We start from the raw sequence: 111,328 nt of genomic DNA on the forward strand, positions 1-111,328 counted from the left end.
CTTTTTTTCTTGATTTCTTATAGTGTTTCTTAAAGCCAGAAAGTTGCCATTTGAAATGACTTTAGTTTTGTGTCATGTCTGTGATCTGCTTTTTTTCTACAAAATTAAACAACTGAATGAACATCCTCTGAGGCCGGTGATTCCATAATTTTTGCCAGGGGTTGTATATTTAGTGAGACTGGAGAAGATAAGACTGCTGTATTGATCCATTGTTGTATGTCATACCAGAATAATTGGACTATATCACAGAAGAAAAAAGATGATCAGTACTTTCAATATCTTTTTCACAAAAGGAGCATACATTTTCTTGGATTTTGAAGTGCATTTGAAGTAATTTATTGGATGGATAAATGTTATTCATAATTTTAAAGTGTGTTTCCTTCACTTTAGGAGCTATAGGAAAGGTTAGATACATTGTTCTTAGTTTTGTTATTGTCTTTTTTTCAAATTTGCTCATATCATTTTTATTTTGTAATCCTGGAAACATTTTTTTCTGTTAGACAACTTCTTATGAAATAATTATTACATTTTTGGTCTAGAATCGGAACGCCCTGTACTGATAAAGAAGGCATACTGGGGTGTATAATTTGGTTTGCTACAATGTTGGCTGAGAGGTAAACAAATTCTTTGGGAAGTGCATTATATAAACGTATAAAGTCTAAGTACGAGGGGTTAAAATCATGTTTTAAGCAAAATTGATTGTAATTCATCAGCTTTCCCTCACTGTTCATTAGGTGTGATATAGACCAAATATTCTTCTCAAACCAGTCTTTGTAAAATAGTAATTTGTTGCGATGTAGAATGTATCTGTTATTCCATATTATTGTTGAATGTGGAGAATAGTTGTGGACATATAGCATTTTCCAGTACAATAAGATTTGTTTATGGAACTCTGATAGGGATACCGGGAGCTTGTTAATATCAAAATCACATACAAGTAGAAGATTCAAACTGTTGTGAAGGTGTAGGAACACGGACCCACAACAGGGGGCGTTAAATGAACAGGCAATGGATAAGCCAAACTAACAATTTAATGTTGTGGTGCACAACGAAATACAGACAATCACAGTTTAGGTACCACCGAATTACAGATTTGAGTGACGTGTGGGCAGGCTTGAGGATAGGAGACATCCGTCCTGAGCCGAGCCGGATCCCACACGGCCTTCACCGCCAACGGATCTGAAGAACACCGGAGTCACCAAGTCCTGGGTCCCCAGGTGGTCACCGTCTCCAGCTGTCAGACCTGGTACTGCTGGCAGAGAACAGAAAAACAGTATTGATGAGTGTGAGTTCGCACACTCAGTAATCCCACAGTCTGTATTCTTTTGGGAGGGAGCACCTCCACCTCCAATCACACACTCGTGCAGCTCCTGTCTAACCACTTATCTGGATGGAGTGTGGAGCGAAGCCGTCGCTGATCACACCTAACACCAATCCAACGGATAAGGAACACCACAGGAATACGGCTGCAAAAAGAGTCAGACTATAATGCAGTTTCACGTTCAGCAGATAAATTACCTCTAGCTGATTTCTCGGCGGGGAGGTGGAGTTGCAGTCCGGCCTTTATGGTGGTGGTGATGTGATGTGGATGAGTGACAGCTGGTGCTGATAACGAGTGACAGCTGTCACTCCCGGTTGCTATGACGCCCTCTCATGCTTGAAGCCCGCACTTCAAGCAGGGCGCCATCTGGTGGTTGTGGGCCAGCAGTACCTCCTCTTCAGCGGCCCACGCAACACAAACCTCCCAATTTGTTAAAGATAAAATTTGGGATACAATGCCACAGTGAATTTTGTTGTTTAATCCATGACTTTAGCCAGTTGATTTTTAGGGTTGCATTAAGGCACTCTAGGTCAATTACTTTCAGGCAACCTTCACTAGGTTCTTTCACCATGTGGCTTTTCTTCATATAGAAAAGCCTGTTCCTCCATATAAAATTTAGATTTGTTTGGTTAAAATATTTAATTAACTTATTAGAAATGGCATTTGAATAAAGTGGGTAAATACATCTGGATAAGCTTTCCATTTTGGTCAGGTAAATGTGTCCTAGTATTGAGAGGTCCCTTTGTAGCCATATATTCAATTTTGATTTACATTCTTTTATTTTCTATATTGGCCAACTGGTTTACATTCTGATTTTTAGAGATCTGGATACCTAGATATTTAACTTCAGTTTTAATAGGGATGTTGCAAATTTCTTTTAGAGGAGAGTCATGAATAGACATAAGTTCACATTTTTTTAAATTTAAATATAATCCTGAAGTTTTAGAGAATTTGGCGATTTTGTCAATGGATATTTGGATTTGTTCATTTTTTGAAATAATGCTGTATCATCTGCTAGCTGACTGATAACTATTTCATTACCCAAGATATTTAGTTTCTGGATGTCATTACAATTTTTGATATAAATAGATAATAATTCTGTGACTAAAATAAAAATATAGGGAGAAATAGGACATCCTTGAGGAATACCAACATCTATACTAAAGCTTGGAGTAGAGCCTTTGGAGAGAAGAACTGAGCTGTTTATGTTCTTGTATAAACCACCAATTAAATTTCTAAATTTTATACCAAACCCAAAATGTTCAAGTGCAGAGATAATAAAGGGGTGTTCTACAGAATCAAAGGCCTTGTAGAAGTCCAAAAAGAAAATAAACCCGTGATCCTCAATTAATTCACTGTATTCAATTAAATTCATAACCTGTCTAATGTTATTATGGATTGGTCTACCTTTTAAGAAACCAGACTGTCTCTCTGCAATAACAGGAAACAAACCTGATTGTAATCGAGAGGCAAAAATATATGTCAGAAGCTTGTAGTCTGAATTTCTGAGTGTAATAGGGCTTCTATTTTCTATTATCCTGGAGTCCTTGTTCGGTTTTGGGATTAAGATTATAACCCCATGTCTCATAGTTGTTGGGAGTGAGCAAGTTTCAAAAATTTCTACAAATACATCATGAAGTAGTTGTTTTATGTTTTCCCCAAAAAATTTATAGAAATTCCCAGTAATGACGTCAGTATATAGTTCAGTGGGTGATTTTCTCGTGTAACGTCATCACGACGCGACATTAGTTTTAAAAGAGCGACTCCATAATATAACAATGGAGCATACCAACAGCATCGGCGGCTACTGTCCAGTCGGCTGCCGGGGAGACAAGTAGTCGTCAGTTTACAGGACATGCTTCAGCTAGGATCTGGTGGGAGCTGCTTCAAATACTTTTGTGACTATCTGAGGAATACCGGATTATTACACAGGATATGAGTCGACGTTTTTTTTTTTGTTTTTGGGGCTGTTAGACTCATATATATATATATATATATATATATATATATATATATACACACTCAACAAAAATATAAACGCAACACTTTTGGTTTTGCTCCCATTTTGTATGAGATGAACTCAAAGATCTAAAACTTTTTCCACATACACAATATCACCATTTCCTTCAAATATTGTTCACAAACCAGTCTAAATCTGTGATAGTGAGCACTTCTCCTTTGTTGAGATAATCCATCCCACCTCACAGGTGTGCCATATCAAGATGCTGATTAGACACCATGATTAGTGCACAGGTGTGCCTTAGACTGCCCACAATAAAAGGCCACTCTGAAAGGTGCAGTTTTATCACACAGCACAATGCCACAGATGTTGCAAGATTTGAGGGAGCGTGCAATTGTCATGCTGACAGCAGGAATGTCAACCAGAGCTGTTGCTCGTGTATTGAATGTTCATTTCTCCACCATAAGCCGTCTCCAAAGGCGTTTCAGAGAATTTGGCAGTACATCCAACCAGCCTCACAACCGCAGACCACGTGTAACCACACCAGCCCAGGACCTCCACATCCAGCATGTTCACCTCCAAGATCGTCTGAGACCAGCCACTCGGACAGCTGCTGAAACAATCGGTTTGCATAACCAAAGACTTTCTGCACAAACTGTCAGAAACCATCTCAGGGAAGCTCATCTGCATGCTCGTTGTCCTCATCAGGGTCTCGACCTGACTCCAGTTCGTCCTCGTAACCGACTTGAGTGGGCAAATGCTCACATTCGCTGGCGTTTGGCACGTTGGAGAGGTGTTCTCTTCACAGATGAATCCCGGTTCACACTGTTCAGGGCAGATGGCAGACAGTGTGTGTGGCGTCGTGTGGGTGAGCGGTTTTCTGATGTCAATGTTGTGGATCGAATGGCCCATGGTGGCGGTGGGGTTATGGTATGGGCAGGCGTCTGTTATGGACGAAGAACAGGTGCATTTTATTGATGGCATTTTGAATGCACAGAGATACCGTGACGAGATCCTGAGGCCCATTGTTGTGCCATACATCCAAGAACATCACCTCATGTTGCAGCAGGATAATGCACGGCCCCATGTTGCAAGGATCTGTACACAATTCTTGGAAGCTGAAAATGTCCCAGTTCTTGCATGGCCGGCATACTCACCGGACATGTCACCCATTGAGCATGTTTGGGATGCTCTGGACCGGCGTATACGACAGCGTGTACCAGTTCCTGCCAATATCCAGCAACTTCGCACAGCCACTGAAGAGGAGTGGACCAACATTCCACAGGCCACAATTGACAACCTGATCAACTCTATGCGAAGGAGATGTGTTGCACTGCATGAGGCAAATGGTGGTCACACCAGATACTGACTGGTATCCCCCCCAATAAAACAAAACTGCACCTTTCAGAGTGGCCTTTTATTGTGGGCAGTCTAAGGCACACCTGTGCACTAATCATGGTGTCTAATCAGCATCTTGATATGGCACACCTGTGAGGTGGGATGGATTATCTCAGCAAAGGAGAAGTGCTCACTATCACAGATTTAGACTGGTTTATGAACAATATTTGAGGGAAATGGTGATATTGTGTATGTGGAAAAAGTTTTAGATGTTTGAGTTCATCTCATACAAAATGGGAGCAAAACCAAAAGTGTTGCGTTATATATATATATATATATATATATATATATCTGTGGTTAGACTGTGGTTAGACTCCTGACCTACGCTGCAGTCCTGTTGGTGGCGGTAATGCTCCATTGAAGCTGGTTGCCAACCGCCATTAAACACGAAGAAGAAGAACAAGAACAACAACAGAGCATGGTTTTGAAACTTTGCGGACTTCATGGCTTATTTCTAATCGTTTTGGCTCCTTGCCAGAATCTCGCATACCTAGGATTATGCAATACGACATCTGTCAGTCAATCGTACTGCACATGTGATCAGATTCGTACGAAGGCAGCAGATGATGGGGAGGATTTTGTGGCTTTGCTCGCTCACTTTAATTCACTTTCATCAATAACGTAAAATTTTAACACAAATCTTCAATGACTTGATGACTGTACCAACACGGGGGTAATGTAAAAAAAAAAAGTAAAATATGTGTACAAAAACAAACTAAAGGTCTGTCTTAGTTTTCCAGGTTAGTAATGGAGTCATGGGTCAAATGACAGGGAGAGAGAGAAATCAAGTATTTTGTACAGAAAAGTGATTGAATATTTTTGGTTTTGAAGCACTGTTCACGTAACATGGGTGGAGGGAGGGGGGGATCATAAAATAGAAGATGTGCTAAAAAAAAAAAAAAGGTGTGTTTTATTTGTCCAGGTAAGAAAAACCATTCTGCATTGGTTTGGGGTCACATGACATGGGAGCTATTTTAGGGGTGGTGTTTTGATTTTATTTATTTATTGCATAAAGTAGATGTGTTACAATCTAACAAAGGGAAGTGAGCCACTGGGTCACATGACATGGAAGGTATGGGGTGGGGTTTTTTCCCCATAGAAAAGTACTGAAAACCCCAGTAAAAAAAAAAAAAAGGTGTGTGTGTCTAGTCTTGAAATATGTTACAATGATTTTGAGTCACTGGAACATAGACTGACGTATTAATCATCAAAACAGGTTTGCCAAGTAAAACGTTTTGTTAAAAAAAATTGCCATAATTTGCCAAAGACAGCAAGATGGTATTGAAAATAACGTTAGTTCGGTGACACAAAACTAATTTTGTGATGGTCCCTAAGTGAAACCCCCATGTTTCAGCTGTGACAACAGCAAGTAACTTGAATATCAAACCTAAAACTAACTTCACCACAGTACTGAAATTTGAGATATATATATATATATATATATATATATATATATATATATATATATATATATATATATATATATATGTGTGTGTGTGTGTGTGTGTGTGTGTTCTCCACTCAAATTGCAATAGCCAATCACAGATTAGCCTTTCTGTCCATCATTTATCTGTATTTTGGCACGCTTGGAGCCAGAAAGTTATGTTGGATCCAAAAGGATCCAAAAAGGCTAGGACCAAAAGTTATATTGGATCAGTTCCCACTGACCAATAGCGTTAGAGCTTACTGCCAACAGCTAGCCAATCAGAGCACGGCATACGAAGGTCAGGAACTAGCTGACAGACGCTGGTTGAAAAAATGGCAACAAACATGTCAACAACAGCAGAAAATTGTCTGCCAGCAAGGTTTGCTGAGCTCACAGAGGAGAAACTGGTGGAAATATTGAACTCCAAGGATGCCAGAAACACTAAGAAGGTAGACAAGCACGCTACTGACATTTTAGAAGCATTCATCGCATCAGAATCAATCATATGCTGTTCACAACAAAATAAATTGATCTAATTTACTTGACTCTTTGTTGTTTGCTTAATTTGGGAGGGGGGTGGAGAACATAATTGATGGATGGCAAGTCATTCAAAATAGAGAAATATTGGATGAAGAAAAGTTATATTGGACAAGGCGTAGCTGAGTCCAATATAACTCCTTACCATCCATTATTTGTATTTTATATATATATATATATATATATATATATATATATATATATATATATATATATATATATATATATATATATATATATATGTGTGTAGCGGCTGCACTCTGCGTTGTGTTGTTATGACTGCGCCCATTCGCTCCCCTTGGGACGTGAACTCACGAGCTCCGGCATGGGAGTCGGACTCTCTAACCAGAAGGCTAAAACCCAGGGCTCTGGCCTTGTGACCAGAGAATCCTTTTGAGTTGTTGGGATTGAGGTTTACTAACTACATCTGCACAGCGACACCTGCTGGCCTCCGTTACACTCACCACCCTAAACTCACTCCCATCCGGGTCACGGCACCATTGTAGCGGCTGCACTCTGCGTTGTGTTGTTATGACTCCGCCCATTCGCTCCCTTTGGGACGCGAACTCGCGAGCTCCGGCATGGGAGTCGGACTGTCCAACCAGAAGGCTAAAACCCAGGGCTCTGGCCTTGTGACCAGAGAATCCTTTTGGGCTGTTGGGAGTGAGGTTTACTAACTACATCTGCACAGCGACACATGCTGGCCTCCGTTACACTAACCCCCTTAAACTCACTCCCATCCGGGTCACGGCACCATTGTAGCGGCTGCCCTCTGCGTTGTGTTGTTATGACTCCGCCCATTCACTCCTCTCGGGACGCGAACTCACGAGCTCCGCAAAAACCAGGCTATGGAGATGCGCCTGGATCCACCTCAGCAACCCCAAGACCCCTTCTGCAGCCTCGACAACAGTTCTAACCACATCAGAATTATTCCTTGCCACTTTTACCCCACTAAGGACTTCCATAATGAAGGCTAAAAAATTGACAGAGTTCAGCAGCACTGACCCTTGCGGTGCAGATGGCATAGGTGCAGGCCCACACTGCTCGAACCGCACCTGTCCTCCAGTGCCACTGCACTTTGCAATGCGCCTAACAGCATCCGCGTATGATACTCCCACATTTACTTCCCTATACTCCTGTACTTTCAATGCTGTCTTGAAGTGCTCACACTCCCTGTTGCCAGCAACATGGCCTCCCCCACAGCTCCCACACTTCGGCACCACCACTGTGCATTCTGAGAACTCATGGTCTCCCCCACATTTATCACATCGAGTCCCCCAACAGACTGCAGCAACATGACCATACCGCTGACACTTAAAGCATCTAAGCGGTGGCCTTCTATATGGCTGCACTCTAAAAGCAAGACAGGCCAGGAACACTTTGTCTGGCAACGCATCTTCCTGAAAGGTTAGAACAACAGTAGTTGTATCTCCCCTCACCCCCTCTTTGAAAACCTTTATTCGAGTAGTTGTAATCACTTTGGCCTCCTCCGCACCTCTAACCAGATCATCCATTGTCATCTCCAAAGACACTCTGTACACAACCCCTTTCAAACCATCACCTTTAGCACCAGAGACAAAACTCTCAATCTGCTTTCCACAGACCGACTCCAAAGAAAGAGCTTTCGCTGCCTCTGCCGCAGATCTACAAACAATCAATAACTTCACATCAGCCAAGATACGTGCACTTTCCACCTCTCCTAATTTATCCTTTAACGTTTTAGCAAGCCCAATAGGATTAAACAAACTGAAAGTAAGCTGCTCATTCTTTAGTTTGAAAATAACTTTAAATTCCTTATGTGAATCCATTCTCAGGACTTTAGGAGCGCCCCCTTTGCCCTCCAGTCCTGGCTCCTGAGATGAACTGCCACTCTTATTTTCCGTTTCTTCCCTGACTTGATCCAAGAGCTCCCTCCTCCTTCGTCGTCGGTCTCCATGAAAACACACGCCACCTCGCACCCAGTCAAGCTGCTAGCTAACACCACCGGGGGCCAACAACCAGACAGGCGTAGCCGCCGCTATGTGCCCCAACTGCCTACCACAAACCAGCTAACTCCTCCCTAGTCTTCAGGGGAGTACTCGTGAGGGGTTCTTATGCACCACAGCCCGTAAACCCGGCAAGGCAACCGTAAAAACGGCGGCCCACGTGTGGCTTCAGAGTGCTCCCAAGCTAGTGCTTCACCCACTTTCCTCCCCACACTACAAAGCCCAGCGAGTTCCAAAAGGAAAAACGCTCTTATGCCTACCGGCGATACTGCGGCCAGCCAGCCTACCTCCCCCAACCAGTTTGCCTTCTCCAAAGCTCTCCCGTCGGACACCACGCTCCTGCTGTCTTCCGGTGTCCCGTCGAGATGAGATGAATGTCGAGATGAGGTGCCTCGTGCAACTGCACATGGGGAGATGATGTAACTTGCTTGACGTGCAACTACACATGCGCATTTTGTTTTGTTTTTTTGTTGCTGTTGTTTTTTCCATCAAAGTTTTTTTTTAATTGTATTCAGTGTATTTATAGCCTAGTAAGTAAAACATTTTCTTATTTTACGTTAGGAGCATAAATGTATGTATATGTATATTTTGCCTGACGAAATAAGCTAACTCCAGGTCAAAAATACTTATCATTTTATAGTGAGTAGATTTTATACATTACTACGTTCGGATGAACAATTTATACATTTACTTGCCCATCAAAATAAGCGAACTTCGTCAAGTATTTTTTTCAGTGCACACACATGCAGTTACGCGAGGAACCTCATCTCGACAGAACACCGAATCCACCAAAACAAAACCCTCCAGCAATAGACACTGAACTATACAGAGCTCCAGAAGTTCCTCACCGGAAACCGCCATGTTTGTTAAAGAAGCGGCTTTTTTCTTCTTCTTTAGGTGTTTTGGCGAGTGGCAATCAGCCTGTAGGTGCATTATCGCCACCTGCTGTATTGGAGTGTGGATCAGAGTTTCCTCCTCCGTGATGAGTGTGTATTATTAAAAACTTGTAGTGATGATTTGTTTATGAGAATTCTCCAACTTTTTGTTGAAAGGCAACGCAATTGCCATGTTTATTATTCTGTCACTCTCAAACCGGACTCATTTATAGACATGAAACATGGTAACCTCAAATGAGATCTCATCATAGACTGTATGACTGATATGATGAACAATGTTTTTTTAAGCAAACATGACTTGTGACGTCCTTGAGGACCACAATGTAAATAAGGTTTTGCTATCCTCAGCATTTTATTTCATGCTGCAATATTTTATTGTTTTTGTTTGATGGGGGGGTTTGGGGGGGTAAATGATACTGTGTGAAGTGCCTTGAGGCAGCATTGTTGTGATTTGGTGCTATTTAGGGTCTGTTCCTTTCTCTGACCCTAACCAAGGCAGCGTCTCTACATCTAGAGTCAGTTCCTGTGTGCTGGATTGTGTCTAACTATAATTAGGATGGGTTAAATGCAGATAACAGATTTTGTTGTATGTATGTATGTATGTATGTATATACTCATATGTGCAATGACAATAAAGACTCTATTCTATAGAAATAAAATAAAATGAATTGAAATTGTACAATTTATGTATTAAATGCTAAATTAGTCAAACAGTCAATCATGACACCACTTATTGCAATCAATGACAAATATATATTTGTAGTTAGTTTAGTTATATTTTTAGTTATCTTGTTCAGTCTCACACACACAAACACTTACACTGCTTTGCTGGCACGCAGGGTAAACATAAAAAATTGTACTGTTAGTAGTGGACCAGGACATCCTCCACATATAAGAGTAGTCACATAATCCTGTGCTGTTTATCAGGTCAAATGTCTTGTTCACTCCAATATGTCTCGTTCTCAGTCTTGCTAATTCAGTTTGTACAAATGTTCCTTCAACTTCAAAAGAAACAAAAATGTACTTTATATTTTGGATGTTTGCCTTTTGACTTCATACCCTCTAACCATTACGAGTCCCTCTAAGCAGCTTTTGTATCCTCTTACAAAAATATATGTTTGTGTAATAGAATGAAAAACACTGTAGTACTGCATGATAAATCTGTCTGGAGTAGGCAGTTCTTTAAAATTGAGTGACTGTGCAAGATGGAGACTAGTGTGGGAAGCCACCAACACACTCATGACAAGTCTGAAGGTGATATAGACTTATGTGGTTGTGATTAGAGAAACTGTGCCCAGTGCAGCTGGTCTTATCACCAGTTATAGAGCTTCAAGGTGAAGTGGAGTAGAGAAGGAGTTTTTAAAAAAATGGCAAAATGAGGTGAAATTTTGCATCTTTTGAAGAAAACGCATCTCTGTTCTACTCCACTATGAAGCTCTATGCTCTTCTCCAACAGACACAGAAGCCTATAACTCTTTCTGTCTGGCTTCCCTCTCGCTTTTTTTTCTTGCATGGTCACTCAGTTTTAGAGAACTGCCCATTATTATTTGTACATCCACTAGATGTCACTGTGGCGACGTATTCTGAATATTTCTTAAGATCAACTTTTTTTTCTAAAGCAACAGTTCCAAACAGTCCGTTTTTTTGTTTGTTTTGTTTTGAAAGCTGGTTGTAAACGTGATTACTTGTAAATGCAGCTTCCAAGGCCGTACGTACAAGATTTATTCGAAATACAAGTAATAATTCCTAAATGGTCAATACAATATTGCACAAGTTATTTAATTTAAACTCCGCTGTGGTAGTACAGAGGAAAATTTACAAAATGTGTCTCACGATAATGTTTGAAACCAAAAGATGCGCGTTTTCTTCTTTTTCTTTTTTTAATGTCTCGCGCGCGCAGTGCATTGTGGTTTGTGTGTTCCGCAGGAAGCTGCTACGGCGGAATCTCAGGAATTTGAAGTCTTCTGGTCCTCGTTGTCCATCTGTCTGCACCTCTTTACACTTCCTTCTCATTGTAAGTAACGCTGGATAATTAAAGTCATGGTCGGAGGACCGTTGTTAAACCATCTTAGGCAATGTTAGTTATTTAAGGTAACATCCGATGAAGAAGCTGCTTGCTAGTTAGCCTAGCATTGTTAGCTTTGTCAGTAACAGTGATTTTTAGTTCACTTCGTGTTTCCCAAAAGCAGAAAATTGCCTGAAATGTGTGATTTGTTAGATGGTGTTTGTGTTTTAACAGTCGCCGTTGAGAAAGTTGTCTTTACATGAACAAGGTAATTGTTTAATTTGGCCAATTTTCCACGTTCCAGCGGCTCTTTAGTTAGGGGGTGGTGCTATTTTGCATAATTACGTTGCGGTGCATTACCCCCTTAAAAATATGGGGATGCTCACATTATTGAAACCTCACAATAGCTACAGTGTTTCTGTAATATTATTTTTGTGTGTGTGTGTGAGAGATAAAAGAAAATGCTCCTAAAATAGCTTTCTTTATTGGTTTATTGCTTTGTCATTGCCAGGCAGCATTTTGGAGTGAAAAATGCATGATTTGGGGGGGTCGACTTCAGGGGGGTTAGGCTAGATCATTTGGTCAATGATTTGCATTTTATTCTTCATAATAACCATCCCCATATTTTTAAGGGGGTAATACAACGTTTAATTATGCAAAATAGTACCACCCCCTACCTTCATGAGGTGAAAGGGGTCACTCGATTTTGACAGAGAAAGCGAGGTGTCTCAAGCATAGCGAACCTGCAGGTAGAGACGTCCTACCATTGCCAGGCAGCATTTTGGAGTGAAAAATGCATGATTTGAGGGGTTTCGACCTGCATTTTCTTGTTAAAAATAACCGTTTCCATATTTTTAAGGGAGTATTTCAAAATATTTGTGCTAACACCAACTCCAATGTTATCGTTAGCTAATGACTCATTGTGGCGCGTTCTCTTTCAAAATACACACTTATTTTTGCGTGTGTGTTGTATTGATGTTATTTTGAGTTTTCTACAGTTGGTTCAGCATTTTAGTCTTGTTTTGTGCTTTATGCAAATAAACCCGCTTTCACAGTATCTTTGATGCTGTGAGCTTTTCTCTCTCTTTTTCCACCTCTTAAAGGTTTTATCTTGTGCAAAATTGTATTTTTGTGCCTTTTACAGTTTGATATGGCTGGAAATTCATGTTAAAGTTCCAGAAAGACCACAGGTTCTTGTGATTGTGCATGTACAACTATACAGCTTGATCTCTGGCCCCCAGGTAGATGACTTCAGGATCTAATAAAATCCCTTTTTTTTTTTTTTTTGAAACCTTTTAGAAAGATGGCCCATCAAAGTTGGTGAGAAAAAAATACTACACCCCTTTTTTGGACCCTTCTGGAAGCAAACCTCTTTGAAGTATGGACCTAACATTTTGGATTTTTACCCAAGGCCATCAAAATCTGACCATCGAGTATTGCGAAGGCTTTGCATCCGTCTGTCTGTCTGTCTGTGCTCATTATGTCCAGTCCTATTACTGCCAGAGTCTTCAAATTCACAGGGAACATTCTTGGAACATAGACCTTGGACAGGTTCAGCAGTGGCTAACTTTGACCTATTTTAAAATGTCAAAGGGTCACATTCTGTTTTCTTATTTTTATGCTGTGAATCATGCAAATCTGCTTTTTGTGGTGGTGGTGGTGGGGGCTGACAACCAATCAGAGTAGAGAGGCACTGTGATGTCACTGGCTGATCTCTCTCTCTCTCTCTCTACCTGCTAATTCTGCTGCGTTTCTGGGTAAATCTAATATCTTTCTCATATATTATGTAAAAGCTAGTGAGAAACACTTCTAATACTGAAAAATGCTATATTTGTAACCTGATAATGTCTGTGGAGTGATTTACAAGTCATCTCATGATGTCTGGGTGCTGGGTTGCTACAGCATTCCCTGCTGAAAAAGCAGGTGTCAGATGGCAAAAATATGATAATAAACTAATAAACTAAAACAAACAAATTTGTTTCCCTGTTGTTATTTACGTAAAAAAAATGTGTTGGAAGTTTTTGAGAATAAAAAGCAATTCTGAATAAGCATTCAGTAATGCTATAGCCTTTATTGGAATCTGTTAATGTTAGTTGCAATAATCCTAGCATCTATTGATTTGTTGATGCTCATAATGTATGTTATACATAGGTCTGGTATTTGTGCCGGGTCACAGAGTAGGTGGTTTAAATTTAGTGTCGTAAATTTTGCACTGTTTAAATATTGTGTGTAGCCTTGTTGGATGTTCTTTGTGGCATCCCCCTACAGCACCCCTCCCCCCAAACCCTCTTCCCACGGCATGCTAACCAGTGTAACATTAGCTGTGACTAAACCCCACTTCTTGCTGCTCCCAGTCCCTTCCATGCTGGTGTTTTATTTATTTTTTCACCCTTCAGATGGTGTATATTTTTAGTTTTGTAGCTGTGTAAAATGTTCCCACACTTGACAATAGCTACACTTTCACCCCTGACATTCCTTCAGATAAGCGTGTGTGTGTGTGTATATATGCATGCTTTGCACTGCATCAGGCTGCTTCGGCTGCTCCGAGTTGTGGGCTGCATTAGTAGCCCTTTTTTTCAGCTTTATAATTAAACAGTTATATTGAGCTTGGTACATCTACCATTGGTATTGACTGGACCGAATCACGTAATGGGCGGTGTGCCTTCTTACTTTCATCATGTGCCCTCGTTTGTGAAAATGCAGGTTTCATGACCTAACATATGTTGCTAAATGCACTTCACAAAAAAAGTATTTTAACCTTAAAAACAGGGTCAGTGTCACCACAAAGACTTTTGCTGTGAAGGTCGATGTTATTTAGAGTAATGTTATTGTAACTGGGTTAGATTTTGTTTATGTGAAGTTTTATGTTTGTTTCTATGCATTTGGTGTTAATACAGTACATCCAGAAAGTTTTCACAGTGCTTCACTTTTTCAACATTTTATGTTCCAGCCTTATTCCAAAATGGGGTAAATTAATTTTTTTTCCTTTCAAAATACTACTTGCAACACCCCCTTTTTTTTCAAATTGATTAAAAATAAAAAAAACTAAGAAATCACACGTACGTAAGTATTCACAGCCTTTGCTCAGTACTTTGTATTTGCAGCAGTTACAGCCTTAAGTCTTCTTGAATATGATGCCACAAGCTTGCTACACCTATCTTTGGGCAGTTTTGTCCATTCCTCGTTGTAGCACCTCTCAAGCTCCATCAGGTTGGATGGGAAGCGATGATGCACAGCCATTTTCAAATCTCTCCAGAGATGTTCAGTCAAATTCAGGTCTGGGCTCTGACTGGACCACTCAAGTACATTCAGAGTTGTCCTGAAGCCACCCCTTTGATATCTTGGCTGTGTGCTTAAACGTCATTGTTCTACTGAACCATTGCCCCAGTCTGAGGTCAAGAGCACTCTGGAGCAGGTTTTCATCCAGGATGTCTTTGTACATTGCTGCATTCATCGTTCCCTCAATCCTGATTAGTCTCCCAGTTCATACCACTGACAAAACATCCCCACAGCATGATGCTGCCACCACCATACTTCACTGTAGGGATGGTGCCTGGTTTTCTCCAAACATGACGCCTGGCATTCACACCAAAGAGTTCAACCTTTGTCAACTCTCCACCCTGTGGAGAACTGCTGACTGGCTGAGGATTTGAACCTGTTTTATGCCAGGTTTGAAAGGGACCCTGTCACACCCCTCACTCACCCCAGCAACAATAGAGTACCTGCTCCCCTAGTCCCCTTTGTCCCCCTCCCCTCTGCAATACCACTCACACTAAGGATCTGTGAAGAGGAACTATGCTGACACTTTAACAAGCAAAAGAACAAAAAGGGTCCAGGACCTGACTGTGTCTCACTCTCATGTCTGAGAGCGTCTGCTGACCAACTGGTGCCCATCTTCGCCTGAATCATCAACTGATCTCTGGGGCTATGCGTGGTTCCTTCCTGCTTCAAACACTTTATTATCCCAGTCCCAAAGAAACTCTCCATAACAGGACTAAATGACTACAGGCCCATCATCCTGACATCTGCTTTCATGAAGTCTTATGAATGGCTGGTGTTGAGCCACTTGAAAGAAGTCACAAGACTCCTGCTGGACCCCCTGCAGTTTTCCTACCGGGCAAACTGGTCAGTTGAGGATGCAGTCAACATGGGTCTGCATTACATCCTGCCGCACCTGGACTCAGCAGAGACATATGTGAGGATCCTGTTTGTGGAGTTCAGTTCCACGTTTAACACCATCATCCCCAACATTCTCCACAAAAAAACTCACCAACCTCTCTGTGCCAGCTGTCAGCGGATCTCCAACTTCCTGATGGGCAGGACACAGCAGGTGAGGCTGCTATTCTCCCTCTACACAAACAACTGCACCTCAGGGAACCCCTGTGTTAAATTCCTCAAGTTTGTGGACAACACCACCATCATTGGACTCATCCAGGATGGTGATGAGGCTGCATACAGACAGGAGGTGGAACAGTTGGTCCTCTGTTGTGGTCAGATCAACCTGGAGCTGAACCCGCTCAAGACTGTGGAGATGATGGTAGACTTCAGAAGGAACCCACCATCACCCCCCCCCCCCCCCCCCCCCCCCAAGTCCTCAACAACATTGTGTTTACTGTGGACACTTTCCGGTTCCTGGGATCCACCATCTCCCAAGATCTGAAGTGAATCTCCCACATAGACTCTATCAGGAAAAAAAAGGCACAGCAGAGGATGTACTTCCTCAGACAACTCAGGAAGTTCAACCTTCCCCAGAAACTGCTCATAGTCTTCTACACAACCGTTATCCATTCTTCCTTTGCATCTCCATCTCTGTTTGGTTTCCCTCTGCCTCCAAACATGACAGGCACAGACTACAGAAAAAAATCGTTGGAGCCAGCCTGCCCTCCATCTGGGACCAGGAAGCGAGCTGGTAACATCTCTGCAGACCCCTCACCCCTGGACACACACTGTTTTAAACTCCTTCCCTCTGATGACATTACAGAGCTCTGTACGTCAAAACAAGACACAGGAGCAGTTTGTTTCCACGGGCCATCATACTTATCAGCAATTTAACCTACCAAAAAACTCACTAATTCATCTACCTCATGTACAAATTAACTTCAGTCTGTTTGTTTCACACATCCTTTTTTTTTCCCTTTTATTGCACATTTTATTTTACTTGCACACTTTATTACTGTGAATTATTCAGTGTTTGTTTATACATGCTGTACAGAGAAAGTGCAACTCAAACAGAAGTCAAATTCCTTGTATTCTTCTGGATGCTAAAGCTACTCTGATCAGACCAGAGAATTTTGTTTCTCGTGGTCTAAGAGTCCTTCAGTTGCCTTTTGGCAAACTCCAGGCGGGCTGCCATGTGCCTTTTACTAAGGAGTACTTTCTGTGTGGCCACTCTACCATACAGGCCTGATTGTTGGATTGCTGCAGAGATGGTTGTCCTTCTGGAAGGTTCTTTTCTCCACACAGAGGAATGCTGGTGCTCCGATAGTGACCATCGGGTTCTTGGTCACCTCCCTGACTAAGGCCCTTCTCCCTCGATCACTCAGTTTAGATGGATGGCCAGCTCTAGGTAGAGTCCTGTTGGATCTGAACTTCTTCCATTTATGGATGATGGAGGCCACTGTGCTCATTGGGACCTTCAAAGCAGCAAAAATGTTTCTGTACCCTTCCCCATATTTGTGCCTCAAGACAATCCTGTCTCAGACAACTTTAACTTCATGCTTGGTCTGTGCTCTGACATGCACTGTCAACTGTGCATGTCAGAGGACAGCTCTTGAAGGACACCTCTTGAAAAGCATAGACTTTATAGAGAAAAGACATCTTTCTCTCTCTCTCTCAGCGAGTAGGTTCGCAGAGTTAATGTCCTCGCTTTTAGGAAATGCCACTCAACTTTAATATATTTGCCTATAAACCACATGGATTGCCAAGAAATTTGCTCTGTTGAATGCTGAAACAAGACACAGGGACATTGAAGGATGTTTGTCCATCCTGGTAAATTTTTTGGACACGCAATGGACTTTTTTCCAAATGATGGAGGCCATTGTGTTCATTGGGACATTCAAAGCAGCAGAAATGTTTCTGTACCCTTCCCCAGATTTGCGCCTTGAGACCATTCTGTCTCAGAGGTCTACAGACAATTCCTTTGACTTCATGCTTGGTTTGTGCTCTGACATGCACTGTCAACTGTGGGACCTTATATGTGGGCAGGTTTTTGCCTTTCCAAATCATGTCTAATCAACTGAAATTGCTCCAGGTGGACTCCAATTAAGCTGTAGAAACATCTCAAGGATGATCAGTGATGCACCTGAGCTCAATTTTGAGGTTCAAGGCAGAAAAAAAAACGTGAATACTTATGTACATGTGATTTTTTTTTTTGGGGGGGGGGGGTTGTTTGTTTGCAAAAAAAAAAAAAAAAAAAAGCCTTTTCGCATTGTCATTATGGGGTATTGTGTGTAGATGTTTGAGGGTAAAAAATGATTTTCATCCATTTTGGAATAAGGCTGTAACACAATAAAATGTGGAAAGCGTGCAGCACTCTGAATATTTTCTGGATGCACTGTATATTATTTGACAGTCAAATTTTCCTTAGTTCTGAAAAGCCATTATTTACAGTAATGTGGTCACCATTTGTGTTGTAATTAAAAAAAAAAAAAATGTCAGCTTAGGGTTTGACATTGCAAAAAGAAAAAAGTTCATCTGCATGTTGTATAGACGAGCAAGTTGCAGCCCTCCAATCTATAATCTTTTTTTTTTTTTTTAATACCAAGAGACCTCTGTTAACATCTTGAAAGTGTGACTCCTTACAGTGGATTTGTGACACAAAAGGTTCAGTATTGGCTGCATGTTAAATCTTTTAGCCGTTGCTTCATTTTAAATACAAGCAAAAAAACATTTTGTGGTTAGACATAGCTCTCTCACAAACCAGACTTCCTGTCTCTTGTAGTCACAGTGTGCAGACACGTCAGTAAAGCTACATGCAGGGTAAAATAACAGTGAAGTGAAATTTATGGTTTTTGGTTTCTTTCAGGTGTGAAAAGCAGCAGAAATGTCGCAGCCAGACAAAATGAAGGTGAGCCTCATTTGATTGATCAGATATTTCAGCATCTATGGTACATTAGTTGTCTTTGTTCATCAAACTGTGCTGCTCGTAAGAATAACGCTGTGCTACTTTAATGCACTCTCACTTTGAGAGTCGGATTTCACACTAGGTTGTCTAATATGTACTTTTAAGACCACATTCTTTGATTAAATCCAAGTTGTTGGGTTAGTGTTTGATGAACAATGACAAATGTTGTTGTTTTAATAACCATTTGCATCAGTCTTTGTTTTCTTTTCAGTTATGTGTTTCTCATATTAATCATTTCAGGCATTCAAACAAAATACATCTTAAAGGGAACATGAGTGAAGGCAAAATACTTTGCTTGAATACAGCCTTGGCCTGTGTTCTCTGCCCATCCGTCTCGCCATCCTTCACACCACCTTGTAAATGTGACTACAGTCTGCTGGACTATCACATAATCTCTAAACTGTACAAGGACATTCTTGACATTCTGGTTTTGGTCGGATCGCTATCTAAGATCAGGAAACCCATGAATCTTCAGAATGATTGTATCTTTGGCAGTGTCATGTTAAGAAAAACACATGTTGTGTTTTCAATCTTGGATCTTTTCCAAGAACTCATAGTTAAAATGTATTCTGGCACAGTTGTTATCCCTAAAGCCTAATATGTCAACATATCCCTTGCTAATTTACATAGTAACCTGTGCAGTGTAATAGTAACACTATCACATAGTAGGTTAACCTTTAACATCCAAACACTTGTATGACTTGGCTTCACAAGGCATGAAATCACAGAAAGAATGATATAATTTACATGTGAAAGTTGAAAAAATCCAGTCATCTGTTTTATGCCTTATCCATATGGAATTGGAACTTTACCTATCCAATCTTCTTCTTTGTCATTCACAAAAAGTGTTTTGTACACATGGCACCATTTCAAGAAATATCTGCATACACATGAAACCACTGAAAAGGCTGTGGTGTATATGCCAGACCTGTATGTGGCTCTGTAATACTCCCACAAAAAAATGAGAAGACATGGAACATGTGCATAAAATTTGCATGTTGTATACAGAAGAAGACTAAAAATGTCGAACACCAATGCTAAAGCAAGAGCAAAAGCTGAGAAACTGTTTCCTGCTTTGAGAGACACTGGATTATAAATTGACTAAACTACAAGACTGTTGACAATAAGCTCAGCTTGTGCAGCACAAACACAAGTCTGTTGTCCACCATTATTTTTGTTTGTTTCTACATGTCTGGTGGCTGGGGTTGAGGTTAGCAAGGTGGGGCTATAATATCATGCACTTGTACCAACGGGCCTGAGGTAGGGCTGTCGTAGGGGTACACGGTATAAATGATATAAATTTGGCCTAGGGTAGAGATTTGGACTCCACCGACCAATCGCAATAACGCTAGTGGATGCAAGTACAGAGACCACAGAGCAGCGGTGTACTACAAGCTCTATACCAGTTTTTAAATTCTGTTAATAGGCCTGCTATAACGTGAATTATGATTAATAATTTCCAGGATGTGTTTTCGTGAATTTGATGGTCACATTTGGTGGCACAGCAAAAGTCTGTTGAGCACTTTAGTGGAAAAGAAACAGAGTGCATCGACTTAGTATGACTTCATGGTCCCAAGGTAGCCAGATTCAAGCCACATTTGTGTGCCGACTACAGTAAATCCAACTCGAAGGTGGGTTGAAAAGAATCCATCTTAAATTGGATTTACACTGTTAAGATTCAGGAAAAAAAACTATCTGGCTTAGGATACATCTGTATCCTGTTAAACTGGATTGCAAATGTCAGTCTGAACGACGTTGTGACTCATGCAAACCCTCGTAACGATTAGTCTTGTTGCAAAAGACCTCTCACATTCCATTCAGATCACTTGTTGGGTTTATGTTTGTCTGTTGTCCACTCAAATTGCTTGCAAACTCCTGCAGAACAGTCTGAAGTGGGAGTCCAGCCAGATTAAATCAGGGACAACAAGCAAAATGCAATCTGTGGGATTTAAAGTGAATCCTTGAGGAAGTTTACAGTAAATCTGGGGTCAGACTACCACTGGGCTGTGGTCCTGCTATGGATGCTGAAACCCTGATCTTAGTCTTTATAGTCTCCACCGTTTTGTAAAGTCTAGGAGCATCTAGTCATTTTCAGTATTTGCTAAATCCGTGGGGATCATTACAGTCCCTGAGGTGACATACAGTCTGATACAAAGGAAGTACTGGTTTATAAATATTATGACTGGACAAAGCTTTGTAATTCATATGAATTTGCTAGTGCCTTTGTCATTGTGTAGGTACTGCAAAGTACTATTTTACAGCATCTCTATAATTTATGTGTCCCTGTAGTTCTACACTATTTTGGTGTCAAGTTGTAGGAAATGGGCTGAAACACTGGAATGACGAGTGGGCGGAAAATGCATGTCAGAAACTGTTTCCTTTCCTAAATGCCTTGGTTGTTCATGAACAACTGGCTCTCAAATGGCTCATTATTAACAGCTGTCATGTTTATGGCTATTGTCAAAATTATTTAGAAAATTTCTGTTTGACTTTTTTGTTTTTGAATCGTGATCATGCACTAGGGTGGTCCATAAAAATGGTAAAAAAAAAAAAATTCAAAAAAGTTCAAGTCTCACCCTCTAAATTTGTTGTACCTAACATAAAAACACATCATGTACAATTTCATAAAACTCTAATAATTTTTACTGGTAGCACACAGCCCTTAAATATTTTGCTGGCAATAACTTTGTCATATAGTATGGTCATTTCCAGATATTTCCAAATTATTTCTGTCAGTTTAATATTGATATGTCAGGACAGAAATTATGGCAATACATTGGAAAATCAAATCTTTTCATATCCCATAAAATAGTTAACACTAAAACATGAATTGTGAGATGCAGTTCTTCTCGTACATGTATCATGCTCCTACAATACCTACATACTGGGGTAGCGAAGATTTTGTAACAATCAAACATTGCATTTTCATTTTATTGATGAAATACTGTTTCATTATTGATAAATTTAAATAAGTCTATGCTTTATATATTTCCACATATATTTTGATCTAACTCCAAACAATAATATTCTTTATGCCTTGCAGTACTTAATATTCAAAAATGTATTAATCAGCACAAGAACCAATTATACAGCTGTGTAACATAAGAGAACATCCTTTACATGATAATGATATTTAAGTTGCTTGCATCATGACCAAGACTTGCTGCCGTTTCAGTCAGAATATAGGTGGCACTTCTGTTGATTTGGTCCTATCTAATGCTGCTGCAAGTCCTGGTGTTACAACAGCTTTAATTTTACTGGCTTTTTGTGGCACTGGCATAACAAATTCTTCATCTGGACTTTCTGTGTTCTCTTCACTCTGGCTGGAGAGTGTCAGGTAGTGAGACATTAGATGGTCCAGGCTCCTCCAGTTTCTCTTTGTATTTTGCTTCTGCAGCTTTCCTTTTTTCTGCTCTTTGTTCTTTGGCAGTTTGTATTTTATCTATGCCTGTCATGCATCCTCTACCTTTCTCTCGCTGAGCAAGTAGGAACTGTCTGTCATCTTCAAACTTTATCATTGTTAGGACATTCTGATGTGCCATGTCAAACAAGTCCTCCAAAGATTCACAAAACACTGTTTCATCTTTCTTCTGCTTGTCTGTATTGCGATTCTTGGTCTTTGTCAATGTTTTCCATTTTCCGAACACCTTTTCTAACTTTGTGATCAGATGCTGCTTTGCCCTCAGTGGGATTCTAGCTCTCTCCCAAAAAGGAATTGCCATGTCTATAGAGGTCACAGCAGCATCATGGACAGTTTTCTTCAAATCAGTGTGTTTGAAGAAAAATACCTTAAGTATTTGCCCATTTGAGGGCAATTTGTTTCCCTTTATTTCAGTCAGTGGAACCAATAAGGTATACGCATGTTCTACTTCTAGTAGCTGACATGTTTTACTGAAGTTTCCAGTTAATGGTTAAGCATGTTAAGTCAGCAAGTGTCTCTTTTTACATTTATCTCATGTTAGATTCACCATCACCAAAGAGCTGAAAGAAAAAAAGCTGTGAATTGAAGCAAAATTTTCAGCTTGTAGCCTAAAATAACATTTTTGAAAATATGTTGTTTGTGAGAAATATTTAAACCCAGGTATAGTTTTAAATTGAATATAAATTATACTTTAGTTACACTCAGGTGGTTAACTTCTATCCTCTTTATAAGTGATGTGATTAGATACTGGATAATGGATAACCTATTGCACGGGCACTCGGGCAGCGATAATTGATATATTTACAACCTTCAGCTATGATGTGCTACCTCTAAATATTAATGTATGACAAAAAATATTTGGCAGGCTTTCTTTTTTCCCAAAGCATCATAAAATGAAGGGGTGAGAGTAATGAATTTCCAACTTTTATTTTTTTGAACCACCCTATCATGCACAAAACAATATTTTTTTTATATATTATTAATAGCATTGTTCAACTTATGACTCTTGTTTTTGTGTTTTGTTGTCACAACAGCAGGGTCAGTTCACCAATCCCGAGACTCCAGGATATGTTGGATTTGCCAACTTGCCTAATCAGGTTCATCGCAAGTCGGTTAAGAAGGGATTTGAATTCACTCTAATGGTTGTTGGTGAGTATGTCATTGAGCACGTTTACATGACCATAATACTCAGATAACTGATAGTAACACTGGTATACCTTGCCACTGGTTGCCTTCTTCACAAATAGGACCTGCAAATTTTGGTTTAGTTTAATGAGATGAATGCAAATATCACAATAAAAACACCTGTAGTTTTTAAGTTTTTTTTAATCAATATACATGTTGTGTTTGGCACTAAATCTAATTCTTAAATGTGACGCCTTCCTATGTATCTGGTACCTTGAAGGAATATCAACCAGTTCAAATAGAAGGAAACAGCAAACAACTGACAGCTAGCTGTGGCACAAAAGAAAAGGAAAAAGCAGATGAAGGCCCTTATTCTGTATCCACATGACTGCTCTTGGCTTGTCTCTTGTATACGTCAGACGCGCCATTGAGAGGCTCCTCCTTCAGCTTCTTGGGCCACAACTACAGCCTGCACTGGACCCTTTACAGTTTGCCTATCGAGCGCACATGGGTGTGGAGGACGCCATACTGTTCATGCTGCACAGGGCACTCTCCTTTCTTGATGGTTTGGGGTATGTGCGGCTTATGTTCTTCGACTTCTCAAGCACATTTAACACCATCCATCCCTCTATTCTGACGGATAAGCTTGAGAAGTTGGGTGTGGAGCCGGTATTTATCTCATGGATCAACAGCTACCTGACAGAGAGGCCACAGTACGTCAGGCTGGGGCAGGCAGTCTCTGGAACTGAACAAACAGTCATTGCCACTCCCCAAGGAGCAGTCCTCTCCCCTTTTCTCTTCACACTGACTTCACCTACAGGACTCCAACCTGTCATATTCAGAAATATTCTGATGACACAGTTGTGGTGGCCTGTGTGAGGGGAGACGAGACAGAGTATAGGGCAGTCATTAGGGAGTTCAACTGGAGCAGGTGCAATGGGCAACAAATTAAATAATTGTTGACTTTGGCAGGAGGAAAGCATACCTACCTGTCAATATAGACAGTGTGGGCATTGAGGTGGTTTGATGTTTGTAACGATATGCTTTTCCTTTTTTATCGATCTGTTGTGGTCAGCGCTGTATTGTTTGCTGTTGTGTGTTGGGGGAACAGCATGTCTGTCAGGGACAGTAACAGACTGGACAAATTTGTCAGCAAGTGTGTGTATGGTGTGGAGGGACGCGGTCTCTGTGGGTGAACTGGTGGAGAGCAGAATGAGGTGTATTATGAACTCTGTTATTAACAACAAATCTCATCCTCTGCACGTCACTGTGGTTGCTCAGAAAACAACCACAGTGACAGACTCCTCTCCATGAGATGCAGGACTGAGAAGTATAGAAGATCATTCGTCCCAGCTGCCATGAGACTTTTTAACACCTCTTGTTAATCTATTTTTACTTTTAATGAGTTTTTTATATTTGTCTTATTTATTGATATTTTATCGGATGGATGCATTGTGTATGTCTATCTATGTCTGTCTTTCTCTCTATCTCTCTCGTCACAGTCCAGCAGCAGTCTACAAGCATTGATGGGTTCCATTTTCCTTGGCATCTTCTCTCCATTGCTGTAATGTCTTGGTGAAATCGCTCACCTTGCTCATCACTCACTGCTCTGAAGTTTATTGGAAAACAATCTAGGTGTGAATGCAAAAAGTGTATCTACAGTGACATGTTGCAGCCCAGGTTCTCGTATGCCTTGAGGAGGTTGTCTACCATTTGCCGATAGTTGTCTGCCTTGTAGTTTCCAAGAAATTTTGTTGTCACCTCTTGGAATGCTTTCCATGCAGCCTTTTCCTTTCCATGCAGGGCACGGAGAAAGGCATCATCACTGAGCAATTCACGAATTTGTGGTCCAACAAACACACCCTCTTTAATTTTAGCCTCACTCAACCTTGGAAATTTAGCTTGGAGGTATTTGAAACCTGCATTAGTTTTCTTCATGGCCTTCTCAAAATTTTCCATCAGGCCAAGCTTTAAGGCCAAGCAACAAAATTTTCTTCAGATCCACTAGGGTTTGATAATGGACACTTTTCTTTCCAGGCTCCAGTGTCTGTTGGAGTGGCCAATCTTTCCTGACATAGTGATCTATTGCATGGTTGTCACATTCACAAATAAAACAGCAAATTTTGGTATACCCACCCTGCAGACCAAGCAAGAGGGCAACGGCTTTCAACTCACCACAAAGTTGCCACTGGTGTTGGTCATATATCACGTACCTCAACAGCTGCTTCATGTTGTCATAGGTTTCTTTGATATGAACTGCATAACCTACAGGAATTGATGGCAAAACATTGCCATTATGCAACAAAACAGCTTTCAGGCTGGTCTTGGATGAATCAATGAACAGTCTCCAGTCATCTGGATCATGCCCAGTGTTGAGCTGTCATGAGACCATCAATGTTGTTGCATGCTACAAGATCACCTTCCATGTAGAAAAACTGAGTAAGATTCTTATGGTGGTCCCGGAAAACAGAGATCTTGACACCACTTTCCAAAAGATTCCATTGTTGGAGTCTAGAACCTAGCAATTCAGCCTTGCTCTTAGGTAACTCCAGATCCCTGATCAAGTCATTAAGTTCAGTTTGGTTTATAAGATGTGGTTTAAAGTGAGTCAAAGGCAAAAAGTCTGGATCATGAGAAGTTGATGGGCTTGGATCGGAAGCTTCACCTTCTTCCTCATCAGACCCAATACTGAAGGACTCTGGTGCTTCAGGAACTGGTAATTCTTCTCCATGAGATACAGGACATATAGCAGATGGAATGCTTGGATACTGCACGTCAAAGCTTTCTTCTTTGAGATACCTTTGCCCAGTGGAGGCACCATACAGAAGTAACAATCATTGACATGATCTGTTGGAACAGCGAATGGCATGGACTTACTTTTTCTGTTCAACCAGATTGGTTGCACTTGTGTTGCAACATATGTGTGAAGCTCAAGCCTCGTCTTGATCACCAATTTTGCAACCAAAATAGAAGAAGTAGGCTTTTCTGACCATAGCTGTAATATTGTGCTTTTGGAATGCAAAGGTTACTTCACCACATATTAGGGATGCACCAATCCGCAATTTTTCACTTCCAGTCTGATCCCGATACCCAAATTTGGATATCTGCAGATTCTAATACTTTTCCGATCCGATGCCAGAGCTCTGTTTGCGTTAATATTTTTATTATTATCATTATTGTTGATTTTATATGAGGATTTTCTTGAAAAGGAGACCTGAAAGTTGAGCTACAATTTGTCAAAAGGTGTATCTAAGATGAAAGCCTAGATTTGATGTTTTGGTGAAAGAATTAAGTACTTTTTTTTTTTTTTTTTTTTTTTTTTAGAACTTTTATAGCCTTATTTTTATAGACTTAAAAGACAGCACTCTCTGTCTCTGCCTGTCTGTCTCATTCGCTCTCTCTCTCGCACGCTTTCTCTCTCCCTCCATCTCTCTCTTTTTCTTCCTCTCGAAGACAGTGGTTTTCGTGCTACGCAAACTTCAAACTTTTTGGAAACACGAAGCCTTTCAACTGTAAAATAAATGTATCATCACTGACATTCATGCGCAGGATTTTAATGGAGACTTTTTCCTTTCAGCAGAGAGAATCTCTGTTCAGCTTGTCCTCGGCTGCACGCTGAGCTGGCGTTTTACAGCCTTGGGACAGTGATTCAGTTAATTTTTTGGAAAATCTGTGTTCGACAAACAGAAAATTTGAACCCGAGAGCCGAGCAGAAATTTGCCACTACCTGCAGGTAGAACACAGCGGAAGAGAGCTCTCTCAAACAGCCCAGCTTCAAAAACTCCTCTCCCCTCCTCTTCCCGGTTGCCAGTAAACAAGCAGAGAGCAAACAGCAGTTGAGGATTCACAGTGGCTCTTCTCTGGTATCGGATCAGCTATGATTTTTATTGAATTGTAGGTTCAAAAGCAGTACACCCTAACTACAGTGTACTATAGTATAGTAGATTACTTCCCATCTGACACAGGTGGGATTGAATGAGAGTGCTATACATCAAAGGGAAATCCTGTATGATTGAAAGTTTTTTATATATATATATATATATATATATAATTGATGCTGGAAATCCAGGAGTACTACTCTGTCTATTGCCTATGCAATTCTTAAACATACTGCCGAGTGCTCAACATTGTTTTTGGCCTCAGGAACCCTGTTAGTAAAGTTTAACTAAATTTGTTTCTGAAGCACATTGTTCATATAAAAGTGTAATAAGATAACTGTAATAATCTGAGCTCTTGCATTTTCATGGACTTCAGTAATCTAACAATCAGAAAAACCTGTCTTTCATGATTTCAGTTCATAAGTTGGATTTCTTTCAAAAAGGAGAAAGAACAGCTCTTGAAAAGAAAAGCATAGACTTTATAGAGAAAAGACAGCGCACGCGCGCTCTCTCTCTCTCACTCAACGAGTAGGTTCCCAGAGTTGATGTCTTCGCTTTTAGGAAATGCCAAACTTTAATACATTTACCTATGAACCAGATAGATCTCCAAGAAACTTTCTCTATCAAATGCTGAAACACACAGGGACATTGAAGAACGTTTGTGTATCCTGGTAAATTTTTTGGATACACAGTGGACTTTTTTTATGAATGATGGAGGCCATTGTGTTCATTGGGACCTTCAAAGCAGCATAAATGTTTCTGTATCCTTCCCCAGAATTGTCTTGAGTCAGTCCTGTCTTGGAGGTCTACAGACGGTTCTTTTGACTTCATGCTTGGTTTGTGCTCTGACATGCACTATCAACTGTGGGACCTTATATATAGACATCTGTGTGCCTTTCCAAATCATGTCCAATCAACTGATTTTACCCAAGGTGGACTCCAAATAAGCTGTAGAAACATCTCAAGGATGACCAGTGGAAACAGGATGCACCCGAGCTCAATTTTGAGGTTCATTACAAAGGCTGTGAATACTTACGTACGTGTGATTTCTTAGTTTTTGTTCCTAATAAATTTGCAAAAAAATATATATATTTCACGTGGTTATGGAGTGTACAATTGTGTGTATAATTTTGAGGGAAACCTTCTGGATTCACTGTAAATCAGATTAATGGTATACATGTACCGAAGAAATCGAAGTATCGGGGAGAAATCCATGTGCGTTAATCCGATTTCTCATAAATGGATAACGGTCGTTATTGGATAAAGCGTATCGGATTTTGCCTTTTACATGACCACTTAATATTCAGACAACAGCAGGTAATTGGATAGCAACCGGATGTTTATGTGCATGTAAACGGGACCAGTGCTGCTGTTCAGACTTTTCTCATTTTATTTGTCATGTGTTTGATATAAACTTGTCTATGTGCAGTCTTTTGTTATGAGTGTGACCCTGCTTCAGTGAGGCAACGGTGTTCACTGTATGCATGTAACATTCTGTCTAGTTCGTCAACATTTGATGTGTGTCTGAGGACCGTGTCAATGCTCAGCCTCATGATGAAGAGTGATGTGGGAGCTTAGAAGCTCTGCGAAACACTGCTCATCCTTTTGCTTTAAAATAAACCACAGCTGGAATGTAGCTCATGGGCCCTGAGGGATTTATTGTAGACGCAGCCGCTCTGACAACTGCACATATGGTTATGGAGTGCTTTTGTGACATACTTTTTTAATGTCTCTGTATAGACGTTTAGATAACTGCAGTTCTCCCTACAGTAAACAGATTTGGAGTGTGTATATACAACCCCTGGCAAAAATTATGGAATCACCGGCCTTGGAGGATGTTCATTCAGTTGTTTAATTTTTGTAGAAAAAAAGCAGATCACAGACATGACACAAAACTAAAGTCATTTCAAATAGCAACTTTCTGGCTTTAAGAAACACTATAAGAAATCAGGAAAAAAAATTGTGGCAGTCAGTAACGGTTACTTTTTTAGACCAAGCAGAGGGAAAAAAATATGGAATCACTCAATTCTGAGGAAAAAATTATGGAATCATGAAAAACAAAAGAACGCTCCAACACATCACTAGTATTTTGTTGCACCACCTCTGGCTTTTATAACAGCTTGCAGTCTCTGAGGCATGGACTTAATGAGTGACAAACAGTACTCTTCATCAATCTGGCTCCAACTTTCTCTGATTGCTGTTGCCAGATCAACTTTGCAGGTTGGAGCCTTGTCATGGACCATTTTCTTCAACTTCCACCAAAGATTTTCAATTGGATTAAGATCCGGAATATTTGCAGGCCATGACATTGACCCTATGTGTCTTTCTGCAAGGAATGTTTTCACAGTTTTTGCTCTATGGCAAGATGCATTATCATCTTGAAAAATGATTTCATCATCCCCAAACATCCTTTCAATTGATGGGATAAGAAAAGTGTCCAAAATATCAACGTAAACTTGTGCATTTATTGATGATGTAATGACAGCCATTTCCCCAGTGCCTTTACCTGACATGCAGCCCCATATCATCAATGACTGTGGAAATTTACATGTTCTCTTCAGACAGTCATCTTTAGAAGTCTCATTGGAACGGCACCAAACAAAAGTTCCAGCATCACCTTGCCCAATGCAGATTCGAGATTCATCACTGAATATGACTTTCATCCAGTCATCCACAGTCCACGATTGCTTTTCCTTAGCCCATTGTAACCTTGTTTTTTTTCTGTTTAGGTGTTAATGATGGCTTTCGTTTAGCTTTTCTGTATGTAAATCCCATTTCCTTTAGGCGGTTTCTTACAGTTCGGTCACAGACGTTGACTCCAGTTTCCTCCCATTCGTTCCTCATTTGTTTTGTTGTGTATTTTTGATTTTTGAGACATATTGCTTTAAGTTTTCTGTGTTGACGCTTTGATGTCTTCCTTGGTCTACCAGTATGTTTGCCTTTAACAACCTTCCCATGTTGTTTGTATTTGGTCCAGAGTTTAGACACAGCTGGCTGTGAACAACCAACATCTTGTGGAACATTGCGTGATGATTTACCCTCTTTTAAGAGTTTGATAATCCTCTCCTTTGTTTCAGTTGACATCTCTCGTGTTGGAGCCATGATTCATGTCAGTCCACTTGGTGCAACAGCTCTCGAAGGTGTGATCACTCCTTTTTAGAGGCAGACTAACGAGCAGATCTGATTTGATGCAGGTGTTAGTTTTGAGGATGAAAATTTACAGGGTGATTCCATAATTTATTCCTCAGAATTGAGTGAGTCCATATTTTTTTCCCTCTGCTTACATTTAAGACCTAGAACACATAAATGTTGGGGCTTGTGAGGGGAGCCACCAAGACTCCCAGACAGTTCTGAAGGAGTTACAGGCTTTTGTGGTTGTAGAAATTGTGCATAGTGTGACTTCTGTGTGCTGCATCACCAGTTACACAGCAAATTGCAGTGAATGGAAGATTTTTTTTAAGGGGGTGGGGAGCTACGCTTCAGCTATAGTTTACCTGTAGGCGTATGGGAAAGCTGAGCCTAGATTTGTTCTGTTTTCCTGTTTTACAGTCCTTCTCTATTTCACCCTAACATGAAGCTGTGCATGGAGATGCAACAAATAAATGTTGCGTCATTCACAGTTTCTTGATTCACATGCAGATAACCCTATAATTCTTTAAGAGCTGTCATTGTCAAACAATAAAAAAAAAACCTTCAAGAACGACAGCAAAATGAAATACGGACGAATTGAGGTTTTCGGTGGCATTCGTTCAAATTTTTCAACAGTTTTTAAAAATCCTGACAAAGCGCCAGCTGCAGGAACGAAGCTGTGCGAAGGTTAAATGATGCCAACGAAAGTCCAGATTTCTTGTTTCGTTAGGACTTTGTTGCCCTTCGTTAAGTGCCGTGTTTGACTGGACCATTAAAACATCAAAAAGGAAAGGCTGAACTAAAAACTGCATTGAGGAGAAAAATTACATGCTTCAGCCACATGGTCATGCAGAAAATGTCTATTGATTTGTTTTTCTGTGCTGTCAAACTACTTTTGGGTAAATTTTTTTGAGACACCCTATAAAGGTACATTTTTACCCTGTACATCAACACAGCAGCAAGCAGGAAGAAGCCTAGATGGATAGTCTAAAGCATATTTTGACCAGAAAAATACTTGATTAGTATGAATGACTTCTTTTTGAAGTCACATGATTAAGTTCATACATGGTAAAAAAAACAAAACACTAGTACAGACATGTATTTTTACTTGTACATTGTGGTATGTGGAGCGTGCAGGGTATGCATCAGCCCTCTATCTTTGATTCACAGTGAACACATTCAAGTGTGAAAGCAGCAGTCTCCTTATTGGTTACTGAGCTGCAAAATTGTTGAGTTGCAAATAGTGTTTGCAGGTCTGGTATTTCCTTTTTTTAGTGTGAGGCAGCATCAGAAGCAGGTATCACATTTCCTGCAGCACAGTTTAGATTTCCTGTACTCTGTGTTTGAATTTTTTTCTGTTGTATTTTGTCCCTATTTTGAATTTGATTTCTCATACTAGCTGTATAACCGTTTGTCTCATTCTTCTCTGTTCTCACAAGGTGAGTCTGGTCTGGGAAAATCCACTTTGATCAACAGCCTCTTCCTCACTGACCTTTACCCTGAGCGGGTCATCCCTGGAGCAGCAGGTAAAACATGAGCACATACACACAAAGCTCAGTGTTTTTTGATCAGTCTTACTCTTGAGTAGCTGATTATGTTCATCTTATTTTCAACTCTTGTGTTTTTTTTTTATTATTTATTCTCCAAAGTTCAAGAAAAAGCACACAATACACATGTAATTATAATAGACATACCTTATTGAATTTTCTACCCCGGCAGACTGGTATAGGTTAAGTTTTGGTATGAAACGTTTATTCATGCCTGGTAATCTTCATATATGTTCTACCTTAGAACGGGAATATATTATAGACATACCTTACTGAATTTTCATGTTGCACTTTGCACTGATGTTTTATGAAGTTCATTAGAGATTTCTTAATTTGCCTGAAAAATGTGCATCCTTGTAACATCTTCTCTGGTAACAGAAAAGATAGAGCGGACTGTTCAGATTGAGGCATCAACAGTGGAAATTGAAGAACGAGGAGTTAAGCTCCGTCTCACTGTGGTGGACACACCAGGATATGGGGACGCCATCAACAGCCAGGACTGGTATTAAACTTTTTCACTGATTAGAAACATCCGATTCTGGCACAACACAGTGCATCTGATGTTGTCAGTCATGTGATCTTAAAGTAGACAGTCACTAATTCTTTGAACTGTTCAGCAGTTCTCTCTCTGTCTCTCTCTCTCTCTCTCTCTCTGTCTCTCTCTCTCATATATATATATATATATATATATATATATATGCACCGTATTTGTGTGTGTGAGGGCCCAGGGATGAGCATCAGCCTACGCCCCCTTTTTTGAACAAAGTTGCTTAAATACCCACCCGAAATTAAATAATAATTATAATTAAAGTTCCTTAAACACCCACTTAAAATAATTTTGTGACCCCCAGCATATTGTAAAAAGCAAAATGGTTTTTCTCCTCTTCCATCTTGGATTTCTCATAACATCTGTTTGTCCAGTGCTCTTATTGTGAAAGCCTAGTGCAAGAGACAGAAAGTTTTGTGTGGCAATGTAGCTAGCTTTGCCACAGTCGCATGGTGAAGGAGCTGCTCCTTTTGTTAGTTTTTGTCCAACAAAAGTAATTTTTCCATCCACCAAAACAAGTTCCTTGTCAGCTGATGACCGCAAAGTTCATTATTAATTTTTATGTGTGTTCAGATAAATATTGTCCACTGCCTCGATGTTTGCTGTTCTAAGTGTGAGAGAGTGGAGCACAGAGCACACGCAGCACTCCTGGACGAGAACACAACAAAAACTGGCATCAAGTGTTGACAGTCACCAACAGACTGGATGTTACGCTGTTTTCAGTGAGAGACTGATGGAAAGATTATGGATTTTTTTTTTTTTATCTTAATGAGCAGGAATCACAGACAGCAACAAACTGTTTATTTAACTGCAGAGTCTACTGCCTTTAAACAGGTAGGAGGTTTGTTTTTGTCTTCCATCGGAGCCAGAGTTTTGCGATTTAATAAAACGCTGTGCAAAATGTGAAACGAATAAGGGTGCCAAATAGGGCTGTCATGAATCATCTGTGACAAATTTAATAATCAATATCATTGTTTTTTTGTTTTTTTTACTTTGTTTTTCTTTCAAAACTGCTGATGTCACCTGAAACATTATATCATTAATAATATCATGGCTAGCTGGCAACGAAGCTCATATGTTTGAGAGCATTTTAACCAAATTAAAGAGAAACGTGCAATGCAAAATCTGCAAGGCAGAACTTGCCTTCCACAGCAGTACAAAAGCGATGCAGGAGCATCTGAGAAGGAAACACGCTATGGCTCACGAACACCATGTTCAAGCACAAGGGTGTCCGTAAGAATCAATCAATCAATCAAATTTTATTTAAGCGCTTTACAACAACCTAAGTTGACCAAAGCGCTGTACATATAAAAATCGTATTTAAAATATAGTTAAAAAGAAGAACACAGATACATTTTATTCCCAAGTCTAAACAAGACTAAGTATCAAAAGCACATCTAAACAAATACGTTTTGAGTTTTGTTTTAAAAAGGGGCAGATCCGAGATGGCACGCAAGTTGAGGGGCAGCGAGTTCCAAAGTTTAGGACCTGCTACTGCGAAAGCACGATCACCCCACTGTTTGCTTCGAGACCTGGGCTGCTCCAACAAGTAGAGCTGTGCAGATCATAGAAATCTGCTGGGCTGGTAAAGGGTCAGAATCTCACATAAATACGCAGGTGCGAGGCTGTGGATGGAGCAGAAAACGAACCGGAGAAGTTTGTATTGGTTTCTGTATTTCACTGGCAGCCAGTGGAGAGAGCGCAGAACAGATGTGATATGGTGATGTTTACGAGAATTTGTGAGGAGCCGGGCAGCAGCATTCTGTACCAGTTGTAATCTGTGTAAGGATGTTTGACTGAGTCCAATGTACAGAGCATTGCAGTAGTCCAAGCGTGAGCTGATGAATGCGTGGATTGCTTTCTCCAGTTCACAACAACTGAGGAAGGGTTTCACTTTTGTGAGAATGCGGAGCTGAAAGAAGCTTGTCTTAACAACAGAGTCAATTTGTTTATGGAGATTTAGGTCCATAGATCCATCAGTTCAGTGATGTGTCCTATCATTTGTATGCTGATGATCTGCAGTTGTACTGCTCTTTTAAGACAACTGAGCCACAGAAACTCTGCTCTCTCACAAATTGTTTGTCCAAAATTACGGAATGGCTCACTGAGAACAGTCTGCAGTTAAATTCCAATAAGACTGAGACTCTGATTGTAGCACCAGATAGTGCTGTACCTGGAATTAAGCAGCATCTCGGTAGCCTAAGCTGCACGGTCAAAAGCAGCCTCCATAACCTGGGTGTCGTTTTGGATGGAGGGATGTCTCTGGAGCAGCACACAAATTACCTGGTTAAGAACTGTTTTTTCCAAATTCGGAACATCTCTAAGCTCCGTAAGATGGTGACTTTAAAAGAGCTTGAGATGATTGTTCATGCGTTCGTCTCATCGCGTTTGGATTATTGTAACAGTCTTTTCACCTGTCTGAATAAGAAGGAGTTGGCCCGCCTGCAGGTTGTGTAAAATTCTGCTGCGCGCCTATTTACCCGCACCCGCAGGAGGGACCATATTACTCCTATCCTTAATACTTTGCATTGGTTGCCTGTCTCCTACAGGATTCATTACAAAATCCTGGTATTGACTTTTAGAGCTCTGCATGGACAGGCACCGGACTACATCAGGGACCTGATCCAGCCTTATGCTTCCTCCAGGAGCCTCAGGTCATCCAATCAGAACCTGTTGATGGTTCCTCAGACTCGTTTTAAAACTCGCGGGGACAGATCTTTTAAAGCGGTGGCGCCTAGCCTCTGGAATGAGCTTCCCTGTGCCCTTCGTTCTGTGGACTGTATAGATACTTTTAGAAGGCAACTAAAGACGCATTTCTTTAAGTTAGCTTTTTAGCCTAATATTGTATTTTATTGTTTTTTATATGTTATTTTTAGATTATTTTTGTATGCCATGTGCAGCGCTTTGTGACCCTGGTCTGTGAAAGGCGCTTTATAAATAAAGCTTGCTTACTTAGGTCAGTGTCCAAGTGAACTCCCAAATTTCTGATTACGGTGTTATGGTGAGGAAGTGAGTGACCGTTTGAGACAACAGCGAGTGGGCTTGTGGTGCCAAAAAGACAGAATTCCGTTTTGGATTCATTTAGACTCAGGAAATTCTGTGTGAGCCAGTGCTTGATGTCATCCATACAGGTGTTGATAGCCTGAGATGCATCTGGAGAATCTCGTGAGACTGGTAGATAGATTCGAAGATCATTGGCATACATATGAAAAGACACATTATGGCTGGAGATGATTGAACCCAGAGGCAGCATGTAAAGAGAGAATAGAACTGGGCCCAAAATGGTGCCTTGCGGGACACCAGAAGACAGTCAGGCTGTAGAAGAGGAGTGGCCATTGATGAAAACAGAAGAGAAGTACCTGTCTGTTAAATAGGACCTGAACCACTGCAGCATGGGTCCCTGAAAGCCCACCTGCTGGGCTAGATGGTTCAGGAGGATGGAGTGGTCCACTGTATCGAATGCTGCAGTGAGGTCAAGAGTGCACATGGCACAAGGACACCCTGAGCTGGAGGTCGATGATCGACTTTGCAGTCGTGTCATCTGACCTTCGTCTACATGTCTCGGACATTCGGGTGAAGAGAGGGGCTGAGCTGTCGACCGATCACCACCTGGTGGTAAGTTGGATCTGCTGGGAGGGGAGGAAGCCGGTCAGACCTGGCAGGCCCAAATGTATTGTGAGGGTCTGCTGGGAACGACTGGCGGAACCCTCTGTCAGCGAGGTCTTTAACTCCCACCTCCGGGAGAGCTTCTCCCAGATCCCGGGGGAGGTTGGAGACATGGAGTCCGAGTGGACCATGTTCTCCACCTCCATTGTTGATGCGGCCACTCACAGCTGTGGTGGCAGGGTCTTTGGTGCATGTCGCGGCGGCAATCCCCGAACACGGTGGTGGACGCCAGAAGTAAGGGATCCCGCCAAGATGAAGAAGGAGTCCTACTTGTCTTTGTTGGCAAGTGGGACTCCAGAGGCAGCTGACAGGTACCGGCAGGCCAAGCATGCTGCGGTCTGTGCAGTCGCAGAGGCAAAAATTTGGGTCTGGGAGGAGTTCGGAGAGGCCATGGAGGAGGACTATCGGTCAGCCTCAAAGAAATTCTGGCAAACAGTCCGACGCCTCTGGAGGCGGAAGCAGCTCTCCACCCACACTCGTGCGCGCACGTAAAAAAAAGGGGAAAAAACTCCGCTCCCCCTGCTGCAGGCCTGCTGCTCGCTCCAAAAACGCTGTCATAATTGTGTTTAGAAACCAGTCACCATTTGTTTTATTATACATCTGTGTAGGTAATAAGTAAAATAATCTCCATGAACGATTCTCTCGCACATGCACGTAAAATGAAAAGAGAAAGAAACTCCGCTCCGCCGCTGTGGCACTGCTGCTCACTCCAAAAACTCTGTCATAATTGTGAAATAAAGGACAAAAGAGACATAAGTCCTGCTCACAGGCACGTCCCATCGGGAGGAGGCCCCGGGGAAGACCCAGGACACGCTGAAGGGACTACGTCTTGCAGCTGGCTTGGGAGCGCCTTGGGGTTCCCCCAGAGGAGCTGGGGGAGGTGTGTGTGGATTGGGAGGTCTGGGCGGCTTTGCTTGAGCTGCTGCCCCCGTGACACGACCTCTGATGAAGCGGAAGAAAATGGATGGATGGATATATTTGTGTATGTAATGTGTGTATGTATGTATGTGTATATATGTGTGTGTTTAGACATATAATAAAATAAAGCTATGGTTTATGTTTTGTTCTTTGTTAGACTTTATAATCTGCATGCATTATATGTCTGCTCCAGTTTCAGCACCATAATCAGCTACATTGATGACCAGTTTGAGCGTTACCTCCATGATGAGAGTGGCCTAAATCGCAGACACATTGTCGACAATAGAGTTCACTGTTGCTTCTATTTTATCTCCCCGCTGGGTCATGGGTAAGAACTGCAGCATACTTTGATGTTCCCTCAGATTCTTCTGTTTTACATCTTCTTTCTTGTATCTTTGGGTGCATACGTTTGTCTTCCTGCCAGCCTGAAGCCTTTGGATGTCCAGTTCATGAAGGCCATACACAATAAAGTGAACGTGGTTCCTGTCATTGCTAAAGCAGACACACTCACCCTCAGAGAGAGGGAGAGGCTCAAGCGCCGGGTAAGGACAACAGTGTCGTCATATTCATGCTCCCTAATCATCGCTTGTCTAAAAATTTTAATAACTCATGAAAACTGGATTTGCAGTACCACCTGATTTAACCTGGATAAAGAATACATTCCATTTTATAGTAGTAAACTGTAATTATCTGTCTTGTCTCTTCTCAATGATAAAGATCCTGGATGAGATTGATGAACATGGGATTAAGATCTATCACCTTCCTGATGCTGAGTCAGATGAGGATGAGGACTTTAAAGAGCAGACCAGGATCCTCAAGGTGCACTACTCTGAAACCTTTCTTGCCTAAACAACAGTTCCTTTATACTACGTTTACACATAACGACGACAGGTCACAAATGTCACGAAGTATACATTCTTGGCCGCTGATCACGAATGTGATTTGAGGCAGAGGCGTCAGGTGTCTTCAGGAACAGCTGCAACCTGTTACCACGCGTTGCGATTAATGGCACGTGTTGCTGGCAAATTATCGGGATTATTGCACTTAACAGCGCATCGTTAATGGCCCAGTCACACGGCACTTAACGAAGGGTGACGAAAACCTGACGAAATAAGAAATTTGGACCTTCATTGACTGTCGTTGGCATCGTTTAACCTTCGCGCAGCCTCATTCCTGCAGCGGGCGCTTCGTCAGGATTTTTAAACTGTTGAAAATTTTGAACGAAGGGCAACGAAAACCTCAATTCGTCTGTCTCGTTTTGCTGTCGTTCTTGGCGTTTTTTAAGCGTTTGTGTAGTTTTTGTAACGTTATTGTTTAATTTGACTTCGTTGGAGCAGCTGAACTTTTTCACACAGCGCAGAAGCCGGTTTGTGAGCGCTGAGGCTGCTGCTGCGTTCATGTACATCGGAAATTACAGGGCAAACTCAGCCTGTTTGCTTGGATTTTTTTAATCTGTGTGGGGGGGCAGCTTCAATGGGCTCAGGCACCTTACATTTGCCAAAATTAATCTTTTGTGTGGATATAATTAATTATTTTGCCACAAGCAACTGTTGAATTTGAAACAACAAAAAAGTTGTATAATTTCCAACGGTACTTGAATGCAGCATCAGCGGCAGCAGGAGCTCCTGCGTGCGCTTATTATTTTTATTAAATATAACAATCTGAGTGTAGGAATGACAATCCAGTCCTTCTGTACATGTGGCAACAGGTAGATGAATCAAAATGATGATATAAAGAGCTGTTCTGGAAGGCAGAATTCACGTTGTGGATCAGTGATCAGCTGGTGGAATAATCACACGTGAGTCAATGCGCGCGTTCACACGCACTGATTAATTTACTGTTCTATATTCAAACATCTTTACACTTATATATATTCTCCCTTTTGATAGTTTTCTGTTATAAATAAATAAATATATATGGCTTAGAACATAATACTGTGATACAGCAGTGACCACAGCGCACTTTTTTTTTTTTTTTTAATTGGAGGAAGACGGAGTGTGCAGCGTGTCAGCAGACAGTGTGGATTCTGATAATGATGGACATGATCCCTCTTTTGTTCTGGACGAGGAACCAGAGCAGGTGGTCCACTGACATGCACATAGATCTCCACAGATTCTGTTTGCAGTTTGTCCAGGACTCAGGTGCTATGAGCTCCATCCCAGCGCCGAGTCCTGGAACGCAGAGACGCAGACACACACTGCTCCAGCTGTGGCTCCAGGTGCGTTTCTTCGAGATCGTGAGCTTCGGTTTTGTTAATTTCCTCTTTCGTCCCTTTTGCGCTCTTGCTTCGCAGACTGTAAAAGCTCTTTCGTCCACCTTTTCTCAACGAATTGTGACATTTTTTACTTTTTCCCTTCGTTCAGGAATCGTCGTGTGCCATGTGACTGGGCCTTAAGTTCTGTCTCATTGTGAATGAGGTGAATTGTCTCCACACACACACACACATATTCATCCAGCCGTCAGCTGCTGTACAATTCATATCGCTCCAGTTTGCTACTCAAAATGTAGATTAATCCACAGCAGAAGAACTTTGTGACTGCATGCTTAGTTGTGCTCTGTGCCATAGAGTGGTGCAGAGAGGAGGAGGAGACGGAGAGAGCCAGATGTGTGCCTCCATGCGGCTCTCATCTCGCGTATTTTCCCAAACATCAGGCACAGCAGCAGGTGGATAGCTGACTTGGCGTCACTGTCCTTCTTCAGGATACTGCAGCAGTGAAACTGAATGCAGTGCAGCGGGTTTAATTGTGCACATGTCAGAGAAGAACGCTGCCATGCTCTATTAAGGATCATCACGAATCAGGACGGATCAACACGCTCAGTTGCGTCCTCCACGACATGAGGCGAAATGAGGGTGGTGTGTGACATTCATAGAAGATTTTTTGACAGCCAAAAACATGCTCCACGAAAATCATGAACATCACACACACCAACATGCAGTATTAAGAAACCTATTCACATGCATTAAGTCATGTAAAGAATGTCAGGAATATGCAAAGAATGACGCAAATATGACATTCGTAACGCATCCTGCCTATGTGTAAACACAGCATTAGGAAAAATTGTGTTGTGGGGCTGTCTGTTCGGGGGGGGGGGGTTTGTGTGTGTTTTTGTTTCGTGTCTTGTGGTCGTTCTGTCTTTGTGTGCACTGGCAGGTGCCTCGATATCCTTCTTGTGTGTATGTTGGTGTGTGTCTGATCTGTCATGTGCGTCTCGGTTTCCCCTGCCTCCACTGTGTGTGAGCATGTCCCCTCCTTGTGTTAGCCTGGTGCGTGTGTGTGCGTGCTTCCAGCGTGTATCTGTATTTGTTTGGTCACCTGTGTGTACGATTGTGCATGTCCCCCAGGTTATCTCAGTGTCTGTCCTGGAGTATGTATGAGTGTGGCTGCCTTCCCCCCTCCAGAGTCCTGTCTGTATACGAGTCATTCCGATGGTCCCTTATGTGTGTGCATTGTGCACGCTACCTCTGTCGGTGTCTTGTGTATGTCAGATGTCCAGTTGTTTATCATCTGTGTATCACCAGTGCCAGTGTCAGCCACCAGTTACTGGTGGACATCAGTTTATTCCTAGTCCTTGTTTTTGTTTGATTGTGTCCTGGTTTGATTCCAATTGTTTTGTAGTTAAGTGATGTCATTATTTATTTTTGTATTGTTCACCTCCGTGGTTGTCTTTTATTTCTTTGTCTGCGGGTTTGGGTTTGTCTGTTCTTTTTCCTACTCACCTGTTGTTGTGCGGTTCCTGATCAGTCTCCAGTTATTGTCGGGTTTATTGTTTTTCTCTGTGCATTCTGTTATTCACGTGCGTATGCTTAGTGTCAACTTCTATTTTTTTTTTTTTTCTGCACACCTGTTGTTCATCAGTTCAAGTCTTAAGCCACTCCTTGTTTTCTGTTCATGTGCAGGTCTGTTGAATTTATGTTGGCGTGTCTAGTATTTATCTTCCCCGTGTACTCCCAGTTGTAAGTGGTGGTGTCCGTGGAGATTTGTATTTCTGTTCGTCACACCTTGTGTCCCTCACTGTGTGTTCCAATCGTCACAGTAGTTTGTATCTTATGTTCTCTTTGGATGAAGAAAGCACTGTGATTTTTACATTATATCCCAGAGCCCTGGCTGCCTACTTTTGGGGTTCAACTAAACCTTGTTCCTGGCTTCCAAACATAACAAATTGTCTTTAAACCTCACAACATGTGGTTTAAACACGAGATTTTTTTTTTTAAGGTGGGCTTTAAAGGTGTGGGGGTTTTTTAATCATCAAAATTACACTATTTGTCATAGCCAAACTTCCATCTTCCTGACCACAAATGTTATAGAAGGATGCCACGCGAGCGACGGCGGCGGCGAGAGGTTGCCATGTAATCCCTATGGAAGGACGCGTTGTGGTGTCACAAAAGTCCATGCCACACAATGCGACGTGATGGACGCGAGTAAAGCAACACGAATAAAGTGATTTTGAGCGAGTGTGAATTTGTGGCGTCGCATGGCGTCTGGTGTGAACATGGCATTAAGCTGTGGATAGTTTGGCTGAAACCAGCAGCCACTTGACAAAAGTTTAATGAATGATTCTCTGAACTGGAGCTTGGACTACTTCCTGCAGGTCCTGCATGTGCATGCTTTTTTATTATTTCTGGAAAATTATCAAAGAAATACAAGTGTTTTTCTTCCTCTTTTATAACTTATGACTTTACAACTGTTATGCTGCAGAAAATACATTTTTGAGTTGTGCCTACTTTTAACCATGATTGTGCAGCTTCCCCGGAGGTCACAGGATTTGCAGGTGCTGTCAAACATGAGCCCACAACAAATAAAAATGTAATAGAAGCAAATTAAACTATTCAGGGTTCAGAGAATTAAGATAGGCTTGTATATGTGGGTCCATCTCAGATGATTGTATTTTTTCTTTTAGCATGTAAATACAGCAGTTGTATAACCTTCAGCTGAAACTGTATTGCCTTTGGATTTGTCATAATGATATGTGGATGTTTGAAATCATAATAGCTGTAGATAAACTACTGTTTTTTATAGGCCAGCATCCCATTTGCAGTGGTAGGATCCAACCAGCAGATCGAGGCGAAGGGGAAGAAGGTGAGGGGCCGCCTGTACCCCTGGGGAGTGGTGGAGGTGGAGAACCCAGAACACAATGACTTCCTCAAGTTGCGAACTATGCTGATGTAAGTGTTTCATAGGATGCTGAAAGCAGCTGCATTGTCTGCATACAGTGTGGAAAGAAATTTGTTGTTTCAGTAATAAATGTGATGGGTAAATGGTGATAACTGTATTGTACAGAGTACCTTGCCAAACGGTAGGTGTGTGTGTGAACAAAATGATTAGTCACAAAAAAAAGTGTTGACGAAGTCGGTAAGAGAAATAACAGAACCAACCCTCCAGGGCAAGTGTTGTTTTTTTTGGGGGGGGGGCAGCTTGAATATACTGAGCAATAGCTTGTCTAATTTGCTGTGTATACTTTGGAAAATCCCTCAGTTCTCCCATTGTATGTTTTAATAAGTGAAAAATTACTCCTTTTTTTTGTATTGAAAAAGGATGGAATAGACTCCTTTTGTATTTCCATAAAAGTCCTGTGTTGGCCCCAAATACTACAGGTCACAATCATCTCACATGATCTTCGGTGAACATGTAATTTTCAAAGTGTTTTTCTAACAGCTTATACTTCTACAACCCCGCAGAACGCACATGCAGGATCTGCAGGAGGTGACCCAGGACCTGCACTATGAGAACTTCCGCTCGGACCGTCTCAAACGGGGTGGCAGGTTGTCCTCCCATGGTTACATTCTGCCTCTGTCCCCTGCGTACGTACCTGTCTGCAGCTTGCTTCTTTGCACCTCCCCCACTTCAAACAACAAACCACAGATTGTAGTGTGACGTGTATATTTTGTAGGGCAGTATTTGCAGCGTTACGCGCATGATGCAAAATGTGGCACAAATGCTGTTGGGGTGTATCTGCTTCCACAAGTGTTTAGATGGCCCTAAATCCATAAAGTCAGTTAATCAGTGTCTTCTGTGATTCTCTCTAAACTAGTTTGCCAGGAGTCATTAGATTTACTGGTGTGTTCACATCAAGCAGAAATACCACAAAACAGTGGAAGTGTATTGACTAGTATAACAGTTGTGAATACACCTGTTATGAAGGTCAGCTGAAAAGTTCTGCCTCCAATGTGATTATTTCTATAACATGCAAGATGAATCACATATCTGCTTAAAGCTTGGAATGTTCTCTATCAGGTAGTGACATTGCTTTTCCACATAGACACCTTCCCTTTATACCCACTTGCGCCCACACCAGATAAGTTTTTGCATCCCACTGGTTAAGAAATCTGGTGTCTTCTCTCAGTGCCAGCGACACACTTCAGCATGGGGAAGAAATTAGAAGGTGCAAAATTTGGATTGTACAGTGGGTGCGGTATGATCGTGTAAAATTTGAGCTGCTGCAGTGCATCCTGTGTCTGTGAGGACGAGCATTGTCATGCTGTAGAATTGCCTTTTCCAGAACAAACCTGCTTCAGACATGCATGTAGCTTTTGCAGTGTCCACATATTGGTCAGAGTTCACGGTTTTTCCGCAGTCCAGAAATTCTTTGACAACTCTGCCATCGCAGTCCCAAAAAAAAAGGTCATAGACTTCAGTAGAAGTCTTGACTGAAGGGATGACTTAGAATTTTTTCCTTTTTCATACCCACCTCTTGACTGTATTGACGTCCACACAGGCGTCATCACAGATAACACTCATTCATAGATGAATGTCCATGCATGCACAACCCTCCACCTTAAGGAATTCAGTAACAGTACATTATTTCAGACATACATCCATGGATGTAATTTTTTTTTACAGACTATTGTGCTCATGTTGCATCGAAGGCATGCCTGAAATTGCTGGGGGAAACAGTTTGGTGTAGTGATAGTTGATAAGTAAAGGATTATTCTCATACCAGTTTCACTTCAATATCTTGCTTGTTATTGAAATAATCACGTGGTAGGCAGAACTTTTCAGCTGACGCTCGTACCCTGACTGCTGTATGTGCTCACTGAAAAAGCATCAGTAATGGAAGCATTAGAGAAAGTATAAGTCAAAATTTAGGTGGTTCACTTGAAACACTGTTAGCAGTAAGGTAAAAACTGTATACTGCTGTGTGTTACACTGCAGTGTGTTCTTATTGCACACTGTGTGTGTGTGTGTGTGTGTGTGTGTGTTTTGCCAGCATGGATTATGCATTTTAAAAATGTATTGTCAGCAGTCTACATTTTTATTTTTAGCTGTTGTCCATCCAGTCTCCATACTAGCCCGTTGCAGGGAGGGATTAAAGCAGTGTTGAAGTTTGGTACAAACCAGTGTTAATATTTTTCCATTACTTTTATTTAGTTTTATAAAAAATTGTGTTTTTGCTATATTATGCGCTACTGCATATCCTTGAGCGCAGCGTGTACATGTATTGTGAACTCGACACGTCAGGATTTTGGGGGATTGCGTTGCAGAAATAGACTGTGCTTAACTCTAGACCAGTTTTTCCTGGTCTGTTGTGCAAAGGTTTTGTGGTATTTAGTGACCAGTTCTGCAACTAACCACACCTTGGTGTGAGACTGACATGCCCACATGACAGGAAGTGGACCAGTGATTTATAGGACATGGGCACTGGAATTAAAAACTATCTTGCATTGCACTGTACACCACTTTGCACCAGGTGGAACATTGGGCTCTCTGACACACTGTAGGCAGACACGAGTACAACAACACACCCAACATGTAGCAAATTTAAGAAGGCACATCAGGACCGAGCGTCCCACACCAGGAGTAACTGAAGTATTCATGTATAAGTTGCACTCATAATCAAGGATGTACGTACAGATGTAGGGCAGTCCCAAAAGCTCATAGGGTGGAGAAACACAAGATTATGCATATCAATGTTGGAATTAATTGGACAAAAGTTATATATGATTAAAATCAGAGTCTACAGTGTTTTAAGTGGCACTGTTGCCAAAATCCTGTTATGGCCCAGTCACACGACGATTCCTGAACTAAGGGAAAAAAAAAAAAAAAGTCACAATTCGTTGAGAAAAGGTGGCCGGAAGAGCTTTATCACCAAATAGCCTGCGAAGCAAGAGCGCAAAAGGGACGAAAGAGGAACTAAACAAAACTGAAGTTAACAATCTCGACACTTTAAGCGAAACGGGCCTGGAGCCACAGCTTGAGTAGTGTGTGTCTGGATCTCTGAGTTCCAGGACTCGGCGCTGGGACAGAGCTCATAGCGCCTGAGTCCTGGAGAAACTGCAGACAGAAGCTGTGGAGATCTGTGCGCACGTCGGTGGGTCCACCTGCTGTGGTTCCTCATCCAAAACAAAAGAGGGATCATCTCCTTCATCATCAGAATCCGCACTGTCGCAGCCCAATCGACATGTGCGCCGTCTTGCTCCAATTTAAAAAAAAAAAAAAAAACCCTGGTGTGCCGTGGTCACTGCTGTATCACTGTCTTATGTTACTAAGCTCTCGCCGCGCATTGACTCCCCATGTGCTGTTATTCCACGAGCTGCTACTGATTCGCAATGTGAATTCTGCCTTCCAGAACAGCTCTTAACATAATCATTTGAATCATCTACCTGTTGCCAGATGTACACAAGGGCTGGATTGTCATTCCTACACTCATATTGTTATAGCTAATAAAAATAATAAGCGCACGCAGGAGCTGTCGCTGACGCTGCGTTCAAATACCGTCGGAAATTACATAACTATTTTGTTTCAAATTCAGCAGTTGCTTGTGGCAAAATAATTAATTGTATCCACACAAAAGATCCCTATGTAAGGTGCCTGAGCCCATTGCAGCTGACCCCTCCACCCAGATAAAAAAAAATACGAGCAAGCAGGCTGAATTTGCCCTGTAATTTCCAACGGTACAGGAACGTAGCGTCAGCAGCAGCGCTCAGAAACTGCTTCTGCACTGTGTGAAAACATTCAGCTGGTTGAACAAAGTCAAACTAAACGCTAACATTACAAAAACTAAGCAAACAATAAAAAACCTTCAATAACTCCAGCAAAACGAAATACGGACGAATTGAGGTTTTCATTGCCCTTCCTTCAAATATTTCGACAGTTTAAAAATCCTGACGAAGCAACCGCTGCCGGAACTAAGCTGTTTAAACGATGCCAACGAAAGTCCAAATTTCTTGTTTTGTTAGGACTTCGTTAAGTGTCATGTGACTGGGCCATTAGATGGGCCAAAACATCATAGGGTGAGGAAATATAGTGTATCATTATGCATATCACTTTTGTAATGAATTTGATTAGGTGTTCGCGAGTTAAAGTGTTGACAGAAGAATGTGACAGGAACACACACACCTGCATAGATGGTACACAATTCCATATTTCCTCTCCCAGCATGTTGGGACAAAGAGCTGCATTAGAGGAAGCTGGAGAAAGAATTCATAAGTAACACTTATTGTTGACTTAGTTTGGTAGTTGAACTAGTCACAGCTCTGTAGGACAAACTGATTTTGTGTCCACGGCAGTAGCAAGTGTGGTAAAGTGGTAAAACTTCAGGCTGTAGTGGGGTAACAGGGTTTGCTGATATCTGAACAGTTTGTGTAGAACTGGACTTGGTTTAATCCTCAATGTGGACCAAAAGGATTGTTGTAGACTTCCTTCTGAACAGCCCAGGATTTTACATTCATCACAGCGTTGCTGCCCTTCATGGCCAGTGAAGCCTGGCTGCAATAGATTTGTGCAATCTCATGACTGGACTGTTGGAGGTACCAGCTTTCACCGGGGGAGGTATTGCTGTGTCGCTTGCTGTTTTCCTCTTGACTATTTCATCTCTCTGTAGCTGTTTGTTGTAGACGCCCACTTTTCCCACGTGTTCTGCACACAAACCTTACCTCACCCACTGGATTCTGCTTTTTCCACTTCCTCAGTGCTGCCTTTGCCGTGTTTGCCTAATGCCATCTCACACACACATAACACATTGTGCACTTCATTTAAAACCTGCTATAACTCATCAAAAACATTTATGAAGCATTAATTACAGTGCATCTGGAAAGTATTTACAGTGCTTCACTTTTCCACATTTTATGTTACACTGTTATTCCAAAGTAATTTTTTTTCCCCCTCGAAGTTCTCCTCACCCCATAAGAACATGAAAATTTTTTTTGGAATTTTGTGTAAATTTATTAAAAATAAAAAAGAAATCGCATGAATATAAGTATTCACACCCTTTGTTGATGCACCTTTGGCAACATTTACAGTCTTACATCTTCCTGAATATGATGCACAAGCTTAGTGCACCTATCTTTGGGCAGTTTTGTCCATTCATCTTTGCAGCACCTCTCTGGCTCCATCAGGTTGGATGTGGAGCGTTGGTGCACAGCCATTTTCAGATCTCAATCCTGATTAGTCTCTCAGTTTCTGCCACTGAAAACATCCCAACAGCATGATGCTGCCACCACCAAGCTTGACTGGAGGGATGGTGCCCGGTTTCTTCCAAACATGATGTCTGGCATTCACTCCAAAGATTTAAAACTTTGTCTTATAAGACCTGAGAATTTTGTTTCTCATGGTCTGAGAGTCCTTCAGGTGTCTTTTGGCAAACTCCAGGTGGGCTGCCATGTGCCTTTTACTATGGAGTGGCTTCTGTCTGGCCATTCTACCATACATGCCTGACTGGTGGATTGCTGCAGAGACTGTTGTCCTTCTGGATGGTTCTCACTCAACAGAGGAATGCTGGAGCTCTGACAGAGTGATCATCGGGTTCTTTGTCACCTCCCTGACTAAGGCCCTTCTCCCCGATCACTCAGTTTAGATGGGTGGCCAGCTCTAGGAAGAGTCTTGGTGGATCCAAACTTCTTCCATTTACTGATGATGGAGGCCACTGTGCTCATTGGGACCTTCAAAGCAGCAGAAATGTTTCTGTACCCTTCTCCAGATTTGTGCCTTGAGACAGTCTTGTCTCTGAGGTCTACAGACAATTCCTTTGGCTTCATGCTTGGTTTGTGCTCTGACATGCCCTGTCAACTGTGGGACCTTATATGTAGACAGGTGTGTGCCTCTCCAAATCATGTCCAATCAACTGAATTCACCCCAGGTGGACTCCAGTTAAGCTGTAGACAGATCTCATGGATGATTAGTGGAAACAGGATGCACCTGAGCTTAATTTTGAGCTTTGAGTACTTGTATACATGTTATTTCTTAGTTTTTATTATTATTATTAATAAAGTTGCAAAAATCTAAAAAAAAAAGTACACAGTGTTATGGGGTATTGTGTGTAGACCTTTGAGGGGAAAAATGAATTTCATCCATTTTGGAATAAGGCTGTAACATAACAAAATGTGGAAAAAGTGAGATGCACTTTCTTGATGTACTTTTACTACATTTCTTTTTTTCCTGTCTGGGCCCTGTTTTTATTGAAGTGCAACGATTAGCTAAAACATGATGGTGTTTTTGCCATGCAAATCTGTTTGGTGGACATAATTTTTCCTAGCTAATCTTTGTATATGCTCCCCCAGAAACATTTATATTGGCCCTGTTCTGGTTTTATAACTCACCAATGTGAAAAACTATGTTCAAAAGTAATACACAAGCCTTGCATTGGGTTTGTTGTAGATTTGATCACCATAGTTGCATTTTTGTCACTTTTGGTCCGTCCAGGCTGTTTAGCGGAGATTATCCTTTTTCATTTGGTGAAATATTTTGTAACGCTTTACAGTGATTTGGCTCAACTCTGTTAAAGAAAAAAGTGATGTAGTGATTATTTGCCTCGCCGTCCAATTCTGATGTTGTATTTCAGCAACACTCCTGCACGTGTGAACATGGACACTCCCTCAGCCCAAACACCATGTAAACACCATGTGCTGCTTGAAGCACTTACACATTTAAAACAGGGCCCTGATTATTTGCTGGACTGTACTGTGTTCTGCAAATACTTTGGTAGTTGAGTGTGTTACCAGTGAAACATTAACTTCAGCTGTATGGTGGCTGCAGAAAGGGGCCAGAGCCAGAGGAAATGGACAAGGACATGATCCTGCAGGAGAAAGAGGCAGAGGTGGGATCGCCTCACAATCACAACTTTACAGTCTCAAACATCCATTCATTCTCCCACTGGCTCTAATTTCAAATATTGGAACACTATATGAACAATGCATTTTATTTACATTTTGTGTGCATGAAAAAAAAAATCATTTTTTGTTCTCTCGTGGTTTCACATGGTGCAGTTGAGACGAATGCAGGAGATGATTGCTAAGATGCAGGCCCAGATGCAGAAGCAGGGAGAAGATGGGGATGCCCCTCATGTGTAAAGAGTCTGGTATGAGCGAGTCTCACTGAAGCATCAACACACGCTGCATGTTATATCAAATGAGATTTCTCAGATCATTTCTTCTGTCTGGTTAATTTGTCGTGTTTTGGAACATGTAGAGTCGTTGCTGCACCCCACCCCCGCTCGCCCCAGTTGGCTGACAGTTGAGTGCCACACCAGCCTTCACCCTTGTCTTTCCTCTCTGCAGGTATTTGAACCGCTGCTCGAGTGTAATCAGATGTGACAGGACTGAAGAATGGAAGTATAATCTTGGCCACTTGTATTGCTTTTCACTATATTCCAGTTTTGAGTGATCTGAAGTCACTTTTTATATATTCAAACAGTATTATGTTTATTTACACAGTTCTATTTCTATACACACACACACCCCCCCCCCCCCCCCCCCCCCCCCCCCGTTGAAGTAGTTTGAGTTGCTCAGATGAAGTAAATTACTCCTCGTTCAGAATGGGGCATATTTTGAATACAAACCTTTGGGCTGTTCTGTTACATTTCCATTTTTGTTCCCTTTTTTGAGGAAGCTGAGAATAACCAAAGCTGCGCTACTCGTCAGGGCTTTGTTCTAAAATCAGCTGTAAGGTACACACGCTGATAACAAGCAGCACGTGTGTTGTTTTGAAGAGCAAAGAAAGCTAAATCATCTGAATGCCGTGTGATTTCAGATGTGAAGCTCGTCAGTGCTGTATGTTGTCTCACCTTTGACCTGACGTTGGGTTACGTATCTTAGTGCAGCTCCTGCATCACTTACACTTTCCGAGAATAAACTCTGCCCCTTGACCTCAGTCTTCCTTTTGAGCTGACAAACGCACCTCTGTCTGATGCTTTTAATCAACTCTCTGGATTTTTTTTTCTCGTAAAGTTACGTCCTCAAGTGCATAAATTATTTCGTGTTTGTTTCAGTGATGCAACACCCTCATTTTGAGACTCTGGCCAAGATGAAACTTGCTAGTCACATTTGCAGAGTAATTTGTAATTTATGGACTACATAAAGGTAACCTGATGAGGTCAGCGTAGCCAACATTTTTATCACCAATCACAACATTCCTCTGTGCTGTTTGTAATCTGAGTAACTGTCAAACATTGTTCTTGATGCACATTGTAATAACTGTTTTATTAAAGTTTATTAATCACTTCTGAGAGCTGGGTTTTTTTCCTCTCTCCCCTTAAAAAAAAAAAAAAAGATTGCCCTCATAATGTTGTGGACAGTTTTCCAAACTGTCAGAAGGCTTACTGTTTTCATTTGTGTCTCCATGTAAAAAAAAAAAAAAAAAAATCTCAGAACTGCGCAATTATCACAATTTTCCTTATTATTCTTTATTATGCCCATCAGTCTATTTAATCTACTAGATGGCGGATGCAGCTTGTGAGCTGTTGCCAGGCAGCTGCCATCTTTATTACCGTTATTCCATGTCGTCAGTCATTACATTAAATAAAAGTCTATGATGTGCAGACTTAAACTTGGGTTAAAGTGATCTGAAAATGCTGTTTTGTGCAGTGTTCAGGCACAGCGACAAGCTGACAAAAGATTGTCAGCTGGATAAATAAAATTGTGGAGTGAGCTTTCATAAGTGTGTTCAGAATAATAGTGCTGTGTAACTAAAAAGATTAATCCAGGTTTTGAGTATATTTCTTATTGTTATAAGACCAAGCATTCATGATATGCACACTCTTAAGGCTATGAAATTGGGCTATTAGTCTAAAAAAAAAAAAAAAAAAACAGAAAAGGGGGTGTTCAAAATAATAGTGTGGCATTCAGTCACCGAGTTCGTCAATTTTGTGGAACAAACGTGTGAATCAGGTGTCCCCTATGTAAGGATGAAGCCAGCACCTGTTGAACATGCTTTTCTCTTTGAAAGCCTGAGGAAAATGGGCCGTTCAAGACATTGTTCAGAAGAACAGCGTAGTTTGAATAAAAAGTTGATTGAAGGGGGGGAAAATTATACGCAGGTGCAAAAAATTATAGGCTGTTCATCGACAATGATCTCCAATGCTTTAAAATGGACAAAAAAACCCAGACACGCGTGGAAGAAAACGGAAAACAACCATCAAAATGGATAGAAGAATAACCAGAATGGCAAAGGCTCACCCATTGATCAGCTCCAGGATGATCAAAGACAGTCTGGAGTTACCTATAAGAAAAGGGGAAATTTCACACTTTTATAGTTATCTTTACAATGAAAGTGTGTTAAGAAATTTGTTGTAGTAGTCTGATGACTTTTTCACCTTTTTTCAGCAGCATTATATGCAAATATTGCCATTGTGTGCTTGTCCCACACCCAGACTTTTGATCTTCAATGATAAAAATGAATGGTAAAGAAACGTTTTTTGTAATGTTTTAAAATATCAGTAAAATAAAACATAATTGGGGTATTCAATGTCATACAACTGTTGTGATTTTTTTTAAACAAAATGTAGTTGTCCCACACTATTGCCGTAATTTCCACCACAACACTAATGTCCCTTTAAACAGTTTGTATGAAAAATTGTTTGGGTAGTTTCTATGGAGATAAACAGTGACATCAGAGCACATGTATATAGCACCAAATCACAACAAACAGTTGCCCCAAGGTGCTTTATATTGTAAGGCAATGGTGTGGAAATTACATTTACAAGGCCAATAGTGCCCGTAGTTAAAGAATCACCCATATATCGCATACCAGTTATCATGGATCAGTTTGGATATGTCAAAATACTTGAAGAGGTCATGTTGCCTTATGCTGAAGAGGACATGCCCTTGAAATGGGTGTTTCAACAAGACAATGACCCTAAGCACACTAGTAAACGAGCAAAATCTTGGTTCCAAACCAACAAAATTAATGCCTTGCAGATATGAAATCATGAAAAACTGGTTATACAACTAAATACTAGTTTAGTGATTCACAGGATTGCTAACAAAGCAGCTTGAACATAATAGTTTTGAGTTTAGCGTCAACAGCAGATGCTATTATTGTGAACACCCCCTTTTCTGCTTTTTTTTTTTACTAACAGCCCAATGCCATAGCCTTGAGTGTGCATATCATGAATGCTTGGTCTTGTTGGATTGTGAGAATCTACTGGTACCTTGTTTCCCATGTAACAATAAGAAATATACTCAAAACCTGGATTAATCTTTTTAGTCACATAGCACTACCATTATTCTGAACACTACTGTACATACTCAGCTCATACAGACTACATACTCACTCTATGCGCTGTATATCTGCCGTTAACCACTGATATCCGCAACTGACGGGGATTTGCGGCTTGACAGCGAACTGGGACAGTGTGTAAAACAGATATATTGCGTGCCCATCATGTCCACATCACAAACTAAAATATGTTGTAGCAACTGCATACAGATTGGCCATGACGAAAACGTTTTTATTACATCTGCTTTGCAGCTGATTTGTGGACAATCTGAATGCATAACACGTCACGTAAACCCAAAGTACTATATGTGGCAGAAAGTGACATACCAGCCAGTCAGTGCCGGTCCAGCTGTGTAAATCCACAAAGACGTAGCTGCTGCAATGCAGGACTTTTATTTAACACCAACAAAAGGAAGAGTTGCTGTTAGCCACAACTCACACTGAAGTCTGTTTTCTGTGACACACTCAAAAAAAAAAAAAAACCACCGTGTCACACCCCAAGCGGCTTCCGGTCCCCAAACTCATGAACAGTTAATCCTCGCATGACAACACTCTGATCAACTTGTCCAAGTCCAGCAAATGCTCCAGAGGTTGTATTGTTGGTGTGAATAGTGATGCTGAAAGGTGCTAGTTAGCTTCTTTTATGACCGCAATGCAGATGCAGTGCACGCGCAACACATGCGCGATGCATTCATAGTACATCTGTAATACTGCTGTGATAATCTCAATGTGTCTGATCAGTTTCCTCACTACATGCGTTATTATAACCGTGACTGTTCATCATATGTTTGCTATATAATATATCTGTAATTCATACCGGGACATGTCATTTTTGGCCATTTTTGTTGCGGACGACAATGAACGCTCGCAATTTGTATACACAATTCATGCGCAATTAATCCTCTCCCCAGTGGGACAGGGCCCTAAAACGACTTGATCTAGAAAATAGTTGCAGCCCTATAACCCATGAATCGGAGGTCACACACACACACAATCAGACATGAACAGGCAGTCAAACATACCTTTTCAAAATATACCATCACATTTCACTTTGAATGTGATGTTCAAGATCAAAATTTGATTACTTGTGGCTAAACGGCACCAAATATGCCCATACTTGGTACACAAACAGGAAGTCCTACATGGGCTTTCCAAATACACAAATGCATTTCACTTTGAAGGTCACAATCAAGGTCACCCCGTTCACACATGAGTCTGTGGTTACTATTATAACTTCATATCTGGGGTTGTAATGCAGCTTCTAATTTGACCATGAAGATATTCAAGGTCAGATTGATGTTTATCTCATGAAGTAGGATATATTTTCCCCACCGGTCCAGGGTCCCTGTGGTGTAGTGGGTTTTGTATTCAGTCGTGCCCCCACCTACTTTTAGCTACACTGCTGTTACTGAAGTACAAACCAACTGTGGCATTTAATTTGTGTGCGTCTGATAAACAAGGCACCACAAACTGACAAAGCCCTTACTGTAAACTCTTACTGCAAGAGAAAATGGGGGGAAAAAAAATTACAAAAATGCAACTTATAAGTAAACTGTATCAATACTTTATTGGTATGCCTACTGTTTAACAGTGTATTTAACTCTAATACAAGACTCATTCAAATGTACATCCTTTATATGCGCAGTGACATCACCAAAGTAAAAAAAAAAACCCCCCACTAAAAATAGGACTTTCTGTAGATTTTATTATAGTTATTTTCTTAATCTAACAGGTATACACAATACTCGAAATGTCATGGCTTTTATTTTAAATACTCTCCACTCTTACAGAAAAACTGTAAAAATATTTGTCACTAAAAGGTCTCTTAGTGGACAGGGCAAGGATGTGGGTGTGTCTTCTGTGGTCCTTATCTGGGGGTGTTGGGTGGGTCCAGAAGCCTAAAAAGGCAGCATTACATCCCTCTGAGGCTTCACCGTGATGACGGGATGGTGTTACCGTTTAAAGAAAACCTGAAAATGACATAAAGCAGCACCTTAGAATCTGTGCATTCATGTAGCAACATCACAGCTGTAGTAGACGCAAGTAGGAAATCTTTCACTTGACAAATATTTGGATGCTTTTTTTTTTAAACACCCCTTAGTATATGGAGTTGAAATAAAATTCAGAGTATGTGCTCTAAATATTAACTTTTTTTTTTTAAAATAACACCTGTATTTTCTTCAATACACTTCAATTTCTGTTTTGTCCATGCAGTGTTCTCAGACATGTTGCCCAGATGGTATTTTGTTGGCATTATATCTGCCGCTTTCAGATGTAAGTTTTTTGAGAGCTTGTATGGAGTTTTGTAATTGGCTCTGACACATTTTCACAATTGTAAATTTTCTCTATTGAAGTCTGATCTAATGGTGTAATACATTCCATCAAATGCTGCATCTTTATCATGCCCTGCTGGAGCCGATCCCAGCAGTCAGGACGTGAAGCGGGGTATACCTTGGACAGACACCAGTCTGTCACAGGGCCACATATAGACAAACAAACACATTCACACTCATACACACACACCTACGCCCAATTTAAAGTTTCCAATTCACCTAGTCTGCGGGATGTGAGGGGAAGCCGGAGCACCCGGCGGAAACACTGAGACACACCCCGACAGTACCCCCTTAAGTGTACCACAACATACTTGGCTCGTAGACCTGTGTCATACTTAGGTGGCAGTGAGGTGGAAGTTTAAAAAAAAAAAAAAAAAAACACCATAAATAGGACTCATGTTCTCAACAAAGGGCACTGCGATGCCCAAAAAGAGTGGGTTAAAGCTTTTTGACAGTAAAATTGGCAGCAACGGCATTGTTCATTTTGGGTGAACTTACACTACGCAGGCCGGACTGCATAAACCTTGATTGGCTGTACTCAGATTCAGAGAGCCTAAAATATATCTGTGACACACTGAAACTAAGTCAGTTAATAGACAGTCCAACATTGGCCCAAATTCAAACACCCCTCTAGATCGCTGCTCCTCAATTTAATAATAACAAATACCCCCCACAAGTTTTGTGATGTCAGGGTTTTTGGGAATCATTTGAGTGACCAATATGCGATTGCAGTACTCAGGAATACCAAACTCCCCAAAACCAAACCATGCATTTTACTTAAGAGATTTTAAAAATATTTGCAAACAGGCTTTCTTGTATGATCTATTTTTGAGTGGAACCAAGTATCTCTCTTTGCTGATATTGAGTTGGCCTGGTAATTTTTTTTATATTTTAAGCTAATTAATACACATGCTTCATTGTGTAAATTCAGAATAAGCCTTGATTTTCCACCAAAATTGGAAACCTTTTAAAAGAAAGGGACCATGCCTGGTCCAAAGCACAAAAAAACTAAACGGAGGCTGACTGGTCTAGTGGTTAAAGTGTTGGACTTGAGAGGATCCTTGAGAGGTCACCTGGTTCAAGTCTGGAATTTTTTACAGAGTGGGTGGAAAAAACATTTTCGACAATAGGTAAGGAAAAAAAAATATCTGTGGAGATTTCAATATTGATTTGATGAACCCAAATAATCACAAACCAACCGATGACTATATCAATAGGATGCACAGTATGAGTTTTTATCCAGCTATCACTAAACCTAGTAGAATTACATCTCATAGTGCTACTCATTGACAACATTTTCACAAATGACATGGAGTCTATAAGTATCAGCGGCCTAATGATCTGCGACATATCTGACCACCTGCCTGTCTTTATAGTATATGATGACAATCACCGTAAAACACCCCAAAAACCCATATACAAACAAATAAAAAATGACAATGCTATCAACTCACTATATCATAACCTGCTTGAACAAGATTGGTATACAGTATATAGGGAAAGAAATGTGGATTCAGCATTTGATAATTTTTTTAGAAATCTTTACTTCAGTATATAATAAAAACTGCCCAATTTGTCAAATTAGTAAAAACAATATAGCTATAAAAAGTCCATGGGTAACCAAGGGGTTACGTAATGCTTGTAAAAAGAAAAATTTATATAGACAGTTTATTAGTTTAAGGACTGAGGAATCTGAACATAAATATAAAATTTATAAAAATAAACTGACTGATATGAGAACTACAACCCCTGGCAATAATTATGGAATCACCGGCCTCGGAGGATGTTCATTCAGTTGTTTAATTTTGTAGAAAAAAGCAAATCACAGACATTACACAAAACTAAAGTAATTTCAAATGGCAACTTTCTGACTTTAAGAAACACTATAAGAAATCAAGAAAAAAAATTGTGGCAGTCAGTAACGGTTACTTTTTTAGACCAAGCAGAGGGAAAAAAATATGGACTCACTCAATTCTGAGGAATAAATTATGGAATCACCTCTGTAAATTTTCATCCCCAACACTAACACCTGCATCAAATCAGATCTGCTCGTTAGTCTGCATCTAAAAAGGAGTGATCACACCTTGGAGAGCTGTTGCACCAAGTGGACTGACATGAATCATGGCTCCAACACAAGAGATGTCAATTGAAACAAAGGAGAGGATTATCAAACTCTTAAAAGAGGGTAAATCATCACGCAATGTTGCAAAAGATGTTGGTTGTTCACAGTTAGCTGTGTCTAAACTCTGGACCAAATACAAACATGGGAAGGTTGATAAAGGCAAACATACTGGTAGACCAAGGAAGACATCAAAGCGTCAAGACAGAAAACTTGAAGCAATATGTCTCAAAAATCGAAAATGCACAACAAAACAAATGAACGAATGGGAGGAAACTGGAGTCAACGTCTGTGACCGAACTGTAAGAAACCGCCTAAAGGAAATGGGATTTACATACAGAAAAGCTAAACAAAAGCCATCATTAACACCTAAACAGAAAAAAACAAGGTTACAATGGGCTAAGGAAACGCAATCATGGGCTGTGGATGACTGGATCAAAGTCATATTCAGTGATGAATCTCAAATCTGCATTGGGCAAGGTGATGATGCTGGAACTTTTGTTTGGTGCCGTTCCAATGAGATTTATAAAGATGACTGCCTGAAGAGAACATGTAAATTTCCACAGTCATTGATGATATGGGGCTGCATGTCAGGTAAAGGCACTGGGGAGATGGCTGTCATTACATCATCAATAAATGCACAAGTTTACTTTGATATTTTGGACACTTTTCTTATCCCATCAATTGAAAGGATGTTTGGGGATGATGAAATCATTTTTCAAGATGATAATGCATCTTGCCATAGAGCAAAAACTGTGAAAACATTCCTTGCAAAAAGACACATAGGGTCAATGTCATGGCCTGTAAATAGTCCGGATCTTAATCCAATTGAAAATCTTTGGTGGAAGTTGAAGAAAATGGTCCATGACAAGGCTCCAACCTGCAAAGCTGATCTGGCAACAGCAATCAGAGAAAGTTGGAGCCAGATTGATGAAGAGTACCGTTTGTCACTCATTAAGTCCATGCCTCGGAGACTGCAAGCTGTTATAAAAGCCAGAGGTGGTGCAACAAAATACTAGTGATGTGTTGGAGCGTTTTTGTTTTTCATGATTCCATAATTTTTTCCTCAGAATTGAGTGATTCCATATTTTTTTCCCGTCTGCTTGGTCTACAAAAGTAACCGTTACTAACTGCCACAATTTTTTTTCCTGATTTCTTATAGTGTTTCTTAAAGCCAGAAAGTTGCCATTTGAAATGACTTTAGTTTTGTGTCATGTCTGTGATCTGCTTTCTTTCTACAAAATTAAACAATTGAATGAACATCCTCCGAGGCCAGTGATTCCATAATTTTTGCCAGGGGTTGTAGCAAAAAACTATATTATAGCAATTTATTACATAACAATAGGAATGACACTAAAAAGGTTTGGGGAATATTGAATACTGTTATTGAGGGTTGTAAAAGTACTAAGTCATATCCAGACTAGTTTACTGATAAGAATTTTGATAACTATAATATGAATGACATTGTAAATAGTTTTAACATTTTTTTTGTAAATGTTGGACCAGACTTGGCTGATAAAATTCCTAAGTGCAAAGAAAATCAGTTTAACAATTCACCCATAGAAAATAATTCAAAGATAATGTTTCTGTCCGGAATAACTGAGGCTGAACTAATAGATACTGTTAATAAGTGTAATCAGTAATAAGTGTAATCATCTACTGATTGTTATGATATAGATATGACTGTAATAAAAAGAATTATGCAGAGTATTTCGAAACCTTTAACATATATATGCAACCTATCATTCCAAACAGGAACATTTCCAAACAAAATGAAAATTGCAAAAGTAATACCATTGTATAAAAATGGAAACAAACACATCTTCACTAACTACAGACCAGTCTCTCTACTCCCTCAGTTTTCAAAAATATTAGAGAAACTCTTTAACAACAGATTAGAGAAATTTATAGATAAACGCAACATAATTAATGAAAGTCAGTATGGCTTTAGGTCAGCCAGGTCAACATCAATGGCCATAACTGATGCGGTTGAAGAAATCACGAATAAATTAGACAAGAAGAAATATACAGCTGGAATATTTATTGATCTCAAAAAAGCCTTTGATACTCTTAATCATGGAATTTTACTAAAAAAATTGGAAAGATATGGCATTAGGGGAGTGGCTTTGAACTGGATCCAAAGTTATTTAACAGTTTGTGAATTTCAGTCAGGGTATTTGGGCATTGCTTGTGGGGTCCCACAAGGATCTGTATTGGGTCCAATGTTTAATTTGTATATAAATGATGTATTTGGTGTTTCAAAGTTATTAAAACTAATTCTATTTGCAGATGATACTAATATATTCTATTCTAGTGACAATTATCATGACCTAATTCATAGTATAAATAATTAATTACTTAAACTGAAATTATGGATGGATATTAAACTTTCCCTTAATTTAAATAAAATTAAAGTAATACTCTTTGGACACTACAAGGAAAAATTAAAATCAGATAATAAATATAGATGGTGTCATTATAGATACTGTGTCAGAAATAAAATTCTTAGGAATAACTATAGACAGCAAATTAACCTGGAAAGCACACATCAGACACAAAGTAAAGTTTCTAAAAGTGTCTCAGTTATTAACAAGGTTAAATACTTCTTAGATTATAATGCACTGTATTTACTGTATTGTTCATTACTGTTGCCCTACCTAACCTACTGCATTGAAATTTGGGGCAACAACTATAAAAGTTCACTACATCCCCTCTTTATACTCCAGAAACATGCTATTAGAGTTATACACAAGGTAGGATATTACGAGCACACTCATAATCTATTCCTGCAGTCTAAGTTGTTAAAACTATATGAATTAGTCGATTTTTATACGGCACAACTTCTGTACAAAGCAAATAAAAATATCCTGCCTATTAATATTCAAAAGCTCTTCACACACAGAGAAGGGGGTTATAGCCTGGGGGGCTGTAGTAACTTTAAGATTCAGCCAGTAAGAACTACGAGGAAGTTTGTGTGTGGGGTTAAACTCTGGAACCGACTGGGGCAGCAACTTAAGCAATGTACAAATATTCATTACTTCAAATCAAAGTATAAGGAAATGATTTGGTCACAATACAGGGCTGTTGGTTAGGAGGGTCATGATTATATATTCAAAAATCAAATTAGAACATTTTCAGGAATGTAAAACAATATAAATAACTGCCTATATTATAGTGTGTTATTGATTATATATGTGATTAGAGGATCCAGAGTGGGCATTGGGTCTGAGTGCTGACTGTGTTAAGATGAAGCTGTGTCTGGTTTTTGTAGTTGTGCTGCTGCTGGCTCTCCATCTTTCACTGCAGGTGAGGAGCCAGAGTCTGAACAACACCGATGACTCAGTGAATACAACTACAAACATGACGGTGGCTAGCTACTTCACAACACCTAGTTTCAACGCTGCAGTGAACACAGTCAAAGACAAATAAAGGTTTTCCAAAGAGAGAACCTTCACGCTGCTGCTTCCAGTTGAACTCGTGCCCACTGTGGTACATGGCGATGGCACACGACACATCAAGTGGTTTAATGAAATATCTATATTATATAGTAATATGAATATAACACATATTAGATTGATAACCAACACGTATGTTTGTGTGTTTGCCCTTCTGTGGTGTTGTGAGCCATCTGTCATGCTGCTGGTTCCGTTCTGTCTTAGTATCCATGACCATCCAAATCTCTATATTCACACCTGGCAGGTCTCTAGGGATGGTACTCCAGGGTAGCCCCCTGCCTTGAGAGACCATCTCACCGTCAGACCTGCCATTTTAATGCACCAACATCAAACTTTAGCAGAACCAGTGGGTAGTAACATCTTGGAATAACCTCAGGATATTACCTCACTAAGGTCCTGTGTTTGTTTTTTTTTTGTTTTTTTTGTTTTTTTAATTGCACCTCATACGACCCCATGCTTTAGCAGGTCCTCACCAAGGACCTGTGGTTTTAATTGCACCTCATACGACCCCATGCTTTAGCAGGTCCTCACCAAGGACCTGTGGTTTTACTTGCACCTCATACGACCCCATGCTTTAGCAGATCCTCACCAAGGACCTGTGGTTTTAATTGCACCTCATACGACCCCATGCTTTAGCAGGTCCTCACCAAGGACCTGTGGTTTTACTTGCACCTCATACGACCCCATGCTTTAGCAGGTCCTCACCAAGGACCTGTGGTTTTAATTGCACCTCATACGACCCCATGCTTTAGCAGGTCCTCACCAAGGACCTGTGGTTTTAATGCACTCACCTCAAGCGCCTCAAACTAAGCAGGGTAAACAACAACAGTAATAATAATCATCATAATAAATCCAACGATATGTGTTCCTTGTGTGTCTTGTCTGGTCCTCTGTTGTGTGTTATTTTGTCTATACTGTCCAATGTGTAACTGTTATTCACTCCTGTGTTATATTACTATGGTACTGTATTATGTTACATTTATATGTGCATGTGTGTGTGTGTGTATATATATATATATATATATACTGTGTGTGTGTATATATATATATATATGTATGTATGTGGATGTATGTTCACATACATATTATTTATATGCTTTATATATTATATATGAAATATTAAGCTCAAAATGACGGCAACCGTGTAATTTAATTTAACTGAGGATGGAATTGGGGGTGGGAGTCAATAAGCTTGTCTTCATCCCACTCCTTTCCAAGTTGATTCTGTTTGTGTTATGTTAATTCATTTATGCCTTTTTTGTCTTTATTTTCTTTTCACCATCTTATGAACAGTGTCAAGTGTGTACATAAAATGGTACTATTTGTGTATATATTATGTTGACTTGGAATAAACAAAGAAACCAAACCAACCAAATCCTCGGTTCAAATCTCAGCCTGACCGGAAAATCACTTAGGGCCCTTGGGTAAGGTCCTTAATCCCCAAGTTGCTCCCGGTGTGTAGTGGGCACCTTGCATGGCAGCAGCCTGACATTGGGGTGAATGTGAGGCATTGAAGTGTAAAGCGCTTTGAGGATTCTGATGATGGAAAGGCGCTATATACAGTGAGGAAAATAAGTATTTGAACACCCTGCGATTTTGCAAGTTCTCCCACTTAGAAATGATGGAGGGGTCTGAAATTTTCATCTTAGGTGCATGTCCACAGTGAGAGACATAATCTAAAAAAAAATAAAAAATAAAATCCGAAAATCACAATGTACGATTTTTTTTAATAATTTATTTGTATGTTACTGCTGCAAATAAGTATTTGAACACCTATGAAAATCAATGTTAATATTTGGTACAGTAGCCTTTGTTTGCAATTACAGAGGTCAAACGTTTCCTGTAGTTTTTCACCAGGTTTGCACACACTGCAGCAGGGATTTTGGTCCACTCCTCCATACAGATCTTCTCCAAATCTTTCAGGTTTGGAGTTTCAGCTCCCTCCAAAGGTTTTCTATTGAGTTCAGGTCTGGAGACTGCCCAGGCCACTCCAGGACCTTGAAATGCTTCTTACGGAGCCCCTCCTTAGTTGCCCTGGCTGTGTGTTTTGGGTCATTGTCATGCTGGAAGACCCAGCCATGACCCATCTTCAATGCTCTTACTGAGGGAAGGAGGTTGTTTGCCAAAATCTCGCAATACATGACCCCATCCATCCTCCCTTCAATACGGTGCAGTCGTCCTGTCCCCTTTGCAGAAGAGCACCCCCAGAGTATGATGTTTCCACCCCCATGCTTCACGGCTGGGATGGTTTTCTTGGTGTTGTTCTGATCCTCTAAATATGGTAAGTGGAGTTGATTCCAAAAAGCTCTATTCTGGTCTTATCTGATCACATGACCTTCTCCCATGCCTCCTCTGGATCATCCAGATGGTCACTAGTGAACTTCAAACGGGCCTGGACATGTGCTGGCTTGAGCAGGGGGACCTTGCTGCCCTGCAGGATTTTAAACCATGACAGCATTATGTGTTACTAATGTAATCTTTGTGACTGTGGTCCCAGCTCTCTTCAGGTCATTGACCAGGTCCTCCTGTGTAGTTCTGAGCTTTCTCAAAATCATCCTTACCCCACAAAGTGAGATCTTGCATGGAATCCCACACCGAGGGAGATTGACAGCCATCTTGTGTTTCTTCCACTTTCTAATAAATAATCATAACAGTTGTCTTCTACCAAGCTGCTTGCCTGTTGTCCTGTAGTCCATCCCAGCCTTGTGCAGGTCTACAGTTTTGTCCCTGGTGTCCTTAGACAGCTCTTTGGTCTTGGCTATGGTGGACAGGTTGGAGTGTGATTGATTGAGTGTGTGAACAGGTGTCTTTTATACAGGTAACAAGTTCAAACAGGTGCAATTAATACAGGTAAAGAGTGCAGAATAAGAGGGCTTCTTAAAGAAAAATGAACAGGTTTGTGTGAGCCAGAATTCTTGCTGGTTGGTAGGTGTTCAAATATTTATTTGCAGCAGTAACATACAAATAAATTATTAATAAAAAAAAAAAAAAAAAAAAAAAAATCATACAGTGTGATTTCCGGATTTTTTTTTTTTTTTTTTTTTTTTTTAAGATTACGTCTCTCACAGTGAACATGCACCTAAGATGAAAATTTCAGACCCCTCCATGATTTCTAAGCGGGAGAACTTGGGTGTTCAAATACCTATTTTTCTCACTATAAATGCGGTCCATTTATTGGATAACATTTCATCAACTCCACAACAAATACACCCTCATAATTAAGAAGGTCAAATCTGAATTATTTATCTAAAATCACCAAAAAATTTAAAAGATCCCAAGAAGTTCTGGAATGTGTGTAAGATCTGCTTCTGGTGCTACATCTCCTATTGGGCTGCACATTTTCCTGGTCAAAGATTCTACAAATCTGGCTGATAAATGTGTCATGTTAAATGACTTTAATGAACATCTGATTGCAGAGCCTCAAACTTGTATTTTTAATTTGAGCCCAAGCATAAAACAAACTCCCTAAAGTTTAGAAATCTGCTTTTGTCTTCTCACTGCTAAAATGAGGTGAACCTTTAAATGTGAATAATTACAGACCTATTTCAAAATTATACATTTTGGCTAAAGTATTTGACAAATTGTGATCAACTGAAGGACTTGCTAGAATCAAACAATATTTTAAACCCTTTTCAGTCTGGTTTTAAGAAGCAACATAGCACTGTTATTGCTATTCTAAAAGTTTTAAATGTTGTGTTTGAGGCATTGAATTCTAAAACATTTTGTGTTGCACTGTTTCTTGGTCTTTCGAAGGCATTTGAGACTGTGGATCACAGTCTTTTGTTAGAAACTCTTTATAAACATGGTGTCTCTACACATGCTGTCTCTTGGTTTTCAGGCTATTTGGTAAGTAGGACAGTGCGTTCAGATGACTGGTGTTAATTCCACCTTCCTTGAGGTCTCAAAAGGCGCTCCTCAAGGTTCAGTTTTAGGGTCTATTTTGGTCACAATTTATACTACTGATCTGTGTGCAAACCTATCAAACACCTTCTATCATCTTTATGCAGATGACACTAATCTACAGTTGTTCAAACCCAGTGACAGGCATTTGAGTTTTTGCAGTCCATTTTTGATACAGTGCAGTGCCCTCTGGAGAAATTCAAACTGGTCTTGAATGCAGAAAAGTCCAAAATAATGTTTTTCTCAAAGTCACCTGCTTCCTTGGAGAATATACCATCAATTAAAACTGCTCAAGGTAAAACTCTCAAGCTAGTCAGCAGTTACAAGTATTTGGGATTAACTATTGACACAGCTTTCTTTTAAACTTCATCTTAAACACTTGATCTCCAAATTAGGGGGAAGACGGGCTTTCTCTATAGAAATAAGTCATGTTTTTCCTTAAGTGCTCAGAAGCTCCTGATAACTGCTACCTTCTTGCCCTTACTGGACTACAGCGATGTGTATATGCGCTTCAACCAGCTGTCTGCAGTCCCTGACCCTGCTGTATCATTGTGCCTTGAGATTCATCACTGGTTGTAGCCACCTCACCCACAACTGTGAGTTGTATGCTAAAGCTAGCATGCCCTCGTTGACCATTAGGCAATATACACACTGGGTGAAACTGGTTTACAAGACTTATTGGACTGGTTCCGATCTATTTATCCAGTTTACTTCAGAGATCTGAAAGCCGTTATGTTCTGCACTCGACTGACATGCTGTGCTTCTGTGTACCTCGTGTTCGCACTGAAACGGGAAACAAAGCTTTTAGCTTCTCTGCTCCCTCTGATTGAACATACAGAAGACATGTCTCCCATGTTGTTGGCATGTTGTGTGTCCAAAAGACAAACCAACTCCCCCAACACACTAGAGATATTTTATGTAAGGGAGTGTGTCTTTTACAAGAGTGAAGCTAAGAAGGCAATGGATGGACACTGGCCCTGCATCCCAGTGCGCTGGACTTAGCTCATGACGCCCTGCCTGTGGCACCAATGACTGCTCATCTTAGTAATGTACTTTGTTTTAATGCTATTCTGCTTTTTCTCTTTCTTCAACTTTGTGGTGCAGCAGATAACAGAATATTTACAGAGGAATCCTGCAAATGGTGATAGAAGCACCAAATTCAACACAAATATACCTTAGAAATTACTCTATTGAAAAAAGAAAAAAAAAAGATTGGCCATTTGAATTTTCAGTAGGCAGCCAGGTAGGGGTCAATTAAAGAATTACACAGGACACAGGGGTCAAAATTAAAAGATGCTCCGCACAGTCAAAACTATTCCATTTATTAATACTATTAGTTTAACCAATAATTTGCACCACTTTTTTACCCCAACTGGAGCAACTTTAACTTTTGACCCCTGTACAAAGTGAAATTGACCTTTGTCACCATTTTTGCTGTTTTTACCTCATAACTCTAACATTCAGTCACAGACAGTCCAGTCCAGACAGTATGATTGAAGCATCTTTTAATTTTGACCCTTGTGTAATTCTTCAATTGACCCCTACCTGGTTGGCTATTGAAAATTCAAATGGCCAATCGTTTTGTTTTGTTTTTTTCAAACGAATAATGTCTAAGGAGCATTTATCCTGAATTTGTTGTTCCTATCACTGTTTGCAGGATTGTTTTAATCATCTTCTGCATTATTGGTCTGGTCTATTGGTCTGGTCTGCTAGAGGTTTCTTCCTCAATAGCATCTGAGGGAGTTTTTTCCTTACTACTGTCCTGGGTGCTTGCTCAAGGGGATTTGGTAAGGTTAGACCTTACTCGTGTGAAGCGTCTTGAGGCGGCAGATATTCAGAATTTTCTTTTTGTTCTGAGAAATTATTTAAGCTAAAATAAATCTTTATCCAGGTTGAAATATTTACATGTGTGCTGGCCATCTATGCATCACCTGCACACTCTCTTCATCATTTGTGTGACAAGCTGGTCCGAGATACCAGGACAGGACTCTTCTGCAAGGCTGAAAGCGTTCTCCAGTTCCTCAATCGCTCCGACTCCACTGCCGCTCACTCGTCGCTTCTCCTTAAACTGAACATAGTCAGGAACAGATATGAATTAATCATTGCTTGTAATTCTTCATATTATGTTACTTTTTAACCATTTTGCTCCACAAAACAGGTTTATTTTTTGTTACTTGTGACAAGGTTAGTTTTCCAACGCCAACTTTACAAGTGTGAGATGAAGTGTAACTGTTTTTTAGTCTGAAGGTCAAAATAATGCATTAACACTACTTGTATATTTGAACAATTTCACTCTTGAATACGTGTGGAATACTTTAGCGAAAAGAGAATGAATTAGCAGACTAAAAGAAACAACACAAAATGTGTCAGTTGAGTTCTTTTTGGGGGTGGGGGGAAACTTGGTCATGGTTAGCTGGTAGGTCTCATTTCATCCAAAATTTCAGATTTAATTATTTTTATAATGACTGGTGTGATTTTCTTAGAAAAGTTTTGTGTTATTCCTTCATGTTAAAGAGAATCTTAAAGGAAGTTAGAGTTCATTTCGGCTCACCTACTCTGAATGCAAATAAAAACACAGGAAGGAATCAATTGGATCATATAGATGAAGATACATAGATAGATGAACAGACACTTTACAAAAGCAGGTTTATGAGACAACAGACTGTAAAATAAATAATAAAACAAACATACTTTCACTCCTGGAGCTGCACATCAAAGCCAACGCTGTATTCAGCTATTCTCACAAACAACACGGACAATAAACAATCTAACAAATGTTTCAAAAAGTCACCTTGATAGTGAAATTAAGTGTTTTCCAGCAACACCTGATCCTGTATTGATTTATCACTCTGTCAGGATACACACCGATGAGGCATTACATTGTGACCACCTGCCTAATATTGTGTTAGTCCCACTTTTGCCACCAAACCAGCCCTGACTCATCAATGCATGGACTCCAATAGAGCTCTGAAGATGTGATGTGGTATCTGGCATTAGCATTAGCAGCAGATCCTTCTGCTGGATTGGACCACATGGGTCAGATGTCACTCTGATTCTGTGAACATTTTTATGTCTAGACTCAAGACATTTTTGCTTTCCCATGCTTATGATTAGCATTTTATGAGCGGACATCAGATAGAGAGATTCCCCTGTGGTTGCAGATTTGATTACTATTTTGTCCTGTATTTACTACTTCTATGATACTCATGCATTCATATCCTCATGGTTGTCCGATGCTTCAAACTCGGCTTCCGACTGGCCAAACCAGGGTGTGCGGGGTGTGAATTCTGCATTAGGGGAGAGAGGACAGTTCCCGACGCAACCAACATGGCTGTTTAGTTAGCCAAGGTCAGATGTAACTGATGAAAAAAGACAGCGCGGCTGTGTGTGTGGATCTGTACGCGCATGAACATAATGAGGAAATATGACATCTCCGACCTAGCTCGATTGTAGCTACATTTACATCTACATTTACTTCTACAGCTACGGACTTCAGCTAGTCCAAGTCTCACAATTTGGACACTACGCAGTACCAATATCCCCAAAAATTTGGACCTTCATTCTACCGCAAAGATAGCGGCATTACCAAACACTTCTGTCCAGCAACATCATAACTACATAAGCTCTTCACAGGTGTCTCTCAACCTCAAAGGCTCAGGACCCAGAGACATGAATGTCACTGCTGACATAAGTGAACATCTCAACAAGTTCCCTTTCACGACACACAAATACACTTTTGATGTCTGTTGTGTAGGAAGTCACTGAAAGCCTGGATCTTTGTTTTGATCAAGCACAACTGCAAATTCAGAGAGTCGTCTGATTCTTCCTCGTTAGACCATTATATAACGATTTAATTCTAAGTACTATAAAATTGAAGCTATGGTTTAATTATTTTCTGAAAGTTACACTTACCTCTCTGAAGATTGGTGTTACCAAGGCAGACAGGCATTGTGACTTGGGTTGTCTTATCACAGAATCTGCTGACTGGAATGAAAAAAAAAAAAAAAATGGGGGTTATAAAAAGGTAGATAAAAATTAGATCCTGTTTTTTGTTTGTTTGTTTTTTTAAATGGAATCCAAGTAGGAGTTTTAAGTACCTCGGGGTCTTGTTCACAAGTGAGCAGACAATGGAACGTGACATTGGCCGGAGAATCAGTGCAGCACGGGTGGTATTGCATTCGCTGTACCATACTGTTGTGACGAAAAGGGAGCTGAGCCAAAAGGCGAAGCTCTTGATCTACTGGTCAATCTTTGTTCCTACTCTCACCTATGGTCATGAGGGTTGGGTCATGACCAAAAGAACTAGAACACTTGTACAAGCAGCCGAAAAGGGCTTCCTTAAAAGTGTGGCTGTTGTCTCTAGAGATAGAGTGAGAAGCTCAGTCATCCGTGAGGAGCTCGGAGTCGAGCTGCTACTACCTCACATTGAAAGGAGCCGGCTGAAGTGGTTTGGGCATCTGGTAAAGATGCCCCCTGGGTGCCAGGCACGTCCATCTGCAAGGAGACCCTGCGGAAGACCCAGGACAAGGTGGAGAGATTATATCTCCACACTGGCTGGCCTGGGAATGCCTCAGGATCCTTCAGTTGGATATGGTCAATGTGGACTGGGGAAGGGAAGTGCTTTTAATGAGAATGACATCTATGAGACTACAAGTAACCACCTCCAGAAAAAACCCAGCATCTTATTTTCAGAATGGACTGGGTTTTGTTTTTTGTTTATTTTGGGCACCAGCTCAGAGTACTTTTAAGTTGAAAATCCCTGAGCTTTTCAGAACGACACCACTGCAGCAACGTTTCAGGTACATAAACAGGAGGAGAGGATTATTTTTGTTGGTTTGTCACTCAAAATCTATCACAGCAGAGACAAAACTCATCTGTGATATAAGACTGGACAAATGCTTTCTTACTGCTGTGGATGAGTACTTTGTATTCAGAGTACATTATATGATAGTCATTAGCTATTTACTCTTGTCATAAAAACAAATCCCTCAAGGACCATTTTTCCCCACTGAAAATGTTGAAACTGCTGGGCCAGTTACTCACCAGCCAGTTCATTTAGGTACACCTGGCTAATCTTAGACTGGAGCTCATTTTTTGGTCTTTGTAACTGCCTTAATTCAAAAGTACTGGAAATACTCCTCAGAGGCATGTTGACAAACTAGACTATGACATCACCAACAGGATGAACTGTTGATACAAGTTTGTTTTTTAGCCAAACTCTGACCATGTTGCAGAAGAAATCCAGACTCATCACAGCAGGAAACACTCTTCCAATCTTCCAATGTCCATTTAGTTAAGCTCAAACCCAGTGTAGCCTATTGATGGTGAGATGAAACTTCATGAAGCATTGAAGCTTTCCAGTATATTGGTTCACAAAAGGTTCATTTCACGAGGCTTTGTGTGCACACGATTCCAGGTGATGGCCAAAGTGTGTAAAACAGACAGCTGTGATCTTAACCATGTAATTTGTGATGCACTAAATTTTGTGCCAGTCATGGCTGCTGGGATTGCCTATAAATAATGAAGAAAAAAAAAGTATGATCATATAATTTGTTTATATCAATAAAGTGTATTTTCTAATGACTATATTACAATTATCCTGTATCACATACTTGTTACTAGGGGAAGTACAAAAACTACCTTGGCACACACACGCACACACACACACACACACACACACACACACCCCACCCTTCATAGTTTGTGCCTAAACTATGAATTTAGTTTAGGCACAAATGAGTTTGATGTGACCTGCAATGGTCTTCCCATTGAATCGCTGTAATATTTAAGTTGTTTATATGTTGTGTAAAGGTGTTTTAGTGAAAATAATCCTATTTCTGCAGCCATCTTGGATAACTAGCTTGAGGCCAGTTTTTATTTTTGGGAACATCCCGATTGTGTTTTGGGGTCATCTAAGGAACCTAAAACAGTTGTTTTGGCTTAGTCCTGGGGGGTGCAAAGGTAGTGGTCATAGCTCCCCTAGTATGTATAATGAACTGTAACTGATTGGTGAATGTGTCCTATGTGTGTAAGCCAATCATTTGGCCAAAAATTGTATTGTGGTGTAGAGTCATATTATATAATAAGGGCAGGAGGGGTTATATTCATGTGCGGCGTCACCTCTGGAAAATGGCACTGGTTTAAGTAGGCAGATGACAGTGAATGTGATTTTGTAACTAGCACAATGATGTACATTACTGGGGAGATTTTATTCATTTTTAATAAGAAGCAATAATTGTTCGTCTCAACAGAACAAAATTCTCCTCTAACAAAACCACACATTTTGAATGGAATCTAAGGGGTTTATATTGCTGCCAAAACCTAGCACCAAAATCTGAACCTGTCATGTGGTACAGCCTGCCTGGCTGCAAGGCTTTGCAACATCATCGATGATGTCACTAGCCTCAAAAGATACAAGCCGCAAATTTGCACCACCTGGATTACTCGACACACGCTTCGAAGCATCGGCACAACGTGTAACATCACTACCGTAGTGTCAGTTTCTGTTCTTTGTTGACAGGAGCATTGCGGGTTCCTGCTGTTGTAGCACATCTTTGAAGTTCCCTGTTTTGCACTTTCAGAGACACTTCTATAAAGTCTGGTGGTAACAAGTGGCTATTTGAGTTTCTGGTGCTTTTCGATCATTTTAAACAACTCTGGTTTTAATATTTTACTCTGTTCTCTGACCACAACCATCAACAAGACATTTCCGCTCAGAACAGCTGCCCAATGGCATTTCTTCTGTTTCTGAACATGCTCTGTAGCTCTTAGAGATGGCCATGTGTGAAAATCCCAGCAGAACAGCAGTCTGTGAAAGTCTAGCACCAACAGCCACATCATTTAAATCACTTTCCTTCCACATTCTGATGGCTGGTCTGGACTTCAGCAGATCTTTTTGAACACGTCCATGTGGTTAAATGCATTAAATTCCTACCATGTGATTGGCTGATTATATATCTGCTTTAATGAACACTTGAACAGGTGTACTTAATGAAGGGACAAGTGAGTATATGCTGCCACTAGCACTTTACAAATATATTAGGTACACTAAGGATAAAGTATCATCTTAAGCCTGTTTCCCCATTATGGATTTTGGCCCCAAATCGGGCCTGATTTTTTATATATTACATTGTAGCCAAAATTTGTATGTAATCGTGGTTCTTAGTATTCCCTCCTTTTTATATCTGATTACACATGACTGTAACTGATTATTGTCAATTACACCAGATTACGTACAATTCCCATTATATGCTTTTTATTGTGCCCGTGCATTGCAGCTTCCTCTCATCCTGTTTTTCCCCCACACTTTTCCAAAAAGCTAAAATTTCTCTGTTAAAATCTCAAATGTCTTTGGTGAAGCACACAACATGCTTTTTATGTTTCATGAATTTCAGGCTGCCATTAGGTATAACGTTGTTTTCTGAAAAACCGTAAATAATTGTGCACCAAAAACTAATAATGGAGTCAGACTTTAGCCCTCCACTGAAATCAATTGAGAATATCATTTTTAAATCTTAAAATAATGTGACAGCTTTCATGATAAACAATGTATTTCTCAATTTTCACCTGAACTAAAACAGATGTGGTAATTTGTTCATAATACAAGAGAGGCATCATGTCAGCAACATTCTTTGAAGGGTATTAAAAAAAAAAAAAAAAAAATCAAAAAAGGTCTGGAAAGATTGGAATTGAGAACCAATGTTAAGCCAATTTGAAGTCTCTTGAAAGTAATGAAGAACCAGCTGTTGTATGTGTATCACCTCTAGATCGGTACGTGGGTAACCCTTCTGTAACTTTGGTTTGGGTTTGGGTTTGACAGTAGGGAAGGTCCACATCGGGCATGGATCCACACCACCATCAGCGTCCCTAAATGAAGTATAGAAAGAGAAAAATTCTAAAACAGGAAGAATGGTGCCCTGTATGCAGTGACCAGTGTTTGGAAAATGTGGGTGAGGAAGGTGAAAGAGCAGGTGCCTTTGCTTATGTCGAAGTTCTTCCCAGTGTGCAGCAGAGTGCGTGTGTGCGTGTGTCTGAAGAACTGCATCGTTCAGGATTCCCACTGAAGGAATCATGAGCCAAAAATCAATATACTGTAGTGCTGGACAATCAGACCCCCCCACTTCTGCTCATGAGATAGGAATGCCACAACATATCAATTATTTTGTGGTTAGTTTTTCAATGTCATGTTTTATATCAGGTAAAATCTTTGTCTTTGTAAAATCAAACCAGAGTAATAGATCTTTTGGCAACAAATGATCTTTGACAAAAACACAATTTTGGGCAGCACTCATAATGTGCCGTGGTCATGACTGCAGGACAACACTGAATCTTCGTTTCATTTTCAGCAACCTTTCAGCAACTAATGGAAGTGATGTTTCCCCATTATCAGCTTCTTAGACGTGCATGTTTTCTGTTTATTTTCAGGCATGGTGTACATGTGTGTTAAGAAGAATTTCAATTTATTTATTTTAGTCTTGCTTTTACGAGTCTTTCTTGCAGCTAAATTTTTTTTTTTTACGAATTCCTTTGTCCAGGCAGATAAAAGTATCTCTATATCTACAGTTCTGTCCAATCACATCCACAGAAACTTGGAATTTCATTTGGTGCCTTGGAAGTTTCCCTCACTGGTCTGCTTTATTTATTATCCCACTCTTCTTGAAGTGAGCCAGCTCTAAACAAAACTACTGACCAATTTAAATTTAGGCAGAAACATTCAGTGGCTTTGAGATTGTGTATCCATCCCCTGATCTGTCTATAGGATTTTGAAAAGCCTAGGCATGTATCCTGTATAAAATGCAGTACTATGATCTCGTAAGTTCATAAAACCAATTTAAAAAGAGACAGATAATGAGAATAAACTGATTTCTTGGTTAATTTTGTTGGAACAGTTCAATCCTAAAAGCAACTTTGCTTTTGTATGTAGTATACCATATAGATGTTTGCTACCAACTGAACACTGTCATCTGCTGGACATGACATCTGGGTTTGTTGCACGGAATATTTTTATCATCACATGCATGGTGGAAATTAGCGGTGTGGTTAATGGTAGTTGTAGCTTGAAATGATCTTGTCAGTTTTTCTAAATTTCTAAAATGTATGTCTGGTGGCTGTAAAAATCATGATTTAGATGAATTATATTAAAGAATATGCATACTTGTGATCACTTTTGTTGTACTAAACTTTTCTTTGGGGCCTGTAAAGTATTTGTTTGGAAATGTTAAGAGGAAATGCTGTGTCAAATTAGAGATAATGCATTAGTATTAGGAGAAGATACATTTTGGAATCACTTCAGATAGAAAGTTGTGTTCAAAATAATAGCAGTGTGTTTAAAAAAGTGAGTAAAGCTCAAAATCCTTATAAGAGCTTTTCTTTCAATACACGCAAATGCAATAGACACACTGCACATTCTATTCCAAATCAAAACATGAGGAAATTTTTTTTTGCAAATTTATTACTTTACAGAAAGTGAAGATAAAGGAATATTAGGCTGTTCAAAAAAATAACTGCCTGCATTTTTCTTTCTCTTAAAAAAAATAAATAAATAAATAAAACAAATGTCAAACAGGTGGATGAAGGTAGTAAATGGCTGGTTGTTGTGCACTTCTCTCTGAAAAACTCAGTAAAATGGGTCGAAACACACACTATTCAGAAGAACAGCACACTGATTACAAATTGGATTGAAGAGGGGAAACATATAAAGAAGTGCAGAAAACGATAAGCTGGTCAGCTAAAATGATCTCAAATGCTTTAAAATGGCAACAAAAACAAAAAAAGATGTGGAAGAAAACAAAAAACCCCCATTCATAAACTTGTTGCCACAATATTTGACAACTATCTCACTGAAAATTAAACTGTCCCATTACAGTTCCACAAAATTGGGACAATATGTCATTGGCTTCTTTTCCCTTCCTGATCATACTTTCCAGTAAACACTGTTTGGAAATCATGCAAAAACAGTCAAAACGGTAAGATTAAAACTAATGTAATTAGTGTTTGTAAATAAAACCACTGAAAAGCAGTCGAGTGTATGAATGTGTGCTTCAGACTCACATATCCGAGTCATCAGAGCTGGATTCTTCACCATGTCCTTCTGATTTCCAGCGGCGGTAGCGGTCAATCAGTTCTGTCAAGTAGGCCGTCTTCTTAGTGTAGCGTGTGATGAACTTGTGTTTCAAGAGGTCTTTGGCTGTTGGTCTCTGTACATTATAGAGGAGAAAAATGAAAGAAAAACAGCATAGTTTTACTCTTTTAATAATAGGTGTGTTGTAGCTGTAACATGAATTACACCAGCCAGAGTGTGACCTCTCACTAGATTTAAGGGCCACATGCATTTGACCATGCTGCATTGTTATTATGATGGTGGGCTCAGAAAGCAACAGACATGAGAGGATTTCTGATGAGGAAACAGATCTACTCAAAGCATGCGAGCAGATCATTTGCAGGAACAGCAGTCAGCTGACCACTTTTTCAACATAATGCCGAGATGTAATTCGCAACAAAAGCAGCGATGACCCTGGTCAGGTGAAACGAGGCTTTAACACATCACCTTCACAAAAGACTGAATTCTAGCGTTGTGCGGCTGATAAGGCAGACAATATTTTAGAGCATAACTAACATGAAATTTCAAGCTGTAATCCAAATGTATAAAGAAAAACACATTTTCTCTTGACTGGAGCTGGGCTGCTCCAACAACCAATCAGAGAGTGCATTTATAATCACATGACACTTTTGTACGAATGAGTGACAAATAAAAATAGTATTTATTTTTCTCTAAAACTTAATAGAAATAATGACAGTATTAATTAAAAGATTTCAAGGTTAAAAATCTTAATTTTCAAAGCTGAATGCTGGTCATAGTAGATATTGTGCCTCTTTGACTTAGAATTTGTAATGTTTAAGAATAAAGTAATGTTTGAACCACCAGAAATGTAAAAATATAGAAGTCAATGCTTAGGTACTCTCGGCCATATGAGCACAAAAATAGGAAATGCAACATATAGTTTCACTTGGCCAACTCATGCAGTAGTGGCAAGATACTGCCCTGCTGGACAAACCCCAACATAGAATGTGACCTTTTGATTCTGAAGTAGGCCGTCAGCTACCTTCAATGTCCTGCAAGTTCATTATCCTAAGATTACACCCTGTAAATGTAATGTTGTGACAATAGAGAGAATGGATGTAATGAATGAAAGAATGTGTAGAAAGAATGTGACCTTTTGACCCCTTAAAATAGGTCAAGGTTAGCCATCTTTGAACTTGTCCATGGTCTGTGTCCCACAAATGCTCCCTGTGAATTTGAAGACCCTGGTAGTAATAGGACTGGACTTATGCTGAGCACAGACGGACAGATGCAAAGTCTTCGCAATACCCGATGGGAATATGTTGGCCTTGGGTAAAAATTAAGTAAATGGGATGGACACGCTTGCTTTTATTTCTTAAGTCAGTGGCATAGCGGCAAATTTTTATTTAGTTATTTCGATGTGGGATTTGTTTTTTTTTTTTAAATAACCAGTTAAGATAAAATATAATTTCGATTGCACTTGTAAGAAGAGGACACTTGTAGTTTTTCCGTGGCCATTTCAGCACTCTGTAGACCAGTGATTCTCAACCGGGGTGCCGCGGCACCCTAGGGTGCCGTGATCGATCGTCAGGGGTGCCGTGGGCAATTATCAAATATCACCATTATCGGGTGTATGTGCTGTAATAGTGTGGCAGATGATGTAATGCTCTTTTATTCCAGTAGATGGCAGCAAAGCGCGCAGTAGCGCTGAGCCGTGTGCCGACAAGGAGGAGTGATCGCCATTTTAATTCCGGGCAAGTTAGTGATTTGCGTGCATAGAAGTTCACTTAGTTTTGTCAAGAAACAGGTGGAATATGCCGGGAAGCTGCGCATGTTGGCAAAGTCACAAACGGAGGAACAAGGGAGACAATATTTCCTTCCATAAGTAAGTGTTTTTGGTTATTGTTGTCACTTTGACCGTGATATTTGGATGATAAACAGCTGTATGTCTCCTGCCGTACCTGTGTCACCCGATGACACGGATCATTAATTTCACTTATGTCTAGTTGATATTTTCCACTGCTAGACCAATGTCTAGTTAAAATTCTTGTCGTTAGTGACTAAAAATTGTTCGACAAGATTGGAGAGTTTTTTTTTATTTGCACCTTAAAAAAATGAGATTATAGTGACCCGCGCTGTGCCGCCACACACATAGAGATGTGCACACACACCGCTGACTTCATGAATGAAACTTGGTCAATAAAGGATAATTGTGTAAAAATATAATATATATAAATGTGTTGTAATGGTTTTAGGAGCCACGCTGCGAACACAGCAGCAGCTCAGCCCAGCAGCGTAGCTTATCAGCGCAGATCCGTGTAAATTTCAACACTAATATTTGTGAATGTGTGTGTGTCAGAGTAAGTTTAATACTTTCCTGATATAATTTAATGTAATTTAATTTTACTGGCTCGATATCCAGGACAAAATCGCATTTTAACACGTATTTTGCGAGCATTTTTCTGAGTGTGTTCAGTCGCGAATCTCCACTGAAAATGCATTAACATCCGGGTACTTCATCAATATTTTGCCCGGTTAGGAGGCGTCATGTGGCTGTCCATGAAGGGACATTTTTGTTTAGTGTGCAGCAATGGGACTGCGCTCTCTATTTCTTATATACAGCTCCATAACTATAGTATACTATGTTATGTCATATCTGTACCGCACGTGTTGCTAACGTACCGTGTAGAGACAGTTGAGTTAGTGCTGCGTGACACGTGACACATGACAGTGGTGTGCCGCAGGATTTTGTAAATATAAAAAGGGTGCCGCGGCTCAAAAAAGGTTGAAAATCACTGCTGTAGACAACTTCATAAGCACACCTTGGAAGATGGGTCCTTTCAAGATGCACAGCAGCTTATTTTTGTTTTTCCTCTTTCAGCAGCTCTAATTTGTGGTCTCAAATGAAACGTGCATCTCAACTCACACAAAGTCATTATGCAAGTCCAGTAGACTGGCCAAACGTGAGCGTGTCGGTTTTTTCATAGTGGCATAGCTGCTTCATTAGAGGTTTCTTTTTGACTGCTCCAGTTTTGCTCAAGTCCAAATGCATGTTCATCTCTCTACTTGTAATAACATCTATGTCACATCAGGCACTGCATGTTACGTTATAAGACAGGAAATATGCCATTCATCACATCGAACAACTTTGGCATATGCTCGAGCTGCCGCACTGTGGTCTCATTTAACCAAAACACAGGTTTGTAATGCGGATGCTGCACACACACTGCAATATGACTGTACAATCCTGATGAAACACACATTCCTATCACATTATCGTGTAGCAAGTGGCCGGTTTTAGGTGAAGCAGTTGCGTGCTTTGTTTCTGCAACACCTATTTTTAATATCCCTCCAGACAACTTTCTTCATATCTCATTAGATGCAGGCAGCCTCTGCCAATGTTCCTGGATTCTCCCATCACCAGCCACATCTTAAAAAGAATAACTACATCATAAAAGGAATTGTCTTTGGCACCACTGTGATTTTATTCCTTAACGTTTAAATAAAGGATTCATCAATTGAATTCAATGTATTTATATACTGCCAAATCACAACAAAGTTGTGTCAAGGTGCTTCACATTTAGACTTTCTCCACCTGGAGGGGAGAAGTTCAAGCCATCAGATCCCATAACATATTCTTGGAAGCCACATCATAGATCACATGGGGGCTTCCCCTGATCTGCAAGAGCGATGCTGGGAAGGACTGCCAGCCAGAAGTAAAGAAAGGCAGTGCTGGCTGCTCGCTCAAACAAAAAAACCAAGATGGTGGAAAATGCTCCAAAACAGCTTATTTCTATATAAATGTAATATGTTTCTTATATATTTCGTAAAACATAGCGAGAAATAAAACACTTGCTGTTTTTGAAACCAGAAAATACTTCTGAAGTTACGGATGTTGCCGTGCATGTCCCGAGAGCAAGCAACATGTTCCCGGGACAAGTACTCTCAAAACCTCATGCATGCACACATGTGCTTCCTCCTGTAGTTCATTTGCATGATGGCAAAGAAGGTAAATAAAATATTCACTATAGCAGGGGTTTTCAAAGTGTGGGAGAGTAAGCCCACCCTCAGAGAACAAATGAATAGCTGCCCCCCCAACACACATACACACAATTTCAACATCTTCATGTGATTTTATTCTTTTACACATCTTAAACAAATTTTAAAATTATTTGTGGGCTTTTAAGGAGCCGTCTATGCATTTTACATCCTTTTCAAACATATTAAACGTGTTTTTAAAGAACTTTCTATTCTATTTTTACCTTTTGTCATATTTTAAACATCTTTTTTAAAAAACATTTAAACATCTCTGTGTGTTTTTAAATGTCTTTGGCATAACTAACACATTTTAACAAATAATATTAATTAAACTTCAGGAATGGGTATTGATAAGATTTTACTGACAGATGCCATTATCGATTCCGCTTATCTATCCAATTCCTTATCAATACTTCCTGTGAATTTTCTGTGTACTAGAAGTAGGCTTTACAGGTTTTCTAGGTCAATAACTTTTTATTGAGTCTTAAAGTAAATAAATATGAAAATTGGTCACTGGATCCTTGATCTCTGGACTTAAATAAAAATAAACAAAATCTGTAGTTTTTCTCAAAAGCGTTTCCTTTCAGACATTAATGGCATGAATCTAACTCCATACCTCTGAGCTGAGCTATTGCAAACGGCTGCACTGCACATCAACATCAATGTAATTCATAAAGAAAGCAGGACATCTCATTTCTGGAGGGAAAAACATTTTAGTCTGTTGTTTGTTGTCTGTGCTACAACATTTGGAAATAGGAGTCATTTGATTTAAAATGGTGATTCGCTTTGAAGTTATTAATTCTGACTGGACTGTAACTTGACTTGGAAGAGAGCAGCGCAGCGTTTGGAGCTGTGCGAACAGAATAGAGGACAATTCTTGTTTCTTGCCTGCAACAAGACAAGAGACCCAGTTAGTGGTTTTAATCCGCACAAAAGTGACTCACGATCGACATTTTTAAATGGCTTTGAGAGGGGTTAAGAAGCAGACTTGCCGCTTCTGAAAAGCAGCGAAGCAATGAACCAATGAAGAAGTGGGTTTGCAGCACTGCTTCATTAGCTCAAGCTTCAAGAACAGCCGCTGCAGACACAGCTGATTACAGACCCGCTGCAGGGTCTGCAATCAACACAGAGAAATGATCATTTTCCCAATAAAACACCCTCAAAAACAACGGCCACACTGAAGGACCGATAAGGGCCTCGTTAAGCAAAAAGGCTATTGATGATCATTTCTTAATGATTCTTGACACCCATCCCTTGCATCCTCCCTGAAGAACTCTGGCACCCCCCAGGGGGGGCGCGCCTCACAGTTTGAAAACCACTGCACTATAGAATTCCACCCCCTATATTATTTTACTTGGATTTCAGTAGAAACTAAATTGTTAGTTTTGTGAGAATTTCAGTAGAAACCAAAATTTGTCAGTTTTGTGAGATTTAAAAGTCCGTGCAAGCTTTAATGTTTGTGAACAAAGCATCAGATCTCCCATTCAGCACAAAACCAATGAATAAGAACACAAAAACATACTACTACTAATACTACTACTAATAATAATAATAATAATAATAATAATAATAATAGGTCTTTAGTTAGTGCAGCAACACAAACATGGATCATTTTCAATTGTCAAGTACAAACGTCTGATCCCAGTCTAGCCCTCAGACTGTGGTCTCAGACAGATGCAGGTACTTTTGAAAAGATGTTACTTACAAAACGAGGGTCTTTATTTAAACAAGCCTCCACAAACTCTTTGAAGGGCTTGCTGTACGGGCCTTCCAGGGTGGGTGGGGTGTTTTTCGGAATGAGAAAAAGGACCCTCATGGGATGTAAGTCAGAGTTGGGAGGTTCACCTTTGGCCAGTTCAATGGCAGTGATTCCCAGAGACCAGATATCAGCCTAATGGCGAGAAAGACAGTTGTAATTCAGTTCACCACCAACGCATAAAACACTGGAAATTGTGTCAAGCCTGTATTGAAATTGCAGTGATGCAGCCATTCAAATTCTAGGCAGTTTTCTTGCCAAGAAAATATCAAGTGCCTTCTTCACATGGATCAACCCACAGAGGTTATTTATAATCAAATGGACAAAAAAATAAAATAAATAAAATTGGAGCAGATATAGTACTCCATAAAGATTGTTGACCTTTGTATGCTCAAATTTTGGTTAGTGCACTTAGCTTCAGTGCAGAAGATTCCTAGTTCAAACCCTACCCCTGCCACATTCTCAATGTAATGTGGAGTTGTGTCAGGAAGGGCATCCGAAGTAAAACAATTCAACATGCAGATCCACCTCGGATTTGTTGTGGTGACCCCACTGGCAGTGTCTAGGTGTGTTCATCAAGGGCCATAACTCTGCCAAAATGTGTCAATCTTGTACAATATTATTACCAACCTATAACAAGGAATTGTACCAAGTTTCCCACAATTCCTACTAAAAATGTGAGAGGAGTTGATTTCTGAATGCAGGCACCCACTCATAAAACTGATGGAGTCTAGATTTGTTCATCAAGGGCCATAACTAGGGCTGGGTATCAATCAAAAATTTCAATACCGGTACCGATGCCTTCACTTCGATATCGGTTCCTGAACGATACTTTTTTCAGTACTAATTTTATAAGATCAATTCTAACAAAAAGAAAATTACATTACACATAGTCCAAATCTTGAGTTTTATTTTTCAGCTTTGGTATTTTTCCACTCCAAGCAGTTTTCTTACAGAAAAAATAAACAAATAATTTCCAGTGCAAAAGAACACTTGAAAACACTCAAGCATTTCCTTTCAGACATTTTGGCATAAATGTCACTCTGTACTTCTGAGCGATTCGCGTTGAAGTTATTAATTCTGACTGGACTCTATCTTTCTAACTTGACTTGGCAGAGAGCTGCGCAGCGTTTGAAGCTGTGTGAATGGAACGGAGGAAGATTCTCGTTTCTTTCCCAGTTAGTGACTTTAATCTGCACAAACGTGACTCACGATTGACATATTTTAATGGCTTTGAGAGGGGTTAAGAAGCCGATTTGCTGCTTCTGAAAAGCAGCGAAGCAAAGAACCAACAAAACAGTGGGTTGGAGCAGTGCTTCATTGCTTCAAAGCAATGCACGTATTAAGTTGCAGTAACAAGTAAATTTACCTGTTGATATCCCAGACATAGCGCTATCGTTGGTACTCTCAGATGAAGCGGAGTCCGGTGGTGGAGATTTTGAATCAGGCTGCTCGTCCTCTGTAACGTCCACAGGTGGACTTGAATGCTGAGAGGGGGACGGTTGCGGACCGCTCTTCTTGCACGTGATTAACCTCTGGGTACCAAAACTTGGCACCGAAAGACATGGCATGTTTTAATACTCTGTACTTCTGAAGAATTTTGGTAGGTGCCACAAAAGAACCAAAGTTCGGTACCCAGCCCTAGCCATAACTCTGGTAAAATGAGCCCAGCTCCAACGATATGATAATATGCATATTACCACCTATAACAAGGGCTTGTATCAAGTTTCACAAAATTCTTCCTCAAAATGTGAGAGGAGTTGATTTCAGAAAGATTATACACTTCATAGGATGGATGGATGGACAGACAGACAGACATTGCCACGACATTACCAGGAGATAAAAATCTAACAATTATAAATGTAATGTTTTCATGAATCAATATTTTATTAAAGGAATATATATATATTTCATATCAAATCAACTTTATTTATAAAGCACTTAAAAAAAAAAACAGCTGCAGCTGAAACAAAGTGCTGTACACAAGGGGACATAAAAGGCAACAAACCACAAAGTACAAATAAAAAACAAGCCCCCCCCAAAAAATTAAACTAAATTAAACTAAAACAAGTAAAAACAGTTAAAACAACCAAAACAGATTGAGAATCTCATTCTGGGTTAAAAGCCAGTACATAAAAGTGGGTTTTAAGATTAGTTTTAAAAACAAAAAATGAAGAGGCCTGCCTGATGTGGAGCGGTAACTCGTTCCACATCTTTGGAGCCACAACAGAAAAAGCTCGGTCCCCTCTGAGCATACGCTTGCACCTCGGCACCTCAAGGAGGAGCTGATCAGCTGACCGGAGGAGCTGATATTTGCCCAAAAATGCAAAACACAACTAAAAAGCAAACTTACAGTCAAAACGCTGTTTTCTTTGTTCTGTATGTACATGAATCCTGGACTCACCTTAAAGTCATAAGCTGACTGTTTGATAACCTCTGGAGCCATCCAGAAGGGGGTGCCAACAAATGTGTTCCTCTTGATTTGGGTATCAGTCAGTTGTCCTGCCACACCAAAATCTGCCAGTTTCACATCACCCTGCTCTGATAATAGCACATTAGCAGCTGGAAGAAAAAGACAGAAAATAATAATAATTAGACAAATGCTTCCTACATTTGTAATGCTGAATGACAATATTATTGGCACACACCTGGAATCAAATCCACGTCTTTATATTAGTAGTACAACTCCTAACCCACAGAGTGTCAGTCTCCTTAAACAAGTGATTTCATCTGCATCACCCCAGCCTACCCACTTGGAAATTGGTACCAGCCTTGGCTGAGAAAGTAACCTGTGATGGACTGGTGTTCCTTCCAGAGAAAGACTCTCATATTTCATGTTTTTGTATCCAGAAATAAGCACGGCCCGGTTGTGTCTCAGGGCCTATATAGGACTTAAAAATTTGACCATGTGCCACTGTTCTCTGGGCATAACCCAGCAGGCAGGTCCCTCAGTGTTGAGGACCACAGCAACGGGATCAGGCCAAGAGCATGCCCACAATTCACCTGGCTGTAACAGACAGATGGTTACATTTGAGAAGAAGATGGACCAGTTGTCTGGCTGGGTGGTTACTGCCCAGAACTCAAGGCATTTCCATAATGTGGTAGATGTGAAAATGCACAGTAAGACGCGAAAACAGGGAATGCTCAAAGACTTAACTTGATCTGTTATATAAGATGATATCATAAGATTTTAAGGATGATACTGTGAAATCTTTGGACCACTACACCCAAGTAACACTGGCAAGTCCTTTGATGCTTGTTTTATCAGATCCCAGCACAAAGCGGTTACCTACAAGTCAGTCAATCTAATATGAAATTAATCTTACAAGATCTTCTGTTGGATTGAAGATCATCTGGTTTTTGAGTTGAAATTAGGATTGATTGTAAACAAATTCTTATTTGACAAGAAGTTAAGAATAGCATCAGAAAATAAAGGCGATCCAAACAAAAAGGGTCAAACTTCTAATACTTGCAGAAGGTTGTGGCATCTCAAACAAACTCATGGAGTTTATACTTGAAGCTTGACTACGCATTTCACTGTGGACCTATGCACTTGGGACTTTTTGCATCTGATTAGAGCTCAACCTGGATAAGGTTATTCAGCGGTGCACAAGCACGGTTTGCTCACTGGCACCGTCATAAAGCACATGTATGCCAACATGAGGTGAACTGAATGAAATCCTCCAATTTACCGCCTCTTCTCAATACTCCAGAATTAACATCTGAATAGTTTCTAATAATTTGTTCCATCCTACATTATACTTCAGTGTCAACTTATTTTGAAAAAATAAAATTAAAAATTCAGATTAATCCTCTTTATTTTGTTTAAATACTTCAGAAACCCATGAACACACACACTGCTACATCAAAAATATCAGCAGCCTGCGTTTTTCCTGGACTGTCAATCTGTCTGGCTTTGCTACGGATATGGGAAAGATGAGTTCATCAGTTTAATAACTTTAGCACAAGTTTTCACAAGCAACCACCTTGCATCTTCAATGAACACCTTCAACAAAGAATTTAGAATCATAACAGACTTATAACAGACATACCTATTTCTATTTCTATACTGGATTATTTTGTGCCCATGTTTTCACTGAATACATAGGTTACAGCGACTTTAGGTTCCACATCAATCTGTCAGTAACAATTTGTAATTGGGTAACTGTTACAAAAACTGTGCTCAGATGGTGACGTGCGGCACCAGCATGTGTTCCCAGTCCTGACAGTTACAAATTTGACACTCTGCCTGTGTGCCGGTTTCATGTGCTCATACACTTGCATTGGTCAGATGGTTGCTCCTCCCCCAATTTTTTGTACTGTTTCTCCTGTGTCTAAGGATGAAACATCAGCAAATTGAGAAATGATGAAATAGGGGGAATAATTGATTCGTCTACAGGATTACACTGAGACCTTTTGGAAAAACACGCTGAAATCTTTTTTGTGATTTGGTCTTTTAAATTAATCTACATTAATGTTCAAACATAAGTGCACAGAGGATAGATGGCGAAACAAGTCAGAATTCTGATGCCATCCAGTAGGAGACAATAATGTTGTTGGACCATATTTACTCCATTATTAGAAATTTGTGCTGTGAGGTTCAGTGGATCTTTTAAAACACCAGCTGGTTCCAAATTTGACTGGCTGACATGAGGTTAGAGATCTTGTGCATTTAACTACCATGCTTGATTGGTTTGGAGTATTTTCAGAGTACCTTTAATATCTCTGTGTATCTTGCGTTCTGAGTGCAGATATTCCAGCCCTTTTAGTATTTCCCTCAATATGGTGGCAATGTAAGTCTCTTCAAGAGGCCCTGGGCGAAGCTAGAAAAGAGAAGAGACACAATGTTTATTCAACAAATAAATTATAGGAATATGGAAGTCTACAGGTGGAAAACCATTTTATGAATCTTACCAATGGCACAGTGAAGCTGACATTTTGGATTATAGTTTTTCTTGTGTGACATTCTGCCACTTATTACAATGCAGAAGAATGTGCAACTGTCCACCATACCACTTCAGGGATTTTTATAAACTGGGTACCAGGGGCGCTGCACTCCCTCACGCTCAGAGTGCACCTTCTTAAGCCCCTTTCACACCGGGCTTGCATACAGTTGTGTGTGGGTCTGGAGTACGCTGAAAAACTGCACAGCTTTGGCATAGTCTCTGTGTGGTTGCGTTCCTAGTCTTGCTTTCAGTGGCTTACTGCCGTGTACGTATGTAGCCCTCGCTGTCCACTCCTGCCTTTGTTTTTTTGTGACAGTGTGGAAAGAAATGCGCTCCGTTCTCAAAATGGTACATGAAAGGCACTCACGCAGCACACACAGACACAGAGAGAGAGAGATTCAGACACGAAAAGTTTGGCTCCAAACGCTACAGACTGTAGATGGATTTGATACATTGGTAAAAGTCAAAAGACATTATTTCCAGGGGTTTCCATCAGCACCACAAGACAATGTGTCTGATTATTAGAAATGGTATAATTACTCCAAAAAGATTCCAATCATGGTAGATAGACCAACAGACGGTTGGAAAAAGCTCTGGTTTGGCTTTTTTTTTTTTTTTTTAAGACTGCCCACATGGTCGCGCTGCTCCCTCGCCATAGCAATCACCCTCATACTACATTTTTCTAGAAAAACCCCAACACTTGAATCCATTTCCAGAAAGCATCATCACACCTCTCACTCTACAATTTTAAATACAATAAACTGATCAAGTTATGTGACAAGGAACAACAACAACTAACAATCTAAATACTTGCAATGATTGCTTGGCTAGCCCAAGATCTTTTGAAGTATCAGCATGTTGATATAGTGGTATACCACAAAGAAATTAGTCCAATGGTACCTGGATTGAGGTTGGGAAAAAAAAAATCTTTTAACTTCAGCAATCCAGTTTCTCTTTTGCAAAATGGCTGCCAGTGACACAACTTGTATGCTAAATCTATATACTAGTATAAACTATCAAAATTGCCGAATGGCTCCTTTAAAAGTAACAAGACACTCAGTGATGTTTACTTTACAAGCTATAGAAAATTACAACTGTACTTACCAGATCTAGAGCAGACCCTCCGCCTAAATACTCCATGATAATCCATAACTTTGTTCCCTAAAAAGAAAAAAATATTTGTGCAAAGAGATTTTGATTATCAAAACATTGCACTGCTACAAGAGTCTTCTCTGACATGACTGACACCCTTCTACTGTTATACATGTTTATTTGCACCAAGGGCGCAATTTAGAACTACAAATTGGGGGGACAAAGTGTGAGGCCCGCAGGGGCGAAGCCCAAAGGCCGGGGGTCTGGGAGCGGCTTTAGGCCCCCAGAAGCCAACGGTTTCTAGATAAGCTCAGATGCATTCTGAGTATCCAGAACAGTAATTTTAATGTTTTGAGAAGACCATAAAGTGGACACCATTTGACTTATGCAATTTGAAACTGTGGATATAAGTACTTTATTCTGAGAATAGCCAGCATTGATTTTATTAACATCCTGGTGTAAATAAGGTATCACCACATGTGTAGAACTCAAAAAGAATGATAGGTTGAGTTCTCATTAAAAAAAACAACTGCAATGTGGTAAAATGTATTCATAAATATGAAAGATCAGGCTCTTAATAATTATTAACTATCGCATACTGTATTTTTTTTCTCAAGATTTGTTTTTGCATAAGTTTGAAAAAACAACAGATCATAAGTTTAGGATAAATTACTTATCATGAATTCAATTTTCGAAGTGGCACTAATGACAACACTCACACTGAACATAATTTCGCTTGCATAGACTGATTTTGGAGATCAAGCAATAATTGCAGATGGGCTTTCTGAGGTCCCAGATAGCTTTTCTGATTTCCTTTTCTAACTTTCAGAATTTAGTAAATTAGCATATGGTCCATTGATACTTATGTGTAGACACTAGTCCCTAGAGGCAACTATTTTTGGTTTCAAATCTGGGCAAATGCAGTCCCAGAAAATTCTGAATGTGACAAACAAGAAACAGGTGTTGTAAACAAGTCAATGCTGCTAAAAATACAAACTTGCAGAAACAAAGATACTATTCTGACATGGTTTTGCACATAAGACTGACATGGTTTGCACATAAGACTGGCATAGCATGTTTCAAGTACACACATATATGTCAGAAGGTGGGGGGGGGACATACCATATTCTGTCCCCCCTGGTTGAAAATTGCGCCCATGATTTGCACTATTGTATATCATATATGTTATGTATTTAAATGCTTTTAGAGCAGTTATATATGTTGTATATGATAAGCTGTATATTTTATGTTTTTAAATGGTATACGTGTTTGTGAGAAGCCTACGACAAATTTTAGTCCAAGAGCCAGGGAGTGTTTATTTGCTGGGTATTTCTGACAAGGGTATTCCATAGGACATTCAAAACTGAGGTGCTTGCAAGTTGCAGCCGGGGCATATAGCCGGTATTAACCCTTTTCCATTTTTTCAGCCGAGTCACAATTACCGCAAATTAATGGGGCAGGGCAAATTAAAACTTGAATAACTCCACTAGTTTTTGAGCTAAAATCATGTTATATACCTTAAAATGTTTGGTCACAGATGCTCCTTCCTCTGAATTACAAATTATGTAAAATTGACCCTTTTTCTGGGTCACTAGAGGTCAAACGGTCACATGACATTGGCAAACCTTGAGATTTTGTCAAAAGTTCCATTGTGGCCCTTTTTTCATGTGAAATCCAAACAGGACTCCAAGAAAATCTCTATCTCCTTACAGATTAGACATCAGGGTAGTTTTTAAGGGAAGGTTGGAGCTACTTTGCCCAATGTATGGGTGGCTAAAACCTGCATCAACTGGGGTAAAACAATCTACATTCATATTTGTTCCACATTTTGCTGATAGATGGCACCTCTGCATAAATCTTTTGTTTTAGGAGGAAGAAAATTAATCAGCATATCAATAAAGACAGTTCTTGAAATTAATCAATTAAATATAGACATTTTCAGTGTTTTTTTTCAATGATAGGATGTGGGATTCGGGTCAAGTAAGTGTAATTAGTTCATCTTCATCAACTGCAGAAGAGAAAAACAAAGGCTGTTACTTGTGTGGTGAAACTGAACCTAAAGTGAAAGTGATGAAACACATTGCAATACAGTTGCCTTGCACTGTCCATAATGAAACCATGTGCTAGCCCTATATTTTACAGGATCTGTGGTACACAGGTACCAGTTATCAGTTGGTCAGCAAAGCAATTTATATGGTACTGGTTTAATATCATTATGCATGATGAAGCTGACTGATGCAGAATAATCCTATGTGGCCTGTTGGTTGGATCTCGCATGTCGCGGAGGTAAATGAAGGTGCAGTGCCTGTTGTGGTAGTCAGAAGCATTGACACAGATGTGTTCATACTCCTTCTATATCATTCCCAATACATCAACGCCAAGTTGTGGCTAGATACAGGTGTGAACTCAAAGAACACAAGGCATCTAATAGACATCTCTGAACTGGCTTTGAAAATCACCCCTCTAATAGCTGAAGCTTTACCCCATGTATCATGCCTTGACGGGCTGTGATTTCACTGCATCATTCATCAGAAAAGGGAAATGGAAACCATATGAGGTTATGGTGAAATGTGACAAATTCACCAAGGCGATGTGCACTCTAGGGAACTCGGATGGAATAGACATGGATGTCGCTGCAACCCTGGAGGAATTTGTGTGTTCGATGTATGGTTTGAAAAATGTCAGCCAGGTCAATGATGCTAGGCTTCATCTGTTCAAAAAATTGTATGCCCCCAAGAAACAGGGTGACCCATTGGGAAAGATAAGGGCATCAAATCCCTGCTATCTGCCACCATGTAGAGCTGTTTTGGAAGAAGAGCTGAAGCATGTGATTCATGTAGCCTTTGTGTGGAAAAATGCAAGAAAAGCTCAACCTGTGGAATTCGGTCCTGTCGGCCATGGATGGAAAGTGGATGAAAATAACAGACTGAAGATGGTTTGGTTTGAAGGCCACCAGATGCCCCAGACATTGTCAGTTGAAGATATGGACTCGGAGGTTGAGAATGGGGATGAGGAAGGTGAGGGCACACTGGCAGAAAGCCCATCTTCAGATGAGGAGGATTCAGAAGACGAATACGAATGAGGCAACTTGACATTTATGTGTTCTGTAGTGAATAATCAGTTTCCAAATTGTAATCAGGACTGAGGTCTGAGAGAGCTAGATAGAAATGTTTCTATCATTCTCAAAATAATTCTTGTAAAAACAAATTTGTTTGATCGAGATGTGGGCATTTTAGGGTTGATTTGGTCAGTTATCAGTTTAAAAAAAACATATTATCCAGTAACACTGTAAACCTTGCATAAGTTGAATCTGCAGGAAGGACCAGGGCATTGTGTTCGACTTCAAAGTTCCAGTGACTTGCATGTATTTTTGAAGAAATGCATGAAGTGTATTTAGATTGGGCTTCCACTTTTACAGAATCCCAATTATCTGACTTTGACTTATGCAATGTATACTGTATAATTAATTTACCAATTATTTCTCATCTAAAAATTCCTCAAATTGTGGAATTTTTGTGTGCCATGGTGAATATGGTAAATGGTAAATGGACTGCATTTATATAGTGCATTTCCATCTGCATCAGACACTCAAAGTGCTTTACAATTATGCCTCACATTCACCCCGATGTCAGGGTGCTGCCATACAAGGTGCTCACTACACACCGGGAGCAATAGGGGATTAAGGAGCTTGCCCAAGGGCCCTTAGTGATTTTCCAGTCAGGCGGGGATTTGAACCAAGGATCTTCTGGTCTCAAGCCCAACACCTTAACCACTAAACCATCACCTCCCCCAGTTATATGCCTATTTTTAGTTATATTTATTTAGTTATATGCCAGTTATTTCAAATGTTTGAGTGAATCTATTCCATTAGCCAGTGGTAAGATGATATTCATTTTTGCCAAGTCAACACAGTTCCTTTAAAATATCATGCAAATGTCTTTTAACTTGCATAACCAAAATATTTTTCTGTGACTCTAAATCATTCTAATAAACTGCCCTTATGTCTATACTGTATGAATATATGATTGTTATGTGGTTTTTGTTGAATTTTTCATGAAAACAGGAACCCAATAAAATTTTAGACAAAATCTCAAGGTTTGCCAATGTCATGTGACCTTTTGACCTTTAGTGACCCAGAAAAGGGTCAATTTTACATAATTTAAGGTATAGAACATGATTCTAGCTCAAAAACTAGTGGAGTTATTCATGTTTTAATTTGCCCTACCCCATTAATTTGCGGTAATTGTGACTCGGCTAAAAAAATGGAAAAGGGTTAATACCGGCTATATGCCCCGGCTGCAACTCGCAAGCACCTCAGTTTTGAATGCCCCATGGAATACCCTTCTCAGAAATACCCATTAAACAACCTCTCATTTTAAGCAAATAAACACCCCCTGGCTCTTGGACTATTTCCACAAAGATGGACAGTAAAGCCAGGCATTCTGTCCATGTCGTGTTCCTTTGGAAAAACTGAAATAATCCAATTACGTATCACCTGAGTCTGTGTAAATATCACTTTGTGTTGTAATTACAAAGACTTTCCTCACCTTGAGGTACGAACCATAGTACTTGGTCACAAAAGGACTGTCACACTGGCTCAGAACTGTGATCTCCTGTTGAATGTCTTCAATTTCATCCTCTGCTTCCTCCAGGTCTATAATTTTAATGGCCACCACCTCTTTTGTGCGGTTGTTGATGCCTTTGTAGACTTCTCCAAAGGAACCCTTCCCAATCCGCTCCTGCTTTGTGAAGTACTCCTCAGGGTCCAACCGGGTATTCTGGTCCAGTGATGGCAAACAGAACACTGAATGAGCAAATGACATCTGTGTTTTGGCATTTGTGTAATGTACAAGAGGTGATTAAGACATTTTGAGCCCGACCCAGGAAAAGTAGAGCCTGGTTCCCCATGTTTTGGATTCTGAGAAAGATTTAATTTATATATTGACATTAACTGCTCTTTTTATGGCTCATACGCAGAGCCCCTCGCCCCCCGACCCCCTTTTCGTTTGAAGCTGTGAATTCATTAAATTATTGTGTTGATGTGTGTCAACTTATAGATAATACTGACATTGACCCTAATTTCTTTTAAGTATGTCATCTCTCACAAACAATTTTTTTTTATAAATCTGTACATTTATATCACAAATGCAAATATAGCAATAACAAATTTGCATTTAAGTTCTTTATTTCCAGCTTTTATACTATGATACCCTGAAAAACTCAAAATCAAAAAGCTGCAAAAACCATTAACACTTGTTAATGTATCAATACTAGGGCTGGGCAACGTTAACGCGCTAATGTTGCGTTAATTATTGAGGTCATTATCGCCGACAATTTTGTTCCTCCCCTTAACGCTGCAGGTTTTTTTTTTGTTTGTTTGTTTTTAGCCTTTTATGACTGTTGCTCGTTGCTTTTTATTTTGAAAGCGTCAGTCGGGGGCGAGCTTATGCTGCTGCTTCCTGCTGATAGCTGAGTTCACACAGAAAACGACACGAGGATCGAGAAAAGTACAGGCTATGCAATGCACAACAAAACAAAATGCAGAAAGACGCCAAACTTTTGAATGGACATTTTCGGTACAAAGTTCTACAGGATCAGGCCCAGATCCAGACCGGTTTGGACCGATGCAGCTGCATCGGTCAAATTTTTTTTTACGCATTGTGAACACAGCTTTTCGGTGGTTTTCATGTCAACCTATAGTCCGTAAATTATACGGATTTTTCAGAGTTTCAGAGTCATACGGACGTACAAATAAAGTCGGATATTCAGGGTTTGGTCTGTAATAAACTATTTCTGCAGCGCGGCTCCACTTTGAAACCATGAACCATTGAAGCAATGCTTCGATCCAGTAGCTCGTTGGTTCTTTGATTCACTGCTCTTCAGAAACGGCAAGCCGCTTCTTAACTCCTCGCAAAGCCATTAAAATATCGTCAGTCACTTTTGTGGGGATTAAAGTCACTAACTGGGACTCTTGTCTTGTTGCTGTCAAGAAACGAGAATCGTCCTCCGTTCCGTTCACACAGCTCGAAACGCTGCGCGGCTGAGACAGTCCGGTTGGAATTAATAACTTCAAAATGAATCGTCGCTTTAAATAAAATGACACCTCTTTCCAAATGTAATACAGACAAGAAACTACAATCGACTAAAACGTTTTTTTTTTCCTCCCAAAATGAAACGTGCTGTATTTTCTTTTCAAATTACATCCTGAAGATGAACATGTTTATAATGACATATTATGCGTGGAGTTAGATCAAAGAAGAGACAAGGGGGTCCAAAAAACGACAGCCAAGAGAAGATTAATTCTTCAAACGCTGAGGACCAGATAAGCATGATGCAGGCCGTAGAGCCAGACGAAGGAAGCGAGCTAACTACTGCTAAAGCCTTACAGAATTTATGCGGTAATATAAAAGAAATGCAAAATGACATTAACGTAATGAAGAGGGATATCAAACAAGATTTGAGTAACTTCAAGGCTGAAGTGAATCAGAAGCTGGAAGAGGTGAGCGCGGATATTCGCAACCAGAGCTCAAGGCTAACAGAGTTGGAACAACGTGTGGACGATCTCGAGACAGTGAACATGGATCTGAGGGACACACTGCTCGATTGTCTTCAACAGCAAAAAACACTTCAGGACAAAGTTACCGACTTAGAAGGGAGATTGCGCCGCAACAATATCCGCATTTACGGTGTTAAAGAAGGGGCCGAAGGGAGCGTTATGTTAACGTTCATGACAGCATTCCTAAAAGAACAACTCTCCCTGAAGGAAGACCTCGATCTACAGATACAGAGAGCACACCGGTCATTAGGTCTGAAACCCCGTGATAATACGGTAACAAGATCTATCTTGGTCAATTTTTTCACCTACGGCATGAAAGAGAAGATATTAAAAGCGGCATGGGAAAAAAATATAACCTTTGAGGGCAACAGGATCGCATTTGCACATGACCTGCCGACAGAAGTAAACAACAAGCTTAAAGAATATAAGCACATCAAGAAGATCCTCAAAGAGGCAAAGATTCGTTTTCAAACACCGTACCCAGCTAAGATGAGGATCCACTGGGAAGAAGGTCCATGTTTGTACAAGGATGCGACGGAGGCGGCTGAGGACATGAAGAAAAGGGGATACTCCGTACAAGTGCCAAGCCCGAGAGATGAGGATGGGCCTCGACTTTCCAGAGACACACACTGGAACAAAGTGAGCTGTTCACACATTGATCGCGCCCGCGAGAAACTCCGTGAATTCCAACGACAGCAAGTATAATCTGTTTAACAATGAGACCTACTTAATGTCATCTGAATATTTATAACTAGAAGACTATGTCTCATTGACCCCCTGTCAACTAAAGTTTTTAGTGATGATCAGGATAAATAAATAACTGTTTGCTATGCTTAAAGGAGAAGGAACACTGTTTCAAGTGGAAAAGGAGACCCTATCATGGATGGGATTATCTCTCCTACAAGACTGGATAGGACGTACTGGGTGGATAGGGCAGAACGAGGCCCTAAGGTTGGAAGTCTTTATTTCATTCTTATTTTTGTTTTTTTTACTTTTACTTGTTCCACGTTCAAATGGTTTTTGTTCTTATTGTGTAGTCGGCGTAAGCAAACAGGTGTACGGGTATGACTAATAATAATTTTAGAGCAGCTTCATGGAACATTAATGGTATGAACAACCCTATTAAGAGGAGTAGAGTAATGTCCAAAATAAAAAAGGAGAAAATTCAAATTATATTCCTCCAGGAAACTCATTTGTCTCAAACAGAACACGAGAAATTAAAAAAATATGGATTTAGAAACACTTACTACAGTTCTTATAAATCAGGGAGCAAAAGAGGGGTAGCGGTTTTAATACATAATTCTCTGCATTTCGAATTTATTAAACAAAAACGGGACAGCGAAGGCAGGTATATAATGGTGCAGGGAAAAATAGAGGATAAATTGACTACTCTCCTCTCCGTTTATTTTCCACCACACTATGATCGGCACTTCCTGGGTAAAATCCTAGAAATAATATCCTCTGAGTCACAAGGTATATTAATATGCGCAGGTGACTTTAACACAATATTGAATGCAAATGATACAACCAACAATAAGAGGACAGTCACACCACAGGGTAAGCTGTTAAAGAAGGGCTTGGACGATTTACATTTACTGGATGTATGGCGGGAGATACATCCATTTGAAAAAGATTTTACTACTTTCCCCCCCCCCCCCCCCTCATGCAGTATACTCAAGGATAGATCTCTTCTTGGTATTCAGGAATGATAGACATAGAATAGAAAGCTGCGATATAGGTACCAGGGATATATCAGATCATTCACCAATTTATTTAAAGCTTCATCTTGACAATAGACCTAAAAAGACAATATGGAGATTAAACACAAGCTTATTAAATAATAAAAAAGTTATAAAAGAGGTCAAAGCAGAAATAAAAAATTTTTTACAGCTAAATGACACCGAACAAGTTAACCCTAATATTTTATGGGACACTTTAAAAGCTGTTATAAGAGGGAAATTTATATCATTGAGTACAGCTATTAAGAGGGCAAAAGAAAAACAACTTAATGATTTGGAAAACACATTAAAAAATTTGGAAAGTGAACATATTAGGAATCAATCTACTCAGACCCTTGATTTAATTCGACAGATAAAGACAAAAATTTCAGATATCCATAAAGAAGAGGAGGAAAAGAAATATAAATTCTTGAAACAAACATACTACGAAACAGGACCAAAGGCAACAAAATTACTGGCTAGGAAAATCCGCAAAAAACAAATGCAACAGTCAATACACACAATAGTAGATCCCAGCACAGGGAAATTAGAAAACAACCTTGAAGGAATAGATAAAGCATTTCAAACTTATTACAAAATTTTATATACACAGCCCGAACAAAGAAATTTAGAAGAGGTTAAAACATTTCTAAATTCATTAGACTTACCATCAATTGGAGAAAAGCAGAATGAAAGTTTAATTAAACCAATTGACAAGAAGGAGCTGAAAATGATGTTGAGAAAACTAAAAAATAATAAAACACCAGGTACAGATGGCCTGCCAGCCGAGTGGTATAAAACGTTTGAAGAAGAATTATTACCGGTATTATTAAAATCACTGAACTGGACACTAAAGAAAATGACTATACCACCTTCATGGTCAGAGGCGATTATCACAGTTATACCTAAGGAAGGCAAGGACAAAACACTGTGCAGCTCCTATAGACCAATATCAATTTTAAATCAAGATTATAAATTATATGCACTAATAATATCCAACAGACTGAATTTATTTATTTCGGAATTGATTGAAGAAGATCAGACCGGATTTGTTACTGGTCGACAAACTCAGGATAACATAAGACGCTCTCTACATATAATTCACCACATTCAGGCAAAAAAAGAGAAAGCAGTACTGGTTAGTTTAGATGCTGAAAAAGCCTTTGACTGTGTTAGCTGGGAATATTTATTCTTAGTTCTGCAACGTTTCGGTTTTTCTGAAAGCTCAATGAATAGCATCAAAACATTATACTCAGCACCCACAGCAAGAATAAAGATAAATGGACGTTTAACAGACCGAATAAAGCTGGAGAGATCCACTCGTCAGGGCTGCCCATTATCTCCTACTTTATTTGCTTTATATATAGAGCCACTAGCCCAGGCTATAAGAGGAAATAGCAATATTCAAGGCTTAGAAATAAATTCAAGAGAACACAAAATAGCACTATATGCAGATGATGTTCTTTTATACCTCTCGAATCCAGAACAATCCATTCGGGCCCTCTTAGACCTATTAGACACATTTAGTAGTTACTCAGGATATAAACTAAATATAGGTAAAACCCAAATTATGACTTTTAACTATACACCTTCAAAAGAGAATAAAAATAGAATCACAGTAGACTGGTCTAAGAAAGCAATTAGATACTTGGGAGTATGGCTTACTCACAATTTAGGAGATTTATATAGGAAAAACTATGACGATGTAAATAGGAAGATTAAGGAAGACCTCACACAATGGACAACATATATATTAGATCTTAGAGCAAGAACAGAGGTGATAAAGATCTCGATACTGCCCAGATTATTATATTTATTTATGTCATTACCTGTTAAAATTCCTCAATCGCAGTTTCATGAGTGGGATAAACAAATATCCAGATTTATTTGGAAAGGTCACAGACCTAGAGTTAAATACTGTACACTGAAGATCAAAAAAGAAAAAGGAGGACTTTCTCTTCCTAGCCTACACGACTATTATCTTGCGGCCCAACTTAGGGCAGTTATACTGTGGTGTGATGACACAAATGAGGCTAGATTGAAAGAAATAGAAAGGAAAAACGGAGATATTCCAATACAAGCTTTGATTGGCGATTATAAATTGGCGGAGGCATGTCAAAAAGATTTAAGTCCGCTGGTTTCTTTTACATTATCGATTTGGTTCGGGGTGGTGAAAAAATAAAAAATGTGGGATCAGATAAGAGTTTTAAGATGGGCTGCATTCGACTCAGAGTTCATACCTAACCAAATGGACTCAACATTTAAAAACTGGTCTTATAAAGGTATAACTGCATACTGTAAATTATTAAATAAGAATGCCATGCCGAGTTTCCAAAATTTACAACAGAAATTTAATATAGAAAACAGAGTTTTTTTTTTTAGGTACTTACAGCTACGTCAATACTTACTTACAAAAGTGGTGAAGATAACAGAATATAATGAGATAACGCGTTTGGCTACACAGACATACCACAATCAATGCAAATCGATCATTTCTAAACTCTACCAAGGTCTATTGAATGGCAACCGTAAATCAACAGATTATATTAAAAGAAGATGGGAGAAAGAACTAGATAAGAATATTTCAGATGAACAATGGGAAAATATGTGTAAATCAGCAATGTCTACCTCTTGTTCTTCTTACTGGAGGGAATTTTGTTGGAAATGTTTGGTCCGATTTTTCATAACTCCAAAACAACAAAGGAGAAATTCGGGAGCTGTTAAGTGTTGGAGAGACTGTGGGGACATGGAGGCCAACCACACCCACATTTTTTGGTCCTGCTCAAAAATTGCTGGATTTTGGAACAGTGTCATACTAGAAATTGAACGGATTATGGATTTAGAACTGTTGCAACCCATGTCGACATTATTATTAGGAGACCTCCCAGAGGAAATTACAAAAAATGACAGATATCTAATTAGAATGATGGGAGCTGCTGCCAAAAAAATGATTACTCAAAAAATGGCTTCACCCAGATCCACCAACGTTGGAAGATTGGCTGAGAAAACTCGCAAGATGGAAAGACTAACATATATGCTTAGACTACAACCAGATCTCTATGTAAGAAGGTGGGGGAAATGGCCTAATTTACATGGATCTGATGAATGATTGATCTTAAGCTCCTTCCAAATGTCATATAAATTACTGTTCATAAAACTTAAGTTTTTGCTAATGTTCATCCCTGACTTCTGTTTATATCATTCATCGGATAGATTATGTTACAATAGCCGACTGTTAATATGTTGTTTTGTCATTGTGAAATTGTTATGAAATGTTTGTATAATCAATTGTGAAACCTAATAAAAATCAAAAGTATTAAAAAAAAAAAAAAAAAGTTTAAGGATCCAGTGACCAAATTCATATTTATTTATTTTAAGACTCAATAAAATTTTCAATTCAGTTTAATCGGCTTATAAAGTGCCAAATCACAACAAAATCTAAATATACTAAAACAAATACATCACAATTGTACACATATCAAATTGTGGTATGTGTACAATTGTGACGTATTTGTTTTAGTACATTTAGTCATGGACATGAATATTGTTATTTTGATATGAAACAGGATAACAAATGACCTGCCAGTGGTTTTATATTTGATTTCATTAGTCTGTTTCAGTTGAAATTTACATTTTCAAATTTATGCAATGTTCATTTACATTTTCAAATAAAACTGTGCTTTTAAGCGGCTTTTGAATTCATTTTTGGGTTTCACATATACCATGCGATTAATCATGATTAATCACAGAAAGTCATTGAGTTAATGCGATTAAGATTTTTTATGTTTGCCCACCCCAATCAATACAGTTAGGATTTTTCTGTTCAATTTATTTTAATAGCGTTCAGAGTGACGTCATGAGCACGTCACAGGCATGTTGTCTTCATAGGGCCGAGTACTCAGACATGATGAATCAGTGAGACAGGTGTAGACAGGTCATGCAGACAGGTATGTGACTTTCCAAATCATGTCCAAACAACTGAATTTACCCAAGGTGAGTTCCAATTAAGCTGTAGAAACATCTAAAAATTAATCAGTGAAAACAGGATGCACCTGAGCCCAATTTTAAGCTTCATGGCAAAGGCTGTGAATACTTATGTACATGTGATTTCTTTGTTTTGCTGTTTTTAATAAATCTGAAAAAAATCTATTAAATTAAAAAAAAATTTCACATTGTCATTATGGAGTATCGGTTGTAGAATTCTGAGGGAAAAATGAATTTCATCCATTTTGAAATAAGGCTGCAACATAATAAAATGTGGACAAAGTGAAGCACTGTGAATACTTTCCGGATGTACCGTATCTGTAACTCTGCAGGATTAATAAATGGAATAGTTTTGACTGTACTGAATGTTTGGTCTCCAAAGTAAAGGTGAAACAATGTCAACGTCGACTGGATTCTATGACATGTGACATATGTCACCCCATAATGTGACAACTAACCATGGCACATGGGACAAACTATTCCTTTTTAAAACTGTTGTTTGGTACTCACAATACATCTTGGTTTGAACACTTCAAGCAGTAGCTAACAGTTCCAACAAATCTCTCTCAGTTGCTGTTTGTCACGTTTTTGTGTACGTCACATTTCTGTGTCTTGTACTGGACCAGAAATACAGACATGACATTGGAAGAGTATTAGTTTTAAGGAAGTAGAATAGTCAAAGTATGGTCCAAGAATCTGTAAAAATGCATTTTTTTTGTCCGCAGTTTGTATGCTTATGTTTTCTAGGTCAAGGATGTACATCACCAAAACGGAACATTGATAGGACTAATATTCTTGGAAAAGCTACGGATATTAGCTAAAAACATTCGGCAATGGACGTTGCAAACTACATTCTGGGCTCACACGCCATTCCCGCAGGGGGTGGCAAATCATCTTTATATGAAAAGCGTGAGTGTGCGACTTTATTTAGTAAGTTCAGTGTAAGTGCATAATATAATTGTAAATACATGGTTAATTAAAAATACATGGACGACACAAGAAAGTGAAAACACATATTTCCATTGTAGTCCATTTAAAAATCAAATGACAAAATACAAGTAATAATAAAATAAAATAAGAATAATACTGATGATGATGATAATAATAATAATAAGTGTGTATATGTGAATAACCTAAACAATTTATAAATACATTAAGACAGTAAATTAACATTTTTTTAAAAAAATACATAATTAACAGGATTAAAAGGGCTGAGTTCCGCTTCTTGAGGTCTAAGGTTCTAAAAACATTCTGGACTCACATGCCATTCCAAATCATTATATAAGTTTGCTTAATTTATTACCACCATTGAAAATGTCAGCTACCCATTTTATAAACCCTACCCAGTATAGCCCGTGGATCCCCACGGGCAATGCACTTGTTTACATCTACAGTGAAATAAGTATTTGAACACCCTGCAATTTTGTGAGTTTTCCCATGTAGAAATGATTGAGGGGTCTGAAATTTTCATCTTAGATGCATGTCCACTGTAAGAGACATAATCTAAAAAAAAAAAAAAAAAATTTGGAAATCACATTGTATGATTTTTTAATAATTTATTTGTATGTTACCGCTGCAAATAAGTATTTCAACACCTGTGAAAATCAATGTTAATCTTTGGTACAGTAGCCTTTGCTTGCAATTAGAGGTCAAACGTTTCCTGTAGTTTTTCACCAGGTTTGCATGCACTGCAGCAGGGATTTTGGCCCATTCCTCCAGACAGATCTTCTCTAGATCAGCCAGGTTACTGGGTTGTCGCTGAGAAACACAGAGTTTGAGCTCTCTCCAAAGATTTTCTATTGGGTTTAGGTTTGGAGACTGGCTAGGCCACTCCAGAACCTTGATATGCTTCTTACACCACTCCTTGGTTATCCTGGCTGTGTGCTTCGGGTCATTGTCATGTTGGAAGACCCATCCACAACCCATCTTCAATGCTCTAACTGAAGGAAGGAGGTTGTTCCCCAAAATCTCGCAATACATGGCCCCGGCCATCCTCTCCTTAATACAGTGCAGTCGTCCTGTCCCATGTGCAGAAAAACACCCCCAAAGCATGATGCTTCCACCCCCATGCTTCACAGTAGGGACGGTGTTTTTGGGATGGTACTCAGCATTCTTCTTCCTCCAAACACGGCGAGTGGAATTAAGACCAAAAAGTTCTATTTTGGTCTCATCTGACCACATAACTTTCTCCCATGACTCCTCTGGATCATCCAAATGGTCATGGGCAAACTTAAGACGGGCCTGGACGTGTGCTGATTTAAGCAGGGTAACCTTCCGTGCCATGCATGATTTTAACCCATGATGTCTTAGTGTATTACCCACAGTAACCTTGGAAACAGTGGTTCCAGCTCTCTTCAGGTCATTGACCAGCTCCTCCCATGCAGTTCTGGGCTGATTCCTCACCTTTCTTAGGATCACTGATACGCCACGAGGTGGGATCTTGCATGGTGCCACAGTCCGAGGGAGACTGACAGTCATGTTTAGCTTCTTCCATTTTCTAATAATTGCTCCAACAGTTGATCTTTTATCACCAAGCTGCTTGGTAATTGCCCCGTAGCCCTTTCCAGCCTTGTGGAGGTCTACAATTTTGTCTCTGGTGTCTTTGGACAGCTCTATGGTCTTAGCCATGTTAGTAGTTGGAGTCTTTCTGATTGTGTGGGGTGGACAGAGGTCTTTATGCAGCTAACGACCTCAAATAGATGCTTCTAATTTGGAATAATAAGTGGAGTGGAGGCGGACTAACAGGTCTTTGAGGGCCAGAATTTCTGCTGATTGGCAGGTGTTGAAATACTTATTTGCAGCAGTAACATGCAAATAAATTATTTAAAAAAAAAATAAAAAATCATACATGGTGATTTCCGTTTTTTTTTTTTTTTTTTGGATTATGTCTCTCATAGTGGACATGCACCTGCATTTTCAGACCCCTCGATGATTTCTAAGTGGGAGAACTTGCAAAATCACAGGGTGTTCAAATACTTATTTTCCTCACTGTATCTGTTTGTACTCGTAAGTTCAAACTCTCACAGTTCTACAGCTATGCATGTGTAATGTCCCACGACAGAAGCAAAATTTAATAAAACACACCAGCTGATGTGGTTCATGTCCAATGTGACACACCCACACAATTTGTTGGAAAGAGACAGAATAGTCTCCTCTTGAACAGCATTCCTCAATTTTCTCTTCAGTCCCAGAGTGACTAGAAGTTGGAGTGACTGGCCAGAAATGCAGTCTGAAGAAAAAGCTCAGAGATGATTTTTAACACCTTTTTTTGTTGTTGTTTGTTTTTTTGTACTTTGCTGCAGTGTTGGACTGTGTGTTTGCCAGCAAGAGCAGGGACAGTAGCTGGCAATTTTCCTACATAGTCTTTTCCCAAGATATGACAGGAAAGTAACAGTGTGGGGAGTGATGGTGACGTGGCTGAAGTAAAGTACTTAAAAAGTCATGTAAATGTCAGAAATGACAAAAATCTCATTGACTGTCCTCAAAAGGCTGATGTTCAAAGGCGTGAACTAGTAAATAACACACATGAGGTGTTACTGAAGTTTGCACACCCAGAGATATTTCAATAATGTCTCTGGAGATTCTCAGTCATCCAGGTCATAGTATAACAAAAAATCCAGCCCACCTGACTCAACCTACAGGGATGTTTCAATAATGCAATCCTGTATAGTTTGATATACTACTACTGTGCTATATGATTGATGGAGAAAAGATGGAGAATATCCTGCACAGTGGTTCTTTGCTAATTATATGGAAAGGTGAGGAACAATGTGATGCTGCATTAATGCTAACTGAACTGTTCCGCAAACATGTGAAGTAAGTTCATATAATGAGAAAGCACACTGTGAGAAAGGTGATATCCACTCTTTCTCAGGTAATAACAAATGAACAGGTTATAATGTTACATACATTAAAGTTGTTATTGCTAGTACAATGAAAATGACAGCAGAAGGACAGAGAGTGGACAACTGGCCAGTTGAGCTTTGAAGATGACCATATATTACAAGTGGGTTTAGATGCTATGATGTCAGGACTTGTGTTCAGTCATTACTCAGCTGTTTTAACTAGGGATGGGACGAATAGTCGTAATAGTCGACTACAATTAGCTAACATCCGACTAGTCGAAAGCCATTTATTAAATTTAACCCTTTAAAGAATAGACCTGCTGGAGGTGCCACCACGCCCTTCACTGAAGAAAGTGTGTGAATCTTGGCATTTGAATAAATCGGCTCAAACGGGTCATCTATGCCTAGTAAATTAATGTAGGTATTGTATTTATGCAAATGCTGTTTTTTGTATTTGTGATTTTGTGTTTATATTTGTTAAAATAAGCATCACAGTTAAGTTTCACCATGAAGATTCAAAAGGGGTTTAATTCATTTAACTCAATGTCAAGTTTAGTCGCCGACTACTTGACTTGTCAATGACTAATGGTACCCGACTAGTCGACTAATGAGTTCCATTAGTTGGCCCAACCGTAATTTTAACCACAGACTGTACACACACTACACAAATCCTTCATGATGTCACCAATACGTTTTCTGAAGAGTGGCTTTGAAGCTCAAATACTGTGGCATGTGGGCAGTGCTTACTCAACTCCTGAACAGATGAAGGGTATGTGTATAAGACACTACATGACCAGGGTGGAAATGGTAAATGGACTGCATTTATATAGCACTTTTCCATCTGCATCAGACACTCAAAGCGCTTTACAATTATACATCAAACACAGTCACACACTGATGTCAGGGTGCTGCCATGCCAGGTGCTCGCTACACACCAAGAGCAACTTGGGGATTAAGGACCTTGCCCAACCGCCTTACTGATTTTCCGGTCAGACTGGGGTTTGAACCGAGGATCCTCTGGTCTTAAGCCCAAATGCTTAACCACTAAACCATCACCACCCCAAACCATCACCTGGAACAAATGAAGTCCAAACACGCCACCACCTTAGAGTTCCCGAATAAGCTAAAACTATCAGGCTAACCTTAGTTCTGGTGTTGTATTAAAGCATATTTTTGTGGACTGGGCAGGGAGCTTTCATGACGGGTGGCTTGTGTGTGGGTATTGAAAATTATAACATCTTACTGCCTCACTGATCTTGGAGTAACAATGAAGCTAACATCACAATGCTCCCAATACCTGCTAACAGTGCTAACAGAGATTAAATAACACCAATAATTTTACTAGAAAGAAATAATGGAGTACAGACTCCCTAGACGGTCCGTTAGTACAACTAACAGGACAGCAAGCCATATTATTACACAATCTGTTGGAAAGAGAGAGCGAGAGAGAGATTAGCCTCCTCTTGAACAGCTCTCCTCGATGAGGTCTTAATGTATCATGATCAAATCTGCAATGCAGAATAGGGTTGGACATCATACAAAAATTATTTCCATTGTGGTCCAAGTCCTGCACTGTTCGTGTATGTGTCCCAGACCCTCGATTTCACTGTCCATCACAATGTTTTCATGTAGGCACCATAATTATCCTGTTCAGCTGACATCACCCAACCCTAATGCAGATACCTTGTGAAGACCTTGGACAGGTTTCAGGATGGATTCCTAAATCCTGGTTAGATGCATAGACTGTATATATAGAAGGTCTAAGGGACTGCATGGGGCAATTAACAGTTCCCATTAAGGAACAGGCTCAAAAATGGGGGAAATAACCTAATATTTATTAATTTTTTTAAGAAATTGTAACCCCAACAAACTCTACTTGTTTTTCAGTCACCGGGTAACCGAATTAACATGGATGAAAATGCATGTAATACGTCCCCTTTAATAATGTGACACTGACAATGACAACGAGACAAAAATAGGTGTGTTCACATTTTGGGTTTTTATAAACCTGAGCTGTCAGTCACAGACGTTAGCTTAGTTACAAACAAGAAGGTAAGTGAGGTTTTCTCTACCTGGTTTTGGATGTCTCGAAGGTGTGCCATCCTCTCTGAAGGCTGGACCGGACAAAAACAGCCACAACTCTCGTCTTTCCTAAGTTCTCAAACTGATCAAGCAGTTTATTTTTTGACTCCCCTCCTCGCGGTGTAGCTAGGTAGCTAGCCAGCAAGATAAACACCAAACCTTCTGCTTTATCGTCTGTTTTCGGCCTCCAGCCGAGGACTGAAACAGTCCAGCGACAAAACCAGCTACCGACCTACAGACGCCATGTATGTCTGCGCTGACGAACAAGCCGTAAAAATGATACTTCCGCACATTAATATTTAACTCATTTCAAGGAACGCTTATTGTCCATTTGAAGCTTGAGCTGGACAAAAATCATGGGCCAGAAGCATTGAGCATGCGCAGTGCTTTTGGAGAAGGTGGAATTGTGGGAGTTGTAGTTGTATTTCCCCCCCGCCTTAGTAACACCGTTGGTGTTGTGCAACAAAATGTAGTGGATGAGTGAGTCCATCTCACTCATCTACATGTAGGGGAGACAATGACTCAAAAGCAATAAACTGAATGAGAATTAGCTGATTATTTTGTGGTGCATTTCGATGAATAGTCTGAAGTCCAGAAGATGAAGAATAATTTTGGACAAAACGCTTGTATTCCTATGTAAAGTAATATGAAGCAATATCAAATATAACCTGTTTCCTGACTGGATATGAAGGCCACCCTATTCTCATCACATCAAGTCTGGGATCATATGCTGGAGCCTGATTAAGTAACATCTCAATGAAGCACAATCAGAAGATAAAAAAAAAATAAAAAATTCTAATATTGCAGTCTCTTTGCTTCCCTGTTGATTTACTGCTGATGAACTAGTGCCTTACTGTCCTGTCAAACCTTGACAATTTAGCGTATGCTGATATATGAAAAATATGCGGAATACACTGGTGTACATCTAATAAGTTATGGGTACGTTTTGTATAAGAGGGCATTGAAGCATACGTCATTATATGGTGAGTACATCGAAAGATTTTGGGCATGCACAATATTTTCGACGCATGCCAGCCTATGACTCAGATGTCCTGCATATGGGCAGCTAGCTAACGCTGGACCTTGGATGCTGATGTGCATCAATGCATCTGAAATTCATCTGTTATTTTGCTTGCTTGCCTCTACTGGTTGTTGGCTCTCACTGCGGTATTGTATCACTTCCTGTTCCGGAGCACAGCGGTGTTTTTCTGTATCTGTTAGCTGTTTAATCTGCGCAGTTAGATTGATCTAGTTATCTAGATTACGATTTGTTTCCCAGTGTAATCTTTACGTGCCTTAACTAAAGCACTCCTTCTGCTGAATCACCTCTAAATTATTTACACATTATTCACTTTGCGTGTTTTTAGGAATCCGCTAGCTTAGCGTAGCTACTAGCTCTTAGCCGATTTAGCATGGCGGCTTCTCCTGTCTCTCCCGCACTTTTCTGCTCTGGGTGTGAAATGTTTAGTTATTCCTCGGCCTCCTTTAGCAGTAATGGTACTTGTAATAAGTGTAGCTTATTCGTAGCTTTGGAGGCCAGGCTGGGCGAATTGGAGACTCGGCTCCGCACCGTGGAAAATTCTACAGCTAGCCAGGCCCCTGTAGTCGGTGCGGACCAAGGTAGCTTAGCCGCCGTTAGTTCCCCCCTGGCAGATCCTGAGCAGTCGGGAAAGCAGGCTGACTGGGTGACTGTGAGGAGGAAGCGTAGCCCTAAACAGAAGCCCCGTGTACACCGCCAACCCGTTCACATTTCTAACCGTTTTTCCCCACTCGACGACACACCCGCCGAGCATCAAACTCTGGTTATTGGCGACTCTTTTGAGAAATGTGAAGTTAGCGACACCAGCAACCATAGTCAGTTGTCTTCCGGGGGCCAGAGCAGGCGACATTGAAGGAAATTTGAAACTGCTGGTTAAGGCTAAGCGTAAATTTGGTAAGATTGTAATTCACGTCGGCAGTAATGACACCCGGTTACGCCAATCGGAGGTCACTAAAATTAACATTAAATCGGTGTGTAACTTTGCAAAAACAATGTCGGACTCTGTAGTTTTCTCTGGGCCCCTCCCCAATCAGACCGGGAGTGACATGTTTAGCCGCATGTTCTCCTTGAATTGCTGGCTGTCTGAGTGGTGTCCAAAAAATGAGGTGGGCTTCATAGATAATTGGCAAAGCTTCTGGGGAAAACCTGGTCTTGTTAGGATAGACGGCATCCATCCCACTTTGGATGGAGCATTTCTAGAAATCTGGCTAATTTTCTTAAATCCTCCAAACTGTGACTATCCAGGGTTGGGACCAGGAAGCAGAGTTGTAGTCTTACACACCTCTCTGCAGCTTCTCTCCCCCTGCCATCCCCTCATTACCCCATCCCCGTAGAGACGGTGCCTGCTCCCAGACTACCAATAACCAGCAAAAATCTATTTAAGCATAAAAATTCAAAAAGAAAAAATAATATAGCACCTTCAACTGCACCACAGACTAAAACAGTTAAATGTGGTCTATTAAACATTAGGTCTCTCTCTTCTAAGTCCCTGTTGGTAAATGATATAATAATTGATCAACATATTGATTTATTCTGCCTAACAGAAACCTGGTTACAGCAGGATGAATATGTTAGTTTAAATGAGTCAACACCCCCGAGTCACACTAACTGTCAGAATGCTCGTAGCACGGGCCGGGGCGGTGGATTAGCAGCAATCTTCCATTCCAGCTTATTAATTAATCAAAAACCCAGACAGAGCTTTAATTCATTTGAAAGCTTGTCTCTTAGTCTTGTCCATCCAAATTGGAAGTCCCAAAAACCAGTTTTATTTGTTATTATCTATCGTCCACCTGGTCGTTACTGTGAGTTTCTCTGTGAATTTTCAGACCTTTTGTCTGACTTAGTGCTTAGCTCAGATAAGATAATTATAGTGGGCGATTTTAACATCCACACAGATGCTGAGAATGACAGCCTCAACACTGCATTTAATCTATTATTAGACTCTATTGGCTTTGCTCAAAAAGTAAATGAGTCCACCCACCACTTTAATCATATCTTAGATCTTGTTCTGACTTATGGTATGGAAATAGAAGACTTAACAGTATTCCCTGAAAACTCCCTTCTGTCTGATCATTTTTTAATAACATTTACATTTACTCTGATGGACTACCCAGCAGTAGGGAATAAGTTTCATTACACTAGAAGTCTTTCAGAAAGCGCTGTAACTAGGTTTAAGGATATGATTCCTTCTTTATGTTCTCTAATGCCATATAACAACACAGTGCAGAGTAGCTATCTAAACTCTGTAAGGGAGATAGAGTATCTCGTCAATAGTTTTACATCCTCATTGAAGACAGCTTTGGATGCTGTAGCTCCTCTGAAAAAGAGAGCTTTAAATCAGAAGTGTCTGACTCCATGGTATAACTCTCAAACTCGTAGCTTAAAGCAGATAACCCGTAAGTTGGAGAGGAAATGGCGTCTCACTAATTTAGAAGATCTTCACTTAGCCTGGAAAAAGAGTCTGTTGCTCTATAAAAAGCCCTCCGTAAAGCTAGGACATCTTTCTACTCATCACTAATTGAAGAAAATAAGAACAACCCCAGGTTTCTTTTCAGCACTGTAGCCAGGCTGACAAAGAGTCAGAGCTCTATTGAGCTGAGTATTCCATTAACTTTAACTAGTAATGAGTTCATGACTTTCTTTGCTAACAAAATTTTAACTATTAGAGAAAAAATTACTCATAACCATCCCAAAGACGTATCGTTATCTTTGGCTGCTTTCAGTGATGCCGGTATTTGGTTAGACTCTTTCTCTCCGATTGTTCTGTCTGAGTTATTTTCATTAGTTACTTCATCCAAACCATCAACATGTTTATTAGACCCCATTCCTACCAGGCTGCTCAAGGAAGCCCTACCATTATTTAATGCTTCGATCTTAAATATGATCAATCTATCTTTGTTAGTTGGCTATGTACCACAGGCTTTTAAGGTGGCAGTAATTAAACCATTACTTAAAAAGCCATCACTTGACCCAGCTATCTTAGCTAATTATAGGCCAATCTCCAACCTTCCTTTTCTCTCAAAAATTCTTGAAAGGGTAGTTGTAAAACAGCTAACTGATCATCTGCAGAGGAATGGTCTATTTGAAGAGTTTCAGTCAGGTTTTAGAATTCATCATAGTACAGAAACAGCATTAGTGAAGGTTACAAATGATCTTCTTATGGCCTCGGACAGTGGACTCATCTCTGTGCTTGTTCTGTTAGACCTCAGTGCTGCTTTTGATACTGTTGACCATAAAATTTTATTACAGAGATTAGAGCATGCCATAGGTATTAAAGGCACTGCGCTGCGGTGGTTTGAATCATATTTGTCTAATAGATTACAATTTGTTCATGTAAATGGGGAATCTTCTTCACAGACTAAAGTTAATTATGGAGTTCCACAAGGTTCTGTGCTAGGACCAATTTTATTCACTTTATATATGCTTCCCTTAGGCAGTATTATTAGACGGTATTGCTTAAATTTTCATTGTTACGCAGATGATACCCAGCTTTATCTATCCATGAAGCCAGACGACACACACCAATTAGCTAAACTGCAGGATTGTCTTACAGACATAAAGACATGGATGACCTCTAATTTCCTGCTTTTAAACTCAGATAAAACTGAAGTTATTGTACTTGGCCCCACAAATCTTAGAAACATGGTGTCTAACCAGATCCTTACTGTGGATGGCATTACCCTGACCTCTAGTAATACTGTGAGAAATCTTGGAGTCATTTTTGATCAGGATATGTCATTCAAAGCGCATATAAACAAATATGTAGGACTGCTTTTTTGCATTGCATTTCTAGAATAGAATTTAAAATTCTTCTTCTTACTTATAAGGTTTTGAATAATCAGGTCCCATCTTATCTTAGGGACCTCATAGTACCATATCACCCCAATAGAGCGCTTTGCTCTCAGACTGCAGGCTTACTTGTAGTTCCTAGGGTTTGTAAGAGTAGAATGGGAGGCAGAGCCTTCAGCTTTCAGGCTCCTCTCCTGTGGAACCAGCTCCCAATTCAGATCAGGGAGACAGACACCCTCTCTACTTTTAAGATTAGGCTTAAAACTTTCCTTTTTGCTAAAGCTTATAGTTAGGGCTGGATCAGGTGACCCTGAACCATCCCTTAGTTATGCTGCTATAGACGTAGACTGCTGGGGGGTTCCCATGATGCACTGTTTCTTTCTCTTTTTGCTCTGTATGCACCACTCTGCATTTAATCATTAGTGATCGATCTCTGCTCCCCTCCACAGCATGTCTTTTTCCTGGTTCTCTCCCTCAGCCCCAACCAGTCCCAGCAGAAGACTGCCCCTCCCTGAGCCTGGTTCTGCTGGAGGTTTCTTCCTGTTAAAAGGGAGTTTTTCCTTCCCACTGTAGCCAAGTGCTTGCTCACAGGGGGTCGTTTTGACCGTTGGGGTTTTACATCATTATTGTATGGCCTTGCCTTACAATATAAAGCGCCTTGGGGCAACTGTTTGTTGTGATTTGGCGCTATATAAAAAAAAAATTGATTGATTGAATTGATATGTGGACTAGAAGTTGTAGGTAAGTTATGCAATTGTTGGCACACATTTCTTTAAGTTAGTCTTGTCTAAATATGTGCATTGATGCTGTCCATTGATTGGCTCAACAGCTGAAAGCTGCAGTCCTCATGCAAACAGTTCAAACTTTCAAATATTAAAACCATTCACACACGGAGTAAATATAAAATGTTAATCTTACATATTTGTTTCAGTCAGACTCATCATCACACATAAAGCATCCTGATTTTGGAAAACAATGTCTGAAAATACTTTCGTTCTGTGTCGTGGCTGAAGACAAGTAGTGTAGAAGTCCCACTGTTTTATCTGCTCCCAGTGCATTTCTCAGCCTGAACGAGAGAATGCCAGTGGTTCGTGCCACAACAAGACAATTAATGTACGAGGTCTCTTAGATAATAAACCGACCCTTTTATTTTTTTTTTAACTATATGGATTTGAATGACATGCGATTACACCAATCATGCTTGAACCCTCGTGCGCATGCGTGAGTTTTTTCACACGTGTCGGTGACGTCATTTCCCTGTGGGCAGGCCTTGAGTGAGATGTGGTCCCGCCCTCTCGGCTGAATTCCTTTGTTTCACACGCTGCTCGAGACGGCGCGCGTTGCTTTATCAAAAATTTTTCTGGACCTGTGAGGAATATCCGAGTGGACACTATTCGAGAAATTAAGCTGGTTTTCTGTGAAAAGTTTAACGGCTGATGAGAGATTATGGGGTGTTTCTGTCGGTGTAAGGACTTCCCACGGAGCGGGACGTCCTGCAGCGCTTCCAGGCGCTGTCGTCGGCCTGTTTCGAGCTGAAAACATCCTAATTTAAGGCTTAATTCACCCAGGACATCGTGAGAGAACAGAGAAGATTCAGAAGAGGCCGGCATGAGGAATTTATGCAGACATTCCACTGTTTAAGGACATTTTTTTAATGAAAGACGTACGCGCAAATTCGCCGAGTCGTTTCCGTGACGACTCGGCAAATCTGTGTGCGCCGCGACAGGAAAAACACCTCCGTGTTGAAAACCATTTGTAGAATTCAGGCGGCTTTTAATGGCTTTCAACAAGTGAGTAACTGAGAAATTGTTTAACAGCTTGGGCATGTTCCAACTTGCCCGTTAAGATTTCCAACGGGGGTGTTTTTCCTGCCGCGACCCCCCGCGGTCGGGTCCAGCCCGACATGCGACTCTGCCCGCACGTTCTTTCATTACAAAATGACCGTTAACAATGGAATGTCCGAATAAACTCCTCATGCCGACTTCTTCTGAAAGTTCTCTGTTCTCTGACGACTTACTGGGTCAACAGAGCCTGAAATGTGGAAGTTTTCAACTTGAAACGGCGAGACGCTGCCGCCTCGAAGCGCAGATCGCCGTCAGGCGCCGTGGACCGTCCTTAAAGCGACACTACCAGACCAAAATCTCTCATCAGCCGTTAAAATTTTTACCGAAAACCAGCTGAATTTATTGAATGGTGTCCACTCAATTGTGCCTTACAGTTTTGAAAAAAATTTTATCAAACAAAGCAACAGTCTCTGAGCCATTCCTAAACAAGGAAAAAAATCGACGAGCGGGTGGACGACTCCT

At 40.0% G+C, this 111,328-nt stretch overlaps 2 protein-coding genes and 1 long non-coding RNA gene across 4 annotated transcripts; 2 read left to right on the top strand and 1 right to left on the bottom strand.

Annotated features, from left to right (window-relative positions):
* The first annotated feature begins 11,420 nt into the window (after window positions 1-11,420).
* sept2 (septin 2) lies at window positions 11,421-49,543 on the top strand. 2 transcript variants are annotated; one of them, XM_034183962.1, is made up of 13 exons: window positions 11,421-11,537; window positions 18,553-18,594; window positions 23,107-23,221; window positions 31,644-31,730; window positions 32,130-32,253; window positions 37,076-37,210; window positions 37,307-37,424; window positions 37,600-37,701; window positions 41,901-42,046; window positions 42,560-42,682; window positions 48,852-48,912; window positions 49,082-49,173; window positions 49,371-49,543. In XM_034183962.1, exons 2-12 carry the CDS (start codon window positions 18,571-18,573, stop codon window positions 49,163-49,165), a joined length of 1,119 nt encoding a protein of 372 aa, XP_034039853.1. In that variant the 5' UTR covers window positions 11,421-11,537; window positions 18,553-18,570; the 3' UTR covers window positions 49,166-49,173; window positions 49,371-49,543. The 2 variants fall into 2 exon arrangements, with proteins under 2 accessions (XP_034039853.1, XP_034039854.1); XM_034183963.1 differs by having other exon boundaries at window positions 42,560-42,643.
* Window positions 33,499-35,960, top strand: LOC117522545. The gene is made up of 3 exons (XR_004564236.1): window positions 33,499-33,531; window positions 34,460-34,462; window positions 35,777-35,960. It is a non-coding gene; the product is annotated as an uncharacterized LOC117522545 (long non-coding RNA).
* Window positions 49,544-53,854: 4,311 nt separating the features above from the next.
* Window positions 53,855-104,568, bottom strand: stk25b (serine/threonine kinase 25b). Its single transcript, XM_034183958.1, has 11 exons — window positions 104,185-104,568; window positions 90,557-90,787; window positions 86,022-86,078; window positions 84,686-84,794; window positions 82,376-82,533; window positions 79,921-80,106; window positions 74,168-74,313; window positions 71,878-71,983; window positions 68,030-68,101; window positions 66,049-66,185; window positions 53,855-54,280 (listed from the first exon to the last, which is right to left on the bottom strand). The coding sequence occupies exons 1-11, from the start codon at window positions 104,212-104,214 to the stop codon at window positions 54,241-54,243; spliced, it is 1,272 nt and encodes a 423-aa protein (XP_034039849.1). The 5' UTR covers window positions 104,215-104,568; the 3' UTR covers window positions 53,855-54,240.
* Window positions 104,569-111,328: the final 6,760 nt, after the last annotated feature.

The sequence above is a fragment of the Thalassophryne amazonica genome, chromosome 12 (assembly GCF_902500255.1).
Source record: "Thalassophryne amazonica chromosome 12, fThaAma1.1, whole genome shotgun sequence".
NCBI lineage: Eukaryota > Metazoa > Chordata > Actinopteri > Batrachoidiformes > Batrachoididae > Thalassophryne > Thalassophryne amazonica.

What these genes read in the sequence shown, in the direction of transcription:
- stk25b (XM_034183958.1), bottom strand. Translation starts at nt 104,214, where the DNA reads ATGGCACACCTTCGAGACATCCAAAACCAG. An exon ending in TTCGAGACATCCAAAACCAG is followed by an intron (nt 90,788 to 104,184) that starts GTAGAGAAAACC and finishes TCACTGGACCAG; the next exon opens with AATACCCGGTTGGACCCTGA. An exon ending in AGTCAGCTTATGACTTTAAG is followed by an intron (nt 80,107 to 82,375) that starts GTGAGTCCAGGA and finishes TCTCGCCATTAG; the next exon opens with GCTGATATCTGGTCTCTGGG.
- sept2 (XM_034183962.1), top strand. Translation starts at nt 18,571, where the DNA reads ATGTCGCAGCCAGACAAAATGAAG. An exon ending in CGCAGCCAGACAAAATGAAG is followed by an intron (nt 18,595 to 23,106) that starts GTGAGCCTCATT and finishes TTGTCACAACAG; the next exon opens with CAGGGTCAGTTCACCAATCC. An exon ending in GGGAGAGGCTCAAGCGCCGG is followed by an intron (nt 37,425 to 37,599) that starts GTAAGGACAACA and finishes TCAATGATAAAG; the next exon opens with ATCCTGGATGAGATTGATGA.